Source organism: Mercenaria mercenaria, chromosome 9 (genome assembly GCF_021730395.1).
Source record: "Mercenaria mercenaria strain notata chromosome 9, MADL_Memer_1, whole genome shotgun sequence".
Lineage (NCBI taxonomy): Eukaryota > Metazoa > Mollusca > Bivalvia > Venerida > Veneridae > Mercenaria > Mercenaria mercenaria.
In genome coordinates, this window is record NC_069369.1 from 73505185 (window position 1) to 73649363 (window position 144179).

The 144179-nt window shown below is 35.7% G+C and overlaps 3 protein-coding genes and 1 long non-coding RNA gene across 4 annotated transcripts in view; 2 read left to right on the top strand and 2 right to left on the bottom strand.

Annotated features, from left to right (window-relative positions):
* Positions 1-4603, bottom strand: part of LOC123547464 (uncharacterized) — a 10106-nt gene extending 5503 nt beyond the window's left edge. The window contains exons 1-4 of the long non-coding RNA XR_008372483.1: positions 4402-4603; positions 1875-2017; positions 880-990; positions 141-206 (exon numbers count right to left, since the gene is read on the bottom strand). This is a non-coding gene — a long non-coding RNA (uncharacterized LOC123547464). The remainder of the gene's footprint in view (positions 1-140; positions 207-879; positions 991-1874; positions 2018-4401) is intronic.
* An 18789-nt stretch (positions 4604-23392) lies between these two features.
* LOC123547465 (uncharacterized) lies at positions 23393-53077 on the bottom strand. The gene is made up of 15 exons (XM_045334596.2): positions 53018-53077; positions 44072-44203; positions 42527-42604; positions 40987-41197; positions 40557-40633; positions 39882-40041; positions 39047-39111; positions 36435-36563; positions 35465-35536; positions 35007-35036; positions 31765-31970; positions 30800-31066; positions 29193-29256; positions 28311-28747; positions 23393-27228 (listed from the first exon to the last, which is right to left on the bottom strand). The coding sequence occupies exons 1-15, from the start codon at positions 53060-53062 to the stop codon at positions 26985-26987; spliced, it is 2217 nt and encodes a 738-aa protein (XP_045190531.2). The 5' UTR covers positions 53063-53077; the 3' UTR covers positions 23393-26984.
* Positions 53078-53260: 183 nt separating this feature from the next.
* Positions 53261-108068, top strand: LOC128559331 (helicase POLQ-like). The gene is made up of 19 exons (XM_053550648.1): positions 53261-53342; positions 68789-68935; positions 72580-72714; positions 74860-76446; positions 76984-77202; positions 83061-83136; positions 84796-84893; positions 88176-88283; positions 89118-89272; positions 90201-90440; positions 90847-90988; positions 91783-91887; positions 92089-92311; positions 92780-92937; positions 98969-99067; positions 100034-100207; positions 100545-100658; positions 101453-101587; positions 102935-108068. Exons 2-19 carry the CDS (start codon positions 68837-68839, stop codon positions 103109-103111), a joined length of 4044 nt encoding a protein of 1347 aa, XP_053406623.1. The 5' UTR covers positions 53261-53342; positions 68789-68836; the 3' UTR covers positions 103112-108068.
* A 24179-nt stretch (positions 108069-132247) lies between these two features.
* LOC128559332 (cytochrome P450 2E1-like) lies at positions 132248-136466 on the top strand. The gene is made up of 5 exons (XM_053550649.1): positions 132248-132404; positions 132812-132950; positions 135106-135234; positions 135745-135881; positions 136290-136466. Exons 1-5 carry the CDS (start codon positions 132321-132323, stop codon positions 136464-136466), a joined length of 666 nt encoding a protein of 221 aa, XP_053406624.1. The 5' UTR covers positions 132248-132320.
* Positions 136467-144179: the final 7713 nt, after the last annotated feature.

The following is a 144179-nucleotide window of genomic DNA, read 5'->3' on the forward strand; positions in this document are numbered from 1 at the left end:
TTCTTAAACAAGTGCAATTCCTAAATGTTGTACTAGCCGGTTTCTAATACAATTTGATTTGCGTATCAAATTTATGATTCAATATTTTCAGTTGTCATAACGATGTGTAATCGGTTTCTCAAACCCGTATATTGACTTACCGCATCGTCAGTTTGTCACTTCTGTTTGTGAAATCCCACATCGTATCAGTTAGAATAATTTCTACACTGCAAATAAATTAAAAACGAATCATGATGGAACACCTTTTACTTTCTAATAAGTAGAGCAAAATGAATATAATATTAGACACTTAATGAGGTACACTTTTCGATTTATTGAGAAAATGAATTAAGGGTTAACCCTTACCCTGCTATATTTCTATAATGAACTGGTCCATCTTTCGATTTGGACAGTACCACTTATTATTCAAAGGGGTTTTCACTGAAAATTTACTGACTGAATAGCGAACAGTGCAGACCATGATCAGACTGCACGGATGTGCAGGCTGATCTTGGTCTGCACTGGTCGCAAAGGCAGAATCATCTGCCGCCAGCAGGCTAAGGGTTAATCGGTCGCTTTACTGTCTAAAGGTGGTAACTGCATTGCTATAATAATCAAACAAGCATACACGAAAAAAGGATGAAAATGTTTAAAAGTCATTTTATTGTTCAAACAAAAAAAAAAAGTTTTGATCAACCGAAACAATTGTATTAAATGACGGAAAGTATTGCTTAGATAGTGACAAATGTTATCAATCATCGTGGATAACACTTTTTAATGTTTAACTAAAACGTTTTAATGCTATTCCGACAAGTTTAATTGGCTCAATATTTATGTAAAGAAACAAGGCGAAAAAAGACTTCATAGATTGCACGTGATTAGTCTAAATATAATTCTTACTTTCTACGAGTCTCATTCAGACTTTTGCATCGAGAGAAACAGATCCAATCTTGCTCCGGTACCAAACACACCAGGAATTATCCATGCAACTGGTTCTCTTTCAACCTCAAGCTGAACAAACATTAATCTCCGATTACGTATAATTCACATTTGTCTAAGTTCTAAGTTCAAGTGCAAAATTAATCCGCCCGCTTAGCTCAGTAGGGAGAGCGTTAGTTCACGGAATACGAGGTCGCGAGTTCGATCCCCGGGCGGGGCGTTTGTTCTCCATGACGGTTTGATAAAAGACATTTTGTTTAAAATCATTCGTCATCCACCTCTGATAATTCACGTGGGGAAGTTGGCAGTTACTTGCGGAGAACAAGTTTGTACTCGTACAGAATCAAGGAACACTGGTTAGGTAAACTTCCCGCCGTTACATGACTAAAATACTGTTGAAAAAAAACGGCGTTAAACCCAAAACAAACAAACAAATCAAGTGCAAAATTAATGCTATGATAATCTCACTGTTTCAACAGCGAAATTTTCAAATAAAATCTACCGTGATAAAGACAGAAAGAATAACGAATAATCCGATACAAATTTCAAATCTATTTTTATTGCAAGTATATGCTAAAAGTTGTACTGACAAACGCGTTGCTGTTCTCAGATATATATTTGAGCCGCAACATGAGAAAACCAACATAGTGCGTTTGCGACCGGCATGGATCCAGACAAGCAAGCCTACGCATTCGCACAGTCTGGTCAGGATCCATGCTGTTCGCTAACGGTTTCTCTAATTGCAATAGGCTTTGAAAGCGAACAGCAGCATGGATCCTGACCAGACTGCGCGGATACGCAGACTGGTCTGGATCCATGCTGGTCGCAAATGCACTATGTTGGGTTTCTCATGGCTCGGCTCATTTATTTCTCTGTTTGTTGGCCGTTACAGCATTATCTTAAATCGGTCCATTTATTTAATGTTTGTAGGCAAAATACATGATTAATAACAATACCGGTGGATGAAAGTTTTCCTGCACGCGTAAGTCTTCTTTACATACGCATATCCACTTTCTATTGTTGGATTCAACCCCCAGAGGTATGGTAAACCATAGCATTTGCCGGTCAGCTCAGATACACGCCCACCAACATACCCATTCTATGAAAAGATATGCATATATGTTAACAAATGCAACAGTCTCATACTGTAAACGTCTTAGCCTTGTTGAAGAGCCACTTCATTATGCAGAAGTAAGAAATACTACAAACTAGTCAAATTATGTATGCTCTACTACAGTAAGCCTGCAAACTGACAGAAAAAAAGTACCCAAAGATGACTCACTAGATGTATATAGCTCCGTTTACCTAAAAATATCCCCTTTTATATTTCAAAATTTACTGCACACTAGTGCATCATATGAACAATAACTCACTACGAGAACAAATGCTTAAATTTTGTTATTTCTGCAAAAGTGATACCATCACCTTTTTAACAAGAGCTGTTCGTAAGACAGCGCACTCGACTTTTCTCAGTGCTTGAGTCTGAATTAGAGTTTTGCCAGTAAAAACATTATAAAAAGTTTTACCAAAAAATTCTAGGTTAACAAGGGGCATAACTCTGTCAAAATTCAAATCAGAGTTATGAGAATTTATTTCTTCTGGCGTAGACTTTCATAGTAAATAACTATGTTGAGTTTCAAGTCGACAGCTTTAATAGTAACAAAGATATTTGACTTAATCTAAAACTTTTACAAAAGATTGTATGTTAAAAAGGAGCACAACTCTGTCAAAATACAAATCAGAGTTATGGGGATTGTTCTCCTGATATAAACTTTGATACTAAATGTTTTAAGTTTTAAGTCAATAACTTTGATAGTAACAGAGATATTTGACTTTATCAAAATCTTTAACCAACGGCGACGCTAACGCCGACGCCGACGACGACCCCCACGTTAGGGCTAGTGCAATAGCTCTACTTTTTCTTCGAAAAGTCTAGCTAAATATTAAACTAAGTTTTCGTATTTTATTGAGGAGTGTCATAAATGTTTAATTTTGATTACTGAACCATGGTATATTATTCGATCACATAAATCAAGTATTCAACATACGCTGTTTGTAGGATGAGCAAAGTTGTTTATGAATGACAATGTCCATATTGAAACTTTTACTGTCAGTTGTCATACAAGATTAAGTTTTACCTAAATTATTTCATTTGATTTTTTTTTCTAAATATACAAAAAAAATAATAATTCATTTGTTATGTATGTGTTACTTGGACACCGTTCAGCATCACAACATGTCGGGAGATATTAAACATTAACTCGATTGGAATTTGAAATCCATCTACCTGCACCGTTAAGGAAGTGTTGTCAGTAAATGGCTTCCCAATGCTGCTTAATTTGTTTATTTGAAATGACGTTATGCTGTGTATGTGAAGCCTATTTTACCTATATATAAGGCGCTGGCAATACAAAATACTGTTTTCAATTGCAAAATTAATTAGGGAAAGAAGTCGCCGAACCATCCATTATTAAATATCAATAGACACCCTTAATATTTAAATAGCTTAGATACTGAAGAACGTGGACATATTATTCTTGGCCCCAGTTCTATTTTCACTTCAAATATATGTACAAAGCGATGACAAACACGTTTGTATTCTATCACTTCAGTAAACATTAATCATTCAAATCATTTACATGTATTTTCGTTTCGTCTTGATGACATCTCTCTTAGAAAATGATCCTTGTGCGCAAATTGTTTCGAAATATTATAGAGGTATATAAGAACTATCACGAATTTGTGCGCCTTGTTTTTATGCAAATTTGTTTCGGTCGTTAAAATACAACAACGTAGAACAACAACGAAAAAACAGAAAAAGAAACTAAATCTGAACGAAAATATAATGATTTATTTTCAGTCCTACACTAATACACTTACTAATAACTCCGAAGACTTTCATATGAAGTTAATACGTATGTTTATCTGGCATGTGTAGAATTAAGGTATTTTAGATTTACAGTTGGGATGCACAGAGCTCCAGTCTCAATTTTGCATGTTTTCAATAAAATAAGTAATTAGTATATTTTCAGCAAGTACTTGTATAGTATACGATGGTTTTCTTCTTTATTCTAATCTATTTAACCCTTACCCTGCTAATTTTCATAATCAACTTGTCATCTTTCAATTTGGACAGTATCATTAGGCTGTTTAAAAAAGGGATGCTTACCATACCAACAGCGGCTGCATAGCGAACAGTGTAGATATTGATCAGCCTGAATGGATGTGCAGGCTGATCATGGTCTCAGAACACTGGTTGCAAAGGCAGAATCTATCGTGTCCAGCAAGCTAAGGGTAAAACTTTGAAGTGCTGCTACGACACCATAAAGCAGTAGTACGGTGCGATTCATGATCATGATTAACCTCCAGGATCATCAATTTCTTAACTAACTGACAGTATACACTATATTTAAAAAAAAAACGAAAAAAAAAAACACTTTAAAACATGATAACAAAAGTTCAAAAAGTTTCTTAAAATTTTACCTCCTTCAGAACGTCATCCGCACACATTTTTATATCCGGATGTTTCTGCAATACTTGAAAATGTCCAGTTTTTATGCCAAGGCCCGACACTGTAACGGCCAATCTGCTCGAAACAAAAAATGTTACAAACACTCCTCCCAGTGTAAAAGCCATGGTGGAGATCATAGAATGGGTAGGCGCATTTGTAAGTGACTTAACTGCTTCTTACTGAAATGAACCGTTGGAAGAATTAAACATAATATTTCAGCTTTGACATAATATCAGTTGCTTTAACATAGTAGAGTATGTATGCATGTATATATGTATATATTGGGACTACGATAATGCTTTTGTATATTAAAGTTTGATATATTCATCAACTGAAATGTGAAATATCTGTTAATGATTTATTAACTTAATATAATGCACCTTTAGACATAAAAACTAGTGAAACAGCACACAATAGATATCTTTAATTCGATTATTATCTTAATATTTGTTTTATTTGAGATTAACTTTAATTCAATTCAATGATAAAACAAACTAAACTGTGCATTCGATTTTATGTTACAGAAAGAATTATTGATATCCCGTCAAATCACACACATTCTAAGATGTCTTTAAATAATTAATTAATATCATAGAGTTGCACTTTTAGATATCAAAACTCAATTTGGGTGATCATCAAATCAAAATAAGTATATAAACACATTCATATCTAGAGATTTCATATTTCATATTTTATTTTGTGATTCTATTAAATTGTTTCGTAATATCTCTAGAATGATTCCTCAAAGGATTTGCATAAAAACTTAATTGTATCTTGAATTATACTTAGTGATATTCCTTAGCAGACTACATTTTGAATTGTCCCAAAACACATTAAATGATATCAAAAATATAATTTAGGATATCACAAAATTGTGACTAAATATACGTTACTTGTGATGAGATATATTTAAATAAGTAGCAAATGTACTTAAATCATGGTCAGTAGGTAACGGGAAAAATATCATTTCTTGTGGAGAAATTTTGAAATCTTGTATGAACTATTTTTTAAGTATGCTGGATCCAAAATAATTGAGGAAACGCAGTTCGACGGCCTTAAACAAGCTATATATGTACAAGATCCACACGTAGTTTTGGTGCTTTGTAAGTTTGTATTTCTTTGTTAAAGTTTCTGTTAATGTTTGTACAGCTCTGAATAACTGCTATATCTCTGAAGTGTTTGTGTATGAGATGATTTCAATAATTCAGTGCTACACCTGAGACACTTGTAAAACTCAAAGGAACTTATTTTGTGAGACGTTTGATGTCTGCGAAACGATTTTAGTCTCCCTGGCGACAGACACAACAAAAACATCAATGGCACAGTCGCAATACGAGCGTGAAGAGGACGATTATCGAGTCATCGTTTATCGTTATATACACAACTTAAGACAATTCATCTTTGTCGGGTTTAATGTTGCAAAGACAGAATTATAGGTCATATGGCAACTTTCCAGCTTTGATGGTAGAGGAAGACCCCAGGTCCAGACTTCCGACCTTCCATAATCCAGATAGATGACTCACTCATATGAAGAGTTCAACACCCCGAGTGAGGTTCGAACCTTCATCGGTGAGGGGCAAGTGATTCGAAGTCTCCGACCATAACTACTTGGTCTTGGAGGCCCCAAAGCAAACTGTAAGCATTTTTTAAAGACATTTGTGACTATTTTTTGATGACATCACTAAACATATTAACAGTTGGCAGTATGATTATTAGGGATAGGGTAATCAACTATCGCAAGGACTTAATTACATATAGCATTGTCTCCAATATCAGCTATGTATACATATTTCATAAGGATCAGCGGCACATATGCGTGCTAAGATATATGCAAGAAAGGTCAATCCCACTAGAACATATACTTCGTACAACTTCGACTGGCATAGGCAATCCTAATTATATGTCAAATATGACTAGCAGATTACATGAGGTGCAAAGCTCTAGTGCGAACAACAGTGCGTTTAATAGCATATACACCATGACTACACAGCCAATAACATATATTTAAGTGAGCTTATAATCATTATTATACTTACATGCATGAAACTATTAAACAAGATATGAGCCGCGCCATGAGAAAACCAACATAGTGCGTTTGCGACCAGCATGGATCCAGGCCAGCCTGCGCATCCGCGATGCGCGCAGTCTGGTCAGGATCCATGCTGTTCGCTTTCAAAGCCTATTGCAATTAGAGAAACCGTTAGCGAACAGGATGCGAAGAAGTTATAACTGTGATATAAAGCGTAAGAGTAATTGCCAATTACGACCCGGTGCCAGTTGCTGACAATAATAAATTTGCAATTGAATGCGTTGACCATAGTAAAAAAATGGAGAGAAGATCAATTAAAAAAGCACACTACATTTATTAGCATTTTCCATACTGTTTTCTTTTTCAAAGAAGCAGCGAAAAGGTTTATTTTCATTACACGATAATACAATAATAAAAAGGATTTAAGAAACTGTGATAGCTGTGTAAATAGGTAAAACTATGAGTACTGTTGAAATCTATTACGTCTAAGTGAATCTTTGAACAAACACAATAACCATAATATATCAAATAGAAACGAAAAGGAATAAAATGTTATTTACAAATATATGAGCCGCACCACGAGAAAGCCAACATAGTGCGTTTGCGACCAGCATGTATCCGCGCATTTTGGTCAGGATCCATGCTGTTCGCTAACAGTTTCCCTAATTGCAATAGACTTTTAAAGCGAACAGTACGGATCCTGACCAGACTGCGCGAACGCGCAGGCCGGTCATGCTGGTCGCAAACGCACTTTGTTGGTTTTCTCATGGTGCGGTTCATATCTTTAATGTTTCTTTGATTTATGACAATGAAATTGTCTTCTTACAGACTTTATCAACTATCCGAAACAGCTTTTATGTACAATTTAGTGACCGTAACAATTTTCTTCCACGTTTGGACTCAGTGTTGTTACATTTTCTGGTCCTTTGGAGGTACCTGTTTGTTATAAAGTAGTTCCCTTTAAGCCGATGCAAGATGGTACTGTACATTTCATTATTATTTTACCTTGTTAGTTGTCATATTTGGAAAGGATCTTCTAATGTGTTTTTTTATTTCATGACTAAAATTCGTATTGTCAGTCACATAACAATGCTCAAAGTCTTTAGAATCTGTTAAAGGAATGCAGTAACTTAAGGTTTAGGAGTATATCACCAAAACACAGAAATATTTTATAAACGAACAACATCGTTACCAATATTTTACTAACCAACGGAATTCAGTGTTCATATTAGTACACTGACACTTGTTTTGTTGTTTTTGTAATGATAGTGTGTATATAAATCTACAAAACAAGTGTCAGTATACTGATATAAGCATTGAAATCCGAAAAAGGACTGTCTAAATAGGCCCCACTTCCAGACAGTCAAGCGCCTTTAAAAACTCACCATTTTCAAGGAACTGTTACACATGTTTGTTTTGATTCATTTGTAATAGCGTGCGAGTGCTGAAATTTCACATAACTAGGTGGAACACAGTTTTCAGCAATTGTTTATTTTTATTTCTTTACAAATGGCATTCATTTTCAAAGGGGGACAACTTTTTCAGAATATTTTCAGTACAGGACAGTACGGCAGAACATGTAATGGTCAGGTAAAATATTGGTAACGATGTTGTTCGTTTATAAAATATTTCTGTGCTTTGGTGATATACTCCTAAACCTTAATCTATTTCTCATTTTTGTTTGTTTCTGTTTCAAATAATGAGAGAAAGGAAATAAACTGTGTTTAGGAAATAGCTGTAGTTCATGAACGTTTATTTAATTACTTGCTCAACTGATCTTGTCGTTTTATATTAAAAAACATATAGAGCAAAGGAGTCTAATATCGACTCTCTTCTATTATCGACCCCCCACCCTTAATTGATACTTAATCACATTTATTCCTAGAAATCATGTGATTATTTCATTCACTGTCATTTTTACGTCACAAATTTTCTTCATGCGCCATTTTGAATGTTTACATACAGTGCGACTGCATGAGATAAATTTCAGTGCCGACCACTACATCGTCCGTTAAGGTAGGTATCTTTCTGTTAAATCAAATTTACCGTTTGTATGGATCAAATCAGTTTAATTTTGTATTTAATCCTACTATACACATATAGAACCCATTTCTAGCAGCCATTTTTGTAGTCTCTTGCAACTTCTGGAAGGATTATGTGGGGGTCGATAATAGCAGAATGAAAATATGACCTTCTGCTATTATCGACCCCCAACTAATTAAATTTATATAATTTCTTGTTGCTTTGAGAAAAGCACTTAATTCATAACTTTAACATGTCCAAAACATTGTGGAATGATACTTATTTCAATTGGGTATTGATTACATTTTACTCGGACTTTATCTTAGACTCTCTGTGTAAAATCTCAAAGTTTTAACTAAAATAAAGGTATTAAATCAATATAACATGTCAATGAAACTTCAAAGTTTTGTTGTTTGTAGCATCATCTGAAGCATGTGCAGTGAAAAATCTTGATTTGATTTCTAAAATAGTGTTTATTTCTAAAGTCACTATATGTTCATTGTAAATACCTTGTTATACCCAAGTGGAAACTGGCAGGTACTCTAAAACGCAGCTCTCTGATTGGTCAGTTAGAACCCCTAATGTTCTGTGATGACTCATGATAAAGTTATGAATGCACATTTTTAGTTGATCACAAGGATTAAAAATCTCCTTAAATAAAAAGAAAAAAATGCGCAGAGTCTCTGAAAGTTCGTCATAGTCTGATGTTTCTATCATTTATGATGATAGTGACAGTTATGACGATTTTGACGATTCCTCTGATGGACAAAATGATGATGGACAGTGCAGACAGCTTAGACCAATGTCAGGGTTGTGGTCAGTTTAATGGGAAGCCAAATGAGTGAAAAGGCTGTGATGAATGCGCTGGATGGTCTCACATTAAATGTACTAAGCAACCAGAACTTCACTTGTTGACTCCAGAGGACTTACAAAAAGTTAATTTTAAATGTATAAAAATTGAATGCTAAAATATGTTGTTAAGGCTGTAGATAATATGGATAATCAACTTTGTTTGAGTGTTTGAATTATTTATCTCTTGTGTGTGGCTAATGTTATATTACAAATAACTATTATCTAATATTTACAATTTGTCAGTCAAAAGACCAAATATGAAACTGTGATAGTATGAAAGACCAAATTTATAAATAAAAAAAAAACACACATGAAATGATATTTTCCATGAAATCGTAGTAAAGTTATGGTTTGTTTATATGCTCAGTTGCATAATTTGAAATTGCAATTATGACAATAAAGGACAAATAAAAATTAACTTAATAATAATATTATGCATGATTTTCAGTGTTTTCAGTGTTTTTTTTTTTTTAAAACTAGGGGGTCGATAATAGCAGAAGTGGGTCGATAATGGCAGACACATGTCACGAGACAGAATATTTGACCATACCTTATTCTGTAATGTAACAAGTGTTTTCATTGGTTGAAATCGACCAATGATAGTTTGTCTCAAATATATGTGTCACTTTGTCTCCGAAAGTGAAAGTAAGAATATGTACGGTAGATTATGGTCTTAAGGGGTCGATAATTGCCTCCTTTGCTCTATATCTATATATTTAAAACTAGGCATTTTTGATAAACAATCTGATAGTAGACTGACTTATTACACATTTAAATTCAAATATATTTCAGTCTATAAAAAATAAAAACTTACCAAGAAAATAAACCTTCTATTCAAACTATTTGAATCCGTATCGCGCATCTAACTGCAAACGTGGAAACACGTGACTTTATGACGAAATACAGCATATCATGTTTCGTTTCGTGTTTTTGAAATTGTTAGTAAAAAGGCAACTGGATACTGTTATCAAGTGACTGATGGAATCTTGAGAAGCTCTCAGTGAAGTAGTGTTGTGTCATCTATTGCTTTTAACATGTGGAGTGGCAATATATCGACAGGGGTTCGGTTTCATTGCATGCTTTCAAAGCCAATTTTACTTTGTAGCCTCCCTTGATTATCTGGCAATTTGTGCATATATGGATTGCTTCCCTTAGGCAAAATCACAGGATTAACGTATTTCGGTTATCTGCTACCTGGTGAAAATCGATATTCGGTCAGATATTCCTTCTGTTGGGAAGGTGTAAATAACCAGTCATGATTTGGCGATTAACGGTTAGACACGATCTGTTAAAGTGAGTATATCCTACCTGTATGACGAAAATACGAGACATTTTAACACTAATTTATCCATTTACAACGAGAAAATTAAGGGGCGGTAGGCAAATACGTGTTTTTTAGTGAATATTTCCTGAATGTTAGAAAAAACTACAAATGAAAAGAAAATTTCGAGACATCCCCATGAAAGCGTGTTCATTGTAGGTCATCCTCGGCCAATTCCCAATAACAAAGCTTTAATAATGAAAAAAAAAACTGCGAAGGAAAACATTACCTTGACTGGTGAAAACTTCCGCAAAAAGCGCCCTGCTCGCACGTACTTATACCACCGGTCAACGCTTACGTTGAGACTCGGTGTATTTGCTTGATTTATAAAGTACCCGCTGAAATTCGAGGACGATTTTCAAAATGGTGGGGGAAATATATCACGGTATAACTTGAATATTAAAACCGGTAGAAAATGTGTAGGCAGTCGGGTAGCTCAGTCGGTAGATTACTGGATCGGTATTCCGAGGCCCGGGGTTCGAGTCTCGGTCTGGCTTCACATTTTTCTCACCCTGTGACAGAATCAATGAGTGTATATCCACCTTATCCCCTACCACCACCCCTAATGGTTGTGCCTATAGATAGGATTTTGAATTATATGTTTGCATAATTGTTATGCCCCTTTATGTATTTTCATTTATTCCGTAATGATAGGGGACGATTACGGGGAATTGCCAATCATATCTGACTAACTGACAAAATATTGATGGCAGTAGTGGGCACTAAGAGGCAGTTTTGCCCTATTAAGATACTTAAGTGGATAACAAGCAGTTTTGTCACTTGCATGATAATAACTGAATAAGTGACATTTTTACGAAAAATTTCGAGATAAATAAGTGGATGTAGGGTTGCAGAAATATGCCACTTTATTATATACCTATAAAAATTCTGTAAAAAATTCGGCTTGTATTTCACAATTAAATATGAACAGACAGACATAAATTCCGTATTTCACCTTTTAAATTCCGTATTTTACCTTCCGTAATGTATGCTGCCGGACTATTTTCATTAATATGCATGACCCAGCACATTTCTATAAAAAGCGCACATAAAAACTTCACTAAGTTTCATTTAATATCGATATTCGTACAAGAGCAAAACAATAATCACAAGGCAGTCTGAATGACAGCTAAATCCCCCGCCACTGCTATGGATAGTGAAAGGGTAAAACCTTTGATTTTAGCTGTGACCTTGACCTTGAACTGACATGGCTGACTCATGAATTCTGCACAACGTCTTGATGAGGTGATCATTTGACCAAAGTTTCATGAAAATCCTTCAAGGGGTTTAGGAGATACAGGGCTGAAACCTTTGACCTTCAGTTGTGACCTTGACCTTAAGTTGACATGGCTGACTCATGAGTTCTTGATGAGGTGATCATTTGACCCTTGTTTGATGAAAATCCTTCAAGGGGTTAAGGAGATACAGAGTGGACACCAAACGGAAGGCTCAAACCTTCGACCCTTAGTTGCGACCTTGACCTTGAGCTGGCATGGTTGACTCATAATTTCTGCACATCGTTCTGATGAGGTAATCATTTGACCCATGTTTTATAAAATTCCTTCAAGGGGTTTAGGAGATATAGAGCGGACACAAAATGGAAGGCTCAAACCTTTGACCTTCAGTTGTGACCTTGACCTTGAGCCGACATGGCAGACTCATAAGTTCTGCACATCACCTTGATGAGGTGATCGTTTGACCCAAGTTTGATGAAAATCCTTCAAGGGGTTTAGGAGATATAGAGCGGACACAAAATGGAAGGTTCAAACCTTTGACCCTAAGTTGTGAACTTGACCTTGAGCCGGCATGACTGACTCATAGCTTCTGCACATCGTCTTGATGAGGTGATCATTTGACCCAAGTTTTATAAAATTCATTCAAGGGGTTTAAGAGATATAGAGCGGACACACAATGGAAGGCTCAAACCTTTGACCTTGAGTTGTGACCTTGACCTTGAGCCGGCATGGCTGACTCATGGGTTCTGCACATCGTCTTGATGAGGTGATCATTTGACCCAAGTTTTATAAAATCCCTTCAAGGGGTTTAGGAGATATAGAGTGGACACAAAATGGCAGGCTCAAACCTTTGACCTTCAGTTGTGACCTTGACCTTGAACCGACAAGGCTGACTCATGGGTTCTGCACATCGTCTTGATGAGGTGATCATTTGACCCAAGTTTCATGAAAATCCTTCAAGGGGTTTAGGAGATATGGACCGGACACGATTTTGTTACGGACGGAAGGACGGAAAGAGGAAGGACGGAAGGACGGACGCAGACCATTCCTATAATCCCTCCGCCACGGCGGGGGATTAAAAATGGTAAAGGTATATAATCAAAGGGTCGTTATAACAGTAGCTAGATCTGGGACTTTGTATTCGGCTCTCGTGGATTTTGCAAGGTCGGATCACACTCGGCGCTTGTGCGCCTCGTGAGATCCGATCTGGCAACATCCACTCGAGCCGAATACTGCATCCCAGATCAAGCTACTGTTATAATAACCCTGTTATAGTCAGTGGTTAAGAGTTGGTTAAGAGTTGCAATAAATTGCACTGCAGTATTGAAAAAAAAGGTGTATAACTGTGTTTAGAATTGATCCTATGCATTTAAGAAAAATAAACGGAAACGGTAGAATGCCCGTATGTGTGTCAGGGGCCTGATATACTGTAGAAATTGTTACATTTGAATCATCAAAATATCACGTAGTTGATTACGTCATATATATGTAACTCACATGTAAATCAGGGGCCACTATCTCGAAGGTACCTTAAGTCCTGAGATGTTCGTAAAGGGGATTCGTAAGGTGTTCGTAGAAGATATTTTCTCTATCTCGAAAGCCTCGTTATTTACAACATTTTGTAAACACGGTGAGGATGCATACACCGAATATTGCCATTAAGTGATAAGGTATTTTCCGAAAACGTGATTATTTTTCGTCAACAAGGTAAGTAAAACCCTGATTCGGCGCCGCCCTGAAGGCGGTGTCGAGTATATGGGATACACTATTATTTCAGACCCTGTAAAGATGGTAATGAATAGTTTCGGAGTGATAAACTGAACCCAGTGAATAGTTTGTAAAAGAATCAACGATATTGTACAATACATTTTAGTGAATAAACAAAAAATGGCAAAAAGAAAACATAAAAAATGTATGTAATGCAACTTATTATGTGATTTAAAAAAATGTTGATCCGATTTATTGATAAGGGAGGTTACTCTGTAAGTCAAGTTTTCTATTTCTATTCTTAGCATGACCTACTTACCTATCTAGAACACACCGCAGATATACCATACTGCAACGCGTGAATCGCCTGGACAAGGGAGCGTTCGTGTATTTTACAATAATCTTGCAGTAAACTTCGAAGAGAATATTAAAAAAAAATTATGGAAAATTACAATTTGCCTGCATAAAAATTCCCTGGAAAGAAAAACGTATTTACAAAGTAAATAAAGGAATCAATAAGCATAGATATGTTGAAATGAACGAAGGAAGTGCCTCTGTTAACTTATTTTTAACCTTTTTGTCTTATTTTCTTTGTTGATAGGTACAGTGATGTAATTTCAGAATGCGCACACTTTTGCAAATTCCTATTTCTATTTGTTTTGTTTGTTTGTTTGTTTTTTTTCTTTTTTCTTTCTTTTTTTTTCTTTTTTTTTTTTTTTTGCTTATGTGTCATATAGATCTACTCATTGTTTACAGATATACACTGTCAACTAAGGTGTGCAATAGGCTAAAGAGCATTTGGCTGAATTTGTCAGTGACAAGTTAATACTTCTTTAAATGTGGTTAGATCGAAATATCAAAAGCCATGGGACCATAACTTATCAAAGCATCATGCAGTGACTTTAAAATAGAATTCCTTGTTGAATTTATATGTTCATTGATCTTATATGACTAGTCAGTTGCTCTGGTTTTATTATATCTTGTTACTTGTTTCTTTTTTTCTTTTTTTTTAAAATTTAATAGATAGTTTTTGTATTTGTCCATTCCTGACCAAAAAAAAAAAAAAAAAAAAAAAAAAAAAAAACATTTTCATTGAAATATTTTCTACACTTTGGCATTGGGTTATTATGCTTGCTAAATTTCTTGTAATATTAGATTTGAATCTAGACACTGACATACTCCTAGTAACCCTACAGTTCAACGAGGACTTCAAGTTTATCGTTCGTCCGAAAAAAAAAAGAATTCTATGATATTCTAAAGTATATAAGAAAGATTCATGCTTTGTGAATAGGGGCAATATAGAGATTATTTATGTTATATCATTCTTTTCTTGGACAAAATTTTTGGTTGTTTTTGGCAACGGAAACTAAATTGCTGTGTAAAATCTGCATTCTGAAATCTATAATGTAGGTGACTAAGGTCCATAAAACTTCATCAGTAAATATAAAACACTCATTACATTACATGATAATAAAAATAATGGTTTCTGTGAACCACTACTTTCCACAGGAGGTGACCTTAGTTAGTGAAATAATTACTTTAATTTTGTATGTAAAGGGACCACCTACTCCCAATGTTATATTCTTCATGTTTATAACATATATTTTTATGTGCTAATGTTGATAACTTGTAGCCAGTCAGACTAATAAAGTAATGATAAGGTGATTTCTCATATTGCAATAAATGTACTTCAGACACAACACTTGGCGGCGTCTTTGATGCTTGCATCAATGAATTTCCTTGTTTACTATTGTATTATACTACTACAGAAGAAAAGAGCATTATTTTTCATAACTAGATACTGTGTATGTGCTCTCACAAGCGTAAAATAAGCCAATCTTAAGTAGAAATGCTAAAATTTGTGATGAAATGACTAGTTATCATTTGATAAATGCACGCCGTAAACACATTTGTCCCGATACCATAACCCATTTGCATTGTGGGGAAGTTCTGAATCGTACGATTTATTTAGTTACATACAAAAAAAAATGTGCAAAATTTTAGCTTTGTAAATGTTCAAATCACGGAGAAATCGGTGATAAATGAGCGTCGATGGTGTACGGTGTATTGATTTTTCAAAGTTATATTTGTACTGTGTATTGCAGTTTGGTGTACTGAGTATTGATATTGAAAAACGTGCATATTTTCAGCATTTATGGTCATTAGATAGACAAGGCATGTAATTCCATTGGCCCAAACGATGGAATGTCTTTTTCTGTTTGCAGATGACATTAGACTTCACAGCGAAAATCACAAGCACCAGTTTGAACACTGATAATACAACTTACAATTACAGCGGCATGTCAATAGTCACTCCGAGAAACTGTCTAAAGACTAGCCATTGCCAGTAAAGACCCAGCCACAAGTTCAGCCATGAAGTTTTATAATAATGTAACACAGGAAATGATGACGATAAGTGTGGAAAAGGTGACCCCTTATAAGAAGAGCAAACATGACAATATGTTATCCTTTTGCCTTCATACTACAAAGAGACATACACCACGGTCAATAGACGACTTTTATCGGTTATGGTGTCAATAGTTCAGAGGTCAAGGTCGTAAGGGCTTTGATTTTTTAAAGTGGTTTTTCCTCAATAACCTTAGACTCATCTGACGTAGAACCTTCGAACTAGCTTCACTTGATTTCTTCTTAAAATAACCCTATAGTCAACGCTATTTTTATTGCTTTAAATTCATTGTTCTAAAACACCGTGTATATCCAGTAACACCAACACGCGCAAATAACAGATCATTCGCGCAAACCATAATACTAGAATGCGCAAATTAATGGCGGATTTCACCACAGAAAGAATACAAGGCGAGTAAACTGGCTGATATCTTTTGTACTTATCAGTATGGAAACAATTGAAAACGTGCATACGGCTGAGAAAACATTCTGTTTCAATCGGCAATAAGTAGTTGCTATAGAAAATCATTGCTTTTCAAGATCATTCGAGAGAATGACGGTCTGGGAACCGTTTTGAAGGCGAATTTTGTGTTTCGTCGGCCTTCATTGATACAGTAATAGACATTTCACCTCATTTTATAAGCAGTCTGGTGGCTAATTACACGAGTTGAACGATTTGTGACATTTGATAATAAAATGGAATAGATAAAATGTGTTTCATGCACTTTTATGAGGTAACACCGAGATATGGAAATGAAGAATCAGCGTAACACCAAAAATGGGACTTTTGAGTCTCGAAATTTTGAGTCTTTACAGATTACTGGCATCAAAAATCGTCAAAAGTAGTGATTTTAATTTGAGTAAGCCATATGCTTGAGGTACCTTTATAAGTGTGAAGTACGACTGACATATTTCAGATGCCATTTGAGATGGTTTAATGTATTACTATTATTGTATCAGGGTTGTGACGTCCTTCGAAGGAGGAATATGTCGATTAAATTATCCGGGTCTTTCCTGCCTTAAGGCACACTAACTAATTTAATTCCTCATTTTAGTAATTTAATTTAAGAAATAATGAATTAGTTTCTATATTTTATCAGTTAGTAAACTATGGGCAGGAGTAAGGATGCGTAATAACGAAATCACAAGTACATAGTACGAGTGATTTAATTATTTGCATCCGAACGACTGTCGAAATTCAGTAACTAATAAAAGTTATAGAAGCATGTAAATGTTCATTAATTTGGATTCTTTCAACGCAAAAAAAGTTACATATTAAAGTTCTACCACCCCCCGCGGCCATTTTCCAAAAATCGGCTCATATTGGGGGAAAATCATGCCGCCGAGCTTTCAGTAATATTTCTCAAAATGTTCGAGCACAAAACTGTGCAGTTTAACTTAAGCTTATAACAACAATGTATGGACAATTACTTAAAACATGTTTTAGTATCTATTTAGCATCCTCGAGTGACGTTAAAATCGCCAAATATTGTAAAACCCCAAGTTGCCAAGCTTGAGAACTAAAAGGACTAATGCGTCATTTTACGGCATCGTTTCTTATTGGTGTTTCGTATTTTTTTATTATTATTTTTTTTTTACAGTACCTGTATTTAACATGATACATTGTAATTGTAATTTTTCTTTGAATCGATGTCGCCAATACACAACTATGGTACCGTAACGAATTTTAAACATAGTCTAGCGTTTTATGATTACAATTATAGAATCGTAATGCAAGCGTTTTGAACGTATAATAGGCTAAATTCATCAGTAAAATTCCAAGAATAGGCTTGCCAAAACAAATAAACAAATAAACTCCTAGAAGAAGTTCAAAGTCAGAAATAAAAATGTCGCATTTCAAGTACTATGCTTCCCTAACGCTACAATTATATAAACTGAGCGCCAAAAGTTGAGATTGGAGTGGAAACGATAAATACTGAACAGAGAATGCTTCGAAATATAATCGGACATCCTATATGCTTCCATTACACACATTTTCCGTAACGTTATGTTCCGTAATAAACTAAACAAGAGGACCATGATGGTCCTGAATCGCTCACCTCTTCCCACATGACCCAGTTTTGAGTATGACGTCGTTTTTTCTATTATTTGACATAGTGACCTAGTTTTTGAGCTCATGTGACCCAGTTTTGAACTTGACCTAGATATTATCAAGATAAAAATTCAGACCAATTTTCATGAAGATCCATTGAAAAATATGGTCTCAAGAGAGGTCACAAGGTTTTTCTATTATCTGACCTATTGACCTAGTTTTCGAATGTACGTGACCCTGTTTTGAACTTTATCTAGATATCATCAAGGTGAACATTCTCACTAATTTTCATGAAGATCTCATGAAAAATATGGCCTCTAGAGAGGTCACAAGGTTTTTCTATTTTTATACCTACTGGCCTAGTTTTTGACCGCATGTGACCCAGTTTCTAACTTTACCTAGATATCATCAAGGTGAACATTCAGATCAATTTTCATGAAGATCCATTGAAAAATATGGCCTCTAGAGAGGTCAAAAGATTTTAATTATTTTAGACCTACTGACCTAGTTTTTGTCCGCAGTTGACCCAGTTTCAAACTTGACCTAGATATCGTCAAGATAAACATTCAGACCAACTTTCATACAGATCCCATGAAAAGTATGGCCTCTAGAGAGGTCACAAGGTTTTTTTATTCTTTGACCTACTGACCTAGTTTTTTAAGGCACGTGACCCAGTTTCGAACCTGACCTAGATATCATCAAGGTGAACATTCTGACCAATTTTTATGGAGATCCATTCACAAGTATGGCTTCTAGAGAGGTCACAATGTTTTTCTATTTTTAGACCTACTGACCTAGTTTTTGACCGCACATGACCCTGTTTCGAACTTGACCTAGATATCATCAAGATGAACATTCAGACCAATTTTCATACAGATCCCATGAAAAATATGGCCTTTAGAGAGGTCACAAGGTTTTTCTATTATTTGACCTACTGACCTACTTTTTGATGGCACGTGACCCACTTTCGAACTTATCTAGATATCATCAAGATGAACATTCAGACCAACTTTCATACAGATCCCATGAGAAATATGGCCTCTAGAGAGGTCACAAGGTTTTTCTATTATTTGACCTACTGACCTAGTTTTTGAAGGCACATGACCCACTTTCGAACTTGACCTAGATATCATCAAGGTGAACATTCTGACCAATTTTCATGAAGATCTCATGAAATATATGGCCTCTAGAGAGGTCACAAGGTTTTTCTATTTTTAGACCTACTGACCTAGTTTTTGACCGCACGTGACCCAGTTTCGAACCTGACCTAGATATCATCAAGATGAACATTCAGACCAACTTTCATACAGATCCCTTGAAAAATATGGCCTTTAGAGAGGTCACAAGGTTTTTCTATTATCTGACCTACTGACCTAGTTTTTGATGGCACGTGACCCAGTTTCGAATTTGACCTGGATATCATCAAGATGAACGTTCTGACCAATTTTCATGAAGATCTTGTGAAATATATGGCCTCTAGAGAGTTTACAAGCTTTTTCTATTTTTAGACCTACTGACCTAGTTTTTGAAGGCACGTGACCCAGTTTCGAACTTGACCTAGATAACATTAAGGTGAAGATTCTGACCAATTTCCATGAAGATCTTATGAAATATATGGCCTCTAGAGAGGTCACAAGGTTTTTCTATTTTTAGACCTACTGACCTAGTTTTTGACGGCACCTGACCCAGTTTCGAACTTGATCTAGATATCATCAAGATGATTATTCTGACCAATTTTCATGAAGATCTTGTGAGATATATGGCCTCTAGAGAGGTCACAAGGTTTTTCTATTTTTAGACCTACTGACCTAGTTTTTGATGGCACGTGACCCAGTTTCGAACTTGACCTAGATATCATCAAGATGAACATTCTGACCAACTTTCATAAAGATCCCATGAAAAATGTGACCTCTAGAGTGGTCACAAGCAAAAGTTTACGGACGGACGCACGGATGCAAGGACGCACGCACGGACGGACGACGGACACCGCGCGATCACAAAAGCTCACCTTGTCACTTTGTGACAGGTGAGCTAAAAAGCCGTGTTTTGGCGAATTACAGTCAAAGAAATGTCATGTAAAAGTGCTGTTTTATTCGAGATGTTGTATAAAAGTACTGTTTTGATTTTTATTCAAAAACTGACATTTTGGAAAAGCGTCTGATGGTCATTTCTTTTTTTACACTGGTAGGCCTAAATGGCAAGTGTTTTTTTCTTCATGTTGATACTGAAAGGAAAAATACAATATTGTGAAAAGTGTGTCTACAGCTGTAGGTACAGAATAACATGTGGACCAAAGGTTAAATTGAGCAGCTGCATAAAGCAAACAATGAAATGCAGCTTGTCTTTAGGCAGGAAAGACTACAAAAGATATACCCGGATAATGTGATCGGCATATTCCTCCTTTGAAGTACGTCACAACCCTGATACATCAGTAGTAATACATTAAACCATCTCAAATGGAATCTGAAATATTTCAGTCGTACATCATACGAATAAAGGTACCTCAAGTATATGGCTTACTCAAGTTAAAGTCACTACTTTTGACGATTTTTGATGCCAGTAATCTGTAAAGACTCAAAATTTCGAGACTTGAAAGTCCCATTTTTGGTGTTACGCTGATTCTTCATTTCCATATCTCGGTGTTACCTCATAAAAAGTGCATGAAACACATTTTATCTATTCCCTTTCATAATCAAATGTCACAAATTGTTCAACTCGTGTAATTAGCCAACAGACTGCCTATAAAATGAGGTGAAATATTCATTACTGTATCAATGAAGGCCGACGAAACACAAAATTCGCCTTCAAAACGGTTCCCAGACCGTAATTCTCTCGAATGATCTTGAAAAGCAATGATTTTCTGGAGTATCTACTTATTGCCGATTGAAACAGAATGTTTTCTCAGCCGTATGTACGTATTCAGTTGTTTCCATACTGACAAGTACAAAAGATATTAGCCAGTTCACTCACCGTGTGTTCTTTCTGTGGTGAATTCCGCCATTAATTTGCGCACTCTAGTGTTATAGTTTGCGCAAATGATCTGTTATTTGCGCATGTTGATGTTACTGGATATACACGGTGTAGAAGGCAATAAGCTCACCACTTGCTTCATACGAAACAAAATGGGTGTCATATCACTGAACAATGTTTTAAAAATAGGAGGAAACAGTGCCATGTGTTATTCTTGAAATATATTTTGCACACTTTATTTGCAAGGTATGTGTCATTTCAACGCAAACAGTTCGTTTTCACCTTTATGTGATCAACTTTTCTGTTGACCAAAATAGTATACAAAATGTATTTACTGTCAAGGTCAACTTCGAACTATAACAAGCGGTCGAGAACTGACTTGAAGATCATTCCGTTTTTTTACATGGATTGATACTGTTGAATGTAAAATGTTTATGATCTTTGGTTTAAACGTTTTTATTCCAAACAATATACATAACTATATTTATATACTAACATTACAAGTACAGTTGGTGGAAAGAATTAAAACGAAAGACAAATCTTATAGAGTTCTTCTACTATCTTATTATGATCTTTGCTATTTTATGAATTTGTGTGTACGTTTCGAGTTTGTTTAATAAATATTTCAATGTACAGGACTATTTGTTCTTTATCAAAGTAAAACATGGCTTTTACAATATTGCTTGTCAAATAATGTTTGGTAAAATAAATCTGTCACAACAGAACCTATTTCAGTATCAATGCCCAGTCTTATGTGGAAGTAATGTACACTCATCACATTTATGCAGTAACTAGCTGCTTCTTTTAATGTCAATAAGTATTCGTCTGTCTTGCTTTTTCTCTTTCCTCTTAATTTAGCGTCAGAAATGCGGTCTCTGTTATGCAAGCATTTGTATAATTGTGAAATCATTGGAATATGTCATTTTGCAAATTAATGCATGATTCATACATTTCATAGTCTGATCGATTGACTGGTCTATAGTTCAACGCATGTTTGCTGGTTGAGAAAGAAAAAAAAAACTTGTAAATTCACTTCTGATGCATGTAATAAAATACTTATTGAATGGTTTGCTGGTCAATAAGTGTATACTATTAAGAGATACTTTTTAACGTTTTTCATTGCCTGTATGTATATGTTCATGTATACTATTAAAACAAAAGCAATTTTGTATCATAATCAATAAATTGTATACTATATTTAATATTTACATAGCCAAAATATTGAAACGCACCCGTTAATTAAAGGAAGTATTTTTTTAGATGTTACAATTCAGACATCTGTGTCTAAGCAGTATGTAGAAATTAAAGATTACAAAGTTACAAAATACCTAAGAAACATATTTGTGTTTGTTTTGGGTTTAACGCCGTTTCAACAGTATTTCAGTCATGTAACGGCGGGCAGTTAACCTAACCAGTGTTCCTGGATTCTGTACCAGTACAAACCTGTTCTCCACAAGTAGCTGCCAACTTTCCCACATGAATCAGAGGTGGAGGACTAATGATTTCAGACACAATGTCGTTTATCTAATAGTCATGGAGAACATACACCCCATAGACCAACGCTCTACCTACTGAGCTAAGCAGGCAGGCTAACAAATTATTACCAATGGATGCAACTGGTCATAGCTTAAAACCCTTTTATTTTCATGAAATTTTACTGGTTATTGTAGAATATATGCAGAAATATGCCATTGTACATACAAGCATTACAGGCACTGTAGTTATTTGTGATGATGACATGAATGATTTTAATTTTATTTCCATGCATATATAGTGCGACACAAAAATCTACTGTGTTTTATGATTAAATAAACTAACAAAAATAATATTATTAAATAATATAGAAATTCCGTTGAAACCCAAACTCTAAAAAAAGCAGCCGCTAAAAGTAGCTGGGCTTTGTCGGATATAATAGAAACAATTATCAAACATTATTTTTTCTTTTTTTTTTTGTATTTTCATATCTTTTTATTTATACTTTGAGAGAAGAAAATAAAAATGTATTACATTTCATTTTTTTGATAAACAGACTTATTTATTTTGACCTTTCAAGGCTGATCAGCACCCACGTTATAAAATGATGTTCAGTTTAGGAAGATTGCCTTGCATTTTAACAGGAATAGGGCTAGTTTACAGACAAGTTAAACCCAGTGCAGAAAATGGCTAGAATTTGAGATTTTTAGTTTAATCAAAAATGTCTGAATAGGTCACTGAAACATTCTCTTTATGTAAATGTTAAATATAGTATACAATTTATTGATTATGATACAAAATTGCTTTTGTTTTAATAGTATACATGAACATATACATACAGGCAATGAAAAACGTAAAAAAGTATCTCTTAATAGTATACACTTATTGACCGGCAAACCATTCAATAAGTATTTTATTACATGCATTAGAAGTGAATTTACAAGTATTTTTTTCAGGTTTGAAATTTAAAAGAACAGTTTTAAGGTAGTGGACCCCTAAAGACATTCGGCAATTTCCATGTGATTACAAATTCTTTTACAGCAATCTGGCATTCAACAGATATAAATGTAGCTCAAGCCTTTCCGTAAAAAACGAAGATGTCCAAATCACAGAGTTGCCAATTGTCTTTACTTATCCACAGCCTTAAAGGTGCATATCTCTAGTTTGGCATCATTACTTTAGAGAATAAGATATGTTACCTTCTTTTAATATTTCTCTGTAATAAAATAAAATAGTGATCTAACAAGTTCTGTGCATTGTTTAGTTATGTATGTGTTCATAAAAGTCCTCCTGTAGTCTGTAAAATATACATTCCCAACCTTTGACTCTAGTTACCGCCCCTGATGTTCAGTATCAGAGTCGTTAAATCAGACTGAAATGTAATGAAAGTGATCTACGCTATGTATTGGTCTAAAAAATATTTAGACATGTTTTCAAAAAACAATTAGTAGTGCTTAAATACATGATACAGAAGGGAAGGCATTTTGTTGTTCTTTTTAACAAAACCATAAAATATCAAAACACTGTTTTTACCTTGAGGGGTATCGAATGTTAGACGCTATAGTTTCACTCTGTTTTATTCCATAGTGTTTCAGCCTTGTGGCCTTTATCAAAATGACAAATCTCCAGAAATTCTCTACATCGTGGCGTCTCAATACAACAAATTGAAATACAAAACTGGAACCAACGTATTGTATTATGTGTTCCCAATAGTAATATGCTTTCATATTTACCAGATACTATTGACATTCCCTGTGAATCGTAAATGCGTTTTGATTTTTAGCCTTAACTAAATTAAAGATACCAACCTATTTCATTTGTCACAGCTTCAAAATGCAAGTAATTTAGTTTCTTAATGGTGGTAAATAAACTATTCTTTTTATCAACTTAGTTCTGTTTTTGTATAATAATTTTATAATTGTGCTATAACCAGTCTAATAGGTATTTGGGTTTTGAGGCTTGTGTTTTATCTAAAAAATGACTTTGAAAATCATGGTAGACGTAACTGGTGCTCTTTACATAAAGATTTACTTTGTTCGCTGGGTTTTGTAGATGCTTGAATATATCAAGGTGTAGGTAATGTCGATATGTTTTTATATATGGTTAAACAAAGATTAAATGATCAATTTATACAAAGTTGAAATTCAAGAATAAATAATTCTTCTAGAGCTTTATTGTTTAAGAGAATTTCAATTTTTAGATTTCGGCAGTATCTTGAATATTCTAATGTAAATAAATTTTGTATATCCGTTACACGTTTAAGGGTATCTTCTCATAAATTACAAGTAGAAGCTGGAAGATGGGTAAGACCTAACTGGCACTCCATTAGATGAAAGGAAATGTATTATTTGTCAAAAATTAGAAGATGAATACCATTTTATAATAGAATGTGATTTGTATAATGATTTAAGAAAACAATATATACCAAGAAAATACTGGATTAGACCAAATATGTTTAAATTTATAGAACTTTTGAACTCCGAAAATAATAAAAAAATACAAAATTTAGGAATATTTATATTTAATGCATTTAAACTTAGACAGTCTACTCTGTAATACTCTATATTATTATGTTTTATATTATGGTTGTAGTTAAATGTGTGTGTTTTTCAGGTCTTGTATTTCGTTTCGACAAGGCTGTGTTTGAACTGATTGTTCTATATACGTTGTATTTAAATGTATTGTTAAACGGCCCATATATATAGTGTCTATTTGGTTGATTGCTTCTGTTTTGAAGCTACTTATCTAAGCATTAATTATGCTTCTGTTTGTTGATTTAAATAGATCTATGTCAAGTTGTACAACTCTTGTAAACTTGTCAAAGATGACCTTCTCCGCTTTTGTTTTGTTTGTTTGTGTGTTTTATGGTTGTGACTTTGTCTTTTCTGTCGTTCGTCTACATGTTATATAACTCTTTATAGTAACTTTTATATCGTGATGTACACCACTGTTTGCTGTATGTCTTGTATTATGTAACATTTATGTCATGATGGGCTTTTAAGCCTAAATGAGTTGCAATAAAATTGTCTTGTCTTGTCTTGTTTTGTCTTGTCTTATCTAGATAACAGATGTAATGACCACATAAACTTTAACTGTGGGATTTTTATTGATTTGCAAACAAATAATCTGTTTCAAATAAATTAGAGTTGTCACAAGAGTGACGAATTATGACCCCACAATATGGCCTTGTCACAGAACTAAGCCAATGTCAAAGCCAAACTTGCTTGACCTTTGACCTACTGACCACAAAATCAACAGAGGTCATCTGCTAGTCATGATCAACCTCCCTATGAAGTTTCATGATCCTCCCCCCAAGCGTTCTCAAGTTATTCTCCGTAAAAGGTTTAAATGACCTTTGACCTTTGGAACTCAAATTCAATATGGGTCATCTGCTTGACATGACCAACCTCCAGATTAAGTTTCCTGATCCTAGTCCCAAGCATTGTCAAGTTATTGTCCAAAAACTGTTTAAATGTTCCGGGTCACTGTCACCTTGACCTGTGACCTACTGACCTCAAAGTAGAACTTGACCTGTATTTCATGATGTTACACCTGTGTACCAAAATTTATGATCCTTGGCCTAAGCATTCTCAAGTTATCATCCGGAAACCATTTAACTGTTCCGAGTCACTGTGACCCTGACCTTTGACCTACAGACCTCAAAGTCGAACTTGATCTGCATTTCATGATGTTACACCTGTGTACCAAAATTTATGATCCTAGGCCCAAGCGTTCTCAAGTTATCATCCGGAAACCATTTAACTGTTCCGAGTGCCTGTGACCTTGACCTTTGACCTACAGACCTCAAAGTAGAACTTGACCTGCATTTCATGATGTTACACCTGTTTACCAAAATTTATGATCCTAGGCCCAAGCGTTCTCAAGTTATCATCCGGAAACCATTTAACTGTTCCGAGTTCCTGTGACCTTGACCTTTGACCTACAGACCTCAAAGTCGAACTAGACCTGCATTTTATGATGTTACACCTATGTACGAAAATTTATGATCCTAGGCCCAAGCGTTCTCAAGTTATCATCCGGAAACCATTTAACTGTTGTGAGTCCCTGTGACCTTGACCTTTGACCTACAGACCTCAAAGTTGAACTTGACCTGCATTTCATGATGTTACACCTGTGTACCAAAATTTATGATCCTAGGCCCAAGCATTCTCAAGTTATCACCTTGAAACCGTTTAACTGTTCAGGGTCACTGTGACCTTGACCTTTGACCTACTGACCCCAAATTCGAACTTGACCTGTATTTTCTGATGTTACACCTGTGTACCAAAAATTATTGGTCAATCCTTTCTTGAGTTATCATCTGGAAACCATGCAAAACCAACGGACCGACCGACCGACAAGCTCACTCCTATATACCTCCCCCAAACTTCGTTTTGTGGGGGTATAAAAACTCATGTTTGAATAAATGCAGCACAATTTTGAAAGAGATCAAGTCTTTTTGAGATCACAAATATTGTTATTATTATCTAGAAAATATCATCAAGATGAGACAGATCTGGAGTGTGCCTTGTTTTTCTTTTCTTTACTGCATCTTCCTTTGGGGAAACATCACTTGTGTTAACATGTTCTTCTTTAAACCGAACACTCAAACTCCTGTTTTGCAAGTTTCTCTTATCTTTGAAATCAAGGTTGTTACAAGTGTTGTTAGATGTGTCAGAACGCCTCTGTTTACTTGGTGAAACACTGGTAAATACTGGTTCCTCTTTAATCCTGAAATAATCAGAATAGTTCAATGTTTATTTGGAAATTAAAGCAGAAACTAACATAGAAAAGCATCTACTGTAAATCACTTTATATTAGCGTGATCTTTATTTCGCGAATTCCAGTACCCTGAATTATTTCGCGGATTTATGAATTCGCGACGGAAGGGTCAGGAATTTAAATTCGCGAAGGTTCTTATCTTATATTAGTGAAGTTTCAATTCAGTACCGTGCCGAATTATAGCATGCCAAAGACTCGTTAAACATATGGTCCGTATTTCGTATTAGCAATCGGTTACTTTATTCACACAGACTGAAATAATTGAGCCTTTAAATCCTTTATTTAATTTACTGGAGATTATTCTTATTACACTTCATAGCTGATAAAATGTTCAAAGTTTGTTACAGCCATTTCATAAATAATTAACGTACAAGTATAAAAATACAATGGTGTGATAAATTGTCCGCTAATCCCTATTGTTGTTTAAACAAAATGTGTAAAAAAATCAGGTTTGTTGAGAAGATAAGGGATGATATGGATCTTCCCCTCGGGCAATACGTGCTCTGCTTGTTTGACACATACTAAGTGCATCAAGTAGATGATCTCCGCTAAAAACTGCCAGCTGCATGTAAATCTAATCTTAAGCAGTATATTTTACATGAATTATTCCTAATATATTGATGTGTTAAATGAATTAAAATTCATTCAATAAACATCGATGTATAGGCGGCTAGTATTGATTGCTGCACTTGACCGTATTTTGGACATTTTTTTGGATATGTCTGTATGTTATAGAAGGATATTTACGCGGATTCATGATTTCGCGATGCATCCGATTCGCGAAAAATAGCGAAAATTAAAACACCGCGAATAATACCGGATTTACAGTATTCAAAAGTCTGTTTTCTGAAATTACTTTAGATTTAAAACTCTTTAAGTATTCTAGAAACTGTAAATACCGGCACAAGCCAATTTATATAATTTCTGATTTGTACTTAATAAGCTATTTGATTTTCGGAATGACAAGATCTTGCTAGAGCCGAGTTTATTTCTTCTTTCTGAAAGTATACTAATTACCTAAAGGAATTTACCTAGTTCTCTTTTTCGGTGATGGTTTTGGTGCTACATGTGATGTTGAGAAATCCTCCAATACACTTGCAACTATATCACCAACATCTGATTCAACGATTTTGTTTCTTTCTTTTTTGTCTAATGCTTCACTAAGCTCAAATTCATCATTTGACAAGTGCATATCACTATCTGTATCTACTGATGAATTCATACTGTTTTCTTCCAAGTCTGATTCAGGCTCCATTTTAGGACAAAAACTTCCTAACTGGTCACCTATGTCATTTGAAGGCTCAATTTTATCCATTTTGGATTTAGTTCTTTCGCGATGATATGGTCTTCTTTCTACTGCAGTCTTCACTAAATTAGGTTTTATTTCCTGTTTGTTATTTTTTGAATTTGTATCACTATCTACGTCTTTCTTTGACATAAATCGTTCCACAATGTTATCTTTGCCTGCCTGAAAAGTAACTTGAAAGATTAGACAATCAATTTACCAGAATCATTATGACAAGTAATGATATATACATAAACAATAATTCAGCATTCAGTGTATAACAAATTCTTTCAAAAGGTGCATATATTAACAGCATAGAGACTGACAATGTAGCTATCCCATTAAATTTTCAGACACAGTTTTCGGCTTGAAGACGTGTGATGACTTTTGAGTGATTACAACACTTTGTTCTCAGGTGAGCTAAAAAGGGGCATAATTTTGACAAAATGTTAGCTGGAGTTATGTAACTTGTCTTGTAAGGTCACCTCATGATGCAAAACACTTGCAATTTTTGAAAACATTCAATGTAGGCGTTTTTTTTTTTGAGAAATTTGCTTACATGCAAATTTTCGAGTGATGCAGATGATGATGATAGCGGTAAAATTTGAGCTAAATACATAAAACTTACCTGTTTAAGGATATCACAAGCTACTTCCACCAATTCAATCTCAGTCATTACATACATTGTTTTCCTGGGAAAAAATGCAAATTATCTTTGTAAGTGCAAAAGCATACTCTAGAAAACACCATAAAACTTTGTTTTCAACATACAGCAGTACAAGCAGACAAAACAGAATTTTTTGTTTACTATTTTGTTTTTGCTGCATTTAACCTCATACTGACAAAATTATTGGTCACATCAGACTTTTCAGCTCTAGATGGTGGAGGAAGACCCAAGGTGCAAATCCCAGCATTATTTCATCATGGGCTGGCACCAGGGTAGAACCACCAACCTTACGTATGCCAGATGGATGGCTTCTCACATGAAGAATTCTATGCCCCAAGTGAGGCTCAAACCCATATATGTGAGGGGCAAGTGATTTGAAGTCAGCGACCTTAACCACTCTGCTACAGGGAACCGTGGAAATTGGTCACTGCAAGATTTACACTAAACTACATGATAATGAAAATCATCAAGGACTGCATAAAACATTTTCATTTCAAGAAAAAAACTGTACCCTAATACTTCCCACTTTATGAAAAATATAGGTTTCCATGTGTATTGTATACATATTCATGTATTTCATACCCAAATGAAAATTACTACACTAAACATTATATCTTCCAATTCATTAACAGTTTGTTTTTCCCTCATTCTTTTATATTGTTTGAATTGAACCAGTTTTGCATTAATAAGAGAACGAGGATCTCTAAAATAGCAAATGAATATTAGAAGGAAAGTATTTCCCCTCTTATCGTTCCTTGCGGACACAAGAAAAGTAAAAGTTTTGTGCTCTGAGCAATTGTTTTCTCGCATTGCATGGTTAGTTCATTCAGTGCTTGGACATTTGACCATCAACATGTCTAATTTTATTTTATTTTAACCTTTAGTCTGCTGCTGGCTAGTGTTTCTGCCTTTGCGACCAGTGCAGACTGCACTGTTCGCTATTCAGTCAGTAAATTTTCAGTAAACACCCCTTCAAATGATGAATGGTTCTGCCAAAATTGAATGATGGACTAGTCCATTGTAGTAATTCAGCAGGATAAAGGTTAATGATATTGACTCATAGCTTGTATGGATTTACAATTTGTATGGATTCTATCCCTAAAGATCACTTATACAGTTGAAGTATGATGTAGTAATATAACATACTACATGATAAAAAGATGTAATACTGTAAAATCATTTAATTTCATGGGCATAAAATTTCATGGTTTTGGTCAAAATGGCAATTTCATGGGGACATGAATTTGTGGATTTCAACTTAAGAACATAAAATGAATGGGAATTTTTCTCGTTTGTTGGGATAAAATTTCGTGGATTGACGCAACCACATAATCCACGTAAATTAGTCCCTCACGAATATTAATGGTTTCACATTATGTAACCATAATCATTTTGATATGAGACTGATTATTAGTCATTTATATACAATAAAGTGAAAAATGTTAAAGCTGACTGTCAAGTCACTTGGCACACATTCAACCATAATTTATCGAATCATCCTTACTTCTTCTGAAATATTCTAGTCAGGTATTGTGCTATGGGTGTGACTCCAGGAATCTTCTACAAACCTAATTTTTTTCTCCTTCTGTAAATCACCATCTGATTGGCTAACCTCTCCAGATGACCTTAACTCACGGCTTCTGTCTTTCTTCACCATCCACTTTGGAAGGTCACGTGATGCAATACTGAGTTTTGATTGGTCAGCTGATGTATCAGAAGCATGTATTTGACTGGTACTGGATTTATCTGGGGTAGAATGGCATGTCTTCTTGGGCGACATTTTACTACCCGGCTGTCCCACTTCAGTCGCATACTTCACATATAAATCATTGTACCTGGAAGGTGTAAGCCAGTATGAACACACAAAATTATCTAACCAATATTTCTTACATAATATTCATGTACTTAACCATTTAAAATGATATAAGTAAAACTGTTATAAAGAAAATTGATACAGTAACCTTTATCACTACTTAAGTCATGGCAATATGTCAGCAATGTTAAACAAGTGTTTAATTGAGATACAATGGGTAGGATATATCACAAAACAAGTCCAATCTAATATTTTTAGATGAATATGAATGCAACAACATTCTTTTTAAATCAAATGACAATAGTAAAACTGGAATGTCTACTTGACATCAGTGTACTGTGAAATCATTTGGTTTGAATTAAATGGTATACAATTTCATAGCTATTGCCAAAATGGCTACTTCTTTGGGAAATGAATTTGAGCGTTTCTAATTCTAACAATAAGATACTTTTGTTTGTTTTAGTTAAATTAACCTTTAGCCTGCTGGCAGCAAGTAATTTTGCCTTTACGACCAGTGCAGACAAACATCAGCCTGTACATCCATGCAGTCTGATCATGGTCTGCACTGTTTGCTATTCAGTCAGTAAATTTTCAGTGAAAACCCCTTTGAATAATAAGTGGTACTGCCCAAATTGAATTATGGACTTGCCCATTTTAGAAATATAGCAGGGTAAGCTCATAACCGTGAATCTTTGTCAATAAGGAAATATGCTTACAAACCTTTGAACGTTCTCCAAGTCTGTAACATACATGTATTCAGACCGCCCATATGGTAAGTTCTGTTGAATTTTACTCTCAGAAAATGTGTGTTTCAGCTGAACCAGTGGTATAGTTGGTGGGTTGTTTCTGGGTTGACCTGGTAGAATCCTCTTTGTCTTTAACATTTCAGGAATAGCTAGAGTGTATGCTGCATGGCTTGATATCACCTGAATAATGTAGAATATGGTATATTTGTTTGTTTCAGTGTAAGATTGCTAAATGTTGTGGGTTTTTTCACAGATCATAATTGTAGGTAACATGCACACTGTAATTTGAGTGAAGAATTTAAAGAAAATATTGACAATATGTGGCAGAAGCTTTGTGTCCAGAAAAGCACTCATTTTCCTGTCTTCATATACACATTTCAAATGAGAAATTAAAGGAACACAAAAACAATTCTATTACAACAGTCGATGATTTTCATTGTAAATTACATGTATTTCCTAATACAGCTGAAACTCTGTATTTTGAACTCACTAATCTCAAAATTTCAGCCATCTTGAAGATTTGTTCAAGTCCCATACTTAAAACATGAGCACAAAATATCACTTTAAGCAAAATTTCGGTTATCTAGCAGGAAAATTCTTGATCCCACTGAATTTGAGATAACTAGTTTCACCTGTATTTCTGATAGTGATCTGGCTGAATGTATTTAACTATTTCGTTCCTAAAGAAAGCATACAGAATACATGGAAAGTGTACAATTTCATAGAATGTTGCTTCAAGGACTTCGGACACTATCATATGCTTCTAGCCTACATTTCGAAGGCAAAATTCTCATTAAGTATTTAAACAATACCCAAATCGTTTCGATTCAATGATAAACCAATGTATTAGTTAATTTATTACAGCAGAAACTGGTTTGTATCTGTTCCTATCAAGATGTTTTTCTTATTTTATCTGGGCCAGGGTATATTTTCTTGAAAAAATAAAATGTTTAATTTCCGTAAAAATATAATGTCATCACTTTACGGAAGTTTTAAATATATGAATTCCAGTCGAATAAAGTGACAAAATCTGTTTATTTATGGAAAAAATAACATTTTAAGATTAAAATCCGATAAATAAATAAAAAATAGAACACTGTTCGTATTGTAAAGTTATTGATGCATTACATGTGTGAATAGGTATACATGTATAAGTGACCGGTCAGTTTTATTACAGTGGTTCAGGTAGTTATTTAATTACATGTACATGTCTGTTTAGCTCTGTTATAAGTGATGGCAGATATTTGTGTGCTGTATAATATTAGTACTAAGAAAAGGCAGTCATCTTATCAAGACCATGGGGTTGGTTCTTGCTTGGGATAAGTACCACAGATAACATTTGAGCCGCACCATGAGAAAACCAACATAGTGCAATTGCGACCAGCATGGATCCAGACCAGCCTGTGCATCTGTGCAGACTAGCCAGGATCCATGCTGTTTGCTAACGGTTGGTCTAATTCCAGTAGGCTTTGAAAGCGAACAGAATGGATCCTGACCAGACTGCGCAGATGCCCAGGCTGGTCTGGATCCATGCTGATCGCAAAGCCACTATGTTGGTTTTCTCATGGCATGGCTCATTTGGTAAACATGTAATAAAAATGTATCCGAAATGACAGTTCTTTGTTGGGCTTGCCTAAGGAAGCTGTATCGGAAAAAGTAAAATCGGGATAAGTCTGACAACAACCAATCTAAAGATAATGTTGTCTAATCAGGGCTGAAGTTGTTGGCAAAACACATTCGAAATGTGTCATTTTACTATTCTTGACCTATGCATCACAGTATATTAATGCTAAGCATTATTTCTGTTGGATAGACTATAGTCAGCATCAGATTAACTGCTGTGCACATATTGCCTCTTTTTTGTGGTGTTTAGGCCTAGTCCGCTGCAAAGAACAGTCTTCAATTCAGTTTTCACAGAAGGAAGAACATGAAGTGATGAATGCGTGTGACATTTAGTATGTGATTAAAAGAAATAAATATAAACGCACAGAAGAAGATGAAAAAATAAAGAAATGAAAAATATATAAGAAATACAAAAAATAATAAAAACAAAATGGAAAATAAATTACATCCTCATGCGCATCGCGAGGGGAGGGGGTGCATGCAGAAAATTACCTGGTGTGTTGCAAGTATGTTAAAGCACAAATTTGCCAATCTACTGCAACAAACAACCAGGATAAGCCAATGAAAATTTTACCCAACGAATAATAATAAATTCACAGTATTTGCTTCTCTCACTACTATACATGTAAACCATGCCTATGTGTACCCTTTCAAACATTTGTATAGTATTTAAGTTACAAACTTGTGTAAAAATATGTGACTATCAATATGTGACTATCAATTTATTAAAAATGAATATAAAAAGTATTGGTTACTTTACATTTGGGAACACCCTGTAGTTATATTTTTTGTTTAAAAGTACTGTTCCACCCCTTGCATCAACAAAATAGTCACCGAAAAAGTGTATAATTAATATCTACATATGCTGGCCAAATATGGTTTTGATGCACGGGTGGGAACAATGTTGCATAAAGCAAAACACTTTTTATATCTATATAACAGGGTACGTAATTCTATGTAGAACAAAAATCACCGTTTTATGAAACAAATATTGAAAATTTGACTTTAAGAAATAATCTCAAATATGTATTTTGATGACATATGTAATTAAATACTTATTTCTTAGTGGTTTATTTTTCACTCTTGGAGTAGGCAAATCCATATAGAAAGTGTCCGAAGTCCTTTACATTTCTCATGTCATAATTAAACTTTGGTGCCACAATTATAGCAAATAGTCCCACTTTCGTTGATTTTCCACACCTGCATAGAGCCTGAGAGCTTAATACATATACTGGATTTTGTATTCTTTGTGAGATATCAGCTGTATTTCAGAAGTGTTTTTATTTTTGGATTTAACGTCGCACCGACACATGATAGGTCATATGGCGACTTTCCAGCTTTAATGGTGGAGGAAGACCCCAGGTGCCCCTCCGTGCATTATTTCATCATGAGCGGGCACCTGGGTAGAACCACCGACCTTCTGTAAGCCAGCTGGATGGCTTCCTCACATGAAGAATTCAACGCCCCGAGTGAGGCTCGAACCAACATCGATGAGGGGCAAGTGATCAGCTGAGTTTCAGACAGAAAGTTTATAGGTATATTATGGTACTAAAAATTCCAAACTGCTTCATTAACAAGAAAATCAAATCTCACCAATGATGGATGATCTATCACTCTGGAAGCCTACAAGATGATAAGATATTCTTAAAATCATGAAGATAATTTCTATAAAACAATAAGTTCAATGTCAACACAATAATACAGTTACCAAGACTAAAACAATAAAGAAGTTGAGATTTGTAAAAGGACCTGAATAAGAATATTTCATTACGTACATTTATGAGTACATTTTTCATAAAGATTATAATTTAGAAGTTTGTGTATGAATACATATTTTGAATTCTGAACCTTCCTAATAGACCAGCACACAATATCTGCAAAAAAATGAACCATTAAAGACTCCCTGATCTGACATGAGATGATTTTGAAAAACAACCATCTTCACCTCACTTTTTCTGACTCAGTGGTAAGATTGTACAATTATAAAAAAAACCCACTGTGGTTGTCTGAAAACCTAGACTCTCAAATGTAATGAATGCAAAACATCCTACCTTTATATGTCTGACACCAGCATTTTCAGCCATTTTCATATGACTAGATGTTTCATACATGTAAACACTTCTCTGAAAACATATAAAAGAGTTGTTTTTAAAAGATATTTCATCAAGTCTCAAAACAATTATTAAGGTTGAAAAAATACCCGCAGCATGGCAGTATGTTTCAGATGCACAATGGGTAAGTAAACAATTGTATCTTTTTTAAAAACAAGTGATTCAGTAAAACACTCTGTAAGTAACCTTCTCTATTAAGTGTCCACTTGTCTCAAGCAGCCACCTCTGCTTTTTTCCCATTTTTATGCTTTCAGAACAAATTAACATGTTTTAAGCAAAAACCTGTCTTAAGAGACCACTTTTGTCCTTCCCTCTGACTGCTTAATACAGGTTTGACTGTATTTTGATAAGTTTCAGAAATTGCAAAATATTCAAGGGGACTTAACCCTTTCCATGCTAAATTTCTATAATAAACTTGTCCATCTTTCAATTTGGACAGTACCATTAATTGTTTAAAGGGGTGCACACCAAAACGATACTGACTGAATAGCGAACAGTGCAGGTCATGATTAGACTGCATGGATGTGCAAGTTGATCATGACCTACACTGGTCACAAAGGCAGAAACAATCATGTCCAGCATGAAAAGGGTTAAATAAGGTCTATTGTCTAACAATACTTTTTTTTTCAAATTAGCAGTATCCCTGCGGAGTATGTATGGAATCATCAAAAAACATCACAAACTACATACAATACGATTTGGCATTATTTTATTTACAACATTTTTCACATACCGTATCTGATACAGGAATAATTTAAATAACTTACGTTAAAAGATATGTCAGTGGAACTTTAATATTTATCAATATTTTTGCTTCAGTCTTTATGAAGTGGCTTAGAAGCCATCTGAATGTTTATTTGAAATGAACAATGAAAAGATGGAGAATGAAAAGATAGAGCATAAAACTTACCCTTGAATGTAAGTTAAGACAATGCCTTTGTTGTAGAAATGCAAGACTTCCTGGTTTTGGTGGTGCCATATAGCCCCCTGCTTGCTTTGGATCAACAATGTGATACACATAGACTGGACAGGCAGTAAACTGTAATAAAACAAGAGCTGTCGGAGGACAGCAACGCTCGACTATTTAACAGCCTTGTCGCTTGAATGAGTAAGAAAGTCGAAAAAGGGGCATAATTTAGTAAAAAAGTAAAATAGGGTTATGGAACCTGCATAGTGCTTATCAGCTCATGACAGTGGACAAGTGTATGAAGTTTCAATCCATTCCCATTAGTGGGTACTGATACCAGCTTACATATAAGAATTTAACCCAAAAACTCCTAAGTTGAAAAAGGGGCATAATTTTGAAAAATGCAAAGTTGAGTTATTGACCCTTTGCACTGCATGTCATATCATGACAGTGAACTAGTGTGTGAAGTTTCAATCCTTTCCCATTAGTGGATACTGAGATACCAGCTTACATACAAAAACTTAACCAAAAATTTCTATGTTGAAAAAGGGGCATAATTTTGTGAAAAGGCAAAATAGAGTTATGGAACCTGTGCAATGTAAGTCAGATTATCACAGTAAATAAGTGTGTGAAGTTTCAATCCATTCCCACAAGTGGTTACTGAGATACCAGCTTACATACAAAACCTTAACCAAAAATTTCTAAGTAAAAAAAGGGGCATAATTTTGTAAAAAAGCAAAACAGAGTTATGGAACCTGTGCAATGTAAGTCAGTTTATCACAGTGAATAAGTGTGTGAAGTTTCAATCCATTCCCACAAGTGGTTGCTGAGATACCAGCTTACATACAAAAACTTAACCAAATCGGGACGTGGACGCGGACGCGGACCTTTCCCATTAGTGGATACTGAGATACAGCTTACATACAAAAACTTAACCAAAAATTTCTATGTTGAAAAAGGGGCATAATTTTGTGAAAAGGCAAAATAGAGTTATAGAACCTGTGCAATGTAAGTCAGATTATCACAGTAAATAAGTGTGTGAAGTTTCAATCCATTCCCACAAGTGGTTACTGAGATACCAGCTTACATACAAAACCTTAACCAAAAATTTCTAAGTCAAAAAAGGGGCATAATTTTGTAAAAAAGCAAAACAGAGTTATGGAACCTGTGCAATGTAAGTCAGTTTATCACAGTGAATAAGTGTGTGAAGTTTCAATCCATTCCCACAAGTGGTTGCTGAGATACCAGCTTACATACAAAAACTTAACCAAATCGGGACGCGGACGTGGACGCGGACGCCGACGCATGGGCGAGTCCAATAGCTCTACTATTCTATGAATAGTCGAGCTAAAAATCATATGTATCATGGAACAGGACTGGGTCTTTTACTTGAAGGGCAAGGGGCCTGAATCTCATATTTGGTGGGAAACCTAGTTATTTATTTTGGCAAACATGAATAAAAGTTCTAATGTGTAGACTGTTTTAAGGGAGAACTGTATGATAGGAAAGAAATTGTTAGAGGGGCAGAAGGGTGAGGCCTTTAACTGGTTCCTATTGTAAAAGGAAAACAAATCTCTTTGGGTTAAGTATGTGCTTTGTTTTTTACTTCAGTAACCACATTATTAAGACCATTCATTCTCTTTTTATAAAGAAACTTTTTCATCAAAACAAACAAAACTAGGGCTGCTTTTGGGAAAAGCACATGCCTCCCACAACTGCCTCATCATCTAAATAGTAGATATGGGTCAACCATGCACCTAGACCTCAACTGCCTTATCAGACTTTGAGTGCTTTACAAAAAACAGGTTTCAAAGGCCATAATTCCGAAGTGCCTGGGCAGATTTGGCTAGTTATCGAACTTAGCCGAGGCTTATTGGCAACATACTTTGTTAAAGTTTGGTGAAGATCGGATGAGGAATATTTGACTTGGAGTGCAGACAAGCTTGGTGACAGACTGACAGACGGACACACACCCACAGACAGGAGTAAATCAATATGTCTCCCACACCACTGTGTGGTAGGAGAGATAACAGGATGCTAGAAGATAGTCAATTAAAGCTTGCAAATTAAAAGCAACTATTACAATTAATGAAGTCTAATTATCACACAGTATCTTGCATATTCAAGTGTAAGTACTAATTGATGAAAAAATATTTGCAAATACAACATGAAAAATATTGTGGTTGTTATATCAAGCTAATTTATGCTTGTACAACTGATACGTTTGTTTTGTAAGATTTAACATCGCTCCAACATTTAGGACATATGGCGACTTTCGAGTCTTGACAGTGGAGTAAGACCCCAGATACCCCTCTGTGTATTACTTCATCACAGGCAGGCACCTGGGTAGAACTGACCTTCTGTAAGCCCGCTTGATGGCTTCCACACATGAAGAATTTAACACCCTGAGTGAGGCTCGAAACCAACATTGGTGAGGGGCAAGTGATTTCAAGTCTGCGGCTTTATCCACCTGGCCAAGTGAGCCCCTGCAAGTGATATGTATCTCTATCTTTTACTTGTCTCCACTTAGGTTAAATGTATCATCATTTGTTTTACAGGACTGGCATTGCATATAAAAGTTAAAATAGTGTTCTTTATGAAATAAAATGTGTTACCTGGTTGGTCAAGCATGTCATGGCATCATCAATGTCCTTTTGTTGTTGAGCTTTTGTTTTTTCACCTGTAACACAAATAAAAATTGTTGCAGAAAAATTAATACTTAACTTAGAATAACAGAAGACTCTGGGTCCAGCCTCCTTTGTATCCTGCACTATCCTTCAGCTAAAAAAACTGTCTTCTGGAAAATCCACCCTTAATGATTGCTAGAGTAAGCAATACATTGGGTAGAATGAATTCCTAGTTTAAACGCAAGTATTCAAACACTACCACCATATACTGATGATATAAAGTACATGTAGTACTTAAACTCTGACCAATTTCCATAAAAACACTATCACTGTATAGTACCAGTAAATAATGCATTGGTTGTAAACTGACTTTTTCATAGAAATGCCATAAATTCTATCAACCACATATTCTGTGGACATATCAGACATTCTATTTACCTCTTTTTCCAAGGAAATGTCAGATGATTAAAATCGGTTGACATAAATTCTTTTTTAATATATCATAAATGTTTGAAGTTTGAGGAATAATTACAGTGCAATGTAAACATATGCAAGTGGCATATTCTTAAACTGTCTATTTGATATCAACAAGCAATGATGACTCTACATCACCCATCTGACTCAAATGGTTACATGCTGTTTATTCTAACTGGAGTATAGTCCAGTTAAAAAAGGATCAATATTGGATTTTACTTCTTTGTAATTTCTGTATACCAGATATCATATGTAATTTATATCACCCTCAGTACAAATGTTAATATTCAAATTTTAACCCGAACAGTAAACAAATAATCTCAAATATATAATTTCATAAAAGCAGTACCAGTATGTATCTGAGAACCGTCACATATCACTATGATCCTTCCACAATGATTAACACTGGTCCACAATTCAAATGCCTTTGACAATTTAGACATTCTATGGTTGTTGGTTGTCACTCCACATATCACCTCCCATTGAACAAATATAACTGGAACCTCAAACTGGAGAGAAAGGAATTGTTATCATAATAAGTTCAATCCAGGAGTCGAAGCTTTCATTACAAGCTGAAACAAATGTTGAACAACATTCATATCGTTTCATGACTCTAGGTCAAACACTTTTTGAGGTTTCTGCAACACAAACTTAAAGGCTTTTTATGCATATTTTTGACTAAGTCATCGGTCGTAATGCTGGTCCTACCAAGTGACATCCAATGCAAAACCCAAGGTACTGAATAAAATACTTTTTAAATTTCATGACTTAAGGTCAAATAATTTTTGAGACATATTTGACAAAAACTATAAGGTTCTTTTTGCATATTTTTAATAAAGACAAGCATTGTAACCCTAGTCTTCCTGAGTAAAAACCAAAACAAAACTCTTGGTGCACAATGTCAAAAGTCTGACAGATATTCCTCTAATGTTTGATGACTCTAGGTCAAATATTTTTATAGACATGCATGATACACTCTACTTAAAACTTGAATCATCTTCAGTCATACCAGTAACCAACTCACTTTGTACACAGATTTTGTGTATATGCCCACACATTTTTCCAAGACTGTGCACTCTTCCAATTCACTCGGTTTTTCAACTGAAATTAATAAAACCAACTAATTTTTCCAGACTTAGAACAAAGCTGGAAGAAGAACTGTCAACTGAAAAAGAGTATTCCTCTAACTTACAAGTTACTACAGAGGAAGCATAAATGGGGCACACACGATGAAATAGAACATGAACTGTGCGAAAAAATTGCAGTAAGACTGGAAATAGGGACAAAACATTCTATACAGACTGTTCTTAGTACAAAGGGTTTGCAAATCAACATCTAATCCAGTATAGTTTTCGGTGAAAAATGTTCATTGTCAAGATTTGTATTGGCAAATGTCATAACTGCTTCAGATATTGTTTCTAATAATTTGGCTACAAATTGTCTGTGATTCCTACCTATTCCATGTCTGTACTGTATGTCACTATCGGAATCCTTGCTGAACCACTTAGTTAAGCGTGCATCATTGAGGGGAATCTCAGACCTGCTGCAATCTTCTGTCTCACACAGACTCAACTCTGTCGCTAATCTCAGTTCCCGAGTCCAAAACAACTGCTCACAGCCATACTTTGGTAGAACACTGAGGACTGCCACTGACATACTGTCACACTTAAAAGGAAGAAAGATGAATGAGATAAGACAGTCCTAAATGAACAAAACTGACAAACTAATTTTTTGATACTGTCATATTGTCCTCAAAACATTTGAGCTCTTTTAATTTGATTGTCCTAGTTTTCTGTCTTGTTGACACGTATGTGTTTGGCAACAGATTACAGGTGCCACTGGACATTCATTTTTGTTGAGTAGGGATTACAAACATACAAGTTTATTATAAGTTACATCAGATGAGAAGTCCTTTTGTCTTTATGATGCACTGTTGTAATGAAGATCAGTCTAAATTTGTGTTTCAAAACGTCGATAGTTTAATGTCATTTATATGTCTATTATGAAATAAATATTATTCTAACATGGCCCGATTTGATTTCCAGTTAAACAAAGAAGAAAATCAAGCTCTGTATATTCTGCGATAAACAACGGTTGACAAGCGAGAGCATTATGACGTCCGAAACATTACTCCTCACGTAAATAAAGTCCAGCATAATATTTATTAAAATATATCAATGAGCATGTCAGAATGAAAACAATCAAGGCCTTCTTGTGATTTATCATCTAATTTACCACGGTTCCTAGTTCTGGTGCTTCAGTATTCAACCACGAGGGCTTGTGGTTCAATTCCTACGCATCTGAACTCTGAACCGTGGTAAATCAGACGATAAACCACTTGAAGGCCTTCATTATTTGTTAAATAAATTGTATTACCAACTGCATGTAACTATATCAGAAAATTTAGTCAATAATATCGACGTGTTGGGACAAGATTCCTATATTTCGAAAAAGGACCCTTCAAAATTTCAACCCAAGGGTCATTGGATTCTTCGGCTTTCAGGTCTAGTGGAACCCCTGACACACATGAATTCACATTCAAAGTTTAGTGCATGTTTGTGTAGTAATATTAGAATTACACTGCATATGATTATGACATTGATTTTACAAGTATACACATTCTGTTTAAATATGATATGGACCATTCAGAAATGAAGATACTAGAATGTTAACTTCATGATAAGGCATTTTTGATAATTCAAGGGCACATAACTCTTGACTTACATTTCCAGTCTAGCCCATTAATTAATTTTAAAGAAGTTCCTATAAATGTAAGAAGTCTGTGTAAATATGAAATGGACTGGTGACACTATGATGGTGTTAGTGTGTAAACATAGTGAAATACAGCATTTTTAATTCCAAAGGTTCATAACTGCACCAATAATTATTCAACCAAATAACCTATAAAATATGCACAACTTCTACACACATTAACCTTCAACTACATCCTTTCACCAAACTAAAACAAGTATTATCCAAAAAAAAACAATGAACCTTTTTCTGTAGCAATTTTATATATGACAGTCTGGTCTTCTTCAACTCATTTACATCCAGTATAGCAATTTTCTTTCCCTGAAATACAATATTTTAATTATATGAAAAAGAACAGAGGTAGACAAACTTGGTATTAATAAATTTCATTCTAAAACAGCTCTTTAACCTTTAGATTGCTAGCGACAACTGACTTTGCCATTGCAACCAGTGCAGACCAATATCAGCCTGCACAGATGTGCAGGCTGATCATGGTCTGCACTGTTCACTATTCAATCAGTAAATTTTCAGTGAACACCCCTTTGAATAATAAACAGTAAAGCCCAAATTGAAAGATATACCAGTCCATTTTAGAACTTTAACTTCGATGAAGAGTTGTTACCATTTCCCTTCCTTTCAGATGATGCAGCCAACTCAATCTAATTTTCGAGTTCCACATATTGAAGGTGCAATATAACTCTTTGACAAAACCTTAAATCTGTATCTCTTTATTATACCAAGGAAGTATATAAATCTATCATTTTTTCAGATTCTTTTAAATCTTTAAACTATAATTATACCTACAAGAAGATACAAAACCTTTGGAGACTTTAGAGTAAACGTGCCTGTAGGACACAGGGTGTGCCCTCACTGATACATTAATTTTGTCACAAATATGGGACAATAATTCAAATGTTTGCAGTCTTAATGGGATATAGCCTCAACAAACATTTTATATAAAGGATTCATTACTTTAGGCCATATACTTTTTTAACAATAGGCATCAGAAACAAAAAATCCACTATTTTGGCTATTTCAAGGGACATAATAAGCACTAAGATTTTCAAGAAGTGTGCAAGGTCACATCATGATAAAGACTCATGCAAGGCTTCATGAATTTATATCAATGACAAATACTTTTTGCACTAGGCATGTCATTAGATGAAAATGTGCATTTTTGACTGTTTCAGGGGCAGTAACTTTAAAAATAGGGGGTAGAGCCAGACGAAAAATAAAAGTTGCACAAGTTAATATCATGATAAAGACTTGTGCAAGTTTTCATCAATTTATATAAAATAATTTTTGAGCTAGGCACGTCACAAGGTGAAAATGTGTTTTTTTTTTAAATATTTCAGCAACCATAACTCTGGAAATAGGGGACAGAGCCAGAGGAAAAATAGGAGGTGCTCAAGCTCATATCAAGATAAAGACTCATGCAAGGTTTCATCAATTTATCTTAATTCTGAGCTAAGCGCATCACCAATACTTCAGACAGATGGACACACACATGCACAATACCAAATCTATTTACCCCCACCATCATTCATTATATGCCACCTGCCACCTTAAGCAAGTTATTTAGGTGTGAAGTGTAAACATTGCTTTTTTCATTATATCTCTCATGAACAGACCTCAATTAAACTGAGCCTGCCATAATTTTTGCTTGGCAATGATTACATTTAATCTCAGGACTACACATTACTTAAAAGTATACACTTATCTACTATCATATGTTCTTAACTTAGGGATTAGGAATGATTTCAACTGCCATATTCTATAGAAACAAACCTCTTTGAGAATTCCTAATATCTGTAAACAAATGTCCCGGAATCCAAGAGATGGATCTGTTGCAAACATTTTTGCAGGCTGTAGGGCTTCATGTGTTCTCCTAAGTTCCCTCATATAGAATGTGTATTTCCCCTATAAATAATAAAATTATTGTTACAAGTATTTGGATGACCAACAGCAGCAAAGAGAAGTCAATTATTTGTTGACACACTGCTTCATCATTGTCTCAAACACATTCTGACAACTTAAAATAAAACCAAAGTGCTACATGTACTAAAAATATAGGATAACCAGGACAATGTCATAACTTAATTTTTTTAAAGGTCAAGGCTGTCTTCATGATGTTTATGCTGATAAGTTTCTTGATCCACATGACCATCACACTGATTATTCTTACATGGGGCTTATGCAATTTTTTTTCATTTGCACAAATCACTGATCATTTTTGTTGCAGATATGACTAAACATAGATAGATATCTTTATTGCCTCCTCATAGGAAGAGTATATCAGAATACAATATACATAGCATTATATACAAAAACAGAACACATACTGACAAAGTATGTAGCAAGAAATTACATTACATACATAATGACAATTTCTATTATATTAGACAAATTATTTAAAAAAAACAAAAAAAACAAAAAAAAAACTAGAGCTGCTTTTGAGAAAAAGGAATGTCTCCCACAACTGCCTAATCATCTAAATAGCAAGTCAGTCTTCATATACTGTTTACTCACTACAGTTCAAGGGCCGCAACTTCAAAATGCCTGGACCGATTTGGCTCATTATCGAACTTGTCCTAGGTCTTATGGTCAAACACATTTTGTTCAAGTTTGGTGAAGATCAGATGAGAAATGTTTGACTTAAGTGCGGACAAGAGCAAAAAGGCTGATTATTCGTTAATTCAAGGGCCATAACTCCAAAATGCCTGAACCAATTTGGCTAGTTATCGAACTTGGCCAAGGTCTTATGGTCAAACACATTTTGTTAAAGTTTGGTGAAGATCAGATGAGAAATGTTCGACTTTGAGTGCAGACAAGAGTAAAAAGGCCGTTTTTTCAGTAATTCAAGGGCCGTAACTTCAAAATGCCTGGACTGATTTGGCTACTTATCGAACCTGGCCAAGGTCTTATGGTCAAGTTTGGTGAAGATCAGATGACAAATGTTTGACTTGAGTGCGGACAAGCTTTGTGACGGACAGACAGACAGACAGACACACACACACTGGAGTAAATCAATATGTCTCCCACACCACTGTGTGGTGGGAGACATAACAAGCTATCATAGTTTTCAAAGGATTATTGCGATGTCTTGTGTCCTACAACTTGCCGAAACGAAACACAAGTTTGATAGGGAATGACAAAGGAAATGGCAGAAAATTCTCAATGTAACATAAGTGTTGTACACGAATCTCATATATATTATGTATATGAGATTCGTGTACAACACTTATGTTGAGTATCCACACTGTTGGAGACAGTTACTATCAATGTACTTAAATCCATTTTTGTTTAATATATTTAAAGGAGGTGATCAGTCCATTACATGTACACAAACCAGAATGCTTTACTGACTATTTGTAAACATTTTATTGATGCTGTGTTGGACAAAAAGCTAGACATTCCAGATAACATACATGAAACAATTGTTTATCTGGCTGCAACTGTATCAGGTCAGTATATAGCTTAAGCCAAATTTATTAAGAAGTGTTGACCAAAGTTGCTCTCTGCTGGCGCTGTTTACCGAACAAAAAAGCAAAAGATGTTTTACAGAAACTTGCATATACTTCAATAAGGTTCTGTCAGTAGCAGATAAATACCACTGCATACAAATGTTATTACGACATATGTCGTGAATTTGTAAAAAGTTTTGTAGACTAGATCTATTACTTGACTCTATGTGCTAAACAAATTCATGCTGAAAAATGATTTGTATATTACTTTTGACCATTCTCTTCCATGTATATTTCGATGGAAAAATACCCGTTGTAACAAAAGTATTTAAAACTGACATCAGATTATATTTCTTACACAAACGACAAATATCTGATATGAATCCCATAATCATGCTAGGTTTGTTTAAATATGCTATAAAGCGGTTTATAAACAATTTTTATAACTGACTGCGAGTGTAATACCGGTATACACAATTGAGTAGGAGTGAGATGGGGCTGTCACGGGGTCTAGGACTACAAAGATACTAATTTCAGGATACAAAAGTTTAGAGAACCAACAATCAAAGACAATCATTCCTTTAACACGGCTACTAAACGCTAGCGCCACCACCAAATTGTGGTGATAAAGAAAAGAGCTATCGGCATTTCCGTGGTGCAGCTATCGCCCGTTTCTACTTGTAAACATGTGCGTAAAATTTATATTTTATCTTATATTTTTATTGATAGAACTTTTTTTCGAAAATCGGAGAATGTAGTTACGTGTAACAACACTTTTACTAGAGGTTGGCTGTAATTTCATTAAAATACTATGCAAATTGTGATGCCAGGAGCTTTTCTCCCGAATTTGACAGTGGCATATTTTCATATCGGCCAGTATTCGAACACCATTCCGATGATAAGACACACTGTAAGAACATACAGGCCTCCTAGCAGGCCTCAACAAAAATAAAGGTTTTTATAAAGGCTCCAATCTATGGAAATAAAGGCCTTATAGTGTAAAATATTAAAAAATATAGAGTAAATTTAAGGCTATTTTTGTCGGAATTCTCGTTGAAAACACATAATATATATAGGTATTTACTAAAAACATCTACATGTATGTGGTCTGGTGAACACAACAGCATTCTGAAAAACTCAAGATGAAAGATACACAAGCAGTATCCTAATAACAAACACTTAAAAGAGGGGAAGAAATACAGTAGTATAACCATTACTTGCTTTAAACTGGCACGGCAAGCTGTCTGAACAAAAATATAGGTTTTGAGTGAATGGCCATTTTAAAGGTTTTTTCAGAAGATTTAAAGGTTTTAAAGGTTTGCTCTGAAATTAAAGGTTTTTAAAGGTTTTAAAGGTTTCACTAGGAGGCCTGTAACATACTTGCGCATGCAAATGGTGTAGAAATGAATTACACGTATTCCCATACACCAAAGAATTACGAAAAACGCAGTAAAAAATTAAAACACAACTATTTTTGAAAGTGGTGGTGCTATCATTCAAGTGGTGGCGCTATACAGTAGTGGTGGCGCTACTGTATATGATTAGTGGCTGATATATTCAATTTTAATATATGAAAATGTCTGACCACAAGCCACGGAAATTTCTACAATAATCGATGTTATCAACCTATCCCACACTACACCCAAATTACGTTACTCAACAAAATACATATAGTAACCTCTACATGATCGCAAAATAATCTACATGTATATGGAATCAGATTGTACAGTAAGCTCTATTGATTCATCATATTTAATCGATTGGAATTGAAAATGTACTGTACTCACTTTTCAGAAAGAATTGTGAAAGTAAGGTCTTTTGTTTACAATGACATGCAAACGACGTATAAAAACAAAGGGAAGTAACTTTCAGAATCTTAATATAACAAATAAATTCTACGCTATCTTCAGATTATTTCCTGGACATAAATCTTTGTTTGAAATAAAAGTATTGCTACTATTTTTCATGACCTGAATTTAAAGTACACTTACGTTTGTATTTAAGTAGAATATTTAAAGATTAAAAATAATTCTACATTAACATTTTAAACAAAGGAAAATATTTACTTTGACTACAAGAGTCCCAAGGATCTGTGATTATTTTGTTCTTTTTTATTCTTGGATAGAGAATGTTTCATAAAGGTAAATAAACTATGATCGTGTTTTTTCTTTCTTTAATAACATAATTCCTTGCAGGAAAATTATCAGTTATAAAATGTTGGGGTTTGTTTTGTTCCGGATGCGTCAGCAGTTCGTATTATTGAATGCCGTAACAGCGCCACCACTACTGTATAGCGCCATCACTAGAGTTATATCGCCACCACTTTTAAAAATCCTGGTATATTTCTTCTAACCCGAGATTCTATTATTCATGGTGTGTGCGTATAAAGTTATTTATCATTTCTACACCATTTGCATGCGCAGGTATGTTCTTACAGTGAGTCCGTTCATCGGAATGGTGTTCGAATACCGGCTGATATGAAAATGTGCCACTGTCAGATTCGGGAGAAAAGCTGCTGATACCACAATTTGCATATTATTTTAATGAAATCACAGCCAACCTCTAGTAAAAGTGCTGTTACACGGAACTACATTCTCCGATTTTTGAAAAAAAGTTCTATCAATAAAAATATAAGATAAAATACACATTTTACTCATATATATATATCAGCCACTAATCATACACAACAGCGCCACCACTACTGTATAGCGCCACCACTTGAATGATAGCGCCACCACTTTAAAAAATAGTTGTGTTTTAATTTTTTACTGCGTTTTTCGTAATTCTTTGGTGTATGGGAATACGTGTAATTCATTTCTACACCATTTGCATGCGCAGGTATGTTCTTACAGTGTGTCTTATCATCGGAATGGTGTTCGAATACTGGCCGATATGAAAATATGCCACTGTCAAATTCGGGAGAAAAGCTCCTGGCATCACAATTTGCATAGTATTTTAATGAAATTACAGCCAACCTCTAGTAAAAGTGTTGTTACACGTAACTACATTCTCCGATTGTTGAAAAAGTTCTATCAATAAAAATATAAGATAAAATATAAATTTTACTCACATGTTTACAAGTAGAAACGGGCGATAGCTGCACCACGGAAATGTCGATAGCTCTTATCTTTATCACCACAATTTGGATGTGGCGCTAGCGTTTAGTAGCCGTGTTTAACTGATCATGTAGACTTCAAAACATTTGAAAACTTCAAAATTTAGATCAGTTTTGATCATTTCACGTATGGCTCTTAACTGAATAAATATTTTTTCTGATTTGTTCAAATTGCGTGAGAAAATTTAATATGTGTGTGAGAGCGTGATTCGGGCTTGAAATGTATGACTCTTATGCCCAACGTGTGAGACTTGACAGGCTTGCAGTACTGATTAATTGACAACCTGATAGCAAGTCACCTTTTGATTTACCAAGAACTTCACCTGTAGGATACATGTACCTGTAGGATGATTCTTGGCTCTGGTGGAAGGGTTAAAGCCCTTTATAAGCCCCTCTTCTTATAAATGGAATTGCTGCTGTACAGCTAAATTTGTTTCATCACAGTTTATATTATTAAAATGGTGACAGATCTGCTTATATTGACATTATAGCTGTAAAAGCAGTTTACAGCCCAGTGTTTTAGTGTCTTATTTTGTATGGAGTTTCTCCCTGCCAGTGCTTATAACCTTATTTTGAAGCCATTTGCAGTTTTAGCATCTACAACATACTGTGGTAATTCATTCCATGGTTTGATAACACAATGAAAAAACTGGTTCAGGCAAAACTTTGTTCTAGAACAAATGGCATTTCAAATTTTAGGTTATGACCTCTTGTTGAAGAAGAGTACATGAAAGGACAGTCATCAATTCCTTTCACGATTTTAAAAACCTTTATAAAGTCACCTCAGACCTCTACTCTGCGATGAGAAAGACTGTGTAATTTCAATTTTTTCAACTGGTCTGTATATGTAAAGTCTTTCAAAGATTGCGCAAGATTTGTTGCTCTCTTTTGAAGTCTTTCTAGACTGTCTATGTCCTTAAGTAAAAATGGGTGCCAGACAATATTTGCAAATTCAATATCTCAGGGCGAATCAATGCAGTGTACAACTTCATGACTGTGTATTCAACAGTAATTTCAAAACACTTGCTGATGATCGGGCTGTAGGGCTGTAACGAGTATCCGAGTGCTCGGATAGTCAACGAATTCAACCAAAAGTTCGAGTACAGATATTCGTCATAGTCAAGATCGTTGGATCGCGATCTTTTTCATTAATACATGCAGTATGTAAAATTCTATCAATAAAACTAAATTAAAGCCACATTAAGGTAATAGGCCCATAATAGAGTACCTCCTTTATGATGAGTATTCAATTTCTACCATAAACCTACTTTGACTGCAATTTTCATGGGGGCGTAGGTTCAAGCCCCACTGGGACCAAAATTTGTTTTCCTTATTTTCCTTTTTTTCTTGTAAGTTTTTACTTCTTTCAAGACTTGTTATTGATTTATTGTACAAAAGTGGAAAAAATCATTTGATAAGCGATTTCTTGCTGTTCAAAGTGAATTTACTTCTGAAACAGAAGGGGTAGAGTTAGACATCTTTAAAAATACTGAGTTACATGCGGTAAAAGTTCTCTATTTTGCCTTCATTCTTTAGATTACATATTGTGGAAGAAATGTAGGTAGGTTTTACTTCTGCCCCAAGGTTATTTTTGAATGAAGTGAGCAAAATTCAAAACAGACCCACAGGATTTGACCTTAATTTTTCAATGTTGGAGTTAGAATTCTGTCTCATTAAATCCGTTTACTCGAGGCACCCTAGAAATAATGATACTGACGGTTTTTATTTTAAGTTTTATAATTGTTTACCAATAGTTTGATGTTTCTTTCATAAAAAATAATGGTATAATGAATTCTCTGCAAACGTTTTGGATAAAGGTCACCACTTTGAAATTTGTCTCTACTTGAGCTTGAGAAAATACCATAAATTACACAAAATTTATAAAAAACGGCACGGTAAAAGTTTTAAAAATTTGCAATTAAGTGCGAAGCACGGTCAACTGTAAGAATATACCCAGCAAATGCCATTTTTTAAACATTACTATTAGGGGCCTTATACCTTAAACGTCTTCAATGAATTTCCTTGGCTTGCACATATGACGATTACGCATTGCAGGTTCTAAACCGGATGTAAACAAATGTTTTAGGTAGAGTTAGCGTCGGTCTTATTTTTGAACAAAAATTAATATGAAATCTGCCAAAATAGTGAATAAACATGTATCATTTAAGTAATAAAATTTAGTAAAAAGTTTAATACGAAATTTTTTTCCTACAAATAAATTTTTCTAATCAAAAATTGGGAAACTGTTACTAAATATTGTGATATTAATGAGCGACGTCTAGTCGATCTAATCCGACGTATACAGTTTGTTTTATATTGTGACGGTTAAGGTAACTTGACAGGGAAAACCAAGATGGCGTCACGAAATTAGGGTTGGTCACATTATTTACTCTTATAGACGATATGCTGCTACAGGGGTCTAAAGATGAATTTTAATTATTTAACACACACATAAACACTTGTGAAAATGCATTTAACTTATAAAAACATATAATCAAATGTTCTGAAACTCACCATGAAATCTAGTCAATTTTTGTGTGCATTTTGCAGAAAAGTTATGTATCCAAACTGAAAAAAATTTATATCCTCATATCTTAGAATGTGTCCTTCAGGTGCTCCACCTATGAACAAAAGAACTTATCCACTGAGTTTTATGCTATTTGCTCTGGAATTTCATCAGTGAATTATAAATTTCTATATTTTACACCCTAAAAAGTTGAAACCTGCTTGCAGTATGAGGGTCGTTAAAAAAATTCAAAGCACATGTAAGTTTACTTTGTATTTATTTCTGAGACTTTACATCCTCACATATTAAGAGTTTTGAGTGATGTGTTCATTTCTTAGTAATTCTACATTGTTTGTATTTAAATTTTATAAAACGTTTACAATTTTTTCAACCTGTGTCCTAGTTCAAATGTGTTTGCTACTGTTTGAATAACCCTCAATGTCAAAACTTTACTGACTTGCATGGAAATGTCATGGAAAGTGTGGATCTTAGGCCATACTAAATTAATGTATGTTTAATGTAATTGATAAAGTACATTTTCTTGATTTTCTGTTGCCTCCAAAAAATACAGAGACAGTTTAGATATGGATTTTTTTCATTTGAACATGAAAGTGTAATAAAATGTAATGTAATATACCCAAAAATCAGCTATGTTTAGGTTCATTTTCCATTCATAGGACTGGGTGAGTTTTACAATAAACATATTTTTGAAATTGCATAGCCCCTTGTTACTGAATTTATTTGCAATAAAATATTGAAATTTATAATTTACTGATGAAATTCCAGAGCAAATAGCATAAAACTCAGTGGATAAGTTCTTTTGTTCATAGGTGGAGCACCTGAAAGACACATTCAAAGATATGAGGATATAATTTTTTTTCAGTTTGGATACACAACTTTTCTGCAAAATGCGCACAAAATTGACTAGTTTTCATGGTGAGTTTCAGAACATTTGATTTTATAATTTTATAAATTAAATGCATTTTTACAATTGTTTATGTGTGTGTTAAATGATTAAAATGCATTTTTAGACCTCTGTAGCAGCATATTGTCTATAGGGATAAATAATGTGACCAACCCTAATTTCATGACGCCATCTTGGTTGTTCATGTCAAGTTACCTTAAACTGTTGTGGTGGCTGCAAAAGTCAGAAATTAAAAAGCAGCCATTCAGCGACAGTAAGCTTGTCTAGACCGACGTCATATCGTTCATCTGCAGACTGCAAGAATGGCTGAACATTACAGAAGTACACCCGCGAAACCTGACTTAAATTGATGAGCAAAACATTTAACATAAATCAAAACTATTTAACTCAGCACTATGAGAACTGCAAAGTTTAGATTCCATAAAGAAAACGGTACTTATATAACAGGCTTCATTTATAAATTATAAAAAAACCATATGGTGATTTTACTTCTAAAATTTGTTTGGAAGAGTCAGCATAAGTTCTGCGCTGAAAACAGATTGTAAATCATCGAATTATTTGACAAATGTAACCAGTGTTTACATTTTGCATCGCGAAAACATATGATTAAGTAAATTTCCTGAACTATTTTAATATATATTTGAAGTTATTTTTCAAGAAAATATGTATACGGCTATTAGATATAATAAATGATTATAATTGTATTGATCTTTTGTAATTTTACCGCAAAATCCGGGCCATGAAGTATGATCACTTCGTTTTTGTCCATCTTTATTACACCGCTTAAAACAACCAAAACACAGTAAATAAGAGAACCTGTAAGATGATCTATGAATCTGTTTTCATAAACACATATGATTATATACAGCCCCAAAAATATTGAAGTCAGCTTGAGAATACTACTAAATTCTGATTTTCTACAATTTTTTTTTTGTGAATGGTTTAAGCAAAATCACGTTTTCAAAGTCCGTGCAAAAAGAGCGCAGAATTTTAAAGAAAAGAAAACTCATTATAGAGATCTAGTAGCGTATTTCCATGTTCGCCGCAATGTAAGACTACGTTTCAGAACGAGTAGCAATCATGCACTTCGGAATAAATTTGTTTTATTTAGCATGCAATCTTGGAATTGTAATATCTGCCTGCAGGTTCGAAAACTAAAGATTCGTCAATTCGTACTCGAAAATACTCGAATCTTTTCTGAAACAGGCTAACAGTAGCAATAAGTTTGCTTTATGTTCTACTGTGTAAAAACTAATAATCTTTAGATAGCCATAATACATAGCCACACCCCTGGTATTAATTTCTTATTTTCTAGGGGTAACCGCCTCGGTAGTCTAAATAATGAGACCTCGGGTAGACCGATTTTACATTTTGATATTTTACGTTGTCTACCTAGAGGTCTCAACCAGAAACAATCAAAACTGTGGTGGAAACTGTGGTCGATTGAAATTACGATTTTATCAGTAGTCACGATCTTTCTTTAGCCCTAACAGCTTACCTGTTGTTTTCCTGCTCACCTACCAGTAAGGCAGCACTATAAAGTTGGGCATTGTGCTCACTGCTACAAGTAGACACCGTCGTTCATATGACTGAAAAATTGTTGAGAAAGACGTTAAACCAGAACCCACACACACATATTTTCTAGGGCCTTTATTTTTTTTATTCTTTGGTTTTCGAACCGCCAGGATGACACATGGTCGTAGGAGGAGGAAAAGTGTCTAGGGGTACGGATCCGTACCTCTAGCATACATGTGATCTCTGCGCGGGAGGGTCAAAATCCCGATTTTTTCACCTTGCCTCCCGTCTCCCGACCAAAACCATAATTCTCCCGCTTTTCAAAAAAAAAAAAAAAAATCAGTATTATGACTGTGTTGATAATTACCGAGGAGTGCCAAACATGTTTTCTTCCAATGTTTACCAAATTAATTTGCTAATAAAATCGGACTTATTTCATTGAAAAATGGATGAAAACACTCACTCACTGATTTGATAACATCAATCTACATTATTTTGGTAAGGGTAAATACATGTTGATGCATTTCTGTTTTCTGTTTTTCACGTCAAAATCATTAATGATCAGTATTTTTATACGAAAGTGGGTGGAGTAAGGAATTTACATAATATTTATGAGTTGTGTTCAGGTCACAATAGCCTAAATAGTTTTCCTTATATATTCTATATAAAACTGACCTTTTTCAAAGAGCTACCAAACATAGCTAGACCCATTTCAGAGAACAAATCCTTACCTCATTTTAAAGAGTTATGATAAAACTGATATAAAATGAAGAGAAAAGTAGGGGGTCATGTATCTTCTAAGAGAGATTTCTCTGGTCACATTTACTTACTGTAAACTGACATCAAAATCACACTGCTGTGACCTGGAAGTACTACTCGTACTAAAATTGAGCTTGACTTCACCAAATACAACCTGCTCTCCCATTTTTCCTACCAAAATGTCAACAATACATCCACAATGAAATTTAAACGAAAACTAGCCTCAATTTAGACCTCTGTTGCCATGCCAAGTGAAAAATTAGTGTTCAAATACCTGGCAGCCATTACGCGACTAGACCAGATGGCTCCCACGCTGGTTCCTTTAGTTTAGTTAGGCCTATAAGAAAAACTGTTTTTCTGTAATAGCCTCAATTTCATTTGTATAGTACCAGTAACACATCTGCATGAAAAATACCAAGTTTCAGCTTCATTAAATCAGTTTTCCAGGTTTTATGGCATTTTCAGTAACACAGGTCCCTGCGCCAATTTTCCTTCAAAACTGATGTCGCGACATAATTTTTAACCAGTTCTTCTAGCCAGAGCTGGTTTTTGCCCTATTTCATAAATTTTCACCATAATTTGCAAGCAAATTACACATTAACACTTTGAAATATATCAAATGTCCCCTCTGAAAGGTATATATGGGCATAATTTAGAGTGCAAATTTGCATTTTTTTAAAAAATACCCCCAAAACAGTGAAAATGTGATTTTTTGGGTTTTTATCAATTTTTGCAGCAAAATTTCAATGAAATGTTCATTTTTAACCAAAATCTGACCAAACTAGTTCATTTATATCAATATCTGGACAAATCTTAATTTTTGCCCACATTTTCTTATAGGTCACAATAGCCTAAATAGTTTTCCTTATATATTCTATATAAAACTGACCTTTTTCAAAGAGCTACCAAACATAGCTAGACCCATTTCAGAGAACAAATCCTTACCTCATTTTAAAGAGTTATGATAAAACTGATATAAAATGAAGAGAAAAGTAGGGGGTCATGTATCTTCTAAGAGAGATTTCTCTGGTCACATTTACTTACTGTAAACTGACATCAAAATCACACTGCTGTGACCTGGAAGTACTACTCATCAGCATGCCCATTCACGCACTGCAGTACGTGAATCACGTACAAAATATCAAATGCACGCATATAAATCACTTGTTGGGGGTACATGCACGCAGAGATTCGAACTCCAGTTCAGCTGCAAAATCGCTGTTTATTTCATCGCGCACTTGCCAGTTGTTTGGTATGGTCTAAAACGCAGATCCGGTCCACGAACCTTATAATTTCGTTTCCGTCACCGAATTCTCGGCGTAATTGTCAGTTGTATAGAGGGGTTTGGTAAATGTTTTAGTCGGACGTCACACGGGTCGTGTGCAAAAAAAGAATGGATACGAAACGCAAAAAGGCATTTTAGCTTTAATAAACTCAGCAAAAGGTTAACAGTATTTTATTTTTTTTTCGATATTTAACTGCAATTTTGATACACATTGCATATCTGTAATAGTTTGGGCATTTATTATTGATGGACGAATTTTACCAGTCTTCAGTTGACTGTATGTTATTCGGACGAATCGTTTTTCCGTTCACGAAATTGGGAATACATGAACCTTGCTGAAAACTTATTTATATTTAGTATAATATAGGGAGGGGTCTTTTGATTCAGAATTTCCTATCTTAATTTTGGGAAAACATTTTTTTTCTAAAATTATCTCGTCTGTTATACCCCACCCATGAGAGTTCTGTATGAAAAAAAAACAACAACAAAAAACAAAAAAAAAACATGTAATATACAAATTTCAGTAGTTAAATAGAAAATTTTCAGATCTGCCATGTAGTGTACCCCCAAATTTTGAAGTGTACCCCTATTTTGCAAAAGCAGGGGGTACATGTACCCTCAACTTTAAAAATGAGTGGGCATGCTGACTCATACTAAAATTGAGCTTGACTTCACCAAATACAACCTGCTCTCCCATTTTTCCTACCAAAATGTCAACAATACATTCACAATGAAATTTAAACGAAAACTAGCCTCAATTTAGACCTCTGTTGCCATGCCAAGTGAAAAATTAGTGTTCAAATACCTGGCAGCCATTACGCGACTAGACCAGATGGCTCCCACGCTGGTTCCTTTAGTTTAGTTAGGCCTTCATACCAATTTAGAGCTTCGTTTTTTTCAGTCTTCGAGTAGAATAATGTTAATGCATGTTCACCACCATTTCAGACCTTAATTGAGACTTTGATTCTACAAATTTAATCTGTTAAGAAAGTTTAAAGTTAGAACAAGAGGGAGCTTCTGTAAGACAGCATGCTCGACTTTTCTCAGTGATTGACTCTGAATTTAAAGCTTTGCCAGTAAAAGGGGCAATTAAAGCTTTGCCCGTAAAGGGGGCATAATAGTCAATAGCTTTGAATGTAACAGAGATACTAGACATTATATAAAACTTTTAACAAAAAAATGTAAGTTAAAAAGTGGCATAACTCTGTCAAAGTTCTAATCAAGAGTTATGAGGATTGTTTCTTCTGGTGTAGACTTACGCGTGTGGCCTAAAATGTTGGATTTTGTCTCTAAATTTTGTGTCCGCGCGCTTAATTTTTGTCGATAAAAAAACTCCAGTTTTGAGACCCCAACTCCAGCTGAAAAATGGCAAACCTCCAGTTTTGGGATTCTGAACTTATCACATGTATGCCTCTAGACAAGCCTGTTACGGGTTTTCTAGGGGTACGGACCTCCTTTTTGTCAAGCATGCTTGCGGAAGCAAATACATAGTTGTCAAAATGGCTGTTCGGTGTATGACAGTGCGTGCATCTGTCCGTACGGATTTGTTTGTCCGGACCATAACTTTGTTTATATCACTTGTTTATATTTGACATGAATGTTAACCTCAGTGAGACGGAGTGTCATGCGCAAACCCCAGGTTCCTATCTCAAAGGTCAAGGTCACACTTGGAGGTCAAAGGTCAGATTCAATAATGACTTTGTCCAGAGTATTTCTTCTTCTTGCATGGAGGGATTTTGATATAACAAGTGTCTTGCGCAAGAATCAGGTCCCTAGGTCTAAGGTCAAGGTCACACTTAAGAGGTCAAAAGATACATGTAAGAATGACAACTTTGTCCGGAGCATTTCTTCTTCATGCAAGGAGGGATTTTGATGTAACTTGTCACACATGTTCACCACCATGGGAGGGAGTGTCATGCGCAAGAACCAGGTCCTTAGGTGTGAGGTCAAGGTCACAGAGGTCAAAGGTCAGATATAAGAATGACTGGAGCATTTCTTTTTCATGCATAGAGGGATTTTGATGTAACTTGGCACAATTGTTCACCATCATGTGACGGAGTGTCGTGCGCAAGAACCTAGAATTATTTGTTGTTACTATAAATAGCTTATATTGTAACTTTTTTTATTACTGGTCGTAGGGAAAAATCTTTCAAGACCATTCATTCTGTAGTACAACATGCATGTTACATCCAATTTTGAGGTGTATTTTGACCTATCTCTACTGGTAAGGATTTTTGTGTGGACTTAGAATATTTTTTTTTTAAGATTTACTTCCCTTTGTTGTTACTACAAATAACTTATATTGTAACTTTTTGCGATCTTTTTTTTATTTGGCATAAATGTTTGCCTCAATGAGACAGAGTGCCGCGTGCAACTCTCAGTCCTTTTGACAGCTGACGGGCTCGACATGTTGCCCGTGGGCATCTAGTTTAGAGATTTAGGGTTATTTACATCTTAAATATTGTTGAAAATGAAATAACAAATAAGACTTTAACCATTGTTCACTTAAAACTTGGATTAAAATGATTTACAGATAACAGCATTCACCCGATTGTTTACCTTCTTCAAAACCTAAATAACCGAGGAACTCCAAATGAATACACTGCTCCGTGCCGATTAGTTTATTGTAAAACAAACTGTTGATAACAGATTGAGTGAATCTAACTGTTGAATAAATTATAATATTTGACATTCAGCAGAAAAAAAGTCATAATAATATGCACCTATTTATTTTGTTATTTAAGATTTAATGATAATCAGCACGGAACTGATTGTTTAATAATCAATAACCAACATTAAGTACCGGTAAAAGAAACTTTTTGTGAAAATGTCCCTTGTATCTCGTTACTGCTACCAAATGTGTGGAAAACATAAATATCCTAAGGGTTAATTATCATTAAAAATAGGTTGTTTTTTTTTCACAAGATGTTTAACATTATTTTTAAATTTTTTTTTTTTTTAATCTTTATATCTTTTTTTTTTCTGCCAGTTCGAATCCTCGTGATTTATTTGGTTTCCGCTTTTATTTACGTTTTGAAGGACAATGTAACAAAAATGAAATTGACCCTTAATCTCTAGTAAAACGGAGGTCCGTACCCCTAGAAAACCCCTAACAGTCTTGTCTAGAGGTACGGATCTGTACCCCTAGACACTTCCAAAAAAATAAAATAAAAAAACAAAATCAGACTTTATTTTCTCCGTAGGAAACAGACCTTTGAAAGGAATATGGGTGAATTCTGCATAACATCACACAGGCTGCATGTTACAATCTTCTTTCCCTTATTTGATGCTTTTTACTTTAAAAATATCTGTGACCTTGCTTATATTTGATTAAAAATGAGACCTTGGGGCTTGTCATAGCTGCTTGAGAAAAAAATTTGTCTTTGTATTTCTCTAAAATTCCATTAATATACAGCTGGGCATTTAGCTGTAACATTTTTAGCTCGACTATTCGAAGAATAGGGGAGCTATCATACTCGCCCCAGCGTCGGCGTGAGCGTCACACAAATGTTAAAGTTTGCGTACCACCCCAAATATTTTCAAAGTCCATTGAGATATTGCTTTCATATTTTGCATGCTTGTTTACCGTCATGACCCCAGTCTGTAAAAAGGAGGAGGCAACTCTATCAAGCATTTTGACTGAATTATGGCCCCTTTTCAACTTAGAATAATGTTAAAATTTGCGTACCACCCCAAATATTTTCAAAGTCCATTGAGATATTGCTTTCATATTTTGCATACTTGTTTACCATCATGACCCCAGTCTGTAAAAAGGAAGAGGCAACTCTATCAAGCATTTTGACTGAATTATGGCCCCTTTTCGACTTAGAATAAATGTTAAAGTTTGCGTACCACTCCAAATATTTTCAAAGTCCATTGAGGTATTGCTTTCATATTTTGCATACTTGTTTACGATCATGACCCCAGTCTGTAAAAAGGAGGAGGCAACTCTATCCAGCATTTTGACTGAATTATGGCCCCTTTTCGACTTGGAATAAAGGTTAAAGTTTGCATACCACCCCAAATATTTTCAAAGTCCATTGAGATATTGCTTTCATATTTTGCAACTTGTTTACCATCATGACCCCAGTCTGTTAAAAAGGAGGAGGCAACTCTATCAAGCATTTTGACTGAATTATGGCCCCTTTTGACTTAGAATAAATGTTAAAGTTTTGCATACCACCCCAATATTTTCAAAGTCCATTGAGGTATTGCTTTCATATTTTGCATACTTGTTTACGATCATGACCCCAGTCTGTAAAAAGGAGGAGGCAACTCTATCCAGCATTTTGACTGAATTATGGCCCCTTTACGACTTAGAATAAATGTTAAAGTTTGCGTACCACCCCAAATATTTTCAAAGTCCATTGAGATATTGCTTTCATATTTTGCATACTTGTTTACCATCATGACCCCAGTCTGTAAAAAGGAGGAGGCAACTCTATCAAGCATTTTGACTGAATTATGGCCCCTTTTCGACTAAGAATAAATGTTAAAAGTTTGCGTACCACCCCAAATATTTTCAAAGTCCATTGAGATATTGCTTTCATATTTTGCATACTTGTTAACCATCATGACCCCAGTCTGTAAAAAGGAGGAGGCAACTCTATCAAGCATTTTGACTGAATTATGGCCCCTTTTCGACTTAGAATATGCCTATTGTAATGTTAAAAGTTTTACTCATTGCTTATATTATACTATCAAGCACTGAGAATAGTCGAGCACGCTGTCCACTGACAGCTCTTGTTCTTGAAAGGACTATACTATATACATAAAAACTGCATATTCTCACATACTAAATGAGTGGAGACATAGCAGTCATGATTAAACACTGACTGCAATTAATACCTTGTGTTAACAGATGAGAAAAATCTTATTCCTCATATTTGAACAACACTGTCAGATCTTAAACCCATGGGTATGATTTTACACTCAGCAGCTATCAAGCATCTTGGCTGTTTATGGACCCAGTCTGAAATTAATAGGTACAACTATATGAAAACATGTATACACTGCACTGTGCCTAATAGTTAATAAGTACATGTATGTCAGGATACTGGTTATATGACCCAGGGAAGTGCCTACGCCTTTAGTATCTTGAACAATGGTTTGGGTCCAATCGCTAAGGTGACTATGTCTTAGACTAGCTGACAAACGATGTAGAATGTCCTTTGTTAAAACGTAAAGCTGGTGATACCAAATATCTCAGATATAGAATTTTCCTCTGGCTACCTTGCCTAAATGATTCGTGTACCAATGATTCGTAAATGATTTCTTATTATGAGCTAGACAATTTCAGGGATCAGGCAAACCACTAAATGTTTCAAACTAACAATCTTCAATTAAAAATGATTAGCTCAAACTCCTATAGGCTGGAGACTCTATACTTGACTGGTCTTTTTGTTGAAGTTCCCGTCAGACAATGTCTTTGAATCAACAACATACGAGTCCTATCGCATAGATGCTCGGCCTCTGTCCTCTCAAACTCTATAAGATTGCCCTGACTCCTGGATGCTCAGCGCCTATATGCTATCATATGTAGCATTCAACTACCATATAGGTATTATCCCCGATGCCTTGGCTGTACTTCGCCAATAATGCTGAACCGTCTATAAGCTGGAACTCTCCTACTATCTCAGTAGATTACCAAACTCTGGGTCTCTGTTCAGCTACCCGATGCTCAGCCGATATATGCTATCGTCTATGCATTCATTACCTTTAAGGTAAAACTCCTATGCGCTGGCCCTATAGCTCGAAACCTTATCGAAATTCTGCTACTCTTCTTTAGTCTTGAACTTCCAAAGTTTCTTTTTAATAATTTATCCGCCCTGACAGGGTAACTGCAATAGTCTCCTTCTCAAGGTATGGATAAATTATTAGTTGAATCCCGATGTGTCTTCTTCCACCGCTGGATACGAATGAGCTCTCTGTCATCCATCTACCTATTTATACCCCAGCAGACGTGCTATTTTTAGACGTGCTATTTTTAGAACTTGTTTCTGATTGGTTCAAATTTAAACACAACGTCTTACAACGAGTACCTGCTCTATTAACTATCTGGTTCCCTTTTAACTTTTGTATATGACAATGTGCGAAGCAGGGACCCAGTCATCCATATTATAAACCAAATCAGCCATAAATGACCCAAATTCTATTATTAACAGCAATTCAACAATAATATAGCAAAGATAGCATGAAATGGAGAGTCGTGCACTATCTGTGCTCTTATGTTACGTAATCAATACATCAATTCTACAAATTATTCTGACAATAGCCCCCTTCTCAAGAAAAATACTTTCAGTTTTTCAAACACTTAAAGAATAATTTGTATACAAAAATATCCTTTTATTTTTACTATTTCTCGATTTTTATATATCACTGCTATCATTAACTACATTCACTATATATACTGATTAATCAGTATCAAAGATCAAACATCTCTACAAGACTCAAAATAAAGTATATGATTTCAAGAATATCATACAAACGTTCATCTGACCTTTATATTTCTATCATCATGAATGATATTCATTTGTTTCTCTGATCGTAAGAGTATTTGTTATCTTTCCGTTGACATGATAATTGTTATCACCAAAACCTCCTTTTACATGATAGCTCCTGTCAGACCTACGGATAAACCCTTTACCGAGATCATCTCTCATGTCATTTTGTCCCATGACTTCTCATGCTCAGATTTATTTGGGCCATGGTCTTTATAACCCTGTCATCTCGCCTGTTATGATCTCTTCATTATTATTCTTTCTGTTATGCCAACGTGATCCTCTGTTCGCGTACTTAATAGATGACTCTCTGATACAGGTTGAATCCTTGATCATCAAAATTGTATGACTCTGGTCTGTCATCAGATTGTCTCCAGTTTCTTTCTGTTCTATCATGATGCTTATATTCTTGCAAACCATGTCTACCGTAAACTGCTCTTTGATGCCAGATCAGTCTTTACATTCTGGCATACATCACATGACCGGCAAAAACCTTGTTACTTCATTTGTGATGGCCTGGCCAGTGAAAACTCGTTCGTATTTATCAAGTGTCTCTTTAGCTGATAAGTGTCCCCTGGCTATTGACTTATGAGCTAATGTCATAACACTTCTCCTGAACTGAATTGGAACTACAATTTGCTTTATCTCTTTGATAATACTGCCTTCTTTTCTTCGAAGGTTCTATACAATACATCCTTCTTGACTTCGTACATAAATGTTAAACCACTCTTTGTCTTCATTTTCTTCTGATGCGAGGCATATGTCCACAGTTTTCCTAGGGTATTGTCTTCCTTCTGAGCTTTTTTAATTGCTCGACATCAAGTTCATCCTGTTTAGGTTCTGTGACCTTCAAAGGTTTTATTGACTGTTTTTCTTTCTCAGCCTGTGCTCTCGTTACCACAGCTGCAACAATATTTTCTTTTGATGGAGACTGTTTTCCATCCCTACTACTCCAGTTAATGTCTGGTCTATCAGAAGCCCCTTTGATATTTCCAATTATCAAATCACATGTTATGGTCGACAACACCATTGCCTCAACTTCACCTATAAAATATGGTGTATCAACCTGTATCTTTGCTACAGGAACTGTCCTGAACGTCCACATCGCAACCATAAGATATTGCTTATCTAACATTTGACTCTCAGACACAAGGCCTTTCCTGACAGCCGCTAACTCACAGCTGTGTCTTCAACACCTGAACTTCTTTATCACCTATATATCCTTTCTTCAATACCAAGTTCCTTTTACCTGTTGCTGACTGAATGGTACAGGTGCTTGCTATGACCGAAACAGATTGTCCATCTCCTAACTTAAGCAATCCATCTTCTATGTTGTCTTTTACCTTTTGGTCATCTAATGACACAGCTATGCATGAAGCTGACACTTTCCTGTCTTCATACTGTCTGTTTTTCTGCGCTTGGCCTTCCTTTCTCCAATCTATAGGTGTAGAATCTTGCGTTCCATGCCTATTTCTCTGTCTTTCCTCATAGGATCCCCTACTAGCTAAACAGCACGCTTATTTTTCTCTTGGATAGGTCTCTGCATTCTCTAGCTATATGACCTTCCTTGTGGCATACAAAACATACAGGCTTTTTAAAAGCTGGCCTTTCTCTTTGTTGGGGCTGAGATGAAGGTGTCATACTTAGACGTTGTGGTGGCCTATTGGATGAGGAATTAATTTTCAAAACCTGTTCGAGGTTTTAGTACCACCATGTGCTTCAATGTACTGTTCTGCTAACTGTGTGATCTCAGCTCTCGATTTTGCAACTCTTTCCTTTAAGAACAAAGCAAGGTCTGTGGAAACTGTTTGGATGAACTGTTCTCTGATCATAAGGTCTTTCAGCATCTCAAACGTATTGTCAACTTCTGCATTTCTGTCCATCGACTGAAATACCTGTCCAGCTTGCCATAAACTGGAAACAGTTTCACCACGCTCTGGCTTGCATTCTCTGAACTTCAATCTAAAACCTTCTTCTGTTAACTGATAACGCTTCAAAACTGCTTTCTTTAATGCCGTATAGTCATTAGCTTGGTCTGGAGGCATGCTTGTGTATACGTCAGGCCTTTTCCTGTGAGTAATGAGCTGAGGCTGACAGCCCATGTCTCTTCTTTCCATCCTGGCTTTTCGCAACCGCTCAAATCGTTCGAGGTATGCATCCATATCATCTTTACTTTCCTCGAACTTCGGTAGCCTTGGCCGCAATGTTTTACTGCTGAAGTGCTCAGCACCTTTATCAGCTCCTAAAGCTCGGCTTCAGCCTTTAGTTTTAACATTTCAAATTCCTGCGCTTTCAAAACTCGTTCTTCCTCTTTCAAAGCTCGTTCCTTTTCTAAACGTTCAACTCAAATAACCTTTTCTCTTTTGCCTGTTGTTCCTCATATGCCGCAACTTCTCGGCCTGTTCAAGCTCAAAAAGTCGTTTCTTCTCAGCTTCCTGAGCCTCAAACCTACGTTGCTCATCTCAATGACGCCGCCTTTCCTCATCTCGTCTCAGCATACGCTCCTCACGTTCGTATATTCTTTTCTTTCCTATCTACAAAATTATGAGCTCTGAACCTGAGGACCCATACGTTTCACCCATCTCAACCCATTTATCGTAGTTCATCTTTAAGCTTTAGGATGGAACTAACTCTAAAATTCAACTATATGTGACTCCAGACTACCTTCAGTCACAGCGCTTCTGGTACACCCACAGACCGTTTAAACCACTAGTCTCTGTACCTCCTTGGATATAGATCCCGGACGAGCCCCAAATTGTCAGGATACTGGTTATATGACCCAGGGAAGTGCCTACGCCTTTAGTATCTTGAACAATGGTTTGGGTCAATCGCTAAGGTGACTATGTCTTAGACTAGCTGACAAACGATGTAGAATGTCCTTTGTTAAAACGTAAAGCTGGTGATACCAAATATCTCAGATATAGAATTTTCCTCTGGCTACCTTGCCTAATGATTCGTGTACAATGATTCGTAAATGATTTCTTATTATGAGCTAGACAATTTCAGGGATCAGGCAAACCACTAAATGTTTCAAACTAACAATCTTCAATTAAAAATGATTAGCTCAAACTCCTATAGGCTGGAGACTCTATACTTGACTGGTCTTTTTGTTGATAGTTCCCGTCAGACAATGTCTTGAATCAACAACATACGAGTCCTATCGCATAGATGCTCGGCCTCTGTCTCTCAAACTCTATAAGATTGCCCTGACTCCTGGATGCTCAGCGCCTATATGCTTATATGTAGCATTCAACTACATATAGGTATTATCCCCGATGCTTGGCTGTACTTCGCCAATAATGCTGAACCGTCTATAAGCTGGAACTCTCCTACTATCTCAGTAGATTACCAAACTCTGGGTCTCTGTCTCAGCTACCGATGCTCAGCGATATATGGCTATCGTCTATAGCATTCAATTACCTTTAAGGTAAAACTCCTATGCGCTGGCCCTATAGCTCGAAACCTTATCGAAATTCTGCTACTCTTCTTTAGTCTTAGAACTTCCAAAGTTTTCTTTTTAAAATTTATCCGCCCTGACAGGGTAACTGCAATAGTCTCCTTCTCAAGGTACTGGGATAAATTATTAGTTGAATCTCGATGTGTCTTCTTCCACCGCTGGATACCGAATGAGCTCTCTGTCATCCATTCTACCTATTTATACCCAGCAGACGTGCTATTTTTAGACGTGCTATTTTTAGAATTGTTTCTGATTGGTTCAAATTTAAACACAACGTCTTACAACGAGTACCTGCTCTATTAACTATCTGGTTCCCTTTTAACTTTTGTATATGACAATGTGCGAAGCAGGGACCCAGTCATCCATTAATAAACCCAAATCAGCCATAAATGACCCAAATTCTATTATTAACAGCAATTCAACAATAATTATAGCAAAGATAGCATGAAAATGGAGTCGAGCACTATCTGTGCTCTTATGTTACGTAATCAATACATCAATTCTACAAATTATTCTGACAATGTATTATCTTTTTGGATTGTGAATGATGCATAAGTGTTAGGAATAGGAAGTGTCTAGCCATCTGGTAAACAGACACCTTGCCTATGTTCTGCCTGTCTGTTAACTGGAAGCCTTGCCTTTCCTCTTATGGTTTCCTTAATTTATGTATGAATAGGCCTAATTAATGTATCACAACAGTTCATCTTTGCCATGACAATTGAAAATTTTGATAGTCAATATTTGTCTTGTCACATCTACTGCACAACAGCATTGGAAAAAGGCAGTAATTATATCTATAATCAGCGTTATCTGATGTCAATATGTAAAGTACAATAATTTCATTAAAAAATACTTAATTCATGATTTATAAACATTCTTGCATAAAAACTACTTTTTTCACTGGATCCGCCCATGTACAAACGGGGGAAAAATCGTGTGCAAACAAGGCAATTCACGTGCTGTTAATACATGATTTTTATTTTTGAAATGCTTTGCCAGGGACGTATGTATGTATTTCTGCGCGCAGACTGATATTTGGCATCTGCATCTTGTTTCTTCCATAATAACTTCTTTTGTAGCATTATAGATACAATGTAATCCATAGTATTTTAGCTGTATCAATTTCCAACCAAAACGTACTGCCTCCCATCAATGTACGCTCTAGCTTCTCTTAGAGTTTATCCCATTACAAAGCGTCTGTTCAGTTATTGTAATAACTGTGAATAAATAAGTATCGCGTGTAACTTGTGCTATTGCCCGTTTTTTAGTGTATTATTTAATGATTTTTTGTTAGTATCAGTCGGTTTGTTTTTACCTGATTGTTGGCAGAATTCATTAATAAACCTCGAAAGCTAGTCACTAGCTTCGTACTCATCCGTACTCTGTTTGTTCGTACTCAAAATAATTCGAATGTAAAGTTGTTATTCTTAAAATATTGTGTTCCTGTTTATCAAATTTTTAAGTTATATGCAAAATTATGTGTAATGTAACGTTTGTATATAACTAAAAATAAAAATAAGATGCTCAAAAACCTTCAAATCACGCTTTTAGTAGTGTTGTTGTTATGTGTGCCCCGGTTATGGATATTTAAAACATGTTTACCGTTTCCAAGAACAACAAGAATGGTAAATAAAAAATGTACCGGAATCGTCAAGTCATCACATATGAAAACAATGCATTTAGTCATCGTGTAATGTTTTTTTATGCAAGAATAGCGACAATACACGTTTGTTTTGTGCATTAACGCCTGCAGAAGCCCTTGGGATATGTTTGTGACCTCGACCTTCGGTCTCGGTCACAAACAATCCCACGGGCTTCTGCAGACGTTAATACACAAAAAAACGTGTATTATCCCTACAAACAGGTTACCGGACACCAAAAAAGCCCTAGTGGATAGGGTAAACGTTTGCTTACCGGGCCTTACAATTACACCATTTTGATGTCCCCTGTATCATCAAACAAAGTACTGTCATCATTATGCATATAAATGATATTTTTCGGGAAAAATTGCTTTTAAGTCCGTGTAATAATTTAGCGGTGCATAGAAACACCGTAATTGGGACACTTAGTCGTATACTAAACACAGACTGCATATCACCGACAATTTTTAAACGTTTCGTAAATTGTGTAACAAGCATGCTGATTGGGCGCAGTATATATAGGAAATTTTAATTGGTTGTATACGTCACGCATAAGATATTAAGTTTAAAAATAGAATTATAGGAATTCCAGATGTTGATTTGACTCGTTCGCTGTGATTAGTATTTGAAGAATAAGACGCGTTTTCTTTTCTTTTTGGCATAGGCAATGCATTTTTACTTCTGCAAGCTTTTATGCCATAGCGGAGGAAATAAAAAAATTACATTTTTCCAATTTTATTTTTTTTCTGAAAATGCGTTGTTTTGAGCGGCAGTTCCTTAACCGAAAAATAAAAATAAAAGGCCTAGACTAGAAATTATGGTACAAAACTGATACTCTGAAAATTTTAAGTGATTTTGAATGCAAATTGATGAAACTATATTTAACTATTGTTAGGCCTATAAAATTCTTTGTTTCTGATAACATGCTCAAATCTAAGGGCTGACAGCACAGAAAGGTTGAAACCCACATTTGATGTGCAATAAACCAGTCTGCTGTAACAGTTCAAGTCACTTCCATGAAACAGTATAACATTCAAACCACAGGTGCACGGAGCATGGTCATGACTTAAACTACTACCCCCCTCCCCCTCTACAACCCCCCCAAAACCCTTGTGCACATCAAATGTATTCTAAAATCTATTAACATCATCCAAACACCATAACTATTGACAAAAGTCAATTATATGGACCAGCAAAAATTTTATACTCTAAAAAGTGTATTTGCTGTTAAGGGTTTGCTAATGATTATGACTACTTTACTTAAAGTGTTTAAATCTTCTATTTCTTGAAGGATTATGCACAGTTCTATAAAAGTCAAAATTGTTTCTTTTTCTTGCAGGTTTACGCAATATTTTTTTATGTATGGCAAGTTAGAAAGGAAGACAATATGTTAGAGGTTGAGGAAGGACCCAGTAGAAGGGTGTCTAGAGGAAGAAAGAGAGGGTCTTATGTACAGGAAGAAGTGAAAAGAAATGATACTGATCAGGTATTTATAGTATTGTACAGTTGAGTCTATCAATTTGTACTTCAGCAAGAACTTTTGAGTTAACGCCATTTTACAACAGACTGAACAGTATTTCTGTTACATAATGGCAAGCAGTTAACCAAACAACTTGTTCCTGGAGTCTCTACCAGTGAAAAACAGTTTAAAAACATTTATAACTATGATCAGACACAAATTCTCCGATAAAACCGATGAAAATACTGACAGTTTGATATTTTTAGCTCACCTGTCACATAGTGACAAGGTGAGCTTTTGTGATCACGCAGCGTCCGTCGTCCGTGCGTTCGTCCGTGCGTCCGTAAACTTTTGCTTGTGACCACTCTAGAGGTCACATTTTTTGTGGGATCTTTATGAAAGTTGGTCAGAATGTTCATCTTGATGATATCTAGGTCAAGTTCGAAACTGGGTCACGTGCCGTCAAAAACTAGGTCAGTAGGTCTAAAAATAGAAAAACCTTGTGACCTCTCTAGAGGCCATATATTTCACAAGATCTTCATGAAAATTGGTCAGAACGTTCACCTTGATGATATCTAGGTCAAGTTCGAAACTGGGTCACGTGCCGTCAAAAACTAGGTCAGTAGGTCAATAATAGAAAAACCTTGTGACCTCTCTAAAGGCCATATTTTTCATGGGATCTGTTATGAAAGTTTGTCTGAATGTTCATCTTGATGATATCTAGGTCAAGTTCGAAACTGGGTCACGTGCGGTCAAAACTAGGTCAGTAGGTCTAAAATAGAAAAACCTTGTGACCTCTCTAGAGGCCATATATTTCATGAGATCTTCATGAAAATTGGTCAGAATGTTCACCTTGATGATATCTAGGTCAAGTTCGAAAGTGGGTCACGTGCCTCAAAAACTAGGTCAGTAGGTCAAATAATAGAAAAACATTGTGACCTCTCTAGAGGCTATATTTTTCATGGGATCTGTATGAAAGTTGGTCTGAATGCTCATCTTGATGATATCTAGGTCAAGTTCGAAAGTGGGTCACATGCCGTCAAAAACTAGGTCAGTAGGTCAAATAATAGAAAAACGTTGTGACCTCTCTAAAGGCCATATTTTTCATGGGATCTGTATGAAAGTTGGTCTGAATGTTCATCTTGATGATATCTAGGTCAAGTTCGAAACAGGGTCATGTGCGGTCAAAAACTAGGTCAGTAGGTCTAAAAATAGAAAAACCTTGTGACATCTCTAGAGGCCATATTTATGAATGGATCTTCATGAAAATTGGTCAGAATGTTCATCTTGATGATATCTAGGTCAAGTTCGAAAGTGGGTCACGTGCCTTCAAAAAGTAGGTCAGTAGGTCAAATAATGAAAAAACGTTGTGACCTCTCTGGAGGCCATATTTTTCATGGGATCTGTATGAAAGTTGGTCTGAATGTTTATCAACTGGGTCATGTGGGAAGAGGTGAGCGATTCAGGACCATCATGGTCCTCTTGTTTAAAAGTTTATCTCTATGCGGGCTAAGGCGGTTCCAGATACAAAACATGTGGACAGAGACATAATGTAATTCTGTATTGAGAGATGACACATGGTGTTAATACAAATAATATGTCAAAGGAAAGGCCTCTGCTCTGTGTCTTACTGACCCTAATCTAGGTCTCTGTTTGGTAATCAGGAAGTCTTGGACAGAGCTTCCTTTTGTTCAGAATATTCTCTTGTAGCAGTGGATCAATTACACATTTTGCATACATAGGATATAGAACCAGGAGACCTAGAATTGATTTTTCGTTCTAATTACCAGTAGTGTCAAATCAGGAAAAAATATGCATGAAATTTAGTAAGAAAGTCCTTTTAAACAAAAAATGAAATTAAAATCAATGTTATTGGAAAATGAAGTGTTGAGTTAGGACTTATTATGTGTATAAGGAGTGTATGCTTTTTCTGTGAGTTAAGATGGGTATAATATTAGAACTTCTCGCAAATCATCTAAGAAGTACAATGCATTGATTTTCAAGAAGTCTCAGTGTAGTGTTAATATACAGGTCTGTCAAAATGCATGAAAAATAGTGTTGAATTCTTGAATATTTAGCAATCCAAAGTCTTAGAATAAATTTCAGACTTAAAGCGCATGTGAATATTGAGCCAGATCTTTAGCTTGTTGCAAAATGTGTGCAGGACTAAAGAAATGTTGTATTTTGAACTTTATGTTTTTAGCTCACCTGTCACAAAGTGACAAGGTGAGCTTTTGTGATCGCGCGGCGTCCGTCGTCCGTGCGTGCGTGCGTGCGTCCGTAAACTTTTGCTTGTGACCACTCTAGAGGTCACATTTCTCATGGGATCTTTATGAAAGTTGGTCAGAATGTTCATCTTGATGATATCTAGGTCAAGTTCGAAACTGGGTCACGTTCCATCAAAAACTAGGTCAGTAGGTCTAAAAATAGAAAAACCTTGTGACCTCTCTAGAGGCGATATATTTCATGAGATCTTCATGAAAATTGGTCAGAATGTTCACCTTGATGATATCTAGGTCAAGTTCGAAACTGGGTCACGTGCCGTCAAAAACTAGGTCAGTAGGTCTAAAAATAGAAAAAGCTTGTGACCTCTCTAGAGGCCATATATTTCACAAGATCTTCATGAAAATTGGTCAGAACGTTCACCTTGATGATATCTAGGTCAAGTTCGAAACTGGGTCACGTGCCTCAAAAACTAGGTCAGTAGGTCAAATAATAGAAAAACCTTGTGACCTCTCTAAAGGCCATATTTTTCATGGGATATGTATGAAAGTTGGTCTGAATGTTCATCTTGATGATATCTAGGTCAAGTTCGAAAGTGGGTCACGTGCCATCAAAAACTAGGTCAGTAGGTCAAATAATAGAAAAACCTTGTGACCTCTCTAAAGGCCATATTTTTCATGGGATCTGTATGAAAGTTGGTCTGAATGTTCATCTTGATGATATCTAGGTCAAGTTCGAAACAGGGTCATGTGCGGTCAAAAACTAGGTCAGTAGGTCTAAAAATAGAAAAACCTTGTGACCTCTCTAGAGGCCATACTTATGAATGGATCTCCATAAAAATTAGTCAGAATGTTCATCTTGATGATATCTAGGTCAAGTTCGAAAGTGGGTCACGTGCCGTCAAAAAGTAGGTCAGTAGGTCAAATAATGAAAAAACGTTGTGACCTCTGTAGAGGCCATATTTTTCATGGGATCTGTATGAAAGTTGGTCTGAATGTTTATCTTGATATATAGGTCAAGTTTGAAACTGGGTCAACTGCGATCAAAAACTAGGTCAGTAGGTCTTGAAATAGAAAAACCTTGTGACCTCTCTAGAGGCCATATTTTTCATGAGATCTTCATGAAAATTAGTGAGAATGTTCACCTTGATGATATCTAGGTAAAATTCAAAACAGGGTCACGTACCTTCGAAAACTAGGTCAATAGGTCAAATAATAGAAAAACCTTGTGACCTCTCTAGAGACCATATTTTTCAATGGATCTTCATGAAAATGGGTCAGAATTTTTATCTTGATAATATCTAGGTCAAGTTCAAAACTGGGTCACATGAGCTCAAAAACTAGGTCACTATGTCAAATAATAGAAAAAATGACGTAATACTCAAAACTGGGTCATGTGGGAAGAGGTGAGCGATTCAGGACCATCATGGTCCTCTTGTTTGTTTTCAGAAAGAAAAATGTCTTAGATCATCGAAGAAATCAGGAGACTCTGATTGGTTCCGGAATTCCTTCCAATCAGATCGAGCCAGAGCAATTAGTCCAGATTATACCTGTAACAGGTGCCCTTCTTCTTCAACTCCAAAGGTAACAACTCTTTAACCTGAACCTCTTTTGAATTAGAAAAAGGAAAAACACGGCTTTGAAATTTTGACTACTGAAAAGGTGTATACAGTAAAATTGAGATACAGCTAATAGGATATTGTGAAAATCTGGATAAAGAATAAGTTTTATTTTATGCTAACTAATGAAATACTGTATTCTATCAGTTAAATATTTTCATATCTCATCGCTCTCACTATGAAAATATGAAATCTATATTTTCACACTGTGAGAGATATGAGCTCCGCCCCTTCATACATTGTGTATGAATTTTAAATTATTTGCTTAAAACAGGATGAAAATTATAGTCGCACTTTGTTCTTTATAATATATTTCTCGATTCAAATTATTTTACTTAAAGGGAATTCCATACCGTTATGCAGCAAAATATAAAACAAAATGGAACTTGATGCTGCATGCGTCTTTATAACGTCACAGCACGTCTGACGTCATGTCTGTTTACGCGTGTCTGTTTCCCGCGCTGAGATTAAAACAGTTGCAAAATGCATTTCTCAACATAATTGAGCATAAAATAAAAAGAAAATTTGTTTGTTTTGAGTGAATATGGAATATATCTCACCTCGAAGTGAGAAAATTTTCACATTTTCACTCGCGCTACGCGCTCGTGAAAATATTTGAAATTTTCTCACTTCTCAGTGAGATATATACCATATTCACTCAAAACAAACAAATATCTATGTATTCTTAGATTTTTTGTTTCTGGCTATGTCATATTAAAATCTACAGATACAGCATGTAACAGCAGAAACTTGTTTATTTTGGTCAATTTTTAGCTCGACTATTCGAAGAATAAGTGAGCTATCCTACTCACCACGGCGTCGGTGTCGGTGTCGGCGTCGGCGTTGGCGTCACACCTTGGGTTAAGTTTTTCGTACCAGTCCACATTTTGACAAAGTCTTTTGAGATAAAGCTTTGAATCTTTCAACACTTGTTTACCATCATCATGGCCAGTTATAGGCAAGAGCACATAACTCCATCAAGGATTTTGGCTGAATTATGGCCCCTTTTGACTTAGAAATCATGGTTAAGTTTTTCGTACCAGTTCATATTTTGACAAAGTCTTTTGAGATAAAGCTTTGAAACTTTCAACACTTGTTTACCATCACCATGTCCAGTTATAGGCAAGAGCACATCACTTCATCAAGGATTTTGGCTGAATTATGGCCCTTTTTGACTTAGAAGTCTGGGTTAATATTTTGTACCAGTTCATATTTTGACAAAGTCTTTTGAGATAAAGCTTTGAAACTTTCAACACCTGTTAACCATCACCATGTCCAGTTATAGGCAAGAGTACATAACTCCATCAAGGATTTTGGCTGAATTATGGCCCCTTTTGACTTAGAAATCTTGGTTAAGTTTTTTGTACCAGTTCATATTTTTTGTAAAGTGTTTGACATATGGCTTTGAAACTTTTATCACTTGTTTAGTATAATAGTCTTTATCTGTAGGAAAGAGAACATAACTCTGTCATCTATTTTGGCTGAATTATGTCCCTTTTTGGACTTTGAAATTGGTTCTGTTTTCATACAAGTCCATGTTTTGTCAAAACTATTTGACATATGGCTTTTAAACTTTGAACACTTGTTTATCATTATGATTTCCATCTGTAGGCAAAAGTGCATAACTATTTTGACTGAATTATGGCCCTTTTTGGACTTTGAAATTGGCTCATATATTGCCATTTAGTGCAAGACTTACCGAAATCAAAGTAATACAGGAACATTGTTTGTCTAATCTATTTATTTCTTTTGTCTGAATATCCGTGGATATATTTTGACCCCATTCTTCAATCAATACTTCGTATAGTCGAGCGCGCTGTCATCAGACAGCTCTTGTTCTTAAACAGGTACACAATTAGAAAATGCATTATATTTTCAATTTCCACCAATTTTTGTCAGAAATATGGACCCTTTTCAATGATAACTTTTGCAAAAGGTCGATGATTGTGCAAAAACTTTCAAAAGAAGGATTAGTTGACTTACACATGTGTATAATTTCATGTATTATGATTTAGACTGAACAGGTTTTCAGATTTAACTCGCACCACTGAAGCAAATAGGTCTCTTCAAAAGTTCACCTCGGGTTTAATTTGCTTATAATTTCTTCCAGGCGAAGAGGTCACGGAGACTGTCTGTAGAAAAAGAAAACCTGAACACTAGTGATGCTTTGTTTGCAGACCTTGATATTGACACACTAACATCACAGGCTTTATCCCAGTCTCAGGCTACTGGCTCCCCAAGTTCTAAAAATAAATACAGCACAAAAAGTTGTGGTAAAGAAAGTGATATTTCTGTGTATAAAGGTTGTGAAGTTAAAGACAGTAAAAATGAATGTTTAGGAGAGAAGGGAGTTGTAAGTTTACAGACGAGTACTAGTGAGTCTCAGAGTCAGTACTTTGTTGAAAGGTTTGGAAATTACCGCCCTACACAGCCTGTAGAAAGGAAAGAGATATTAATTGATAGCAAAGTTTTGTCTTCACAAGGGAGGAATGATTCTTCATTCAGTTTTTCATTTGTTGGTTATGATACCCAAATGCTTGATCAGACTGTGTCAGTAAATTCCACCTGTGATAAAATAAACCAGTCTGTTTTTAAAGTGACAGATGTTGGACCTAAAGATGGTAATTTAAGAGACAAAACATGTGACACCCAAGTTGAACACAGTCAGTTGAAATTTGACCAGGGACATCGCACGCTTCGTCGTACTCCATACTTTAAAACAGCAGACTTGTCTGTTTCTATGGTAAATACTCAGGATGTGCCTCAAATTGAGAACCAGTCTCAGTTTTGTATTCCAGATGGGACACAGTCTAAAGAATATGCACCAGTTCTGGATACTACACAGTTAAAGGATGATGAAGGGTTTAAGTACAGGTGCACTCCATACAAAACAAAGTCTAGGGACTTGTGTACACCGACACAGACTCAGTGTGAACTAATGGCTGGTACCCAGTATAAGGCATATCTACATGAAAGCTATAAAGATTCCCAGAGTCAGTTACCCCTAACATCTTACAGTAAACAGTCACAAATCGGTGACAGGGAGAAGCTTGGAGTGTTGTCCTCACAGTTTCAACAAGACTCGCAGATTCCGTGCACAGGTATATGTGATATGACTGGTGTTATTATAGATTCGCAAAACAAAGACACGGAAACATTAGCAAATACTTCCGACTGTGATATGTTTACTGACAGCTTTTGTGACGATAACTCTTCAAATAATGTTTGCAGTACAAATCATCAAGTGAAATCCAAAGAATTAGACACTGGAATAACCAGTCATACTCAGAGTTTGAATTGTTCTGAGTCTAGTCAAATTACGCAGACAAGAAGGCCGTCTCTAGATGATGACTTGGAATGTATGATGCAAGAGTCACAAAATCTCCGCAAGTCAAGAACGAAGGATGGAATTCAAAATCAACTCAGTATTCAGAATTGTTCTAAACCGGAAAGTGAAATAGAAAATAAGAAAGTCTGCTTAGGGTCGACCAAGATTTCTGGTATTGTTAATGAGAAGAAGCAGAAAGTTTCTGTGACCAATCTAGTACAGGAACAGTCTCTGTCTTATGGTGATAAAAATAAGTCAGAGATACAGTCTGAACTAAGGCCACAGTCTACAGTAGGACTGGTTCCCAACTTACCTACAACACCAGGAGGAGCTGGCTCCCTGCAAGATAGAATAAAGAAAAGATTGAAGGTATATAATGATTTTGTTTGCCCATCTCTGATTCTTTTAAAAAAAAAAAATATACAAAATGTACACTATAAATGTGGTAGTTTCTGCACCATAGAAAAATCGTCTTCTTTAAAATGGTTTCAGTTTAAAACTGAAACATATTTCAGAGAGAATATCAGATGCAATATCTTCCATTTGTTTTAAGCAAACTTTTCAGTTCCATCATGGTGTAAAAGTCACAGTCAAGATCTTGACATCATATATATTGTTACTGGTAGAAAAAATTAGATAGTTAAAAGAGTCAGACTTAAAAATGCTTTTCTCGTTAATGTAAAGGTGAAAATACTTCAATGTTCTTGTAAAAATTAAATTTACATGCGTATCTTAAATTAAGAATATTTTTCAATTACCAAAAGTTCATATTCTCCCATGAAGTTTTGTACCTGTGACATTGTATTCTGTAACATCTCTGAATTTATCAGATAGAATCCAGAGGTAGATTAGTTGCAGAGAAAGATGTAATTAAGTTGTTTGTGTTACATCTATTTTCACTTGTAGGAGAATGCAGGTCGCAGGACACCTCAAGGTCCGGGTGTTCTAATGGAACAGTTACGAGAGCAGGTTCTAGAACGAGTTCATTTAGAAGCTGAAATAACAAAAGAAATGTCAGACAGTGATATTGGGCCCTTCTATGGACTCCCAACAAAAGTGAAACATCTGTTTGAAAATTATAGAGGAATAAAGACTCTTTATGGTGAGTTGTTTACAATATTTTGTGTATACATAAAACATTACATTTGTAAAAAGTTTTATTGCTCAGAATGTTGCAGTAAAATTTAGTAACAGATGTAATTTTTGGAATGCTTGAGATTTTCATATGAATTTTTGGAGGACATTTTCTAAGTTTCAAGTTCTTGGCACCAAGGAAGTCAATAAAAGACAAAAACTATTTTTGCAATAGTTACCTTGGTATACATGTAGTTTCCAACTGAAAAAATACATTTGTGTGCATCATCTGAATTTAGCAATGGTATTGTACTACTAAACGATAAGTTGCTGTCACAGAAATAACAACAATTTGATAAAGTTTTCTTCTTTTTAGCTCACCTGTCACAAAGTGACAAGGTGAGCTTTTGTGATCGCGCAGCGTCCGTCGTCTGTCCGTCCGTGCGTCCGTGCGTAAACTTTTGCTTGTGACCACTCTAGAGGTCACATTTTTCAGGGATCTTTATGAAATTGGTCAGAATGTTTACCTTGATGATATCTAGGTCAAGATCAAACTGGGTCACGTGCGGTCAAAAACTAGGTCAGTAGGTCTAAAATAGAAAAACCTTGTGACCTCTCTAGAGGCCATATATTTCTCAAGATCTTCATGAAAATTGGTCGAATGTTCACCTTGATGATATCTAGGTCAAGTTTGAAACTGGGTTACGTGCCTTTTAAAAACTAGGTCGTAGGTCAAAAAATAGAAAAACTTTGTGACCACTTAGAGGTCAAATTTTTCATGGGGTCTTTATAAAAATTGGTCAGAATGTTCACCTGATGATATTAGGTCAGGTTCGAAACGGGGTTTTACGTGTGGTGAAAACTAGGCAGTAGATCTAAAAATAGAAAACTTGTGACTCTCTAGAGGCTTATATATTTTACAAGATCTTCATGAAAATTGGTCAGATGTTCCTTCATGATATCTAGGTCAAGTTCGAATCTAGGTCACGTGCCATCAAAACTAGGTCGTAGGTCAATAATAGAAAACCTTGTGACCTCTCTAAAGGCCAATTTTTTCATGGGATCTGTATGAAAGTTGGTCTGAATGTTCACCTTGATGATATCTAGGTCAAGTTTGAAACTGGGTCACGTGCGGTCAAAAAACTGGGTTTCAGTAGGTCTAAAAATAGAAAACCTTGTGACCTCTTTAGAGGCCATACTTTTGAATAGATCTTCAAAAAAATTTGGTCAGAATGTTCATCCTGATGATATCTAGGTCAATTCGAAACTGGGTCACGTGCCTTCAAAAAGTAGGTCAGTAGGTCAAATAATGAAAAAACCTTGTGACCTCTCTAGAGGCCATATTTTTCCAGGGGATATGTATGAAGTTGGTCTGACTGTTCATCTTGTGATATATAGGTCAAGTTTGAAACTTGGTCAGCTGGGGTCAAAAACTTAGGTCAGTAGGTCTAAAATTAGAAAAATCTTTTGACCTCTCTAGAGGCCATTTTTTTTCAATAGATCTTCATGAAAATTGGTCTGAATGTTCACCTTGATGGTATTAGGTCAATTTGAAACTGGGTCACATGCGGTCAAAAACTAGGCAGTAGGTATAAAATAGAAAAACCTTGTGACCTCTCTAGAGGCCATATTTTTCATGAGTCTCATGAAAATTAGTAAGAATGTTCACCTTGATGAATCTAGGTCAAGTTCAAAACAGGGTCCGTACCTTTGAAAACTAGGTCAATAGGTAAAATTTAATAGAAAAACCTTGTGACCTCTGTAGAGGCCTTTTTTTTTCAATGGATCTTCATGAAAATTGGTCAGAATTTTTATCTTGATGATTTTCTAGATCAGATTCAAAACTGGGTCACATGAGCTCAAAACTAGGTCACTATATCAAATAATAGAAAAAACGACGTCATACTCAAAACTGGGTCATATGGGAACAGGTGAGCGATTCAGGACCATCATGGTCCTCTTGTTTTTTTACTGACAGTAAGTTAACTGTCAGTGAAATGCAGCTTTAATGTTACATTGATATAAGTTACTAAGTTTTAGGATGCCTTTGTGGCTGAGTGGTTAAAATTGCTGAATTCCCCACTGCCCATCCAATCTGGGCTTGAGCCCCCTGCTTGCAAAAGGGTTGGGTTTCTGCAGGGTTTCCTGCTCAGCATTAATGTTCAGGGGGGCACCTGAAGTTCCCCTTCTCAATCAAAAAGTCCTTGGTTGCTTTGACTTAAAAACCAAACAAGTCAAATAATTTCATGAATTTTAAGTAAAAATTTTCTAAAGATAAATACAGTAAAAGCAAAAAGAAAGAGAAATTTAACTAAAGTTGGAACAAATATTAATTTACAAATGTCTTTCTTTAGTTTGGGCAAGATGAAGTTTAAGTCCCTGCGATTCTGAGAGGAAGAATTGAATATTCCTCCCGACAAGTGAGGTAAAACACTGGTGCCGAAACCCTCATTCTACAGGAAATACGTCCGAAGAAAGTTCTTTGCTCTTTTCTTCCATTTGGTCCTTGTACGGGAAAGGTGAAAAATTTTTTCTTCGATATTGGGGAAATTTTGTTCTTTAAATTCTGTGTAAATTTTGAGGATACAGGAGAAGGGGAATTTTTTCTTCGATTTTGGGAATTTGTTTTTTGATAATTCGTGTAAAATTTTGCAGGAGCCCTTTTTTGGAGAAAAGGCCCAAACTGCCATTCGCCAATGTAGCCAAAGCACAAACAAAGCTGCCAACAGATTTTGAAAGTGGCTGCAAGATTTTTTATCAAAAGTGGCCAATGTCAGCAATTCGCTTCAATTGGAAATTTTTTTCTAAAAAGTGGCTAAAACTTTCGGGCCGGGGGAAGAAAGGAAATTTTGGGGGTTCAATTAATGGGCTATAAACTTTTATTTCTTTTTATATCACTGAAAGATGAAGTGATTAATTTGTAAGTTTTTAAAATTAAAAAATTGGATACCTGTTAGTTTTTTGTTAAATCATTTAAAATATAAATGCGGCGGGGAATTTCAGTTTAAAAAACTTGGTTGGGGAGGGATGAATGGAAGTTTTTTTTTTTAAAATTAGGATGTTAGTAAGGGTAAATTTATAATTGATTTTGGATTTTTGGATATTTTAATTTTTTTAAAAATATTTTGGGGATTTTTTGGTGAGAAAAAATGGAAAAATTTAAAAAGTTTTGTGTTTTTAAAGGTATGAGATTTTATTAATTTGTTTTTATTAGTTTTTTTTTTGGGAAATTAAAATTTGTTGAATTGGAATTTTGGGGGGAAAATTGGGGATGTTTTTTAAAACCGTTAATTTTAGTTCACAACTCCCTGGATGCCTAGTGGTAAGCGCCCCGATGCGGGGGGGTCGTGGGTTCGTCCCCCTGTGTCATACCAAAGCGAAAAAAATGGTACAAAGCTTCCCGCTTGGCGCTCACTTAAGGGGATAGGAAGGACTTTTTTCCCCGTGTCAGTTAAGTGACTGGGGGGGATCATCCCACGGTCTACTCGTGATATTCCAGGAGGCACTAAAAGTTGGGCATTGTGCTCACCCCAAAAGAACACCGCTTATTGCCCGAAAAATTGTGAAAAAACGTTTAAACCCGAACACACACACACACACACACATTACATTTCACACATATTCCCAAATTACTTCTCAAAGTGTCACCAACAAGACGAAACATCAATAGCAAAGACAAATAAACCCCCAGACTGTTTTTGATTTTATTTTATAACCACCCTGGGAAAAACATGTAGGGAAACCCAATTTTTGTTTGTTTAACCTTACGAAAAAAAAACAGAACGACCCCAAAAAATAATATCGACTCATTTCGCCAATTCGCCCAAAAAATTTTGCGCCAATTTAAAATTTTTCGCAAAGGCGACATTGGGGATTGACAGCGAAGGCCCCAAGACTCTTTGTTTTCTCTACCGACCCATTAGGGGCCAACCGTAAATAAAAAAAATTAAAAAAAACATTTTTTTTATAGACTGTGTCATGATCTGGGGCCAAATGGTCATAGTGTTTTTTCAAAAAGATTTCTGCTTGACACACTTTCGTGGTTTGAACACAAAAAAAAAAAACCCTTTTTTATATAAAAAAACGACTTTAAAATCATTTTAAACTAACGTGTCAATTTTTTTGGTCCCCATGAGTGATGGGGGATATAGATTTGCTCTTGTCCGTCCGTCGTCCCTCCTTCCCCCGAGAATGTTGTGTCGGCCTTTTCCGAAATATTTGACGTAGAGTCACCAAACTTTTCGGAAGTTGGTTTAGCATGTGAAGTTGTCACCTGGGGTTTTGCCCCTGATTTATCAGTCAGAAGGGTTTTTGGCCCCCGACTTTGTAAAAATTGGTCTTTAGGTTGTGTCGTGCCCTCCAAAAGTTTTGACCAGAGTTCCCAAAATTTTTCGGGAAAGTTGGGGCAGCTGTACAGTTTTGCACCCGGGGTTTTTTCGTCCGGATTCATTTAGTATTGTAGAGTTAGGCCCCTGACCTAGGAAAAAAAATTTTCATTTTTAAAGTTTTTTCTGGCGGCTCCCAAAAAAAATTTTTTCCACAGTCATTTTCACTACACAAGACCAACTTTTTTTCCAACTTGCTCAAAAAAAAAAAAAAAAAAAAAAATTTGGGAAACAAGTAACATTTAAAAAAAAACTTTTTCCCAAGTCAAAAAACTTAAGATTTTTTTATAGCCTATGAGTGTTCTCTTTAGGATTTACTAAGCTAGGCCAAGTTTTGGGCCCAAATAAGTGAAAAAATAACATAAGGGTTTTTAAAAGTTTTTGTTGCAAACATCTTTTAAAAATTTTTTTAACCCGGTCATTAAACCCTGTAAAAAAAGGGGAGATGGGGGGGCCCGGTCCAAAAACACACTCTAGTTGCGTTCTTATGAAACTAGGTCTCTTAGTCAAAAGTTACTGTCATTTTTGTTGCTTAAATCAAACACTATATAACATAAAACTTTACTTTATTTACCTAGAGGCCCCGTGAAAAAGTGCTTTCAAAAAAAAACAAAACTTTGCTGATCACATTTCCCTGAACTCAAACTCCAAATGAAAAGCCCCTTTTTGTCAGTGATTTTTGGAATACCACTTTGTACCAAGCCAGTTTACTTTATTAGTAATGGGAAAAGCGTTTTATTTACAGGTTAAAAAATTTTCCCCGTTTTCTTTGATCCAGTTTTTTACTTTGGGAAAGAACAGGCAGAAAGGAAATTCCCACCTACCAAAAGCTAACAACATTCAGTATAAGCTACCAAAAAAAGGCCTTCTTTGATAAACTTTTGTGAGACAGTGAAAGGATAATCTGATTGTGGGTTTTTTGTGGGTAATTTGTTTTGTCAGTATTTTTGGTGCACCTTTTTAGCAAGCCTCATCCCCGTTGTTTTTAAAATAATGACTTTTTACAAGTACTGAATTGCAGATATTTACTTTGTTGGTTTGATCAACCTTTTTCTTAAATTAACTAAATTGGTTGATTTTACATGTAGTTAAGTGGTTAAGGTGGCTGACTTCAAATTACTGGCCCCTTATTAATGTGGGTTCGAGCCTCACTTGGGAGTTGAATTCTTCATCTGAGGAAGCGATCCGGCTAGCTTATGAAAGGTCCATGGTTCTACCTACGCGCTTGCCCTTGATGAAATTGTTTTTGACCATATCTTCATGAAACTTAATCAGAATGTTCATCTTGATGATTCCTAGGCCAAGATTGAAACTGGGTCATGTGGGGTCAAAAACTAGGTCACCACCTCAAATCAGAGGAAAAGCTTGTTACCACTCTAGAGGCCACATTATGACCATATCTTCATGAAACTTGTCAGAATGTTTATTTTGATGACTCCCAAGTTTATCAGGTGAGCAATATAGGGTCATCATGAACCTATTGTTTCATTAGCTTCTAACAATCAGTAAAATGTTTTTTAACAGCTACATATGCTGGGAGAAGGTGGTAGCCGTGGTTCAACACTGGAATCTACACTAATGAAGATACTCCATTCTGCAAGTAAGTTCTTTATATATAATGAATTCATAAACGTAAGCTTAAAATTATAAATTCGTATCTTACTTATATGATTTAAATATCGGTTATATGACTTACAGTCGACATCGTACTTGCGACCACCTCTATCAAGCGACTTTTATTTATATTAAATGACCGGTCAAAATCCCTCCCGAACGTTTTCAGTACATAAATTTATTCCATTAAACGACTTTTTTATTAAACGACTAGCGACCACATTAATGTAGTCCCGACAGGTAAAATATTCGACAAAAGTATCTATTAAGCGACCGGGTACCAAAATTCTACCGGGCATTTCTTCATCTGTGTAATTAGCGAGTACGTTTTGCATGTGACTGAATGCAATTAACCTCTGTATCAGTCGAACTGACAGTCTAAGCATAATTTTCACGGTCTGTGGACTTGGAAAAGTGTTCACGATGTTAAAACAGATTTTTAAACCATACATGTATATTCATAATAGATACAGTTACGTTAACAGTTAAAAATAACTGTTCATTTCATCTGACTGAAATTCATTAAGAGACCATTCCATTAAGAGACCACTTCTTAGCAGTCCCTTGGGTGGTCTCTTAATACAGTGTCGACTGTATATCTCAGCTATATGATTTATGTTTTGGATGTATGAAACATCTCAGCTATATGTACTGACAACTGGGGTGGCTCAGTGGTAGTGTGTCAGTCTTGCATGTGGGAGGTCAGGATTTTGATCCCTTGCAGAATTCTTTAAAAAAAATTCTAAAAATGGTACTGGTAACTTTGCTTTGTGCTAAGCATAAAGAAGGAAAATTCTAAAATAGGACTGTTCAACCCAGTGACAGTATAATGTGACTTGATAGGGTATCGTGCCAGGTGTCTGTGTCTTAGTATACCAGTGAGGCAGCTTCACAAAGTTTGGCATTATGCTAGAAGACACTGTCATTATCTGACTGAAAAAGTAAAATGAACATACAAGTATATGGATGTTTATTGCACAGACTGATGTAGAGACAGTTCAGCAAAACCTGTGCTAGTGATCACATTTGAATAGGAAACACAAATGTATAAATTTGTAACAAAGAAGATCCTTTATAGTAGAAAAATACCACCAAACAGGAAAAACTACTACAATTTTGATATAGTGATGTTCCGCCGAAAGGCTTTGTCAGGGTAATATATAAATAGCTGAACTGACGTGACCTCAGCGTGAAAAATAGCACCAACGCACTTAACAATGTTACATACATAAGCATGAAAAATACATTTAACAAAAATACAACCAAAAGATATTTGTTATAACAGGCTATCGGATCAGCAAGATACAAAAAGTTTCTATAAAATATATATAACAATTTGTAAAATGGTTTTTTAACAGCTGCATACGCTGGGAGAAGGTGGAATCCCTGGTTCAACATGAATATATGTATTGTTTTAAGAAGATCTTTTGGAATCATAGAATGTAACCGAATACAATGATAACAGACTTGGTTTGATTGAGTCTGTTCATGTTAAGTAATGAAAAGTTTCGACATCCATCTCACCCATTAGTGCAAAATGAACTATGTTTTATAGAAATAGAAATATATAGCAGGTATATCGTTTGGCTCTCCAGAAAGTGGTCTTATAACCTTTGTACTGTGAACTTTTTTTTAATTAATACAGGTGCAGCTCAGGTGATAGGAATGAGTGCTACATTGAACAATATTGAAGACCTTCAGAAGTTCTTGAATGCAGAGGTCTACTGTAATGACTTCAGACCGGTATGTATCAGCTGTCTAAGCATTTATTTATAATTTTTTATAACTCTTTGATGAATATATAAGGAAATGACCGCTGTTTGATCCAGCTAATCCATATGACAGCTTTTTGTATGAATTTTGGCTTTGTATTTGCAAAAACCAGACATAAACACAAATTATTCTAAGGTCTTCAAGGGACTGGTAGTAGGATTTTTTTTTTAATTTGATTGTCAGTTATATGGTCAAAAAAGTGTTTTACTTGTGTAAAGGTCTGGAAAAATTACAATTTCAAAGTTTAACAAATGTCTTATGATAAAATATCTTTTTACAATCCATTCACAAAGTTGGAACTGAAACTTTGATACTTTCTGGTTTCCAAAATGTCTTTTATTTACAATGGAAATTACTCCACCCAAATCATTTTTAGCTCGACTACTCGAAGAATAGGGAAGCTGTCCTACTCGCCCCGGCATCAGCGTGAGGGTCACACAAATGTTAAAGTTTGCGTACCACCCCAAATATTTTCAAAGTCCATTGAGATATTGCTTTCATATTTTGCATACTTGTTTACCATCATGACCCCAGTCTGTAAAAAAGGAGGAGGCAACTCTATCAAGCATTTTGACTGACTTATGGCCCATTTTCTACTTAGAATAAATGTTAAAGTTTGCGTACCACCCCAAATATTTTTAAAGTCCATTGAGATATTGCTTTCATATTTTGCATACTTGTTTACCATCATGACCTTAGTCTTTAAAAAGAGGAGGCAACTCTATCAAGCATTTTGACTGAATTATGGCCCCTTTTTGACTTAAAATAAATGTTAAAGTTTGCATACCACCCCAAATATTTTCAAAGTCCATTTAGATATTGCTTTCATATTTTGCATATTTGTTTACCATCATGACCCCGGTCTGTAAAAAGGAGGAGGCAACTCTATCAAGCATTTTGAATGAATTATGGCCCCTATTCGACTTAGAATATGCTTATTATAATGTTAAAGTTTTACTCATAGCTTATATTATACTATCAAGCACTGAGAATAGTCGAGTGACAGCTCTTGTTTGTTTATAAATTTCAAAACAGTACTTTTACCACCCTTGAAGTTCTTTCAGATGATACTTAATTTGAACAGCATTAAAACTTTGCTACGGAGAAGTTGGATCAATGCATAGATAGTTCTTGTCATTGCTTTTGGAGGCTGATAAATTTGAAACTTAGCTGTAAGCCTCAGGGAAAACAATTTGTAATATAGATATTGGTGATTTTGTGTGATGAATGACATACAGTTGAACCTGCCACAATAGTCACCTGTATTAAGCAGCCACTTGCTTTGCATAGCCAGTCAGGGCCCTCGTTTGCCGATTTTTGGGGCCGAAATTATTTCCCCCCTCGAAATAGTATGTGTTTTTCCCCCCAAGTATAGAAAAATTCCCCCTCGAAAGAAAAAAAAATCAAGAAAAAAATCGATACCCGATAGTCTTAGGAGCGTCTCGTAACTTAATGAGCCTGATAAGTTTTTACTCCTTCCTCTTATCAGTCATTTCCTACAGTAAAACTATGTCCAGGATAAACATGTGTATTCAAAATAAACACTCGCGGTCATGCCCTCCTGCCTTTGATCTTCTGCTAAATTCCCGCCCTTTATCCTGTGGACATGCCACGCTGATTTTTCTTTATCAGCAAGTTACGTCACGGCGAGTGAACATAGGTAATGAGAATCATTGAAGTGTTAACATTAATTGATAAAGCGGTACCCGTATTGAGAAAAAAAGGCGCCAATTATTAAATTATCGTAATTAAGCGACCAGCTGATTACCGAGCATGTGAAAAGGGTCATGCAAGATTTCTTCATGCAAACTTTAAATTAGATCATTGTTTAATGATTGTACCTTAATATCAACGAGAAAATCCACAAATTTAACTGAATTTGGAAAGTAAAAATAAGTTTAGAATGTCCGTTCACGATTCTAATTACACCCGATGACATATGCAATTTTTCCAAAATTCACTAAAAAAACTTGACTTTCAATGCAATTTTTAATGAAAAGTAGCATCATTATTTGAGGAACTATCTCTGGTTTACCTTAGTGGACCAAGTTAACTGGCAAAAACAACATTTCCGACGACATTCCAAAAGTGTACCAGTATCCGGTAGTATGTTTTTGGATACATTTTTACAGTGTTTTAGCAATTTTCTGCTAACAAACAAAAATGTTGAAGAAAAACCTCATCAAATTAAAATGAATTTTGATAAAAATTTATTACAATATGAGATTATATGACCTGAAACAGAAATTATTATTATGTTATTATGCTGTAACATGTTCTTGGTTGTAGTAGCTATTAATTACGTAGTATTACTTCATAAGAAAATACAGTCAATTGTATCGATGTGTTGGGGCAGGACTCTTGTATTTTGAAAAAGGACCCTTCAAAATTTGGACCCAAGGGTCCCGGGACTCTTGGGTTTCCAGGTCTAGTGGAACCCCTGGTTTTACTGATCCGTATAATACGCGCGTTTTTCAGTTCCCTGGATGCGTGTATGCAAAGTTACTTCCCTTTGAAAAAAAAATGTCGCATAATGCACATCATACCGTAAAAAGATCACGGATGCAACAGAGGCGAAATGCGCAAAAAAAAAAGATTTGCTTTTTAAGCAGCATGCTTTAAAAAAAAAAAAAAATACTGTCACGGCCACCGCTGTTTCATCAGGGCCAGACATGCACAATCAGGTAGATACGATGAAGGGAAGCCCTGCTCCGGCTGCTGCTGAGACAATGTCCGTGGTTACTGCTAGTGCTACCGATAATGACGACATGTGAACCTCGATTGGATATCACATAACTGATTTAATAAAAGAAAATAAAAGTTGCCTGTTTTTAATAGATTATGTTCTGTACAATACTTCAGATATATTCACATTAGTTTAATATCTGTAATACTCAATTGACATTAATTTAAGGGGTTATGATCAGATGTCATATCTCCAGAATGAATTCCCCACTCCCTTGAAAACGACGCGAAATTCCCCCCTCCAAGGGCCCTGGCCCCAATCCCCCAAAATGTAGAGAGGGCCCTGCTTGCTGCAAGTTTAACTGTATAGCAGATATCACAGTTATATTTGTGAAGCTTTAGGTTTGTATTTTCAAAGTGAACAACTGAGTATTTGCAAAATTGAGACTGTTCTGAGGAAAACAGTCATAAATAAAACTGAAAATCATGAAAAAGTATCAAAGATTGATTTTGACACTCTGGATGTAAGATCAATTAATTTCTCTGTTTTCTGATTCTCTATTCCAGGTGACACTGACAGAACATGTGAAACTAACAGAAAGTATATACAGAGTAGACCAGAAAGCCAAATGTCCAGACGATCAGTTCATACATGATAGAATAGTGTGCTTTCAGGTTGGTCAGCTGTTCTGCTGTTATATTGTTTTTTATCACAGAAAGCTGTATTTCCTTTTGAGTAACATGGAGAAAAAGAAAATACATCAATGCTCAAACTCGTGAGAGTGATTACCTTCCCTTGAGGAAGATTGATCCCTTCCATCACATATAATGACCTCCCTGGTTGAGTGGTAAAGGTTGTTGACTTCAAGTTACTTGCCTCTTCAGTAAGTCTTAGTCCTGCTCTGGTTGTCATATGAGAGAGCTACTTTAGCTGCTTTACGGAAAGTCTGTCTGAAGGGTCGTCTTTGGTCTTCCAGCACTGTTCAAGTTAGAAAGTCAGTCTATGACAGGAATTGCATGGTAGTTTGAGTTAAAAGTTTATCATGTGAAGATGGTAATAAACATTTGAATAAAACAAATGGGCATAGAACGGGTTTCTTTTATATTAAGTAATATTTCTTTGAAAGGTACACAAAACCTATACCAGTAGCTGACAAATAAACTCAAAAGATTGAAAACTGATTATCAGAATTCTAGTAAAAAGTTTGTTGTGGCAGAGGTCACTTTATTCTAATGGTAGTCCTTTCGTTAAAATGTATTCTGTTCCCATGTTCAACATCAATCTGAAGAGGATGTTTTTTTAGCAAATATTTCTATGTTCAAAGCAAAAGCAAAAGATTTGTTTTCCTAACTGCTTACCACAGATATGCAGAAGTTAAGTAGGGACACATCACAGCTGATATATATTCACATCTTGGAGCTTGATAAAAGTTTGTAAATTCAAGTTAATCTTCTTTTTATTCTGCTATAATCATAAACTCCAATCTTAACATGTAAATGTTATTTCAGTATCCCCCAGAGATGACAAAAACGGATCCTGATCATGTGTTGGGCCTGGCATTGGAGGTTATACCAGATAACTCTTGTCTTGTCTTTTGTCCTACCAAGAAAAACTGTGAAAATGTGGCTCTCATGTTGAGTAAACTTATGGCTAAATATAAAAGGTAAAGGTAGGATTTTGATAAGTGACAAAACTGGCAAACATTTCATGTCCTAAATATGTAACAGTTAAGGTTAATTATAATGTTCTGTTGCATATTGCTCTTTATTATACACCTATATAAATTCTGTAAAAAAACGGCTTGTATTTCACAATTAAATATGAACAGAGAGACAAAAATTCCGTATTGTACCTTTTAAATTCCGTATTGTACCTTCCGTATTGTATGCTGCCGGACTATTTTCATTAATATGCATGATCCGACACATTACTATAATTAGCGCACATAAAAACTTCACTAAGTTCTATTTAATATCGATAAACATTGAAGATTTCGTTCAAGAACAAAACAAGAATCAAAATGGTAACGGTATATAATAAAAGGGTCATTATAACAGTAGCTAGATCTTGGACTTTGTATTCAGCTCTCGTGGATTTTGCAAGGTCGGATCGCACTCGGCGCTTGCGCGCCTCGTGAGATCCGATCTGGCAAAATCCACTCGAGCCGAATACTGCATCCCAGATCAAGCTACTGTTATAATAACCCTATTGTATCCCACCAGACAAGGAATCTAGAAGGGGCAAGTTTGATTCAGAAGCAAGGTACAATCCTCTCTATGAGAATTTGACAAAAGACAATACATATGTCTGGAATATGTGTTGGGAAATTGTCATTAGTTTGCAAATGATATGTCAATACTGGTACAGAATCCTGGAACAGTGGTCCGGTTAACTAACTGCTGAGTGTTGGTGCTGGAGCAGAATCGTGGAGTACTGGTCTAGTTAATTGACTGCCATAACAAAACTGATATACTGTTGAGAAACAAGTCTTGAACCGTAGTGTAACAAACATGATTTTGAACCCTGCTGAAGAATTTAGTGAAAGCGTTGTAAACTTCAGTTTCAGCCATGTGTTCTTTTACTTATTTCAGAGAATTATCCGAGGTTAAGAAAAAAGAAAGGAGGGCATTATTGAAGGAGTTAAACAATGATTCTGAGGGGAAAATATGTCCAGTATTACAGTACACAATACACTTTGGTGTAGCATACCATCACAGTGGACTGACAGTTGATGAACGTAAACTTATAGAAGAGGCATATAGTGAAGGAATTCTTTGTCTTCTAGCATGTACTTCTACATTAGCAGCAGGGGTCAACCTGCCAGCTAAAAGGTAATCCCACTTGACTGGATAACTTCTTTGACCATAGACCATTTTGACAGTCAAATTTTTATCAAGCCAGTAAATTCCTATCTTACCTGAAAAGCAGACTATGAAATGTATAAAATAATGTGCTCTTATAATTTAGATGCTTTTCTAAACTTATAAAGATTTAATTTGGGCAGTACCATTTATTATTCAAAGAGATGTTCACTGAAAATTTACTGACTGAACAGCGAACAGAGCAGACCATGAGCAGCCTGCATGGATCTTGGTCTGCACTGTTTGTAAAGGCAGAATCGTATACTGCCAGCAGGCTAAAGATTAACTGTGCACTATTATGAGTGACTATGCAATTTGTTGTTGCAAATCATCACAGAAGCACATATTTTAATTGTTACCTTGATGTTTTATTTAGAGTGATACTGAGAAGCCCATATGTGGGTCAATACTTTATCTCACGGAGTCAGTACAAACAGATGGTTGGTCGGGCTGGTAGAGCTGGTATAGATACTTCTGGAGAATCCATTCTTATCTGCAAGGCTTCAGACAGGGAGAAGGTATGATGATGTAAACTCGACTAAGCTATTAAACCCCTACAAATGAAGTTTAAGCAGGTTATTTAACAGACAGTTCAAAGTTAGTTGGTCTTGTGACCCATTCTACTTTTTAACACTTTTAAAAATATTCTTAAAATATTCTAATGAAACTAAGTTATTGCATACACATGAACATCAGGCAGTATTCATGATACATTATTCTAGTGTCATTTGAGACATGGCAAGAGTCCTGTGCACATGGACTCGATATTATACGTCGTGAAAAATTTATTTCCTCTGACAAGTGATCCTGCTCGAGGATATTTATCTCTTACAGATCTCTTACAGATAGTTATTGTTGATTCTGCTGGCAGAGTGGTCAGTATAAGACTTAAAGTCCAAGATGAGTTGTTTTCTATACATAAAACGTAGATTGGCTGAAGTTGCACTATCCTGATGTTTAAAATGAGGTATATACTGAAAATTTTACTAGATATGCAGGCAAATGAAGCAGTTATGCAGCCTGTATACAACAAACATATTTCCTTATTCTTTGTGGTGTTCTGCAGATGTTGTACTAGGCATTTGTTAAAATTGTATAATGCAGGTATTTTACAGTTTTCATGTATCTTTCAAACTGAGGCCATGCAGCTGTCCACTCCCCCACCCCCCCACCCCTCACAAACACAAAATAGAGGTCAAATTCAGTATGTGTACAGATTTTTGTCAGTCCCTTATGTTACCACAAATACATAAATACTTGTAAGTAAGCATGTGTTTTAAAGAAAAAATTAGCATTGATGTAACTTTTTCAGGTGCGGGATTTGTTAGCTGGACCAGTAGAGAGTTGTCACAGTAGTTTGCTATATAATGAAGGGAAAGGTATTAGGACCCTTCTTCTGTCTACCATTGGTCTCAAGGTAATTAAATATTAGAAGTTGCAATTTCAAAACTTGTACTTAAGCCCTGGCACACATGTAGTAATCAGTATGAATAAATTAACATTCTTCATCCTCGTATAAAAATACCCAGTAAGAGATAGTAGCAATACAGGAATATTAGATAGAGCTTGCTGAATGAAATATTAAATGAAGGAAAAAACAACACATTTTGTATTACAGATAACAACAACAACTGAAGATGTTTTCAAGTTTGTGAGTAGATCTTTGGCACATTGCCAACAGTCTGTGCTGGGTACTGATGTAACATCTGTGTGTCGTGATTCTCTACAGAGACTAGTAGACAGTGGACTGGTTCTCCAGATCAAATCACAGTCTGAGGATCCAGAGCAAAACTTATGTCACAGTCTAGAGGTGACTAGGATAGGGAAAGCTACATTTAAAGGTAAGTTTTAGAAAATGTTTTCAGTTCTTTGGGTCCAGGATTAGTCCTAGGTCCAGGGCTTACAGAACTTAGTTTTGTAAACATCTTGATTTTGATTAGCTGTTTCTTAGCACAGTTTTCAAATTGACAAATGTAATGACCATATTGTGAGACTGGCTTGTCTCTTAGCATAGTTGCATAACCCAAGTCAGAACTAGGGTCTCCTCTGTAATTTTGACATTGCTGTAAAATGTCTAAAATTGTGAAGCGGTTGGATATGTGACAAAAATTTGATAAAAATAAAATGAAAATATATTTTTCTCTGAAACAACTTCTTTGACAAAAAATGGGAATGTTTCTTTGAAACATAAAGTTACTACTCCACTTTGCTGAGTTGAATAATTGATAAATTAAACAGATGCTAGATTTTCTGAAATACATAGATTTTGTTTGGGAAATCAGAAAAAAACAACATTTGGTCTATTTTAGGTCCTATAGATCCAGACTATGCGGAGATGTTATACAAGGATTTGAAGAAGGCTGAGGAACCTCTGGTAATCTCTAATCACCTACACCTACTGTATCTAGTCACACCATATGATGTTGTCAAGGATATAACACCATCCTGGTTTATCTATTTCAATCAGGTAGGCAAAGTCTTTTAGATAACTCTTGTAGGGAGATATATTGATTTTGTCTTTTCTTTTCATCTGCTAGTGTGCCTGCCAGTCTGTAGGAAACATTTGTTTGTACTGCTCCATATAAACTACTGGTATGATTTCAGCAAAACGTTGTAAGAATATTCTGTACCAATGTTACTTTCATATATTTTTGACATTTAGCACTTTGAAAAAGGAAATCAGTAAATAGCATGTATTTTGAAAATTTGATCTGTGAAGGTAGTGTGAAAATGTAATCAGTACAATAAAGAAGTATAAAATAAACAGAATGGCAACTCGCTGTAATCTCGCGTGAGCTCGTGTCAGAGCGTGATTCGGCATTACCTTACTAAAAACAAACATGGGCGAGCATAGAGTTACAATTTGTACCTTTAAAACTACGTTTACAAGGCAGTCTGAAAGACAGCTAAATCCCCCGCCACTGCTATGGATAGTGAAAGGGTAAAACCTTTGATTTTAGCTGTGACCTTGACCTTGAACTAACATGGCTGACTCATGAATTCTGCACAACGTCTTGATGAGGTGATCATTTGACCAAAGTTTCATGAAAATCCTTCAAGGGGTTTAGGAGATACAGAGCTGAAACCTTTGACCTTCAGTTGTGACCTTGACCTTGAGTTGACATGGCTGACTCATGAGTTGTTGATGAGGTGATCATTTGACCTAAGTTTGATGAAAATCCTTCAAGGGTTTAACGAGATACAGAGTGGACACCAAATGGAACGCTCAAACCTTCAACCCTTAGTTGTGACCTTGAGCTGGCATGGCTGACTCATAATTTCTGCACATCGTTCTGATGAGGTAATCATTTGACCCAAGTTTTATAAAATTCCTTCAAGGGGTTTAGGAGATATAGAGCGGACACGAAATGGAAGGCTCAAACCTATGACCTTCAGTTGTGACCTTGACCTTGAGCCGGCATGGCTGACTCATAAGGTCTGCACATCGCCTTGATGAGGTGATTGTTTGACCCAAGTTTGATGAAAATCCTTCAAGAGGTTTAGGAGATATAGAGCGGACACAAAATGGAAGGTTGAAACCTTTGACCCTAGGTTGTGACCTTGACCTTGAGCCGGCATGACTGACTCATGGGTTCTGCACATCGTCTTGATGAGGTGATCATTTGACCCAAGTTTTATAAAATTCCTTCAAGGGGTTTAAGAGATATAGAGCGGACACAAAGTGGAAGGCTCAAACCTTTGACCTTGAGTTGTGACCCTGACCTTGAGCTGGCATGGCTGACTCATAATTTCTGCACATCGTTCTGATGAGGTAATCATTTGACCCAAGTTTTATAAAATTCCTTCAAGGGGTTTAGGAGATATAGAGCGGACACGAAATGAAAGGCTCAAACCTTTGACCTTCAGTTGTGACCTTGACCTTGAGCCGACATGGCTGACTCATAAGGTCTGCACATCGCCTTGATGAGGTGATCGTTTGACCCAAGTTTGATGAAAATCCTTCAAGGGGTTTAGGAGATATAGAGCGGACACAAAATGGAAGGTTGAAACCTTTGACCCTAAGTTGTGACCTTGACCTTGAGCTGGCATGACTGACTCATGGGCTTTGCACATCGTCTTGATGAGGTGATCATTTGACCCAAGTTTTATAAAATTCCTTCAAGGGGTTTAAGAGATATAGAGCGGACACAAAATGGAAGGCTCAAACCTTTGACCTTGAGTTGTGACCTTGACCTTGAGTCGGCATGGCTGACTCATGGGTTCTGCACATCGTCTTGATGAGGTGATCATTTGACCCATGTTTTATAAAATTCCTTCAAGGGGTTTAGGAGATATAGAGCGGACACGAAATGGCAGGCTCAAACCTTTGACCTCGAGTTGTGACCTTGACCTTGAACCGACAAGGTTGACTCATGGGTTCTGCACATTGTCTTGATGAGGTGATCATTTGACCCAAGTTTCATGAAAATCCTTCGAGGGGTTTAGGAGATATGGACCGGACACGATTTTGTTACGGACGGACGGAAGGACGGATGCAGACCATTCCTATAATCCCTCCGTCATGGCGGGGGATTAAAAATACACGTTAGCTTCTAAAACAAAATTAGTTTAATTTGAAATGGTCTTAAGACACGAAGTACACATTTTTTTTTGCCATCGAAAGAAGCGTGGTCATACAGTGATAATTATTTTACCGATGAATAATTGCTTTTGCATACAAAATGGCACGTGGAGAAAACGCCACTTCCGGTAAACGAGATCCCGTTTTTTTGTCACAGGAGGTTTGCGAGATTTGCTCTATATGCCTTTCAAGTTGCCAGTCTATTTATTTTTATAGCTCTTTGGTACAATTACTAAAATGCAATTAGTGCTGGTGTGTTTGAACATGTACACACTGAAGGTAGTGTTAAAATATATTCTGTAAACAGTATAGGCAGTATGAAATTGTTAATAATTGCATGTAGTGTGAAAAAGAAATTAGTTTAGGCAGTGTATAATGTGAAAATGTCAGATAATGTGAATATGTAATCACTCCAGCTAGTGGGAAAGTGTAATTAATATAGGCAGTGTGAAAATGTAACTAGTGCAGCTAGTATGAAAGTGTAATCAGTATAGAAGTGTCAAAATGTAATCAGCCCAGCTAGTATGAAAATGTAATCAATATAGGCAGTGTGTAAATGTAATAAGTCCAGCTAGTATGTAAGTGTTATCATTATAGGCAGTGTGTAAATGTAATCAGTCCAGCTAGTATGAAAGTGTAATCAATATAGGCAGTGTGAAAATGTAATACTGTGAAATTGTTTTTATTCGCGTAGGAAGAATTTTCGCGTATTTTGCACTAGGACCAATGCGCGAATTTAAGACCGCGCTTTTATTATGTCTCCCTCAGGAGACATATTGTTTTTGCCCTGTCCGTCCGTACGTCACACTTCATTTCCGAGCAATAACTGGAGAACCATTTGACCTAGAACCTTCAAACTTCATAGGGTTGTAGGGCTGCTGGAGTAGACGACCCCTATTGTTTTTGGGGTCACTCCATCAAAGGTCAAGGTCACAGGGACCTGAACATTGAAAATCATTTCCGATCAATAACTAGAGAACCACTTGACCCAGAATGTTGAAACTTCATAGGATGATTGGTCATGAAGAGTAGATGACCCCTATTGTTTTTGGGGTCACTCCGTCAAAGGTCAAGGTCACAGGGGCCAGAACATTGAAAACCATTTTCAATTGATAACTAGAGAACCACTTGACCCAGAATTGTTGAAACTTCATAGGATGATTAGTCATGAGGAGTAGATGACCCCTATTGATTTTAGGGTCACTCCATCAAAGGTTAAGGTCACAGTGGCCTGAACATTGAAAACCATTTCCAATCAATAACTAGAGAACCACCTTACCCAGAATGTTGAAACTTGATAGGATGATTGGTCATAAAGAGTAGATGACCCTTATTGATTATGGGATCACTTCGTCAAAGGTCAAGGTCACAGGGGCCTGAACATTGAAAACCATTTCTGATCAATAACTAGAGAACCACTTGACCCAGAATGTTGAAACTTCATAGGATGATTGTACATGGAAAGTAGATGACCCCTATCAATTTTGGGGTCACTCCATTAAAGGTCAAGGTCACAGGGGCCTGAACATTGAAAACCATTTCCGGTCAATAACTTGAGAACCACTTGACCCAGAATGTTGAAACTTAATAGGATGATTGGTCATAAAGAGTAGATGACCCCTAACGATTTTGGGGTCACTCTGTGAAAGGTCAAGGTCACAGGGGCCCGAACATTGAAAACCATTTCCGGTCAGTAACTTGAGAACCACTTGACCCAGAATGATGAAACTTTGTAGGATGATTGGTCATGCAGAGTAGATGAACCCTAACGATTTTAGGGTCACTCTGTTAAAGGTCAAGGCCACAGGGGCCTGAACATGGAAAACCATTTCCAATCAATAACTTGAGAACCTCTCAACTCAGAATGTTGAAACTTCATAGGATGATTGTTCATGCAGAGTAAATGACCCCTATTGATTTTGGGGCCACTCCGTTTAAGGTCAAGGTCACAGGGGCCTGAACATTGATAACCAGTTCTGATCAATAACTTGAGAACCACTTGACCCAGAATGTTGAAACTTCATAGGATGATTGAACATGCAGAGTAGATGACCCCTATTGATTTTGGGGTCAGTCTGTTAAAGGTCAAGGTCACAGTGGCCTGTTCATATAAAATCATTTTTTTGGAAATAACTTGAGAACCACTTGACCTACAATGTTGAATGTTGATGATTGGACATGCAGAGTAGATGACCCCTATTTATTTTGAGGTCACTTGATCAAAGGTCAAGGTCACAGGAGCCTGAACAGTGACTTGAGAACCACTAGGCCACGAGTGTTGAAATTTAGCGGGATGACTGGACATGCCAAGTAGATGATCCCTATTGCAGCCAACCATCAGTGCCTCTTTGACTTTCGCTCCTGACCCCTATTGACTTCTTGCCTATAGGACTTTGCATTGGGGGAGACATGCGCTTTTTTACAAAAGCATTTTCTAGTTTTTTTTTGTTTTTTTTTCATTCCTAAAATTGAAAATGCACGAATTAAAGCCCGGGCAAAACAGTCATTTTTCACATTTGCGCGAAATTTCATTGCCCGCGAATTTAAATGATTTCACAGTAAGTCCAGCTAGTATGAAAGTGTTATCAATATAGTCAGTGTGTAAATATAATCAGTGCAGCTAGTATGAAAGTGTAATCAATATAGGCAGTGTGTAGATATAATCAGTACAGCTAGTATGAAAGTGTTATTGATATAGGCAGTGTGTAAATGTAATCAGTGCAGCTAGTATGAAAGTATAATCAATATAGGCAATATGTAAATGTTATCAGTGCAGCTAGTATGAAAGTGTTATGAATATAAATAGTGAAAATGTAACCAATATAGGCAGTGTTTAAATGAAATTAGTCTAGCTAGTATTAAAGTATTTTCAGTATAGGCAGCATGTAAATGAAATCAGTGTTCCAAGTGTGAAAATGTAATCAGTTCAGGTAGTCTAGAAATGTAATCCTTTCCTATTAGTTTGAAATTTTTACTACAACAGACAGTGTGATCATGTGAAAATGTAATGAGTGCTGGAAATTCTGTTGTAAGTTTGATGTTGTTTGTGTTAGTGTCAGATACATAGATGTTGTGAAAAAGTCATTTGTCGGTGTAATCAGAATAGGCAGTGCAAAGTAGTTGCTGACCTGTTTAAGCTACACCATATAGTAATTATTGAATGTTTGACTTACAGAATGGAAGAAGTAAAACCATCTCTGTATGGTGCATTCCAAACACACCTACTAGTTTATGTTCATTTTAAACTTGTCTGTATAAGGAGAGCTATCCTTAGTACTTGTATCAGCATTCACACCTTTGTTTCAGTTTTGATTCACTTTCACTTTATTTCTGGTAATCCACTATGAATTTGTTTCAACCTTCAGAAAATTATTCTTTATTGGCTCTTACATCATACCATGCAAGGGCCATAACTCTTGCACAAATATTTCTTGAATTATCCTTGCTGTCTACTTAGAATTTCAAATTTTGCATTCAATCACTATTATTTCATAAAAGGTTTAATTCAGACTTAATTGTTCCACATCATAATATACAAAGGTCATAAGTCTGGCACCAGTATTTCATGTTTTACATAGAATTTCAGGTTGAGTTTTGTGAACATTCACGTAATACTTCTGTTATTACCTAATGAATTTGATTCAAGCTTAAAATAGTTCTTCCTCATCATAGGACACAAGTTCCATATCTTTGGCACCAAAATTGTGTGAAATTCAATACAGAATTATATCCCCTTTTCACATAGAAAATTTAAAATAGTAAGAACTGTAAAACTGTTCAATTGTAACATATATTTGTTTGGTGTAATAGAGGGAACTGTGAGTAGATATTTCATGTAGATATGGTATAAAGTTTCATACTTGTTTGGTTTTGTACAGTCCATGGTATAAAAGTAATGAGGAAGTTTGATTTTCAGATGAGCCATTTGAACAGTTCAGAACTGAAGGTAGCCAGCCTGATAGGTGTACCAGAGTCATACATAGCTAGGAAAGCATCTCAGCAGAAATCTAGACAGGTAAAAACGTCCCTGATTTAAAAGAAAATGTAACCGTAGTAAAACAGGTAGAAAAAAAATCATATTTATTAATGTAAAAAACACTTAAAGCGAAAATTTTGTTCAAAATGACATGCAGAGCACACAGCCCAGATCATTAGGTCAAAGGTCATCATTATACATAAAGATCAAAGATCTGGTAGCTTAACTTTGTCTCTGCTCCATATTGTCTAAACCATAGGAAGATTATTAAAAACTTGCTTCTGTTGTTGACTTCATCACTTCTACATGACGAGCACACAACTGAAGTCCAAGGTCACACTTGGGAGGTAAAAGGCCAAACTCGTGTGTGTTATATTGTTTCTTAGATTCCCCCAATGCCCCAACAAAGAAAAAAGAGTGGTTCTTTTTACATTTCTCACGTTGAATAATACATTTCATTATATACCTATATAAATTCTGTCAAAAATATGACCTGTATTTCATAAGTAAATATGAACAGGCAGAAAAAAATCCATATTGTACCTTTTGTATTGTATGTTGCCAGACTACTTTCATTTAATATGCTAGACCTGACACAGTTCTATGAAAAGTCCATATAAAAACTGCTCTCAGTACTATTTTAACTACAATAAACATTGAGGGTTTTGTTCGATAACATAAAAACGGAGGTAAGTAATAAAAGGGTCATTATGAAAGTAGCTAGATCATGAATTTTCTGTTCAGTTCTCGTTGATTTTGAAAGTTCGGATCACACTGTTGCTTGCGCACATTGTGAGATTAGAACTTGCAAAATCCACTCAAACTAAATATAGCATCCCAGATTGAGGCACTGTTATAATAACCCTATTATACATGTATATTTATGATAATATACATGTATATTTATGATAGTGTCTTGCTATATATTTTCTAACATTCAGGCATACTGGCCTTTCAAAAAATTTATTATAAATGATGTCTTCATTGGCAGAATTATTTTTGCAGAAAGTGGATGAGTTTGTTGTATCCCGATTTTACCTGACCTTGATGCTGTATGACCTTTGGAGAGAGAAGTCGGTGTGGGAGGTGGCAGAAAAGTTCCAGCAACCTCGAGGATTTATACAGAGCCTGTTGTCCAGTGCAGCAAGTTTTGCTAGCTGTGTTACACACTTCTGTCAGGTATGTAGACAAAATGACTTGCTGTAATTAGTACCATTTAATACTTTCTAAGATTGATTCCTTTTTAAATCTTTTTTGAAATAGTACAATATTAAGTCCTTGCAGATTCCTCTGAATTGTATTCCAATTGAAGAAATAGCATGGTTTGAAAATTACAGTGACTTCTTTCTTTGTATGGTCTGGTAATTGCCTTCCAGTACAGTTATGTTCTCCTGCAAATAAAGGAATTCCTATCTAATTTCCTAATTTTTGTAATGCTAAATATACTGGTCAGTGACTTACAAGTAGTTCTATGATACATAAAAACATAATTATCAGAAGACACAGTTTCTTTCAGGAATTGGAGGAGTTTTGGGCATACCAGGATTTGATGGGAAACTTTGTGAAGAAGTTGTCATATTGTGTTACATCTGAACTTATACCACTAATGGAAATACCGGGAGTTAAACTTGTGAGTACATGTGCCTTTAAAAGTAAGAATGATTTAGATTCTGTATGTGCTATTAAGGTAAATGGGAGATGTAAAATGTGACGTTTCATTATCTACTTGTGACAGCATGCTGTAGAAAGCAGCTCTCTCTGATTCATTTTTGTATTGTGGAACCTCTGCTAAAGATGACTGTAAAGAGCAATACATCTCTAAAAAGGCCAAGATTTGATTAAATTTTTAATAAACTTGCCTTTCCAGAGATAACTCCTCTTTACAGAGAGACTTTCTTTTCCCATTTGAAGAAAGTCTTAGTAAACTTTTTGTTAACAGCACAACAGTTTCTGTACAACAAACACATTCAGTTTTCCGAATGGGGTTTAAACAGAAAGATTGTATTGTATATGATTTGTGTTAAAATGTTTTATTTTCAGAATAAGAATTTACAGCAAAAATGGGAAGGGTATAATTCTGTTTTGCAACTTCAAAAACTGATTTATTGACACAAAATAGGTTGATCTTCAGTTAAGTCAGAAATGAAAATATATAGGTTGCACATGATTATAAATCGAGAAGTAAGAGATTCAGTCCCTTGGTTTGGCATAGCTTTTGCATAACAATTTTGACAGAAGTGAGTGTCTGCAAAGCATTTTATCATGTGGAGAAATTGTCAGTTACTGGTACATGCAGAGAACAAACCAGGACTGGAACAGGAGCTTGGAACACCCTATATGCTGACTGATTGCCTTGGACATGAAATGATATTTAGAAAGTTAAGCCCTTTCAAACACAATACCATTAAAATGCTTGTATTGCAGGGTAGAGCAAGGCTGATGTATACAGCAGGTTATAAGACATTGAGTTCTGTAGCCTCAGCCAACACAGAGGATCTTGTGAAGTCTGTACAATACATGCCACGGAAGGCAGCTAAGCAGATCATTGCTTCTGCAAAGGTATGTTTAGTACTGTGGATGTTATAAACTTTATATCAGGGTTGTAGTGAATTTTGTTAGAGATATGGAGGTAAAAATAAATGCTGGGTGAAATTTAAGGATTGTCGTACTGAAGTTTTCACAAAAAATGCCACAAAAAAGACAGATTTGTTGGTAAATGGTGTTGGAAGGGTGTTGTAAAATTAAAATTATGCACTAGGTATATTGATTATGGAACATTTTATTTAAATTTTGGGAAAAATATGATCTTAAGGTAGTTCTGCACGTTTGATAAACTGGAAGTGATGGCGTAACGTCATTTATCCGGAAAACGTAGAATAAAGCCTAGATTAGGCGTATGGAAATGAAAATCAGTTTATGAATTAATGGAAACCTTTGAATAAATTTATTAAAGTGTAACAGTTACTATCTGTCTAAACTTAAAATATGATATTAAAACATCTGACAGGTTAAATAATTCAAAATAATGTCTTCAAATTAGCTTCTAACAGGCAGTTCACTTTAATCATGGCCAGATATCTCAGAAATTAGCACACGGACCTATACATTTTATTTCACTATATCATAGATCATATGTTTATTTAGGACTGTGAGAAGTTTCATTAAAACCTACATTGTGGAAAATTTTCTATTCGCGAAAATGCTATAAAAGTTACTATTTTCCCATAGACTCCCATTATGAAAAATTGCATGAGGTCCAAATTTTTCAAATCAGTCCAGCAAAAAATAAAGCACATGACCCTATCCTTTTTATTTGCTGAATTTTCTAGGTATATTTTGATGTTTTGAAATATCAGAGTTTAATTAAATTCTACATTATAGAAAAAAGTTCAATCCAAACATGCAGAACTACCTTAAAGGAAAAATATTGCAATTTTAGGGGAAACAGCCCTTTTTCTGGCTGTAAAAATAGCAACAAAAAAAAATCAGTAATAACTTTAACTATGGTAAATTCCAGTTTTCAAGACACATTTTTTCTCCATCAAAACAGTAGGTAGGTAATAACAGAAGTAATGTCTTTACACATATACTTTTTTAGGATGTATTGATGTGTCGAATATCTTATTACTCAATAGCCAGCTATGGGTTTAAATGTTCCAGAATGGAACAGACTGACATCTCTTCTGAATTTTTACTTAAGTTGACACACTGAAATAAGACTTCTAAAAATTTAGGCATTAAGCTGCCACAGTTCTTTAATATGCTAAGTAAGGGGTCAATTTTACGATAAGGGTTTTAATCTTTAGCCTGCTGGTGGCAAGTGATTTTGCCTTTGCAACCAGTGCAGACCAAGATCGGAGCAGTCCATTTTTATAAATTTAGCAAGGTTGAAATGTTTTGTTTCAGTTACTGCTCAGTGAGAAGGCTGAGGCTATGATGGAGGAAGTGGAGGCATTGGTTACCATACCGCTGTTTGTTAGTAACAATGTTACCATGGAAACCGATACAACACCAGCACCAGTAACCCCAGGGCTCTCTCAGTCGTCGATCTCAAGTGATATTGATGCAAGGCTAAACATTTGAAAATAAAATGATGTGAAAATGGAAAATAGTAAAGTAAGAAAGCATTCTGTCAAAGGATTTGATACACTGAGTTTGACAGTATTTTATGAATACTGTAAGCCCTTCATTAAAGGAGCATTGATAATGTGAAGATGTGATATAGTGTATCCTGAAAGTAGTCTCAGAAAATTTTGGATAAGACTTCCTTGTGAATAAGAAAAGAAAAAAACTTTATTAGCACTCCATCGAGGAAGTATTGAGGATTAGAAAATGAACTGTTGTGTATTTTGAAAATATTCTACGTGAGTTTAGGATAACACTTGTTTTTGAACAAGGAAAAGAAACTCTGCAATAGATCTTCATTGAAAGAGCATTGACAATTTAAAGATATGATAATAAAGTCTATTTTGAAATTAGTCGGAAAGTAAAGGATATCACATATCTGTGAACAAGGAAAACAAAAGACTTTCATTAGCACTGTATTAAAGGAGTGTTGATTATAAATATGTGATATGGTGTATTTTGACAATACTTTTCAAGAAGGTAGGGTAAGTCAAGTTTCAGGACAAGGAAAAGAGACATTGGAGTAGGAAAACTGACAAACTGGACATGAAATACAGTGTAGATTGAAAATATTGCAAGGTGTTTATGATAGCAGTTGCCAATGAATAAGGCAAGCAGAGACTGTATTAACACTTTATGAAAGAGAACATTGACGAAACTTCAGAAGATGTGATATAGTGTAAACAGCAATTTTCTCAGGGACTTTTTGGTTACAGTTGGCAGCAGTCACGCAAGTACCTTTAACTGTTGAGCAATGCATGTTGAGAATTTATTTATGGCAAGTTGATAGTGTTTACAGATTACCTCATACTGCTGGAACCGAATTCATTAACATATTGAATGAAGACATTAAATTGCTTCATTTTATATAGATCTAGACTACTGATAAATGAAATTAATATTACTTTGATTAAGTTCTAAGAATTATTTGGCAATAAGATGTGCAAGTTTAAATTCTAGATGCAATATGTTGATGAATGTCCATTTTTGTACTAATGAGTTTCTAGATTTGTAACAAGAAATATGCACAAGTTCTGAAGTGAAGATATTGCATGACTGGAGGAACAAGTGCATCTTCCTTGGTGCAGAGCTGATACTGTGACATTGTTTAATTTCATAGGAATGAAATTTGGAGGGTATTTTTTGTTGTTTCCAAAATCGCTCTTCTGTTGGGATATTCTTAAGTGGATTGGATTTCCACTTCTGATGGTAAAGATGATGGGAATTTAACTTCTTTGGGATTTAATTTAGTAGACTGCCACAACTGCAGATCCATAAAAAACTATTCCCTCATGAATATTAAGAATTTCACAGTAATGTTGTTATTACATTATAAGCATTTACAATTACTAGAATTATGTTTTTGTTGTTTTTAAGAGTTAATAATACTGTCCAAATTGAAAGATTGACATTTTCATTTTAGAAATTGAGCAGGATAGGGGTTAACTCTGAAATCATTGTTATGTTTTATGAAAATTTAGAGGTCGTTAAATAGTGTATGCAGTTTTCAATTTTTGCTGAAATCTGTCCGTACTTGACAGTTGATATCTTTTTATTTTGTTACAACAAGAGTGTGGAGTTAGAAGAATTGTTTGTATAAGAATAATTGATGTTAACTGCTTTCCTAGACTTGTAGCCATATTGAGAAGTATCTACAGCATTATACTTTATGTTAAAGTTATTATCTATTATTTATTAGCATTATTATTTATTTATGTTATCACCAATACAGGTGAAATTGTCATAAAAATTCAGATTGTTATTTTGTACTTTAAATAAATATTGACACTAGGACACTATGGAGCTTACTTAGAGAATTTTTTAGTGTTTACAAATGCATACAGTTTACTGAGCTTTTGAGATGTATAGATGAAAACATAAATTGACTTTAATGAAAAAGTTTGATTAATAATTTGTTTGGCAAAATGAAAACAAAATTTTCCAGTATAACTTTTAATGAAGAAAAAAAAGTATTTTGCTCTCTGCTTTTCATTTTGTTACAGTGACAGAATCTATTTTATAATATATGTGTGGATTGTATACGGTATAAAAAATATTATTTTAGATGCACCACTAAGATCTGCGTTTTTGTTACAATTCAGTGCTGACCATGCTGACTGATTATAGTCTATCGCTCAATGATTTTGCTCATTTTTAGATAAATTAATGCATTAATAGTTGTATCTAAAACAATGCTGAATAATTTACTGTTCATGAGTCTAAATGATTTAATTAAAACCCATTAGTGTTGTTGGTGTTTAACAGTTTTTGTCTATACAGTTTGTGAAAGGGACTGCAGGAAGTTGTGGTGGTGGAGACATTTGCCTGGTTCAAGTCTTCCTGTTATAATAAACAGTTGAAGGTTCATGAAACAGGTGTTTGATATTGTTAGCCACCTTCCTTCTTCCTGTGTAGATAAAAAGCTCAACACATTTGTCATCTCCATAAGTCTTATCTTTTCAGTATGTTGGTACATCAGGGCATCTACATAATTTTTATCAATGATTTTTTTTTCAAAACAACCTGTGACTTCTTGTAGTGGAAAATGTAAGATGATAAATCTCGAAAATGTCCAAATTTGAAACCTTGACAACAAAGGACATTTTATGACAACAGACACATTCCTGATATTAAAGCAATGATGTCTTTTATCTTCCTCTTCCCTCCTTGCTCTATGAGAAACTGAATATCTAGGCTGTTATCTGTTCTCCTCTCCCTCCTTTTTTAGCTCACCTGTCACGTAGTGACAGGGTGAGCTTTTGTGATCGCCCGTCGTCCGTCCGTCCACAATTTCTTGTGAACAAGATAGAGACAACATTTTGCAAGCAATTTTGGTCAAACTTGTACAAAACTTGTATTGGCATGATATCTCAGTTTCTTTCGAAAACTGGCCAGATCCCTTAATGGGTTCTAGATAGAGTTATTGCCCCTTAAAGGGCCAGAATTTGCTATTTTTGTGCGTCAACAATTTCTTGTCTGCACGATAGTGGTTTCATTTATGATTTTATTTTAACCAAACTTGCACACAACTTGTATCACCAGAAGATCTTGGTTCCTTGCTTGAACTGGCCAGATCCCATTATGGGTTCCAGAGTTATGGCCCCTGAAGAGCCAAAATGAGCTATTTTGACCTTGTCTGCACAGTAGCAGCTTTATTTATGATTTGATTTTTACCAAACTTGCACACAACTTGTATCACCATAAGATCTTAGTTCCTTTCTTGAACTGGCCAGGTTCCATTACGGGTTCTAGTGTTATGGCCCCTTAAAGGGCCAGAATTAGCTATTTTGACCTTGTCTGCACAATAGCAGCTTCATTTATGATTTGAATTTAATCAAACTTGCACAAAACTTGTGTCACCATAAGGTCTTGGTTCCTTTTTTGAACCGGCCAGATTCCATTATGGGTTCCAGAGTTACGGCCCCTGAAAGGGCCAAAATTAGCTATTTTGACCTTGTCTGCACAATAGCAGCTTCATTTAAGATTTGAATTTAATCATACTTGCACAAAACTTGTGTCACCATAAGATCTTGGTTCCTTTGTTGAACCAACCAGATCCCATAATGGTTGTGCAGAACCCATGAGTCAGCCATGCCGGCTCAAGGTCAAGGTCACAACTCTAGGTCAAAAGTTTGAGCCTTCCATTTTGTGTCCGCTCTATATCTCTTAAACCCCTTGAAGGAATTTTATAAAACATGGGTCAAATGATCACCTCATCAAGACGATGTGCAGAACCCATGAGTCAGTCATGCCGGCTCAAGGTCAAGGTCACAACTTAGGGTCAAAGGTTTGAGCCTTCCATTTTGTGTCCGCTCTATATCTCTTAAACCCCTTGAAGGATTTTCATCAAACTTGGGTCAAACGATCACCTCATCAAGGCGATGTGCAGAACTTATGAGTCAGCCATGTCTGCTCAAGGTCAAGGTCACAACTGAAGGTCAAAGTTTTGAGCCTTCCATTTCGTGTCCGCTCTATTGGCCAGTTTTTCAACTCTAGCACTAAGAAAGGCTTAAACCAGTATTAGTTAAGCCATCGCTCAACCTTGTTTTCTAACGGATTATTAATACTCGGCGGGTATATTTGCGATGTATTAGCTAAGCCTTCGTCACACACTATGAACATGTAGATACAGTCATCGGACCGTTTCGCTGTATTTTTACATATATAAAACGTGTTACTTTGGTGATTTACTACTTTCGTAAAAGAAATTGTCATAGAAATAATAGAAAAATACAAAGACACATTAAAACACAAAAGCACTAGCGCCCGTCTATTAAATGAAAAAAAAAATGCTGGGAAAAGGTGAATTTAATTCAAGGTAAGACTACAAGCATTCCTATGTTTGCTCACTGTCCTATTGTTTTCATTATTCCTAAATGTTCCACCTTTCACGTACAAAACACATGCAATATGCACTTGTAATTAGGAATGCATTTGTAAATTTAAATTAATAGTATAGGTACTCAAACTGCACTTGCAAGTGCATGAATTTCAAAATCCACACGTCATTGAAAGGAGACGTATATATGTTGACGTGCTTATCCATTACATATTTTGCGTTACATGTAATTATAATTAATTACATGCACTTATATATTTATGCTTGCACGTATATTTTGAAACATGTACAAACGTAGCGAATTTAGTAAAGTTAAAATTGAAGAGTTGAATCTGTTACTTTTTTAGCTCGACTTTTCAATAGAGCTTTTGCATTCGCCCCAAAGTCAGTGTTGGCGTCGGCGTCGCCTTTGGTTTAAGTTTTTTAGCTCACCTGTCACAAAGTGACAAGGTGAGCTTTTGTGATCGCGCGGTGTCTGTCGTCCGTGCGTGCGTGCGTGCGTCCGTAAACTTTTGCTTGTGACCACTCTACAGGTCACATTTTTCATGGGATCTTAATGAAAGTTGGTCAGAATGGTTGGTCGAAACTGGGTCACGTGCCATCAAAAACTAGGTCAGTAGGTCTAAAAATAGAAAAACCTTGTGACCTCTCTAGAGGCCATATATTTCACAAGATCTTCATGAAAATTGGTCAGAATGTTCACCTTGATGATATCTAGGTCAAGTTCGAAACTGGGTCACGTGCCATCAAAAACTAGGTCAGTAGGTCTAAAAATAGAAAAACCTTGTGACCTCTCTAGAGGCCATATATTTCAAAAGATCTTCATGAAAATTGGTCAGAACGTTCATCTTGATGATATCTAGGTCAAGTTCGAAACTGGGTCACGTGCCTTCAAAAACTAGGTCAGTAGGTCAAATAATAGAAAAACCATGTGACCTCTCTAAAGGCCATATTTTTCATTGGATCTGTATGAAAGTTGGTCTGAATGTTCATCTTGATGATATCAAGATCAGGTTCGAAACTGGGTCACGTGCGATCAAAAACTAGGTCAGTAGGTCTAAAAATAGAAAAACCTTGTGACCTCTCTAGAGGCCATATATTTCATGAGATCTTCATGAAAATTGGTCAGAATGTTCATCTTGATGATATCTAGGTCAGATTCAAAATTGGGTAACGTGCCATCAAAAACTAGGTCAGTAGGTCAGATAATAGAAAAACCTTGTGACCTCTCTAGAGGCCATATTTTTCATGGGATCTGTATGTAAATTGGTCAGAATGTTCATCTTGATGATATCTAGATCAAGTTCGAAACTGGGTCACGTACCCTCAAAAACTAGGTCAGTAGGTCAAATAATAGAAAAACCTTGTGACCTCTCTAAAGGCCATATTTTTCATGGGATCTGTATGAATATTGGTCTGAATGTTCATCTCGATGATATCTAGGTCAAGTTCGAAACAGGGTCATGTGCGGTCAAAAACTAGGTCAGTAGGTCTAAAAATAGAAAAACCTTATGACCTCTCTAGAGGCCATACTTGTGAATGGATCTCCATAAAAATTGGTCAGAATGTTCACCGTGATGATATCTATGTCAAGTTCGAAACTGGGTCACATGCCTTCAAAAACTAGGTCAGTAGGTCAAATAATAGAAAAACCTTGTGACCTCTCTAAAGGCCATATTTTTCATGGGATCTGTATGAAAGTTGGTCTGAATGTTCATCTTGATGATATCTAAGTCAAGTTCGAAACTGTTTCACGTTCAGTCAAAAACTAGGTCAGTAGGTCTAAAAGTAGAAAAACCTTGTGACCTCTCTAGAGGCAATACTTGTGAAGGGATCTCCATAAAAATTGGTCAGAATGTTCACCTTGATGATATCTAGGTCAAGTTTGAAACTGGGTCATGTGCCTTAAAAAACTAGGTCAGTAGGTCAAATAATAAAAAAACCTTGTGACCTCTCTAGAGGCCATACTTTTCATGGGATCTGTATGAAAGTTGGTCTGAATGTTCATCTTGATGATATCTAGGTCAAGTTTGAAACTGGGTCAACTGCGGTCAAAAACTAGGTCAGTAGGTCTAAAATTATTTAAATCTTTTGACCTCTCTAGAGGCCATATTTTTCAATGGATCTTCATGAAAATTGATCTGAGTGTTCACCTTGATGATATCTAGGTCAGTTTCGAAACTGGGTCACGTGCAGTCAAAAACTAGGCCGGTAGGTATAAAAATAGAAAAACCTTGTGACCTCTCTTGAGGCCATATTTTTCATGAGATCTTCATGAAAATTAGTGAGAATGTTTACCTTGATGATATCTAGGTAAGTTCAAAACAGTTTCACGTACCTTCGAAAACTAGGTCAAATAATAGAAAAAACCTTGTGACCTCTCTAGAGACCATATTTTTCAATGAATCTTCATGAAAATTGGTCAGAATTTTTATCTTGATAATATCTAGGTCAAGTTCAAAACTGGGTCACATGAGCTCAAAAACTAGGTCACTATGTCAAATAATAGAAAAACGACGTCATACTCAAAACTGGGTCATGTGGGAAGAGGTGAGCGATTCAGGACCATCATGGTCCTCTTGTTTTATAAAGTAAAACATCTCCAATACTAGCTTTACTGAGACGAAATCTAACCAAAAGTCCATATCGTCATACATCACGAAAGGGTTTGCTCAGTCCCGTATTATTCCTTCCCTCCTCAATATTTCTGCTTTAACTTTATGCTGGAAATTTAAATCAATGTCTAAATATTCCGGCTCCATCTTTTCTTAAACCACCTATGCCCCAGGTTTAAAATAACAATAGAAAGATAAGTCATTGCTGACACCGCTCAAAGTAGAAAAATCCAATCGATGGTTTAACTTTTGTGGAGCCCAATTATTCACGTGCTGACTTAAGCGTTGTAAATATATCCGACACGGCTTAAGTCGGAGCTTAAGTCTTTACTTATAGTTGAAAAACTGGCCATTTATCTCCTAAACCCCTTGAAGGAATTTTATAAAACTTGGGTCAAATGATTACCTCATCAGAACGATATGCAGAAATTATGAGTCAACCATGCCAGCTCAAAGTCGAGGTCACAGCTAAGGGTCGAAGGTTTGAGCCTTCCATTTGGTATCCACTCTGTAGATCTCCTAAACTCCTTGAAGGATTTTCATCAAACTTGGGTCAACTGATCACCTCATCAAGAATTCATGAGTCAGCCATGTCAACTCAAGGTCAAGGTCACAACTGAAGGTCAAAGGTTTCAGCTCTGTATCTCCTAAACCCCTTGAAGGATTTTCATGAAACTTGGGTCAAATGATCACCTCATCAAGACGTTGTGCAGAATTCATGAGTCAGCCATGTCAGTTCAAGGTCAAGGTCACAGCTAAAATCAAAGGTTTACCCTTTCAGTATCCATAGCAGTGGCGGGGGATTTAGCTGTCTTTCAGACTGCCTTGTTTTTTTTTAATTCACATAATTATATGATAGGAACATTTGTGCTGAAAACAATGAACAAATAAAAACAATAGGTCACCAGGCTTGTTTTTGTGAACACACCCACTGTTGCTGAAACTGCCAGCGATTTTTTAACATTTTCATAATTTTCTGCTATTTTATAAATACCAACCAAAATATACATCAAGACAGCACAGTACGGTTTTTTTCTTTTTACACATTTTGTTATATACTTATTTGATATCATAGTCATATTTGTAATACTCTATCCTTACAATAATGGGTACAAATGAAAAAAAAATTGTTTCATATTTACTTTTGTGAACTTTTTTTTCTATGTAAAATACCCAAAGTGAAGAATATTTTTCAAATTTTGAAAAAAACTCTTTCATAGAATTTTTTCCTGTTTTTCTTGTGTATAGATAATTGTATTGTGAGCATAAAAATGGCTAAAAATGTATGGGTCACCAGGCTAAATTTTATGTTAAGACCGCTAGAATACAACACCTGTTAGACGGAAATGGTGCTAACCTGGTCAAATTGATTACATGTATGTCTGCTAAAAGTTAAAAAAAAAAGTTTTAAAAATTCTCAATTCTTTCTATAACTGAATACTGAAAGGTGATATTGTCTTATCAGTACTAATTCAATTTTCTTACATTATATGAACAACACTGTCTTTGTACTAAAATGTGATGTGAAAACACAACCACAAAAGATTCCTCATATTTAAGATTGTCTGTCACATGTTTCAACAAATATTGACTTCAGCTCAGTTTTCCATAGAAAGTGTCGGCTGCGCAGAAAGATGCGCATAAAAAACTATAAGAATTCCCTTTAAAGTTGAAAAAAAACATGATTTTGTAAAAAAGCAAGAGTTACAAAACCTGTACAGTGAGCAAGTGTGTGAAGTTTCGATCCATTCCAACCAATGGTTATGGAGATACAAACTTACATAGGAGTAGAATTGTGTCCATAGGACACAGATGCCCCACATACTGTCTGTATAGCAAAAACTGGGCCATAACTGCAGTAAAACATTCACAGAAAACAAGCCTTCCTTTACGGACATCTGCACATCAAATTTGTTCATCTGTGAACGTTTGATGCAAATCATGCTAATAGCATGGAAGAGGTTGGACACACAAGACTTTTCTCTAAATTCAATATAGCAAATAAAACAAGAGCGCCGCCAAGTGGGGCAATATACGCCCGAAGGGTTATACCAGAGGATGGGAGCAAAATATAAAGAACTTGACTGTTGAAGCCCAAAGGACAGGAACAAGAAAAAGAAGAAATTCAAAAAAAAAAAAAATTCAAATCCACAAAAAAATTCTTACCTGGTAAAGTTATGTCAAAATACAGCTAAAAATTGGATGTACCATCCATGTTGTACCACAGAAAAGTGGTCTTGGTTTTTCCCTACTGCCAATAATAAAAAAGTTTCAAAATAAGCTATTTGTAGTTACACAAAAGGGAAGTAATTCAATAACATTATTGTAAGAGAACAAAAAGGGATCTGCCAAATAAAAACAAGAGCACTGCAATGCACAGCAATATACACCAAGCAGTCATATATGACCTTTGACCCCTAAATGTGACCTTGACCTTGAAGCGAGTCTTCCAAAACATGCGCTCTGCACGTCGCCTCAGTGTGGTGAACATTTCTGCCAAGTTTCTTTGAAATCCTTCAAGCAATTCAAGAGTTACAGAGTGGACACAGCAAAGTCATATAATATATTATAACATATTATGACCTTTCACTCCCAAGTGTGACCTTGACCTTGAAGCTATTCATCCGAAACATGCAGTTCAAGAGTTACAGAGTGGACATGAAACACACTCATATGACCTTTGACCCCTAAGTGTGACCTTGACCTTGAAATGAGACATCCAAAACATGCGCTCTGCACGTCGTCTCGGTGTGGTGAACATTTGTGTCAAGTTTCTTTGAAATCCTTCAAGGGGTTCAAGAGTTACAGAGCAGACAGGAAATTGCTAATGGACGGACCAACGGACACCAGGCCCATAACATAATACATTCCTTCGGGCGTATAGAAATGTCCAAGTCAAAGAAAAAATTCTTACTAAGTAAAGTTATGTCAAAATACATCTAAAAATTGGATGTACCATCCATGTTGTACCACAGAAAGGTGGTCTCAGTTTTTCCCTACTGCCAATAATAAAAAAAGTTTCAAAATAAGCTATTTATAGGCTATTTAAAGTAACAAAAAGGAAAGTAATTCAAAAAAAAAATATTGTAAGAGAACAAAAAGGTATTTTTCAAAATAAAAACAAGAGCACTGCAATGCAGAGCAATATACACAAAGCAAAATCATATATGACCTTTGACCCCTAAGTGTGACCTTGACCTTGAAGTGAGTCATCCAAAACATGCGCTCTGCACGTCTCCTCAGTGTGGTGAACATTTGTGCCAAGTTTCTTTGAAATCCTTCAAGCAGTTCAAGAGTTACAGAGCGCACACAGCAAAATCATATATGACCTTTCACTCCTAAGTGTGACCTTGATCTTGAAGCTAGTCATCCGAAACAAGTGCACAAAAAAAAATTCAAAGTCCACAAAAAAATCCTTATCAGGTACAGGTATGTAAAAATACACCTAAAAATCGGAGGTACCATCCATGTTGTACCTCAGAAAAGTGGTCTCGGTTTTTCCCTACGGCCAACATTAAAAAAGTTTCAAAATAAGCTATTTATAGTAACATAAAAGGGAAGTAATTAAAAAAAAAATATTGTAAGTGAACAAAAAAAAGAAATCTGCCAAATTAAAACAAGAGTACTGCAATGCAGAGCAATATACACAAAAGCAAAGTCATATATGACCTTTGACCCTTAAGTGTGACCTTGACATTGAAGCAAGTCATCCGGAACATGTGCTTTGCACGTCTTCTCAGTGTGGTGAACATTTCTGCCAAGTTTCTTTGAAATCCTTCCAGCAGTTCAAGAGTTACAGAGCGGACACGAAACAAACTGATATGACTTTTGACCCCTAAGTGTGACCTTGACCTTGAAGCGAGTCATCTGGAACATGCGCTCTGCATATCATCTTGGTGTGGTGAACATTTGTGTTAAGTTTCTTTTAAATCCTTCAAGGGGTTCAAGAGTTACAGAGCGGACATGAAACAAACTGATATGACCTTTGATTCCTAAGTGTGACCTTGACCTTGAAGCGAGACATCCGAAGCATGCGCTCTGCGTGTTGTCTCAGTGTGGTGAACATTTACGTGAAGTTTCCTTGAAATCCTTCAAGGGGTTCAAGAGTTACAGAGCGGACACGAAATTGCTAACGGACAGATGGACGGACGGACACCAGCATCATAACATAATACGTCCCTTTTGGCGTATAGAAACAGTCATACAGAAAACAAATTTCTTATTTCAGCTAACAATAGTACGATCTACATTTTCTATACCCCCACAAATTTATGTAAAGGGCTTATATGTGTGCTGCTGACTGTACGTATGTCCGTCCGTTGGACCGTACGTCCCAAAATCTTGTGTGTTGAAGCCTAATTTGCTATTTTGCTTCATACTTTCATAGATGAACAAGCTAGATATGCAAAGTACTAGGTGTTGATATCTACGATGAAAAATCATTCAGGTTTGATCAAATCAAATGACATAAATATGAAACAATTGTTTCCATCTAGAATATTTAATTGTTATGAATTTTGCAGATATGGCAGATGTACATGGTACTTTACAGTGTGTGGTTTGTACATTTTGCATTGAAACAGGTGGTCATATAAGCAAATAAAAGGACTTAATGAGACCACAGAATTATTGAATATAATATATGCTCTGATGAAAATAGCATTTTAATGGGATTATTGTACCCCCCGACAACAAAGTTGTAAGTGGGGGTATACTGGTTTCAGGTTGTCTGTCTGTCTGTCTGTCCGTAGACGCAATCTTGTGCGCACCATCTCTCCTTATCCCCTTGACAGAATTTAATGAAACTTCACATAAGTGATCAGTAACAACAGTAGTTGTGCATGGGGCATGTTAGGTTCTTTTAGAAAAAAAATTGCAGACTTGTGGGACTTTGTTTTTTTGTTACTATACTATATACATAGACACAATCTTGTGCGCACCATCTCTCCTCATCCCCTTGACAGAATTTAATGAAACTTCACACAAGTGATCAGTACCAACAGTAGTTGTGCATGGGGCATGTTAGGTTCTTTTAGAAAAAAAAATTTGCAGAGTTATGGGACTTTGTTTTTTTGTTACTATACTATATACATAGACACACTCTTGTGCGCACCATCTCTCCTCATCACCTTGACACAATTTAATGAAACTTCACACAAGTGATCAGTACCAACAGTAGTTGTGCATGGGGCATGTTAGGTTCTTTTAGAAAAAAAAATTTGCAGAGTTATTGGACTTTGTTTTTTTGTTACTATACTATATACATAGACACACTCTTGTGCGCACCATCTCTCCTCATCACCTTGACACAATTTAATGAAACTTCACACAAGTGATCAGTAACAACAGTAGTTGTGCATGGGGCATGTTAGGTTCTTTCAGAAAAAAAAATTGCACAGTTATGGGACTTTGTTTTTTTGTTACTATGCTATATACAGAGACACAATCTTGTGTGCACCATCTCTCCTCATCCCCTTGACACAATTTAATGAAACCTCACACAAGTGATCAGTAACAACAGTAGTTGTGCATGGTGCATGTTAGGTTCTTTCAGCGACAAAAAATTGCACAGATATGGGACTTTGTTTCTTGTTAACATACTATGAACATACAGTCTGCATATGCAATCTTGTGCGTGCCTAATCTACCAAACCCTTGCACACAATTTAATGAAACTTCACACAAGTGATCAGTACCAACCCTAGTTGTGCATGGTGCATGTTACATTCTTTTAGATAAATATTCTGCATAGTTATGGAACTTTGTTTTTTGTTACTATATACATACAGTCCACATAATTATGCCATCTTGTGTGCATCAAATTGCAATGTACTGTGTCAGTGCATGAGGGGGGGGGGGGGGGGGGGGTACATTCATCACCTTTAGTGATAGCTCTAGTTTTATATCAGTTTTATCATAACTATTTAAAATGAGGTAAGGATTCATTCTCTGAAATTGGTCAAGGTATAGATCCATGTTTCGGAGAAAAAAGTTCGAACGTCATCAAGGCCATACCAAATTGATATGTCGTTCGTCGGAACTACCGCATCAATAATTTCATTCCCGAGAAAAAAAAATAAAAATCACCCGCCCGCACGTACATAAAAATCTCCGAAAAAAAAAATTTTTTTCCCGATTACGCGGTCCGGAATAATAACGGCAAAGCAGGTTTTATCGCTGTTTTAATGCGTCAAAGTGATATTGATCGTAATACATGTTACTGATGACCAAAACTCAAAAAGTCAGGAATTATGGTGTTGTTCATCATTTGTTTTAAATCTGGAGTGTCTGTGCTAGTGCCACACATGGCCTTCGATGTGTCGGTAGGTAATGAAGTAGGCACGTTCTACTTTTGTTCAATACAGTGAAAGGAACAAAGCACGACTTGTAAGACGTGCACGGGGATGCAGTTAAAAATATTTTGAAATATTGTTCAGATATAGTTTTCAAACCATTTGTTATCAGTTGTTTAGTTCAGTATGTTATATCTAGAGCCCAAAGCTGAGGCCGACTACTATCTTAAAAAAATGTTTGTTCACAGATCCTGACCGACCTATCACATTGTCTAGGCCAAATCTTTTTGAACGTAACTTCTTTAGTACAGCAGTCAGATATTCTATCGAAATGCATTTAGTCAATTTAAAAATTGTTTAGCTTTTCAAATAAGTAGTGTAGATATAAAATCTGTCCTTTTGTAACCCCAATTTTGCCTGTTTGCCTATTACTTGGCTGTGAATTGATAGAACGAAAAAAAAACTGGAAAAAAACAGACCTCCCCAACTATAAATTTCTAGTTCAGTCAAAGCAAAACAAACAACACTTTAAGGGTGGCCATATAACACCTTAAGGGTGGCCATATTGGGATCATTCTTTGTCAGTCTTGCTATCATTTTTGCCTGAAATGAATCTCCACCACAAAAACATAAGCTAGCCTGATCTGTTAAGAAATTATTCCAAAGGGATTCGAGCAATGTGGAAGCATCTGTATGACCAACTCTGTTTGGTCTCACTGGTCAAGTGGTTTGTTACTTCCCTTCACCTCTATGGGTTTGAGTTCCACTAGGGGCACAAAGTTGTTCATGTGCCGAAGCCATCTAACTGTGCTTCAGAAGAAATGTTATTCCAAACATGTGCCTGTTTTGTCTTAAATATTCCTCATGCTGTGCCGTTAAATAGGCAGGCCTTCAGATTAATGTAGAAAAATCAAAATTAAAAATAAGACACTCATCCCTTAGAAATTATAACTAAAAAAAACCAAAGTGATTCAGTGAGGTTTGGCAAGAATTTATTTGCAAAATCATTCATGTAGTCTTTAAAACGTAATAGAAAAGCTATATACTTTGTTACCCATACTGTAAATGTTTGATTTTTGTGTTATTTCTAAAGAAATGTTAACTTCATGTATAATCATAACCGCCTCCTCAAGGGTCCAAGCTGGGAAAAAAAATAAAAAAAGCCCGCTCGCTCCATGTAAAATCTACCCGCCTCTGAAAAAATCAAAATTGAGGAAAAAAAAATAAAATAAAAATTTCGCTCGCCCGCTCCAATTTTTTTTGAAAATTTTCTGAAGAACTATTAATCAATTTGGTATGGCCCAAATCATAGAAAGAAAGCATTGTTTTACATGAAAATTTAACAGCGTATAAAACATTTATATTATTCTACAAAACCATTGTCAATTTACTGATATATGTATTGAATTCCGGAAAGGGACTGCATGAAGGGGCCACAATTCTGGACAGTTCAGCGGCTGTAAAAACTCACCATTTTTTAAAAGATGTTACATGTCTTCGTTTTGATGCATTTGCAACATCGTGCGAGTGTTTAAACTTTACATAACTAGGTAAAACATCGTTTTTGACAATTGTTTACATTTATTTCTTTACAAATGGCATTCTTATTTAAAGGGGGACAACTCATTAAGAATATTTTAAGTATCCAACTCTGTGAACATGTATTGGACAGATAAGTTGTTTGTCAAGATGCTGTTCATTTACTAAAAAAATCTGTTGTTTTGTGATATACTGCTTAACCTTAAGCTATGTTTGGTAGCTCTTTAAAAACTGTCAGTTTTATATAGAATATACAGGGAAAACTATTTACCTGTTTGTGACCTATGAAGAGATCTAACCTGCATAAATATTTCATTAATTGAGCTTCAAACACCTGTGCTAAAACATTTTCCACCTCTTCTTCCTCTTCCTTGTTACTATCTAATCTTCTTTTTCCTGAAATATAAGAGGTAGAAAATGTTTGTTTTACAAACTTCAGCTGATGAAGCTAAACCTATATATAAAACTTGTAAACTACTTTTGTTGCGTAATTTATAAAATGTCGAAAATCACGGGAAAGATCAACAGAAAGCATAACACAAATGACGTCATTTTAACGACGTCATCGTCATTATGGTCCCTGGTATTCATAACGCTTGGTATACAATTTGACTTCAATCGCGACGGAGAACCGGAACTAGTTCGGCCAAAACAGTGAAAAATAAAAATGATAATCTTCTGTTTCAAAACTGTGGATTATCACTTTTATTTCACTGAGAAAACTCTATAACTCACTGGAAAAACATAAATAATAAGTGTTCATGTATTAAAAGTACTATGCATTAGGTTTAAAACAGTATATACTGTATACATATATAGCTAAATAAAGTATAAATGTGTACAGCCAATAAAATAATGGAAGTCTTTTTACAATCGCCTATTACTGTATGACATTTAGTTATGAATGTAGCTCTACACACACTATTGATATAAGAAATAATTTATAGCAAAAGAGGGTTTTAACACATATCAGTTAAGTTGGTCTGCAGTTCGCAGTTCGCAGTTCGCGTTTCGAATTGCGAACTGCAAACTGGTCTGCAGTTCGCAGTTCGCGATTCGAATTGCGAACTGCAAACTGGTCTGCAGTTCGCGATTCGAATTGCAAACTGTAAACTGGTCTGCACTTTACGATTCAAATGTCAACGTGCAGTCTGATCTACACTGTCCTGCGCACTGCAGACAAGAATGCATTTCACGGTTGGTCTGCAGTTCGCGTTTCGAATTGCGAACTGCAAACTGGTCTGCAGTTCGCAATTCGTGTTGCGAACTGCAAACTAGTCTGCAGTTTACGATTCAAATTTCAACGTGCAGTCTGATCAACATTGTCCTGCGCATTGCAGACAAGAATGCATTTCACAGTTGGTCTGCAGTTCGCGTTTCGAACTGCGAACTGCAAACTGGTCTGCAGTTCGCAATTCGTGTTGCGAACTGCAAACTAATCTGCAGTTTACGATTCAAATTTCAAAGTGCAGTCTGATCAGCACTGTCCAGCGCATTGCGGACCAGAATGCATTTAATAATTAGTCTGCAGTTCTCATTTCGCGTTTCCAACTGCGAACTGGTCCGCGGTTCGCGTTCCAAATTGCAAACTGCAATCTTGTCTGCTGATTACAATAAAAATTTCAAAGTGCAGTCAGATCAGCACTTTCTTGCGCATTGCAGACAAGAATGCATTTCACAGTTGGTCTATAGTTTGCAGTTTGTGTTTCCAATTGTGAACTGCAAACTGGTCTGTAGTTCGCAGTTCGCGTTTCGAATTGCGAACTGCAAACTGGTCTGCAGTTCGCAGTTTGCAGTTCACGATCTGAATTGCGAACTGCAAACTGGTCTGCAGTTCGCGATTCGAATTGCGAACTGCAAACTGGTCTGCAGTTCGGGATTCGTATTTCGAACTGTAAACTGGGACACAATTTACGATTCAAATTTCAAAGTGCAGTCTGATCAGCACTGTCCAGCGCATTGCGGACAAGAATGCTTTTCATAATTAGTCTGCAGTTCGCATTTCGCGTTTCAAACTGCGATCTTCAAACTGGTCCGCAGTTCGCGTTCCAAATTGCAAACTGCAATCTTGTCTGCTGATTACAATAAAAATTTCAAAGTGCAGTCTGATCAGCACTTTCTTGCGCATTGCAGACAATAATGCATTTCACAGTTGGTCTATAGTTCTCAGTTTGTGTTTCCAATTGCGATCTGCAAACTGGTCTGCAGTTCGCAGTTCGCGTTTCGAATTGCGAACTGCAAACTGGTCTGCAGTTCGCAGTTCGCAGTTCGCGATTCGAATTGCGAACTGCAAACTGGTCTGCAGTTCGCGATTCGAATTCGAACTGCAAACTGCTCTGCAGTTCGGGATTCGTATTGCAAACTGTAAACTGGGCTACAATTTACGAATCAAATTTCAAAGAGCTGATCAGCACTGTCCAGCGCATTGCGGGCAAGAATGTATTTCATAATTAGTCTGCAGTTCGCATTTCGCGTTTCCAACTGCGAACTGCAAACTGGTCCGCAGTTTGCGTTCCGAATTGCAAACTGCAATCTTGTCGGCTGATTACAATAAAAATTTCAAAGTGCAGTCTGATCAGCACTTTCTTGCGCATTTCACAGTTGGTCTATAGTTCGCAGTTTGCGTTTCGAATTGCGAACTGCAAACTGGTCTGCAGTTCGCAGTTCGCGATTCGAATTGCGAACTGCAAACTGGTCTGCAGTTCGCGATTCGAATTGCGAACTGCAAACTAGTCTGCAGTTCGCGTTTCGAATTGCGAACTGCAAACTGGTCTGCAGTTCGCGATTCGAATTCGAACTGAAACTGGTTTGCAGTTCAAGATTCAAAATGAAAGTGAATTTGAAGGTTACTCTTATATTTTAAAGTAATAGGTCAGTGTTTGCTAAATATAAAATTTTGAGCCGTGCCATGAAAAAATCAACATTGTGTGTTTGCGACCAGCATGGATCCAGACCAGCTTGCGCATCCGCGCAATCAGGTCAGGATCCATGCTGTTCGCTAATGGTTTCTCTAATTGCAGTAGGCTTTAAAAGCGAACAGCATGGATCCTGACCAGACTGCGCGGATGCGCAGGCTGGTCTGGATCCATGCTGGTCGCAAACCCACTATGTTGGTTTTCTCATGGCACGGCTCATTAATGTTAATGGTCTGCACTTCCTCCCTCTTCATTAGAACTGCAAAGTGCCGGCAAGTCTGCGGCTCCTAGTTTTCGATTCAAACTACGAACTGCAAACTGGTCTGCAGTTCTCAGTTCGCAGTTCGCAATTCGTAGTTCATAATTCGAACTGCGAACTGCAAACTGGTCTGCAGTTCTCAGTTCGCAGTTCGCAATTCGTAGTTCATAATTCGAATTGCGAACTGCAAACTGGTCTGCAGTTCGCAGTTCACGATTCGAATTGCGAACTGCAAACTGGTCTGCAGTTCAATATTTAAAATAAAAGTATATTGGAACATTACTCTTAGGCCTAGAATTTCGTACTTAGTAAAGTTTTTGCTTAAAGAGGTTATGGTCCCTCAGCTGCAGTCACTTTATCCGAATCGAAATTGTAAACTGTAAGCTGGTCTGACTAAGCGACCTGTACCGGTTCTTCTCCTAAAAGAAGGCTTCTAAAGTGTCATTGCTATGAACAAGGTATATCAAAGCACCAGTCTGTCTTTCCACAAAGAGTCTGTATCTAAATACACGATTTCTCTCCATCTGCTCTGAGGGATCTCGCTCTTCATCTGGTGAGATCGTTCGGTGTCAGATTACTTTCGCGACCAGAGTGGCTGCGTTTGTGCTATGTAAAACGCCTTTAAACGGGCTTATCATGAAAAGGACTATATATAAACATGGTATTATAATAATAATTTCAAATTACTCTAATCAGAGTCATATACATTATATGTTTTGTCCTTTCGGAATAGGGTCAGTAAATTGGTAAAAAAAATGTTCGTGGTATATTCGAAATCGGTACCTAATTTACCCATTTTATTTGGGCACATTCGTGTAGAACGAGTGCTTTAATAAATCACACTTTTGCACTACTGGAATACATTCTACATGGAATGAGACAGTTCACATTTTCATACACCCCACATGGCAAGTTTTGCAGATCGAAACTGGAAGTAAATGTTTATTGTGCGGACTAGAGCAAATATGGGCTATTTTAAGGGTAGCAGACCACAACTGGCAGGCATTTTAATAGGAATATCAAACCCCCAATTTCTTGTATTATCATTTGTAACAGAGCTTTTCTGAAAAGTAGTTGTAGGAAAAATTGATGTTCTCTAAAGATACGTAAAGACGGCCTGAAGTTAGCGGTTTTTAATACAATACAAAAAAGGATTAATCACTGGACTTTAAACATTCTCTGTCATAATGTATATGCGGTTTACAATTAAAATTGTGAATAATGCATGAACTTTGATTAGCGATCATTTGGAACTGGTAAAAAATGACATAAAACAAATAAAGGAGACAACTAAATCATTGACATTTATTGTTTAATGTCCATATATTTTTAAAGAAAATTGCGAGACATATTCAATCACTTTAGCCCCATTGGATCATTTAAACACTTTGATTGGTTACATTTTGCACAGACAAACAACACAACTCTCTTCTTACGCCATTTAAGGTATGTTGACCAATCATGCAGGTCTTAGTGCCGAGTGCATAATTGCGACTGCGACAAAAAATGTCGTCGTTCCAATTAGTTATGGACAATTTAATTCAAATTACTTATCAATGGCACAAATAGATAAAATCTCTAAAAGTATTAGACACCTGCACATATCAAAACCCCACTTACATTAAACCAAACAAGATTTATAAAGTAATGTTTCTAAGCCAAGATCAAAGCCCAGGCTCTAGTACTGACCGTTTGCAGATTACTTATGTCATATTTCATTATAATACCAAGACAATAAAACGAGTTTGTCGATGAGCCATTCCAGTGCTACCTTTGGACATATCCGAAGGCGGCGGCAAGAATGGTGTTAAATGTTGGTATTTTATTAGCAGATGTATGTAATATGCTGGTTTTGCCAGGGACGAGATTATACGGACTTTCTTCTTTATATGACACTATCTATGAATATTTTGTACAATAGGTCCAGTATATTTCGCTTTAAACACTGTCAAAATACGACTGCGTACTTTGCTTGTGTGTGGACTACTTTCGTTAATATTCGTTACTATTTATCAAATTGTTCTGTTTCAGAAAGTTAGAAATCGGTAAAGTTCATGGCAAAATTAGCCCGTCTCAGTGTGCAGTTCATCGCAAAATTAGCCTCTCTCTCTGACTGGACAATCAATACAGGCTTCGACGCAGATATGTCAAGCTTGCATTGACCTGTAGGTTACAATCTGAATATTTTATATGTCAGAAATAATCCAAAGTCAGGTGAGCTATAGTCAGACGTGAGATGAGCATTTTTGAGTGGGCTGACAGTGACTTGAACATTCCGGCTAGTTACTTCAATATCCGGGCAAATTCCGTCAAATGAAACAGTTCTTTGATTAATCTTACAATTAATCTTTCGTTGATTTTATTTACAAAGGGCTATATAATTTTTGTTTAAAATTGAAATGATATACACACATGTACTGTAATAGAAATCACACAATGTAAAGCTGAATTATTTTACAGGAACAACGCACTACTGCAAAAGCTGCATAAGATTATTTTATTTTATTTTTTATATGTCAGTTCATGTGTTTTATGACCTTTTAATAAGTCCTAAATACAATAGAAATGTATTTGAGTTAAAAACATTCCATAAGAAAAAATGTTATAACATCATGACAGTAAACGAGTTGGGCTTTAAGCCATTCAAGAGTTACATTAGGCCATACTTGACTGTAGACGATCCTTATAATGAGTGTAAATGTCTTTACATTGAAACATGTCACAATATACATCAACTGATAAAATAAAGATAAAATAATACAAAGTTTTCACAAAAAAAAAAAAAAAAAAAAAAAATCACGCGCTCTGTAAAGAAATACAAACTACAATATTAAAGATATTTCAAAATATTCCTTGCCACACCGACTGGTGAATTAATTGAAGTAATCATAAGAATTCTAAATGATTTTAATTCAGTTTTCTATGAATTTTACTGTATTGCTCGTAAGAGTACATTAACTACTCTGAGCGTAGAAGGAATTTGGCAGTAAAAGGTACTAAGAGAACACCAGTGAATTTCTTTCTCTCATTCTAGCTCTCCTTTATACTCATAAAGCAAACCAAGAAGATTGGTCATACAGGACGGATTACACCAAACCGGAAGTGACTACTCAGTGTTACATGTGAAGTAGTCCAAAATGTAGTTCCATGCTATGGATGAAGTCTTGTATAATGAGTGACATGAGGAGGTGACAGTTAAATTTTGGCTTATGTTTATTGCTTATTGTATTGAGAATAGATCTAGACCATTTTCATTGTAAATTTCCTGGAATAAGTTTTATTCTTTGCGAAAAATGACTACCTACGCGTAATTGCTAAACGGCTGTTTTCATGGGGGCATTTTTAGAGGGTGATGTTTCTCAGAACAGATTATTTTTCTTATATACAACATAAAACATGTCAATATTTTTCTATTTTTGATAAGAAGACATGTTATACTAAATGACCATATATGGTTTTCATATCATTGAAATGCTCTAAAGTGCTGAAAATGAGGTCTGAATGTTTTGTTATTAATATGAAATAAATAAGGAATTGAATTGGTAGAATGTAACCTACATGACAAGAATTCACAAAGACTGTACGGGCAAGGATGAAGTGCCTCGGACATCTCCGTTAATATTCGTAATAACACGTTCATTGCCGAGGATATCCAATTCAATTAAACAGCAGACGATACCTCCAGGGAAAAGTATTAGTTTCCCCGCTATGCGCGGCACACGTCACTATTAAGTTTAAAGACCATGAAATGTTACATCCCGTGACAAACATGCTATAACTTCTACATGTTTTCATTGTTTATATTTAAGCTTATCTATATTCGTCACCGGTAATTGATATGGGCGGCTCCTCCATAAAAATGTTACTAAATTCACTGGAAAAAATTCTGCACGATAGAGAAGTTCCATTTCAAGATTTTTCATTTCTTCTTTACTTTTCCAGTTTGCAGATCGCATTTGAAAACGTGAACTGAGAACTGCAAACTGCAGACCAACTGTGAAATGCATTCTTGTCTACATTTTGCTGGACAGTGCTGATCAGACTGCACTTTGAAATTAGAATCGTAAACTGCAGCACAGTGTACAGTTCTCAATACGAATCTCGAACTGCAGACCAGTTTTCAGTTCGAATTTGAATCGCGAACTGCAGACCATTTTGCAGTTCGCAATTCGAATAGTGAACTGCGAACTGCGAACTGCAGGCCAGTTTGCAGTTCGCAATTCGAAAGGCGAACTGCGAACAGCGGACCAGTTTGCAGTTCGCAATTCAAATCGCGAACTGCGAACTGCAGGCCAGTTTGCAGTTTGCAATTCGAAAGGCGAACTGCGAACTGCGGACCAGTTTGCAGTTCACAATTCAAATCGCGAACTGCAGGCCAGTTTGCAGTTTGCAATTCGAAAGGCGAACTGCGAACTGCGGACCAGTTTGCAGTTCACAATTCGAAACGCAAACTGCGAACTGTAGACCAACTGTGAAATGCATTCTTGTCTGCAGTTCTAATGGAGAGGGAGGAAGTGCAGACTTTTCACATTTATGTTTAGCAAACACTTGCCTATTACTTTAAAGTATAAGAGTAACCTTCAAATTCATTTTCATTTTGAATCTTGAACTGCAGACCAGTTTGCAGTTCGCAATTCGAATCGTGAACTGCGAACTGCAGACCAGTTTGCAGTTCGCAATTCGAATTATGAACTACGAATTTCGAACTGCGAACTGAGAACTGCAGACCAGTTTGCAGTTCGTAGTTCGAATCGAAATCTAGGAGCCGCAGACTTGCCGGCACTTTGCAGTTCTACTGAAGAGGGAGGAAGTGCAGACCATTAACATTAATGAGCCGTGCCATGAGAAAATCAACATAGTGGGTTTGCGACCAGCATGGATCCAGACCAGCTTGCGCATCCGCGCAGTCTGGTCAGGATTCATGCTGTTCACTTTTAAAGCCTACTGCAATTAGAGAAACCATTAGCGAACAGCATGGATCCTGACCAGACTGAGCGGATGCGCAAGCTGGTCTGGATCCATGCTGGTCGCAAACCCACTATGTTGATTTTCTCATGGCACGGCTCAAAATTTTATATTTAGCAAATACTGACCTATTACTTAAAAGTATAAGAGTAACGTTCAAATATATTTTTATTTTGAATCTTGAACCGCACACCAGTTTGCAGTTCGCAATTCGAATCACGAACTGCGAACTGCAGACCAGTTTGCAGTTCGCAATTCGAAACGCGAACTGCAGACCAGTTTGCAGTTCGCAATTTGAAACACAAACTGAGAACTATAGACCAACTGTGAAATGCATGCTTGTCTGCAATGCGCAAGAAAGTGCTGATCAGACTGCACTTTGAAATTGTTATTGTAATCAGCAGACAAGATTGCAGTTTGCAATTTGGAACGCGAACTGCGGACCAGTTTGCAGTTCGCAGTTGGAAACGCGAAATGCGAACTGCAGACTAATTATGAAAAGCATTCTTGTCCGCAATGCGCTGGACAGTGCTGATGAGACTGCACTTTGAAATTTGAATCGTAAATTGTAGCCCAGTTTACAGTTTGCAATACGAATCCCGAACTGCAGACCAGTTTGCAGTTCGAATTCGAATCGCGAACTGCAGACCAGTTTGCAGTTCGCAATTCGAATCGCGAACTGCGAACTGCGAACTGCAGACCAGTTTGCAGTTCGCAATTCGAAACGCGAACTGCGAACTGCAAACCAGTTTGCAGTTCGCAATTCGAAACACAAACTGCGAACTATAGACCAACTGTGAAATGCGCAAGAAAGTGCTGATCAGACTGCACTTTGAAATTTTTATTGTAATCAGCCGACAAGATTGCAGTTTGCAATTCGGAACGCGAACTGCGGACTAGTTTGCAGTTCGCAGTTGGAAACGCGAAATGCGAACTGCAGACTAATTATGAAATGCATTCTTGTCCGCAATGCGCTGGACAGTCAAGTCAAGTCAAGTCAAAAGTTTATGAAATGTAACAAAGGCCTCCGGCCCAAAATACACTACATAATATATAGTAAGTAAATATATAAACAGTTGTGATCCCACAAAATGTATACATATACAATCGGATAAGTTAAAATACATATTCATAGGTTCAGCACACAGTCGACTAGTAAACATAGGCTGCTGAATATCATATTTAACAGGTCAAACATTATTTAAGAGTTTCTCAAGATACAATGCTGTTAGATATAACACCTTTTCATTATCAGAGCTAAGTATGTTATAAAAAACTTTGTATACTTCTGTCAGATGAATACCAATTAAGAAGATACTGATTACGGATCTCACTAAATTTCTCACATTGAAAAAAAGCATGATATTCACATTCAACAATTACTAGTGTTACTTCTATTATAACAAAATTGGCAGATACGAAGATACGAGATTTAAAAGGTGTATTGTTGTGCCTACCAGTTTCAACATGCAGCTTATGGCTTGAACAACGAAATTTTGACATTGCTAGTCTGTATTTAAATGGCAAATTTATTGTAAGGTAACGTTCTGTATTTAATAAAGTTTTAAAATGTTGATAATGGTGACATCTACTTGATTCTTCGATAGACTCTTTCCAGTTTTGTTTATGACAATCTATGAGTCTTTGACGAAAAATACTAACGAAGTAGTCAATATTTCCAACATCATGTGAAACCCAAACATAACCAAACCATACAAAAATAACAAGTGTTTGACCTGAGTAGCCCAGTTGATTCTACCTACGTTATCTAAAGATTTTAGCATAAAATAACACCGTTTAGGGTAACTAGAGTTATCCATCTGTATTAGTTAGCTGATCAGACTGCACTTTGAAATTTGAATCGTAAATTGTAGCCCAGTTTACAGTTTAAAATACGAATCCCGAACTGCAGACCAGTTTGCAGTTCGAATTCAAATCGCGAACTGCAGACCAGTTTGCAGTTCGCAATTCGAATCGCGAACTGCGAACTGCGAACTGCAGACCAGTTTGCAGTTCACAATTCGAAACGCGAACTGCGAACTGCAGACCAGTTTGCAGTTCGCAACTGGAAACACAACCTGCGAACTATAGACCAACTGTGAAATGCATTCTTGTCTGCAATGCGTAAGAAAGTGCTGATCAGACTGCACTTTGAAATTGTTATTGTAATCAGCAGACAAGATTGCAGTTTGCAATTCGGAACGCGAACTGCGGACCAGTTTGCAGTTCGCAGATGGAAACGCGAAATGCAAACTGCAGACTAATTATGAAATGCATCCTTGTCCGCAATGCGCTGGACAGTGCTGATCAGACTGCATTTTGAAATTTGAATTGTAAACTGCAGCCCAGTTTACAGTTCTCAATATGAATCTCAAACTGCAGACCAGTTTGCAGTTCGAATTCGAATCGCGGATTGCAGACCAGTTTGCAGTTCGCAATTCGAAACGCGAACTGCAGACCAACTGTGAAATGCATTCTTGTCTGCAATGCGCAGGACAGTGTTGATCAGACTGCACGTTGACATTTGAATCGTAAAGCGCAGACCAGTTTACAGTTTGCAATTCGAATCGCGAACTGCAGACCAGTTTGCAGTTCGAATTTGAATCGCGAACTGCAGACCAGTTTGCAGTTCGCAATTCGAAACGCGAACTGCAGACCAACTGTGAAATGCATTCTTGTCTGCAATGCGCAGGACAGTGTTGATCAGACTGCACGTTGACATTTGAATCGTAAAGCGCAGACCAGTTTACAGTTTGCAATTCGAATCGCGAACTGCAGACCAGTTTGCAGTTCGCAATTCGAAACGCGAACTGCTAACTTCAGACCAAATGTGAAATGCATTCTTGTCTACAATTTGCCGGGCAGTGCTGATCAGACTGCACACTTTGAAATTTGAATCGTAAACTGCAGACTAGTTTGCAGTTCGCAACACGAATCGCAAACTGCAGACCAGTTTGCAGTTCGCAGTTCGAAACGAGAACTGAGACCAACTGTGAAATGCATTCTTGTCTGCAATGTGCAGAACATTGTTGATCAGACTGCACGTTGACATTTGAATCGTAAAGTGCAGACCAGTTTACAGTTCGCAATTCGAATCGCGAACTGCAGACCAGTTTGCAGTTCGCAATTCGAATCGCGAACTGCGAACTGCAGACCAGTTTGCAGTTCGCAATTCGAAACGCGAAATGCGAACTGCGAACTGCAGACCAACTTAACTAAAATTTTTAACACTTATTTATGCACGATGGGCGGTTATACGTCGGGCGTAATAATTTCACGAGGGAGCAGCCCGAGTGAAATTATTTGTACGACGTATTACCGCCCGAGTGTATAAATAGTGTTAAAATACGATTTTGGTATAAATCATTTCGATTCTAATATGCCTTTAATCTAAAACAGTAGATAAAATACAGTAGCGCTCTTTCTTAGTCGCACCAAAAACATTGACGTCATCGCACGTTAACTTGACGTCATTCTAGCGTAAGTGTTTTAAGGAGGTAGGTTACCTTGTTACCAGGGTAAATTCAAATTAGTTGAACCGCAGCAATTTTTTGTATTTTGTGTAATATCATGTTTTAACAGCTACAATCTCAATTTCGTTTTTCTCTGGCCCTTCAAGTTCAATTTTTATCCAGGTTTAAAGAACATGACCCTCCAAAGGTATTTTATATTGAAAGAAGAAGGAAAATACGGATATTTAACACTTTTCAGTGTATTTTAGTTTCACTGATATCCGTAGAAGTCTGCATAATTGATAATTTTACTAGTATGCGCGTTAGCTTTCTAATATAAGCTTAAAATGTATATGTCGCGGGGCTCGTGTTTCCATGGTAACGCATTTTCTCTCATTTTTAAACAACTATGTATAAAAACGGGGTTTTCGACGGCTTCAGTGCCATTCTGTTAATGACCAACATGGAATATTTGGGTAATATTACTAGCAAATACCAAGCACTTTACATGGTACCTATTTTTCTTAAAGTTTAAAGTAACCATGGCAACAGAGATGTTTAAAATAGCTTATATCTTGCTTTTGTCGCAATTTTTTTATAAAAAATGTTGAATAAAATTATATTTCTTGTTAGTGTAGCTTCAAAACATATTATTTCAAACGTAAGTTATATTTTCGTGTTATTTGTATTTATTCAAACAAATTTCACAGCTTAAATACTTACAGCAGTCCCTTTGTCTTGCATTTTTCATGGAAAAATCGTTCAGCATGTGCTATTATTCTCATGGATGTTGTTGTAATGAAAATAAAAGACGAAGCTGTGTTCCTTAAATAGACCAGTGTCAACGCTTTTGAATTTTACATTTAGATATATAGGTCACGGGCTTCGTTTCCATGGTAACATCAATTCAATTCAAGAAATCACAATTTTCTACTGAAATTTGAACAATTTAGAGTTTAGTTTTAGTATATAACTAACAAATTATCAATGAAAACTGAAAAATAGGTATTACAAATCAAACTACAAGTTTTTTTATTTGAAACTGGCCGTAACAAGTAACCTTTCATCCAACTATATTCCAAATAACATCGGTTACCATCATCCATTTTCTTACATTCCGCATAATATTTCAATATAACTACATAAAAGAAGCAAAATATTGATTGTTATTCAGAGCGAAAGACTCATAAAAAATGTTTCAGCAAATAATAGCTGTTTGAAAAAAGTTCAAATAAAGAAAATGCACAGAATTACGTACTTTCAAAATAAAAGCTATTAATTTTGCGCGGTAACTGACACGTAACGTCATGACGTCAATGACGTCATTTTAAGGCAACATTGTTTTGAAGCGTTTCTGCGGCAATTTATTCATTATTTCTGCATTATTAAACCGTAAAGCATCAGATCGGAGACAGGTTCATGATTTGTTTTCAGAAGAATGAATATACAAACACATTTAGTTTGTCGTAAACGTCGTCGTAAATCGTCACGTTAGCTTCCGGTTGGACATGCGCACATACAAATATGAAGGTAACCTACCTCCTTAACAGAGAAAAGCATATTAGAATTATATTTGTAGTAAAGTTAAATGCATTTGATGAGGATTTTCTGCATTTGAAGTAAATACCTAAAGATAAGATATTTTATTGAACGATAGCCATTGGATATACATTGTATTAGATTTAGGGTCACACTGTTGAATGTCAATGCAATTTCATGATTTTTGAAAATGTTTATATTTTAGTTAGGGGTGCGAGTCTGTGGGGTAGCGGGGGAGGCAACTGGGGTCTTTCTTCTCCATCAAAAGCTGGAAAAGTCACCATATGACCTATATATTGTCAGTGTTACTTTAAATCCAACAAAAACAGACATGTATTTGTAATACCTTACTGCATCGATTCCGAAATACGTGATAATCTCGAATGAATAACTGCATAATTACATTTAAATATTGTAAGACTTAGCAAATCGGAAATAATTTGTGTCCATTTGGTATTTTATCTAAACTGATTTCAATTGTTACTTGTAATTATTTTTACCAAATTTTAAAAAAAGTTATGTGTTAAAATTTCTGTTATTGAAAAATGGCATGATCAATAACTGGCAGACATTTTGCTCAAAAACCCCTTTTGTAAAGAGCTTTCAAAAACGATGTTTAAAACTAAATAGTACTTTAAACTTCATCAGAACTTCAATAATCTTAAAATTTTAAAGAAATTATATTTTGCGGTAACTTAGAAAAATGGCTGTTAAGGTCAAAAGCTCCAACGTCCAGATGGCAGAATACAGGAGTCTGCTCCACAGACAAAGGGATTCCGTGCTGCTAAATAAGAGATAGTTTTATTTCACGTTATTTTACGGAGCCGTTTGTATTACAGGTAAATGTTTGAGGGAGGGAGGTGGCGGGGGGGGGGGGGGGGGGGTGTGTATCGGACAGATATTTCTTTAACATATTTCAGCTGAATTGGGAGTTAGTATCAGGCACAAATCTAGGTTTTACATATACTACAGCTGAAAGGGGAGCTTGTATCTGAAACGGATCCAGATAATATATATATATATATATATATATATATATATATATATATATATATATATATATATATTTCAGTTGAAAGTGGAACTGAAATCTGATATGGATCAATATTTTAAGTATTTTTCAGCTGAAAGGGGAGCTGGTATCGGACTCCGATCCAGTTTTAAGTGTGTTTGGGACATGGAACTGGAGGAGAATTCTTTCTTAATCCTTATAACAACACTCTGTTGACAGCCTTCCCTATATTGCGCTTTATGCCTGGACAACTGAGGGACAACTTCCGAAAGCAATGCCATGTGTATGACAGAATAGCGCAAAGATATTTTCATGATGTTAAGGTAAGAAAACAGTTTTGTATTTTTGCATTTCATAAGCTGTTTTTAACTTTTTTTTTAATCTATTAGGATTACTGATTAGCTCATTTACAATATCTCTTTATTTACGCCGATGGTATGGCCATACAGATTTTTCACGACTCTGCTTCTTATGTCATTTCGACAGATATTTACTAACCGAGGACAGGAATTATAATACTTCTTATGCATAAGAGGGAACTTCCCAATCATTCCCAATTATGATACATTGTATTTATGAATATGGTTTTAAAACTGACCTATAGCTTATCCAGTATGTTTTAGTTATGTAATTTGACACATATTGCCCTATATTTGGTGGTCATAGCATCATTTGATGCACTGTGTTCAATGCTTACGGTTCAGTCTTGTGATTTTCTTCTCACATGCAGAAAACGTATGTCCCAGGACGTCTCAGGGGCGTCGTAGATGTTTATCTAGATGAACAAAGGAAACAAATGGAGGCCGGAAGTGACGTTTTCTTAACCGATGACCTGATTATTGCTCAGATTGTCGAAACCGTTGACACAGGTAATACGTTGAATTATGTGTCAAGTCCGTTAGAACTACATAGTCAGTGCCAGCTATTAGGTTAGTAGACATGTGGTAAAAACAAGCATTAAAAGATCGACAGCTAACTATTCGCCTGTGACGGTTAAGTATGCTTATTGACACAATGCTCACAACTCGGCAAAATTGAACTGTTGCTGAACAGACTAAACTGCAAACGACTTCGAAGCTGTCAAGTGTTTAAAGTTTATCAGACCTTCAAATGTTATTTCTCTCTACTAAAGTGTACGAATTTTTACTTTAATATGACAGAAAGAAACTACAGTACATGGAAACTAAATATATTCGTACGAACCTTCTAAATATTAATAGCCTAATTGAAAGTCTTTCAAAAGTTCCTTATTACAGGGATGTATATGTAAAAACAAGTATGATACAACAACATTACCTAAAAATGTGAGTCTTTGTTTCTAATACGTATTTTGGCCAACCAGGCCGACGTTGGCCAACTTTAACTATACTGTAATATTAGAAAATACATTTACTGATAAGTTTCCCGTTGTTGTCACTGCTACAGGTGAGTACATAGTTTTATTGGTCTGATGTGCCATTTTTGTCTTCTGTTTTAGAAAGTATTATTTTGAGCAGCTGGATTTTAATAGGTGTAATCAACAAAATGGCAGCAATAAGCTGATATTTATAACACTCGTTATGGGTAATGTTATAAGGGTATTCCATTAAATCAAAACGAATACGTGCAGGCAGAATGAAAAAAAAACGGTGTTTCAAAAGAAAATTACAAAACAGATGATAGTTCAGAATATCATTTCGAGATTTTTCGCGAACTTTATTGATAAATGATTCTGGATCAGTAATATACTAAACAATTAAGGTACATGTATAAACTTTTCTAAACATTGTGCAACAATTGCAGAAATAATACATTGGGGAAGAATTATTATACAGTTATTGACTTATGTTGAGGTCAATATGTGTTTTTACAGGTCCGTAAAACACATATTGACCGAAACATAAGTCTGTAATTGTTATATTATATGCCCTTCTCAAATACACTCATTTGACTGGCCCATATTTCATACATATAAGAACAAATGATATCACAAGAGTCATTATCACTTTTGCGGGTCAATATCGTTTTTTGCGGACCCGCGCGTGCACCCTTTTCGACCAGTCAAATGAGCGCATTTGAGAAGGGTATGTGCAAAGCCATAATAAGAAAAGCACTACTTTCAATATTGCACATGAACAGCGCCATATAGGGAGGTAATTAAAATAAAAGAAACAATAATGCCTACTAATCGAACCAAATATTCATACCTTTGACAAATATATATGAGAAAACATTCACCGAAAGTAAGATTTAACAAACAAAAAATGTATTTTATTTTCGTAACAAAAAATGTGGCAACTATATTATCAACAAAGTCATCATGATTCTTTAATATAACTATTTAACGTTAAGTTTACCTACAAAAGATATGCTTCGTTCATGCGTAGTTTTTAGTTTCATGCATCAACAAAGCACAGATTATATATAAAAAAATAATTAAGTTTGAAACATCGCATCTTTGATCAGGTTTTACATAAATGTAGCTTCTACGAAAAATTAGCGTACTCAGATATAATAGACTGATACATTGAAGTATGACATTTTCAAATTAATGAGGCCAGAGGTCATAGAATTATGCTGATATATTCACATACCGGTTAAGGTCACACCGATTGAGGACAAGTGCACTAAGATTTTTCCTTTATACAACTAAGTATTTTATTATATGGCTTTGGATTAAAACTCAATTGGGCGATCTAATTTTACTGTTGTCTTGTCATGTCTTTTTGGTTTCGTATAGCACATGGTCTATGTCTTGTAGCATTTTTTCATGAAACAATTGCAACAGAAACTTGGCTCATACTTCACCACTAAAATTTGGGGTCTTCCTTTGATAACACTGATATGTTCTTTAAGAAAATGAAGGATACAAACATTGAAGATGAGTCCGGGTGTATTTTGTTAGCGGCTCTTTGGCGGCTTTTAAATTTTGTATGGAATAAAGAAGAAATCGACTGACTTATCTTTCGACTGAAAAGTCACATCTAAATATTATCAGCAAAATGTGTATACATTCACCTTTGGCTCAATTCTCGTTTGCTTTAGGTGTCATGACAACATGGACAACACTGACCAATTCCATGTTGGTCTTGTGTAACTATCCAACATATCAAACAAAAATCCAAGCGGAACTGGACGAGGTTATTGGGAAGGACAGGACTCCAACATATAAAGGTACATTTAATATTTTATATTTCAATATTTCAAACATTTCGAAACTTTGGTAAGTAAATATACTTTTTATGGTTTATTTAAGTATACTTGTCATGATATATTTTAGTATAAGAGTTTTTTGTTTAGAAATGCTTGATATATTTCAATATTCAAAAGCAGTCATTTTTCTCACTTTTATTCATGCATGGAACAATAGATATTTTTATATATAAATATGTAAATCGAGATAAATGTTTACGACAACTTAAGTTTTATTTTCCATTTATAATGTATAGTTCAGTTTACTCCGTAACAGAAGGTTGAACATTCTTGATATCCGAGCCGAATAATAGTTTCAAATAACCTGGTATAAATTTATGTAAACACGTACACCATTCTTAATTGAACAGAATTGCAATGGTCTTCCTTTTTATTTAATTAGTGAACAAGATGTCTTTTAAACAAACTAGAACATGGAATTTTTTCTCCAGCACATATGCAAGACGCTTTAACATATTTGTTCTGTTACAGATAGGGGCAAATGCACGTTCTTTTTGGCTTTTGAAATGGAGGTGCATCGTTTTTTACCAGTCCTTCCACTCAATTTACCCCATGTATCACGCTCACATGTCGAGTTTGAGGGATATGACATCAAACCTAACAGCACGGTATTTTTGGGATTTGAAAAAAAGTCGAATTGAAATGGATGTTCGTGTGGACAGGTAGGGTGTTTTTGAGTGATTTTGTGCGGGAAAAGGGAAAAATTTCACTGATCAAATTATCAAGGAGGATTTGATGTTATTTGTTGTATTTTTGTATATAAAAGGTCAAATATAACACAACGTTTCTTTCTTTATGTTATATTACTGTAAAAACGAAAAAGCAACAAAAATGCCATTGTCGGGCATGTAAAGAAATGCTTATTCTGTTACTGTTGCATAGATATAGTTTTACCGTCCTTAAATCAAAAGAGATGGTATTTTAAAATAAGAATACAAGTCGTTATAGGTAATTGCCTGAGCATTGTAGTATTTGTGAATGACTGCCGTTGTTTACACGGGTACGTCTAACTAAAGAGGGTTCCGTTTACTTTGGCCAAAAAGATCGGGACGTCCCATGAAGAAGCTCCACAAGAGAGTGTCCTTGCAAAGTCTCTCGCAGGTCCGTCAGGCTCAATCCCATTCCTAATCACAACAAGCCGACCATTTCATGTCGTAGCACAATTGTTTAAGCAATTACCAGCAAGGAATTGAACAAGTTATCTGCACCAAGATTAAGCTGACGGCGGAATTTGCACCGCTTAGTCTGGCTTCCACTAAAAGTGGGCGAGACAAAAATAGCAACGGCAAGCAGTTGGCTTAGTGTCTTTGAAACATGGTGGGAGTAAGAGTGAGGTTGGGTGCGCACCATAAACCAGTTTAAGCTCCCCAGTGGTGTTTTTGCCACTGACCGTTCCAAGGCAGTGCCCCACTGTGTTCTTTTGTTTGTTCGCTTTGTCCTCATGTGTTGGCTTTGTGTCTGTGTGTGTGTGTGTGGTGTGCACGTCTGCGTGCTGTGGCTTTCGTTTTGGGGAGGCTGCGTTTTTTTGTACTTTGCATTCCCTGTTTGATATTTGTCTTTGTTTTTTTTACAAATTTTTGCCGAGATACCTTCCGTCATAATCTTTTAGGTTCTGGTTTGAAACGATATAAGGCCTCTGCCTTAATTGTTATGCAGTTTTGAACTTAATTCCCTCCATGTATAGTTCTACAATTTAGATTAATGCTTATGAGCATCCTCGTTAAACTTTGTTCACAGCACCCTTGTAAGAGCCTCTCAAAAATCTGTACAAATGGGAGCACATGTTTAATGACTTAGTATACTTAAAACTATTGCGGCAATTCATTATTCAATGTGTCATTTATATTCAAGGTAAAAAAGACAAGGTCAGGTGAGCCACTTAAGGCCACTATGACCCTATTTTTTATTCTTTTAAGCAAAGCCATAACATTTGCAGGGAAAAGAAGATTTTTGAGTCAGCTTTAATTGAAAATTGCTAAGTTTGATTAAATTTACACTTCGTACCGCATGACTGACCTTCCAATGAAAGAGAAATGCTTGACTGGCTGTATTTATTGATGGTCAATTCGTACTGATTCAGTAGACATACCAGTTCAACATGTGTTTTATTTGGAATGCTGTAAAAGCTAACGGTTTTGACATTTACTGTCCTTCAGTCCGCCGGTGCCATTTACCGTATCATTCATGAAGTTATATTCACTGAATAGTTGTTCGGGTCACATAATTTATGGCCTCATACTAGTCTCTCCGGACCACCTGAAGATATTGCAGAACTGATGGTATGATATTGTAGAATGATATACGACTTCGCGATATTCTGATAAACTTCAGCAATATTTCTACAACACTGAGCATAGACATAATGGGTATGAAATCTTACATTTAGCTGTCTTGCACAGGGTGCAGGACTCCGATAGGGTCTCCTCTTCAAAACAGATGCGACAAATTTGAAGAAATGAAACAAAATTGTCACTTTGGTACCTTGGTGATGATAATCATGTAAATGTCAAACATCTTGGCCCCTTTCAACATCGGAATTTATTTCAGTTCTAGAGAACATCGTCCGGAAACGTCTTCTCTCCAGGTATGTAAATGACCCTCGTGGAAAACGACTTTATTTTCCTTAGAATATGCCATACTTCTGAACTGCCGTTTATCCAGCTGTAGAGAATGGTTATTGGATTGTATTTTTTTCTTTAAAGTTTGTTAAATCAATAACAGTCTTTAGTCCGGTACAGTTTCCCGTTCTGAGAATAAGTAAACATTTAAAAGGAATGTGTATGTTTATTTAAATTCATATCATTATTACTAAGCTAGAACTTCGTGCATTTTCGCAGTACATGTTTTTGAAAGCTACAATCCTGTAATTTATTGTTACCAGAAATCTGATCAAGGTGCTGATGGTTTATGCCACAGTCGTTAGAAATATTTTGCAGTAACTAATCCTCTTCATTACCAAAATTCTAAATATTCCCAAATTTTCTAATTTTGTTATTAAGTATTTATAAATAACTGTGTTATATTTTGAAGGCATCAAAGGTGTTGTCTGTAAGTATTGATAATTATGCAGTATTTATCAATGTCTCTTAACCATTATTGCGACGACATATTTCGTCAAAATGAAGCCTTTGAATTAATATAGGTACATATTTCAAGTACTTGAATAGTAAGTCATTGGTTTTTATATGATAAATTAATTTCCTATGTATTGACTTGATGTACAATTACGTTTATGTATATAACTAAACGTGAAACTTAAAAGTATTTCAAGAAATGGAAGTTAACAAAAGACTTGATACAGGCTCAAAAATAGAAAAGGAATGGTCATGCATTTCATTTCTATCTACGTATATTAGCGTCCAATCTTGAGGATGCCTGCTTTATACATGCATTCGTAGACAATTTCGTATACGATTCTATAAACATTTAACTACCTTGTCTATAAATTATGTAAAGTACACAACGTTTGTTGGTTCTGGTTTTGGTTGAAATGCACAAGGAGCCACATGGCATTAAAGCAAGATAGCGCTACGGATCCGTCTTGTAGATATCTATCAGAGTAACATGAGATTTTCTTTAGGTAAGTGTACCTTCAACTAAAGGAAAATCATATCTGCTACATGCAAAGTGTCTTAAATAGTCAAAAACATTTAGCCTTAATACAAATGTAAGATAGCACACATGTAAAATGAACTCAATACTTATCGTTGAGGTGTATCTTTCCATGGATCAGAAAATATCTAGCATTTCTAGTATTTAGTAAAGTGTTCTAGTGCTTTAAATTACATAAGACATCTGCAGAGAAAAAAATTCATCAAAGTTCTGAAGAGTTGCTAGTGTCTAGTTAACAAAGATAATCTAAAGAGGCTATACCGGTTTATGAATAATGAAATGGACCAACATCAACTTTTCGAAGACATAATACATGTATTATATTGATATATGAAATTCATTAATTTTAGCGTGTCGTTGGTAAATGTACAAGGAATATTTAACCACGGGGAATTAAAGCAAGATAGAGTCATATATCTAATGCTTTTCAATCCGTCTATTGGACATCTATCACAGCAACATGAGACTTCATTAGGCAAGCATATCACCATACAGAAAATATCTAACATATCTAGTATTTAGGAAAGTGTTTTGGTGCTTTACATTTGGCATCTGCGAAAAAAAACAGATTTCATCAAGGTTCTGAAGGGTTGCTCGTTTCCAGTTAGCAAAAAATAAAATCTGAAAAGGCTGTACCAGTTTATGAATAATGAAATGGACGAACATAAACTTTTGAATATACATGTCATGTTATATATAAAAAGCACATGTATTGATATACGACAGCGTGTCGTTGGTACATGTACAAGGAATATTGAGCAACGAGGAATTTAAGTAACACAGACTTATGGATCTAATGCTTTTCAATCCGTCTTGTAGACATCTATCACATCAAGATGAGACTTCCTTTAGGCAAGTTTACCACCAATTAAGGGCACCATAAACCGGTTTAAGCTCCCAAGTGGTGTTTTTCCCACTGACCGTTCCAAGGCGGTGCCCCACTGTGTTCCTTTGTTCGTTCGTTCGTTTTGTCCTAATGTGTTGGCTTTGTGTGTGTGCGCGTGTATGTGTGTGTATGTGTGTGTGTGTGTGTGTTTGTGGTGGGCGCGTCTGAGTGCTGTGGGTTTCGTTTTGGGGAGGCTGCGTTTTTAGAACGTGGCATTCCCTGTTTGATATTTGTCTTTGTTTTTTATCAAATTATATCTTCTACATGTGAAGTGTCTTAAATGTCTAAAGCATTTAGCCTTAGTTCAAATGGAAGATAAAACACATGTTAAATCAACTCCTTACTTTTCGTTGAATTGTATTATTTCAATATATCAGAAAATGTCTAGCATTTCTAGTAAACAGTAAAGTGTTCTGGGGCTTTACATTTGGCATCTGAAGAGAAGAAAAACCATTAAAGTTCTGAAGGTTTACTAGTTTCCAGTTAGCCAAGATAATCTAAACATGCTATACCCATTTAAGAATACTGAAATAGACAAACAGACCTTGAATATAAATTTCATATCAAAAAGACATATATTGGTAAACAAACTTCATGAATATTAGAAAAGTATCGGTATATCATGTTCTGCATAGATGAAACGTATATTATAATATTACTTAGATTTTAACGTGTTACTACAGGACCATTATGTTTCAAATAGCTCCAAAGTAAATATAGCAAACTACTTAAGGTATCGTGTACTCTGCTGAGTATTAATGCTTTAAATGCACATTATGCTGGAAAGTAACTGAGCCACTATTTCACATGCTGAAAGAGTTATTTTGCACATGGTATTTAAGATGGTGATAATATTAATCAAAGCACACTTAGATTTTCCTGCATGGATTTGTAAGTAAGAAAAAATTTCAAAATATAAAACCTCTGAAATTGGAATCATTATTATGATATCACTGATTTGTTTAAACTACGTTTAATTCTAACATGTTTTCTTTACTTCTATCATTGAGATTGTGAAGAGTATCTATGCAGTCATTTACGTGAGAAACTAAGCCCCTTTTTCAATTTCACAAACATGAGACTTTCATCCAGAATATTTTTTTTATTTCGTAATGACATAATATTTTTTTTAAGTGTAAAGGTCCGGCAATAGATCAAGGAGATCGGACAACTATACTGAATGGAAATCTCATGCACTTAATAAGATAAAAGATATTTTAGAAAGGAAATCTGAGGTTAAACAACAATTAATATGGAGATATGGTTCTGCGTAGCTTTCATACTCGCAAGTTTACCTACGGATTTATAATTACAAATTTCATTATTTATTTTTTGCGTTCTTATAATTTCCCCAAGTCGTTTCAAGGATTTTATTTGTTTACATGCATCTGTAATTTCAAATTGCTGAATATTCTTTTAGCGTAAAATTGATGACTTAAACACTTTGCGTAAGACTTGTGTTTTCAATCTATGAAATCCATTTATGAAGTTGTCAAACTTTTGTGTTTAATCTCAGCTGTTATAATGGAAGTGCCTTTAACATCAGCAAATGAAATAAATAACAGTAACACATATCCAGCTAGGGAAGCCACGTTCTAAGAATGAAGCCCTTCCAAAATGTAGCCCACAGTAATGCATGTGTAAAAATACTGATAACGAGTACGAACGGACACACTTGGGCATCGCCTTGAAAGCACAACTTATGAGTCTAAACGGGTTTATGTCACCACGATCGTGTTCAAAAGTCCCCTCCAGGTGAAATACACTTATTAATGATAATTTACATGATATAACGTGATGGAATATGAAATATTTTGTGTTCTTAACTAAAGTCTCAATTTAAAATACATTTTGATTTATAATCAGTTTTAAATGTTTGCTTCCTTCTTCATAATGATAAAGTGATTAGTGCTTCAATTATAATATTTTTAATTATTTAGTAATATGAGTTCTAAGTTAAACAAGTAACATAGCTAGGGGAATATACTCTTGCAAGTTTGCATCGTTAAAAATACTTTGATAACATCTCCTGATTTAAATTTTGTGCGAAAAACAGCAGTTGTCGGCTGCTGAAAATGTCTCCCTGTACTTTGACTCGGTGTTAATATATTTACTGGTCTTTTGGGATCAGGGAAAACATCCATTTTCTTCTATAATAATAGAATTGCTTGCTTAAACCGGTGCTAGGGGACATGAAGCGTGTTGAAGATTATTTCACTTTTCTCGAACAGACTTAATCAAACTGCTTGCCTTTGTTGCCTTCTATGTTTGTAAATGGCCTTTACACAGACTATTTTAAAAATCCTCTTGTCTAAAATCTCAAGGTCTAGAGTTAGATAATTGACTTGCATCAATGCGCAGTGCTCCTCTACCAGCTTTGTTCAAATTATATCCCTTGTGTCAGCGTTGACCGCGCCCTAATGTTCACCTATTTTAGTTACACTACTGTATGAAATGTTTAATCTAAAAGTCTTCTTGTCATAAAGCTTAGATATTTGGCAAGTGGCATTGTCTAGTAGTCCTCTACCAACGTTATACAAATCATGCCCGTGGGTATAAAATTGCCCCACCCCCTTGGGTTCATGACTTAATGGGATAAGCTACTGACAAAATCGCAAGCAGACAATTTGGCTAAATATCACTTGCTTTTCACAATTATCAGCGCTAAGCCTTAAATTTGGACCATGAAATTAACATTTGTTTTGACCATCTACACCATTCGTGCTATGATACAATTGTGTTTGAACTTTGAAACACAGGTGAGCTATTGAAAATCACCATGCCCCTTATGTTTGTTAAAATTATCAAACTGTGAACGGTTCGGCTTAAAAACTAATATGATACATGTGGAATATAGTCTGTAAAGGACGTACTTAATGACTATCACATGCTTTCAAGTTTTTTTTCAGTAATTTATCAATATATGAAAGGAAAATCACATTTTTAATGTGTGGAGTATGAAAACTGCACCATTCCTCAGCATTTGCAAGCATCAATATAAGTATTGGTTTGTTTCATACAATCTTACAAACAGACTATACGACAGTCAGCCTGAGAGGATGATGCAATTTAAATGTACTTTCATGGTTTAGTACAATTGACAAAAGGCACTGTAGTATAACGAACATAAACTGGTATAAAAAGGGGAAATAGGATGCATGTAAAAGTAACACAATTTTATTTTCATAGAATGTTTACTTTGGGAAATAAAGTAAAATGTAGTAACAACAAGAATATCATAAATATGTTTCCTCGGTATAGGTACCGCGTTTCCCAGAACTTTAAAAGTTATTGCAAATTGCTTATGCTGTGACGGACTGAAATAACCTACGTCCAATCTAGGGGACTCAAACTGATGTCGTGAATTTAACACCTAGAGAAAGTTAATAGTTTTTGCTGATAGAAAAAAAATAATTGCTGTGAAGAATGATCGATATCAGACAAACAATCGGGAAAAATAGCAGTACTGGCATAACAGAGGAGACGAATATATTTTACTCTCAAGGTTTCATTCAGAAAATTTTCTACCAGCCGTAAGCAATAGTAAACTAAAGAGCTTATGACCATTTTTTTATCAGTCAATATCTAAATTCTTAGTTTATGACGTATTAAATTCAAAATGGCTAACTCAATGATCGTCACTTTTAAAATTTACTTCCGTATAATACATATTAAAGTTATGTATTTGTATATATCTGGTATTTGTACCAAAGTTAAAGCACTTACATTAGAAATTCATTCCTGAAATTAAAATCATATGCTTTACTACTGTAATCAAATTCTCAGTTCACCTTCTATCAGGTTTTGCTGTCATAATTATAAAAAGAAATTCATTTTACTGGAAAATCTTATCTTTCTAATATGACGTCATTAAACTAGAAACTAAACTAAAAACTTTGAAAGACAGTATGATGTCACGGTTGAAATATCATTGTTATATTAACACCTGCATTATTAATTTATTACGCTTTTATTCCAAAAACATTCTATAATACATGGACATATTATAATTATCTTTATTCTATAATACATGGACATATTATAATTATCTTTATTCTATAATACATGGACATATTATAATTATCTTTACAATTTAAACCCTTCCGTGTTCAACAGGTATATTTTCATGGTTGCAAATGCCAAGGTCAGCACTAATACAGAGGATATGACGGTGTTTCATGTTACACCCACTGTAGGCTTCCATATGGCTGCTCTTGATTTACAGCATTACTATTCTGTCTATATCGTCTGAATCAAACCTGAAGCATCTGTTGAATATCTAGTTTCAGACACCAGGAACTGTCATAACTATACGGGACTAAGCTGAAGAATTCACATATACTTATCCACAGAAAAAAACAAATTCCTTGATATCGCAACATTTACTATGGCCTGTCAATCACTCTGG

What these genes read in the sequence shown, in the direction of transcription:
- LOC123547465 (XM_045334596.2), bottom strand. Translation starts at nt 53,062, where the DNA reads ATGGACAAAAACGAAGTGATCATACTTCATGGCCCGGATTTTGCG. An exon ending in ACACAAAATCTGTGTACAAA is followed by an intron (nt 40,042 to 40,556) that starts GTGAGTTGGTTA and finishes CTTTCTCTCCAG; the next exon opens with TTTGAGGTTCCAGTTATATT. An exon ending in CAGAAGGAGAAAAAAATTAG is followed by an intron (nt 29,257 to 30,799) that starts GTTTGTAGAAGA and finishes ATTTTTTCCCAG; the next exon opens with GAAAACAATGTATGTAATGA.
- LOC128559331 (XM_053550648.1), top strand. Translation starts at nt 68,837, where the DNA reads ATGTTAGAGGTTGAGGAAGGACCCAGTAGAAGGGTGTCTAGAGGAAGA. An exon ending in AGGGAAAGCTACATTTAAAG is followed by an intron (nt 92,312 to 92,779) that starts GTAAGTTTTAGA and finishes GGTCTATTTTAG; the next exon opens with GTCCTATAGATCCAGACTAT. An exon ending in AAATACCGGGAGTTAAACTT is followed by an intron (nt 100,659 to 101,452) that starts GTGAGTACATGT and finishes CTTGTATTGCAG; the next exon opens with GGTAGAGCAAGGCTGATGTA.
- LOC128559332 (XM_053550649.1), top strand. Translation starts at nt 132,321, where the DNA reads ATGCCTGGACAACTGAGGGACAACTTCCGAAAGCAATGCCATGTGTAT. An exon ending in TGTCGAAACCGTTGACACAG is followed by an intron (nt 132,951 to 135,105) that starts GTAATACGTTGA and finishes CGTTTGCTTTAG; the next exon opens with GTGTCATGACAACATGGACA. An exon ending in ACATCAAACCTAACAGCACG is followed by an intron (nt 135,882 to 136,289) that starts GTATTTTTGGGA and finishes GTCTAACTAAAG; the next exon opens with AGGGTTCCGTTTACTTTGGC.